Consider the following 144,179-nt stretch of genomic DNA (forward strand, 5'->3'; position numbering starts at 1 on the left):
ATCTCCATCATCCTCTAGATGCAGGAGTTAGACACTAAGAGCATGATCCTATGTCAGCTGGTCATCTTCGTATGCATCATCACTAGTGGCAGATGCCACCCAACAGGCATGATCCTTCGATTGTTGTTGAACAGGCTTCTGGTAGCACCTATCCTCTATATGACCGAGCTTGTTGCAGTAGTAAGTGCACTTGAATGGCTTGAATGTCTTTCTTGGTGCTGGTGGAGTTGATGGTCTAGGTCTCCATTTGTTGGTGGAGGCAAGAGCCTATGTAGTATCTGATGGAGAAGGATGGAGATTCTTTGTTGCGGTGATCCTTTTCAACAAGCAGAAGAGACACCATATCTTTGAATGTAGTCAATGCAATGTGAAGTACTTCAAGGGCATTCTCAAAGAGAGAAATCCCTTCCATACTTGTCATGGAGACACCCATTTTGTCCTCATCATCCAAGCAACACTTCAAGTTGGAGAGTTGTTGAACTAAAGATTGAATTTTTGCTATATGTGCACTCACAGTATCAAACTCTTCCATTTTCAGCTTATAAAATTAGATTTTTAGAAATACCTTGGAGTTGGTGATCTTGTTACCAAATATGTTCTCGAGGCATGCCCAAATCTCCTTTTCCTTGGACTTGAAGTTGATGTGATGAATCAATGAATCATCTAGGCAAAGCCCAATGATTGTGATGGCCCTCAAATTGTGTTGCATCCAAATCTTGCATGTTGGAGGCTCTTTTGATGCCTCAAGTGCTTCATCATCTTTGATGGCATCCCAAACATTCTCCTTCATGAGAAGGACTTGCACTTTTGTTTGCCATGTGGGGAATCCATCCCCCTTGAACTTTTCCACAAGAAGAGAGTTGGTGGAAATTGAACCCATAAAACTGGTAGAGCTACGAGAGAGAAAAGTGAATGTAGAAGAGGAAGAGCTGACAAAATGAGTAGATGGTGGGCAGAAGCGAGCTGAGGAAGAGATGGCAGGCACAATGGAGCTATAGGTGGCAGACAGAATAGCAGTGGGCAGAGAAATGAGTGGGCAGATCAAGAGCAAGTGTACGGATAGGTTGTACGGGTTGTTTGCAAGCCTGTTGTATGGCGCAATAGTCTGTACTATTGTACGACTGGCTATATAGCTAGTACGAGTAGAGAAATGGGCAGAATAGCAAGCTGTTTGTTGCTGCTTGCTGTGAGCTGGGCACTAGGCCAAGAGAGTGGTGCCTTGAGCAGAGCATGGAGCTACCACGAATCATTAGAGTTGATGAACCATTGGAGCTGAGCTGCCATGAGCCGTGAGTTGAGTTGCCTTTGTTGGCGAGGCTCGAGGTGGAGAGAGTAGAACTCAAGATGGAATTGGAGAAGGCATTCCTCCAAGGGGAATGAGGGAGAGAGGCTTCAATGTCCTCAACCTCTTGGAAGATAGCCTAGCTCTGATACCACATGAAGATGCAAGACATGGAATGGAAATGAGATAATGCTAGAAAGAAATGTACAACCAAGCAAAGTACTTACATGATCAAGAAAGGCTTGAGGCTTGATAGATTTGACATGAGAAAGTACAATGCCTTTATAGGATAGGCACACACACTCTAAGTGTCAAATGTATATGGGATGAGTCCCATAGTGGGGAGATCTCGAAGCAGCATGAGGATAAGGCTATTGAAGTGCACTACATCTACCACCATGGGGTTGGGTATTGAGCTGTAGGTATTGTTAAATGATTGAAGGTGAAAGCAAAATCCCTCTTCAGTCATCTCCTTGGGAAATCTGTACTTAGGGAAGTTGTATATAATGTTTAAATCCTTCTTTTGCAACTCCCTGAAGTGGGCCTAGGACAATCGTTGTTCCATGAGCATATAGAGGGGATGGATTCCCCAATCAAGGGGTGCGCTACGATAATAGCACCCGAATCGCTCCTTCTTCAAACATGAGATGTGCCAACGGGGTTGGAGACTTGTGTCCATGTGTATGTGAGGGGAATAGGCGCATCTAGAGCTAACTTGTATCCACCACATGTGCACTTCGGGTTGGCCCGCCTTCGGTTGTAGAAGGACTGAGTGATAAAAGTAGTGAGGGGATGAACTTCCATTATTTTGTACAAATGAAGGCAAGAGCCTTCGAGCTGGGCCTTACAGTGATGCATGAGAGTGATGTCTAGTAAGTCCTGGAAGCACAGGAGGTCAGGTCACCATTGTACATCTTCTAGCAATGATGAGGGGGGGGCACTAGAGGAACATCATCATCGACATGTGGCATGGGGTCCTCCTCTGCATGCCCTCCGATTGAAAGGTCGATCTGCCTGTCAACTAGATTGGTAAGCCGTAGCAAGGTATTGAGGGCTTTGTCTAGTAGGTCAACATGAGCATTGGGTGACATGGACTGTGAGATCTTGTTCTCTGTAGTGCTAGTGTTGGAGGCATTGGAGGAGTACTCGGGCTGGTGTGTGTGGGGAAGGGGAGGTGGGATGCTATTGACGGGTGGGTGAGGGGGGTGTGTAGGATTTGTGGGGTGTGTGGGATGGTGTTAGGAATATCCATAGGTGGGGTGGTAGCATTGACGAATCAGAGGTCAAATTGACCATTATCCTCGGTGACAACTTTGGGATATGGTACATGAATTGTTTCAAAATTGCTAACCAGAGATGCTTGTGAGTCCTAGAGCACTTGTAGCACCTTGTTGAACAAAATAATGATTTCAAGGTGGTGGTAGGTTGTGGAGTGATAGGCAGCTAAATAGCTTTGAGTTTGAACTGCCGAAGCACAGCCATAGGTCTGCATATAGTCAATGTCAGCTCATATGCTTTCGAGAGTACAGACCCATGGGCTCAGTTCTTCAAGCTTGGCTAGCTGCATCACATCATCATCCTATGGAAAATTAGTGGACTCAGTGATTATTCTTCACCACACCTAGAAGTTTAAGAGAATGGGACGGGCGAAAAGTGTCTAAAGATCTAAGCCATAGACTAGAGGTAAGCTAGTGGCCTGAAGATCTAGTAAAAAGTATGCCATAGCTAGAACGAGGCAATAATGATCGAGATTTCACTATCCAGGGTAGTTTGCTCGGTAATCTGTGCAACAATCATGAGTGTGTGGCTCTCATGTGCCCTATGAGCCTACAGTAGAGAGGAGGATAGTTGGGTGGCATGCTCTTACCTCCACTAAAAAATGGTGTGTAGTACTTGAGGGAGTTGGGCCATGGCATCCAGTAATTGGAGCTGCGTATTGTCTACCTTTTACAATTCTCAGCATACATCACATTGTAGCCTCCAGGCACTCGGTACTCAGGTGCAAAATGTAAGGCTTTTGTTAGCCCTACCCATGGAGAGGAAGAGTAGCCGGTGACAAAGGAAAATGGCTCTTGGGCATGTATGGGATTGGTGGCTATAGCCTTGGGGGCGGAGGAGGGGGGGGAACCAATTCTACTCCCTGGGGTGGAGGCCAATATTAATTGTATCCTCCCCTTGAAACATGTCCACATTAACGAGGGCCTGGATTGTCTCTTTGCCTTTGGGTTGATGATTGGAGGCCTCGAGACATCTCTATATCTTCAAGGATTCCCACATTTGGTGGTCTTCATATTGCTCCTTCGGTTGGCTTCCAAGTGGTTGTTGATCAAGGCAACTTGATGAGGTCATACTTGGCCTAAGCCTCTTGGGTCGAGTACCACTGGCTCTTCTTCAACCGAAAATTCTCCTATGGCTTCTTTTCCAACTAGCCCAAATCTGACTGGTGGTTGTCGTTCCAACATGTGGTACATAATGGGCATGTAGAGAATTTGGTTGCCCTAGACATCTCCATGTGTTTTTAAATCCTCCCTCATTTGTGTGTAGAAACAATCCGCCCAGTTGGCTCTATTAGCTCATGAGTATGTTTGGCACTATAAACTAGTGGTGGCCCGTATGTTTGACATGTGTCAATAGTTGGAGCACTCTTGCTTATTTGTCTAGTTCTAGCACTGTGAGCTCTGAGAAGTTGACGCCGCCCTTGGTTTTCTTTCTATCGTAATTGCAGATTTTACTGAGGGGCTCATCCAACTTCTTTTTGTGTGTATACTTTTCTAGGACCACTGATAGGCCAAAGGCTACATGCACTAGATCCACATTGAGGTGGGGGGTCCCTGTTGCATCTCAGAGTATGCAGGCATGCGAATTTGTATTGTATGTGCTCACAAACTCCTTGAGTAGCTTCATATCAAGGTGGTAGGGCAGTTGGTTTGCCACTAGCTTTAGACCTATAATTACTAATGACGCTTGTACCTCTGGAACTGGAGAGCTTACGACCCGTAAGGCATTGCAAGCCAAATTATGGTGGCCCACGCTCTTTGCAGATTAAATGCTATGATCCCTGCCAGCAAGTCTCCATACCCCATAGCCAAGATTACATGCCCCTAACTAGAGTCCTTATAGATCAACCCTTTCAAAAGTGGGGTGTTCACTTTGTGGGACCAATTAGTCCAGCTGCAAAAGGAACCCAAGCCCATTATATTATAGTGGCCACATATTATACAACTGCTAAATTCCTATACAAAAATTCATATCCTGCTTCAGCCTCCCACTGGAAGTCGTGAAGTGATCGAGGAACACATTTTGTTAACGACACTATCCGCATATTAATGAGTGAATTCCTTATTGTTCACCAAAAGTCCACACCTTACTACCCCCGAGCTAATGGACAAGTCGAAATCTCAAACAAGATCTTATGCTGCACAATGACATGCACAATTGAGGCCAACTGTAATGATTGGGAGCTAAACTCACCTCAAACTTTGAGCATACCACACGGCGTAAAAGGTTGCTACCATTGACCGATCTATCAATGTCTTGCAATCTCAACTCAAAAGGTCGAAGCTTATTGGGAGAGTGTCCGAGTGGTTAAAGGTGACAGACTGTAAATCTGTTGAAGGTTTGCACACCCTTTAGCCTAGTGTTTGGGGTAGAAGCAATTATGCCTATGGAATTTATTATTCCATGTTTTAGGGTTGCAGTTAGAGATTGAATATCAACCGAGGCGATTCCAGAAAGGCTAATCGAGCCTAAAAATCTTGACAAAAAGATATTGAGAGCAGCCTTTAGCATAAAACTAAAGATACTATGCCGAAAAAAGTGTTTTAACTGCAACTTTTGGAACAAGGACCTAAAAGGAGGTGACCTTGTGCTACTATATAGCTTAAGGAACACAAAGCATAAACTGAAATATCGAGGAATGGGTGTGTATCATGTTGTGGGAATCACACCCTAGGGGTCATGCAGAATTGCAACCCTTGGAAATATTGAAGTGGATGGTTACATCAATGGCAGTAAACTTAAATGCTACTATGGCCCATTAATGCTTGAAATGCTACATGCCATCCACCGAGAAAAAAGATTTAAAAAAGGAAGTCACTCGAATGAAGCGACAAGTGATAGAGGAAGCTAGGGTTCAACAAGCTAAAGGAAAAAATTTAGGGCTAATAACAATTTGCAAAGCGTCCTTAGAAGGGTTAAACCCCATGGATGATCTCACCATTGCTCCAGCTAGGGTACAAGCAGACTTCCAATTGTGTAGGTATTTGCTCTATAGAAGCGTTCATCAACCCTCGTGCAAGCCATAACATGATTTCATATGAGAGGTGCACCCAGCTCCCGACATTTTAAGGTATTCCTTGAACATACGCATCTTATGGTATGTGCAGTGAATGAAAAAATCTTGCCCACAATAGGTTGTATTGAACTACCTATATCCATTAATATCCATCGCGTGACTAGTAGATGCTATGTTATGCTAGCAGGTGCTATGGATGAACATGTTATCCTCGGGAAGATGGTGTTGGGCGGTTAACTGCCAAATCAATTGGCGGGAATGCACCATGACTTTAATCGATGACGATTGCACCTCAGTCATCTCAATCGGCAATGGGACCTCAAGTCTAGTACTTCCTCTGATCCAAAAGGCCAGCCATGAGACCATGAGTCCACCAGCCCCAATGGAAGCTTCATCATCCACTTCAGCTCTACCAGCCCAACGGCAACAACATCCGTGCCAAAGGTTGATCCCCTTGCAGCTCTAGTTACAAAGGGCAACAACTCAATAGCAACTGCACCAACCCCTCCAATGGCTCGTGCACCTAAGGGAAATAGCTCCTACTAGCATCCAAGGGATACATCTCTAGCATCAACCTCTCCGTCTATGCAAGGTTAGTATCATCATGCAACTTCACCTCTCCATTGACTCTTTTGCACCAACAAGAGTTCAGGTTGCTCAACCAAGGAGAGTTTGATCAAGTAGATGCAAAACAGCCAAGAGGAAACAGAAGTACCACCCCATATGGATACCCAATAGTTGCTATAGGCTCAAGGCGTCTACAAGGGCAATGACTTCATATGGGTGCCTAAAGCTCGGTCTATAACAACACTGCCCCCTTGTAAGTCTTCTATTGATACCAAGCAACCTGTAATGTCATTCACAACTTAAACCACAATAGTGCCACAAGAATCTACCTCTAAAAAGGAGGTAAACACACAACTAGCGTATGGTCGGAGCGATGCCGAATTTATTTTCAATCGCCTTTTTTGCATTAACAACAAAAGGTATCCTCCTACAACATTTATAGTTCTATACAATAATATGCTAGAAGCCCTCCGAAAAATGATTCAAATTGGCATAAGCTAGTTCGATGATTCGTATGTAGCCTACCCCACTAACGTCCATGAAGACGATATGGATATGGCTTGGACCTTGTTTAGCTCAACATCACAGGCACCACCGCCCTCACAACCTGACTTCTCACCTAGCACTAACCCCAATTCCACCATCACTTGCACGGGCCAACACGTTACAACCATCCACCTCACAACACACCACCACAAAAATGCAGGAGCAATTGCTCAATCACGGGGGTCCCCAAGACATGGGCACAACTACGTGGTAAAAAATTATCAAGCCCATACTCTTCTCGGGCATAGAAGGGCAAGAAGAGGACCAACCCCAAGATACAACTCCCAACCACAACACCTGATATGGCAATCACATCTTTTTGGAAGGTTGAGGATGTTAGTGATGTTAATAAGTGGAAAGGAAAGCTTCAAAGCTTTCACCTCATCTGCAAGGACATAATGGAGGTATACTATCACATAGTTAATACAAAGGAGCTTCAAAAAATGGTAGCGTGAGAATAAGAGATCCACAAGGGGTGGCTATGATAGGCCTATGGTATCCAAAATCAATGTATATATAGGCCTCCAACCCATTCTTAAAGCATGAGGCATTTTGGCATACTTACCGTTTCACGGGCCTTGAACGCAGAGTGCATTGATCCCACATATATGACTCTACAATGCCATTGGAGCTAGCCAAAATTTGAACAAATGAAGGCCGTTGATCCCAATATTGCCTATAACTTCCCAAAGTTTGATTTTCTAGAAGTTGGGTCATCCTATGCATTGGTAGCTCAAACAAAGGAGTTTAACATCATCTTCGCCTTGGTTTCAAATCTTGCAATCATCGCTACTACAATGCACTTTTTCAAGCTTCGGGACATTCCGACACTAGATCCACCAACAGAAGAGAACCATCAACGGGTCTAGGTGGAAATTATTTTTGACTTAAATGATGGGCCCTTATTCCCTCTCAAGTTATGAGATTGTACATACGTGTTTGCAATCTTCATGGTCATCATATTCAGACCTTTGAAGACATGTTCAAGACACATTTTTGGAAGCCGCTCCACCCGTTTTGTCGAATCTCCCATAGGACATTTGTTTTAGTACAAACTCATGAACAACACCCTGAAGTCTGACATTATGCACCGCACATAATCGAGGGATGGATTGTGAACATGAAGGGGCGCATGTTAATCGCAATAGTTAATAGTTCATGTGTTATAGAGAAGTAGGAGAGGGTGCGAGACTTAGAATATGTTATCTGCCTTGGAGCCGTATGGGCCCAAGTGTTTCTAATACGAGAGTAAGAGAGCTACAAGGGTTAGCCTTCCCTTCAAGTGGTGGAATGTATTGAAGGCCAAAAGATTGACTTTGGTCTTCATTGTGTACTTGCAACATTGGGAATGGAAGCTCTCCCTCTTTCTCTACATTCACTTGCACTTGAGTCTTCTTGTTTCCATTGTCGTGATTGCGATGTGATTGCCACTTTCCCCCCTTCCCTCTTCTCACCCCATTTCCCTCTCTCATTCTCCTTCTCTTCTTCCCTCCCTCTCTCTTCACTTTGGAATCACTTGAACACAATCCGATAGATGCTTGGGTGACACAAGTGTGAGGGTCATGCATATGAAGCTCCCACAAGCAATTGTTTGGGAGTGGAGACTTTGATGGAATTATTCCAAGATCCCCACGACAAGTGAGTCACCGGTCTACACATAAGGGTTCATTCATTTTGCCAAAGAAATGTTCCAAGAAAGTGAGGGGTGGTATATTGTTGCGCCTATGTCTACTACTGATGGCTTTGTGTTTAGAGTCCTCAACATCTATGCGCCAAATTTGTCAAGTGAGAGAGAGAGAGTGTGGGAAGCCCCTAAAGTCCAAGATGTTGAGGGGTCATTGGTCATTAGGGGTTGATTGGAATCTCACTGAGATAGGTGATAACCATTCCACTCAGGCAAGTCAATTTCAGGCTAGGAGTTGAAAAGCTTGCGAAGAACTATGTCTACATTGTGGACTGGTTGATTGCTTAGAGTTTGACCATTCAAGTCAGGGGGCGTTCTCCTAGAGTAATCATTGTAAGGGGGAGGATTTCAGGGCTGGTAGGTAAGATAGAATGTACTCTTTTGATGAACGCTATGTGTGCACCCCTGTCTGGGGAACATGTGACTCATTCTTGCTTATCAGATCACCTCTCACTTGTGTGGAACTTCAGCATCCCCCTCTGCTATAGGTGAATGCCTGGATATACCCTTTGAGTTTAATAAGAAGTATCTATCATTTGAAAAGTTTTGTAGGCTTATTAGAGTAACATGGTAGCAAGTCAAGTCTAAATTTGATGACCCTTGTTTAAGGTGGGATGCTTCGATACGAGCAATCATGCAAGAAGACAAGGTTTGGGAGAGGCGGGATAAAGCCAATCAAACTGGGTTGGATGATTTGGTGGCTATCAAGGTGTCACTAAGAGCTGCTACCCAACGATCCCTTTGTTGCCACCATTTTGATGGAGTTGGAAGAATGGATCCAAGTTAGAGAGAGAGAGAGAGAGAGAGAGAGAGAGAGAGAGAGAGGTGGAGTTGGCTAGAATCTATAATAGACAGTTGTGGTTTGAGTCATGAGATTGCCCTTTAAAGTTTTTTTCTAGGCTGTTAAGTGCAAGCATCAAAGGGAAATAATTGATCATTTTTTGGTCCCCCAAGAAAACATAAAAGCTAAATTTGGCACATTGCCAAGGTCTTTTGAGCTCATTTGAGTGGGTTGGTTGGTATGCATGCAGAATACAATGGTGAATGGCAAGATGCTCTAAGAGATGTGATGGACGGCCTGCAGGCTAGAGTCTTTAATTCTCAACATACAGCACTAGCAAACCCTTTTTGGGTTGATGAATAATGGGACGCTCTTAAGATCACGAAGAAAGATTGCTCTCCTTGTCCATATTCTCTTAGTTTCAAGGATTGCCTTTTGGGACGTTAAGGGTGGGGATGTAGAGATGATTAAAACTTTCGTTTTTTAAGGGGGTTTGCCCCAAGATGTTAATTCTAACTTGTGAAGCTTTTTTTGAAACGCTAGAGTAATCTACAAGTGGGAGATTGGAGACTCTCCATGTTGTTAAATACATTGTATAAATTTATGGCTAAGGCAATGGCCATGAAAATTGGGGAGGTATGCACCTAGGTGGTGGATAGGGAACAATGTTGCTTTATAAAAGTGTGGGATATTTTTAAAAATATCTTTAATGTCTCTGTAGCTCTTGATTTTGCTTGTGCTACTAGCTAGAAATGCATGCTATTTGGTCTTGATTTGGATAAGGCCTATGATCGGGTTATATCCTTATAGTGTTTGATTGGCTAGGGGTTAGTTTGTAAGAATGGTTTCATCCTTGTTTTGGGTAAGGCCTGCGATCGGGTGCGCTAGGACTATATCCTTATAGTGCTTGATTGGCTAGGGGTTGGTTTGTAAGAATGGTTTCATCCTTGTTTATGAATGTTTTTGCTATCTTGTGCCTAAATGGAGGTGTGGTGGGCCATTTGGACCTGCACCACTCAATTTGACAAGGCTTCCTTATAGCTCTGCTTTTATTTGCAAGCTACACAGTTCCATCAATGTGCATGTTGAAGGTAGCTTTGGTAGATGGTCGGCTAAAGGGAGTGGCTCTGTCGTCAAGCTGCTCCTAGTTATCTGTCGATGACTTGATGGGAATATTGAATTGATTTTGCCTAGCCTTGGGCTCAGTATGTAGCTGGCAGGCAAGTTTTTCCTTAAGAATTGGTTTGGTTTTACACCAGAATGGGCTACTTCTTTGGAGGTTCAATAAATTCAACGTTGTGAGGTGATCTAGTATTTGGGTGTACCCCTTGGATGGGGGCCAAAGTTTGGCAAAGATTCGATTGGTTCAAAGGGATCAAGGCTAAATTTTGTAGTTGTTTGGTATGGTTTGAATCTTGGCTGGAATGCTTGGGTGCAGATAATTAAGCAATTCTTTTTGCTTCTACCACATATGTGGTGACTATGTGGAACTTTTGAAGAAGTCATTGGCTTGAAATTGAGAAGCTCATGAGGGCCTTTCTTTGGACAGAAGAAGGGGAGGAAGGTAAGATGCATGATGTCCCTTGCGATTCTCTTAAAGTTCCTAAGTTGATAGGGGGTCTTAGGGTCCCTAACATTCAGTCAAAGAATACATCTCATATAGGGAAGTGGCTAACTTGGGTGTTTTCTAGCACCTTATCATGGGTTGAGATAGCCAATTGATTTATCGAGCAAGGGTAGGGATCAAGGGTGGGGTCCTGGTGGTCAGGCTTTTTTTAGACTTTCCACTGCAAATAGGAGATCTGTGGGATTAATCTCTGCTTGGAAACTGTGTATTGGCAAGCGTTATGTCCCCTTCTGCCTTTGGCTTGAGTCACTAGAGGAAAAGTCTATAATCATCCTCCAGCTAAACTTTGATAGGCTAGCTTCAAAACTCTATGGAAAAGGGGGACTTAAATTCAGGACATCCACTTTGTACTCTAAAGGCCTTACCACTAGCTAAATAAAGATGTTGTGAAAGAAGTAGAGTATGGGTATGATAAGAGGGAAGGGGTCCCTCCACTCATAAATAGAGGGACTTCCATAGTAATCTCTTTATCCCTCCCCTTGCCTTTCCACGCATCCCCTCCTCATTTCTCCACTAATTAATACTTTTTGAATTCTTTTCAATTCCGGGGACCTATTTGTTGCATAAGTATCCTTCTATGTAAAATCTCACCCTCGAGTCACATATTGCATATCATAAGAGAGCTACCACTCCCCCCCAAAAGAAAGGGACTTGGTTTATTTTGGCATGAAATAATTCCAGGGTCTTATTGAGCTGTAAGGCCTATCATAAATCAAACTAAAGTGTTACACACTCACTTTCAAGACGATGATCACTTTAAAGATGGTGAGAATTTTAAGAAAGAAAAGTTACCTATCATATTTTTACATTTTGAGTTATCCATGAAGAGAAGCTTGAGGTATAGCTTTTTAATACCACATCAAGTTAGATGCAAAGCAAACCACTTTGAAATGTCATAAAGGAACCAAACTCTTTTATCTGCTTTGGGCTAAATTCAGCAACCTTTTTTGCATTTCGAAACTTACACTACGATCCATGCCACACTCATGTGACTCTAAGGGTTAGTCATGGGGTATAGTTAGATTTACACTGTGGCTCCTAGGCTAAACAAAGAAACCTTTTTTTAAACTTACAGAGGCCAAACATAGCAACCTTTGTTACATTGTAGTGGAGTCCTCATGTGGCACTCATCAAACACTTGAAATTCTCATAAACCGAGGCCACTCTAATTCAAAACTGCTCTGCGAATGGCACAAACGCACCTGAAATTGGACGAGTTTTTTTTCTAAGCCCTTGATAAACCTGCAAAGCACCCTTTGTCTTCCAGGAAAATGCCTGCCATGCGCGCCTGCGCCCTCCTCCTGCGAGCTCGCCCATGGCTGCAGCCCGCCTTCTACCCGAGTTTGTCCTTTCCTCAATAACGTCGCTTCTTGTCCGGGGTATGGAGCATTAGAGGGATCTAGAGGTTTGTGGATGCACGATTGAATAAGGTTGGAGAAACTTAGAGATTCGTGAAAACGCTTTCCGAATCGCGGAAGCATTTTGGCCCACCACAAGAAAGACGGAATGCGAGTAGCGGCTTGTTTGGTAGCAAGTAGTTATCGTTTGTGTTTTTTAAAGGAAATGCGAGGCACTCATCTTTATTTACTACCGTCGTTCATTTGATACATCTCTAAATATTACAGAGAGAGCGTCTTCCTACATTCAGTTAGTTATGCGTGGCTGATCAGTACAGGTCTCTCCTACATGATGCATTTCCAGAGATACAGACTGCAGACTTCTTGGGAAATGCAGTTGTTACTCGATTCCTGCACAATGGTTACATGCTTGCATGCTTTGCTTAGTGGAATGCACTAGTTACTTGTCCAAATGACTGCTGACTTTGCCAGTGTGCAGTATGGAGAACTTTATTTGAAGACCTCAAGATAGTGTAGTTCTCAGAATGGAGCAAGAAAGGAGGTTATTGGGCCTCTTGTAAGCTTTCATTAGACCTGCGAATGTTAACCCTTTAAGGGTTCTCCATACTTGTAATGGAAGGGGCTCATCATAATGTGTGTATTGGAGGAGGAAGCTAGGCTTAGGTGGTAGTTTATTTGTACAATGGGGTTAACAACTCCCCCCCCCCAAAGAAAAGAACCTTCTATTATGAAACTTGAGAAGACATACAGATCAGCAAACTTGACCAATCCAAAGGGGCAGTTGGCTGCTGTTCTCAAGACCCCAGCTCACTAGTGGGGTTAATAACTTGGATATGCACTACCTAGATTTGGGCTTTGTGCTTCACATGTCCCGCGGTGGTCACAGTAGCCCTTGTCTGGAGCAGAGCCAGCATCAGGCGATCGAGACAGACAGCACCTACAGATAGTAGCCAGCGCTCCATTACTGGTTACGTCTCAGCACAGCCTAGCCTATACCCGAGTCTCCCATGACACCCTCATTGTGCTTTACCCTGGTCGGATGATGAGGATCATGTTGGTTTCCCCTCACATCACATCACTGATGATGATGATATGAATATGTACTTCCTAGGACTTAGCTTTCAGCACGGGTGATGATGCTCATTTAGTAGCTCTACCCTTTCTGCTCATTGTATTAGGTTTCCGTGAGTCTCATAGATCCATCGGTCTTTCATAGACTTTAATAAACTTTATTTCTCTCTCTCTCTCTCTCTCTCTCTCTCTCTCTCTCTCCATTACATGCCTCTCTCGCATTGGGCTTCTCTTTATGTAGTCCAGTCTTTATCACATTGAAACTGGCGCCCTTTCTTGGGCTCTTGGCTTTATGCTCTCGTAGAGTTACTATGCTGGTACAAGAGCTACTATGTCTGGCTGCAATTGATTTATATAGGTCCACACAAGTTTCCATTTCTGTGCATCACATAAACCTTGCACATTGAAAGTCAATCACTTTATTGGTGCCAACATATTTATAGCTATGTACAGGTTATGTCACACAAAAAAGGCAAAAATCAGGACTGCATGTCCATCTCAGGATCAGGGATCCGATCATGATGTGGAATCACAGCCTGATGTCTGGCCATTCAAAAGGCAGCTTCATCTTCTGGAAAAAGAGTGCGACTGGGAGTAACTGCAGCCCAAGTAGGACCCATTCCTGAAGTTTATGCAGGGGTATATCCATTGGAGGATGCACCAGTCCATATCCGAGGTGGAGGGGCTCTCCTAGCCGAGAGTATTTTCTCAGAGTTTGCCAACCGTCACTTGCATTCTCTTTTTTTGCAATAGGCTGAGTTGCAGAAGACATCGAGACAGCACCATTAGCAGTAGGAAGGACCTTGGCCTTTGCTTTATCCTATACTGCAATAGCTGGTTTATTACTTTTATTTTTAGGCCTTGGAGCATCCTTGTTCTATATTGGGGCAGGCATTGCATCCGGAGGCATTTTATGCAAGACCAAAGGGCATTGTGAGGCCATGTGGCGGCATTCGAAGCAAGCTCTAGCAAAGATACCCCATTATAAAAAGCACTCCCCATAGCAACATTATTAACCGTGATAGAGTATGACTCTGGTGTAGGGACATCTGTGTCCCATAAAATGCAAAACCTCTTAGAATTTCCATTTGGCTTGGGGGGACACACCACCTTCTCCAGAGAAGCTGCAATTCTCGGCAAGAGTTCTGTATTGGGGTAGGCATTGCATCCAGAGGCATTTTATGCAAGACCAAAGGGCATTGTGAGGCCATGTGCCGGCATTTGAAGCAAGCTCCAGCAAAGATACCCCATTTCAACTTATAAAAAGCACTCCCATAGCAACATTATTAACCGTGATAGAGTATGACTCTGGGGTAGGGACATCCGTGTCCCATAAAATGCAAAACCTGTTAGAATTTCCATTTGGCTTGGGGGGACACACCACCTTGTCCAGAGAAGCTGCAATTCTCGGCAAGAGTTTCACCAAGCATTGAGGAAAGTCGACAACCTCCACCCAACCCAAACAACGATGCCTAATCAAAGCCGAGTGATCTTGTGCAGGAGACCAGGGAAAAGCCTGCACCATTTGCTGCATATAATAAAGAGGGAAGTGCTCCAATAGCATCGGCTTATGGTGCTCATCAGTCATAATAACTTCAAAAAAACCTTTTGCTGCATGGTGGACCTTTTGGGCAAAGCAGCCCCCAATTGTATTGGTCAGCTAGTTCTCTACATCTGCTGCAACGAGCATACGACTTGGGAAGGAAATAATTATAGCATTCTTGGCATATTCTCGGACCGGATCCACCATGTCATCAACATCAACCATGATTCCCACAGTGGGGACAGGATCTGTTCTGTCTTTCCTAGTATCCTCAAAACCCTCGTGCATCGCATTGAAGACTAGCTTTGCCTCATGGGAGGCATGAAGGGGGTTATCCTGACCTACCACATGCTTTCGCTTCTTAGAGGTGGTCCTTATTGTAAGTCTTGTCTAATGGACGAGTATCAGCCATGTTGAGATAATAAAAAACTCAGATTCTGTTTTTTTCACACAGAAGAAGGTCAGAAAGCTAACTCACACTCAAGCTATAAACAACGAGGTGAATTTGGCTTATAAAGAGTAGGATTTAGAGAGCTGGGAAAACAGGAAATAAGGGAGCAGGGAAAGGCGTATAGATAGCAGGAAGTATAAACAGCAGTGGATGTAGATATGTGGCAAAATTTGCCCCTAGAGTATAGACTAAAGAGGCGCAGATAACCCTAACAGGTAGATTAGGGTATGAGCTGGAAACAGTGGAAGTAAAAGAAAGGGAAAAAGAGGGTGAAATGCACAGAACAGTCAGGGCTTAAAGGGCGAGCAGAAGCAGAAGAAAATGCGCCCATAAAATACACGCACACGACCCAACACACATCAAGGGCTCAAGAAAGTATCGCGACAAGAAAAGGCCTCCCGGGGCTAAATCCCAAATTTACCCCCAAGGCACTAATTCCTAGGGAGAAAGTTGCACACCCACATCCCATGGCCCTGCCTACTTAGTTTTCCAAGGTCTTGCCCACAACCAAGAGCCACTTGGCTAAGCACACAACCCAAGACAATTTTGTACCTAGGGTTGCAACACCATATGTCAGCCGTATATGTAATCGTACACCAGGCTTACCAACTTGCCTGGCATCCGCACAGCTAGCTTGCAAGTCGTACCCTAGTGTACCAGCTCGTACTCAGCTAATTCATTCGTACATGCACAACTGACCCGCCTGTAATGCCGTATGGTTACTCCGTACACAGCCATACCTAACTACCCGTACAGCAGCGAAATCCCCTAACTGCACCAACCAAGCAATTTGTAGAGCCCGTACGCCAATCCGTACACTCGTGGACGTGATTGGGCGTGTTGATTTCTTTTGTTTTCACTTCTTGTCACGACAATTTTCTCAGGTGCTTCCATGGAAATGTCATGTGGCATCCCCCCTCTTCATTTGCCCCCATTGCCCCCTCTAGTGGGGCAATTTTAAAGCCAAACCAATGATTTGCCCCATGTCCCCTCTAGTGGGGTATTTTTAAAGCCAAACCAGTGGCCAACTTGAACTTCTAAAGGTCCTTTGCCCCCTCTTGGGGCTAAATCCCAAATTTACCCCCAAGGCACTAATTCCTAGGGAGAACATTGCACACCCACATCCCATGGCCCTGCCTACTTAGTTTTCCAAGGTCTTGCCCACTTGCAAGTACAAAACTCACGCCCTCGTGACATATCCTCTCTTGAAACATGGCAAGCGGCCTCGATTGCATCTGGATGTTACAAGGATATGCAATAATTGAAGTACATGTGAATATACCAACATAGAAGCATGCATTACAAACTGACATAGCATATAATATTGTGCAGAGCCTAGGATAGCAATCCATACACATTGCACAAACTATCTCATAATGACTAGTACACTATGAGCTTACTAAAAGAAAGGGAAAAAGAGGGTGAAATGCACAGAACAGACATGGCTTAAAGGGCGAGCAAAAGTAGAAGAAAATGCGCCTATAAAACACACGCACACGACCCAACACACACATGCATAGTGGGCTGAACAAATTCGAAAAGGAATTGGTGACAAAAGAGATGCCGGGAGAGCTCGTAGATGAGGCCGAGGGCTCAAGAAAGTATCGCGACAAGAAAAGGCCTCCCGTGAAGGCAATTCGCCATGAATCGGTGCAATGGGGGGGGGGGGGGGGTGATCAAACCAGCTTTGACACAAAGGGTACCCAGATGAGGGAGGCATTCCCAGGGCTTGATGCAGCTCGAGTAGACAACCTATGAAGGGTTAGAGAACTCAGCTCACCATGGCTCCTGCTCTCCACGCTCCTCACCAATGACCATGCCCCCCCTTGCCCCCGCCCGTCCCCTCCCCCCAACACACACACACACATTACACACACACGCGCACACACACACACACACACACAAAACACGCGTGTGCACACATACATGTATATATATGTATACATGCATACATACATACATACATACTATATGTGTGGGAGGTGTGCGCATGCAAGGCACGTGTCCGGAGCTCAAACCAAGCTCATTCACGAGCTAACGCATAACCTTTTGGAGAGCATCTTCATATTGCCACACAAGTAGTTACTCGTGCAACCAAGAGCCACTTGGCTAAGCACACAACCCAAGACAATTTCATACCTAGGGTTGCAACACCGTACGTCAGCCGTACATGTAATCGTACACCAGGCTTACTAGCCTGCCTTGCATCCGCACAGCTAGCTTGCAAGTCGTACCCTAGTGTACCAGCTCTTACTCAGCTAATTCATTCGTACATGCACAACTGACCCGCCTGTAATGCCGTACGGTTACTCCGTACACAGCCATACCTAACTGCCCGTACAGCAGCGAAATCCCCTAACTGCACCAACCAAGCAATTTGTAGAGCCCGTACGCCAACCCGTACACCCGTGGACGTGATTGGGCCTGTTGATTTCTTTTGTTTCCACTTCCTATCACGACGATTTTTTCAGGTGCTTCCACAAGCAACCTTGCTAATTGCATCCAAGGCATGGAAATGTCATGTGGCATCCCCCCTCTTCATTTGCCCCCATTGCCCCCTCTAGTGGGGCAATTTTAAAGCCAAACCAATGATTTGCCCCATGTCCCCTCTTGTGGGGTATTTTTAAAGCCAAACGAGTGGCCAACTTGAACTTCTAAAGGTCCTTTGCCCCCTTTTGGGGCTAAATCCCAAATTTACCCCCAAGGCACTAATTCCTAGGGAGAACATTGCACACCCACATCCCATGGTCCTGCCTACTTAGTTTTCCAAGGTCTTGCCCGCTTGCAAGTATAAAACTCACGCCCTCGTGACATACCCTCTCTTGAAACATGGCAAGCGGCCTCGATTGCATCTGGATGTTGCCTCCTCATCCATTTTGTCTGAGGGGCTATCTAAATATGAGGCAACTTCCCACCTTTGGAACCAGCCATGAATATCTAGCCACCATCCTGAGGATAGTATCTTACTCTTATTTGTTTTTTGAAGTCTTCTACTTGCTTCCCATGCCTTTCTTGGTAGTCTGTGTATGTCCATGGCCTTGATCTTCTTGATGTATTTGAAAACTCTTTCCAATGCCCTTATTTCAATTGGTTTGGTGCTAGTCTCTAGAAGCATGATTGAGTAGGGTGTGGTAATTTTGATTCCCAAGTGCCTTCTGATGAATGATTTTTGCATCTTCTCAATATCATCCCATTTTGATGCTGAGATACTTCCTCCCCAAACTTCCACCCCATATAACACTGTCTGTACAACATATGCATCAAAAAGGATACTCCGAATATTCTTGGACCCCATAACCACCTGTAGCCGCTCAAGTCTCCTCCACGCTGTCCTTGGGAGATTGCATCCCTAGAAGGCTACTGCATACATGGCAGAGAAAGAAAGAAAGATGTATTAACGTCCGCGGGAGGCCTCGCGGGCCTATGGGACAAAGTGCACCAAAAACAAAAGACTCATACAAGCCTCAGTGGGCTGGAGCAAAGGTGGGCTAGGGCGCTTGCTGCGTACTAATCTCTTTTGGCGCTGCCCTATCACTCCTGACTTCTACTTCTTTTATAGCAGCGTCTCCAAGCCAGATTCACTATTGGTTCTTTTGGCAAGCTCTTTTGGATATTGGAATTTATCACTGAGGCTGGAGTTTCATCTTTTCTTCACATGAGTTCGATATTGGGGCCTTTGGATTCTATGGAAGGACAGAAATCATAGAGTCGTTGGAGATTCCACTTTTTCCAGGTTTTCCTATTTCCAGATGTCACTTAAGCAGTCTTTTTATGACTACCTCAGTGCTCACCAGATAGATTCCTCTATATACTTGTCTTATATTGAAATCTTTTGATATTTGTAATGGCATGTTCCCTCTTTGGGAATTGCTTCTTGTAATATAAACAAATATGGATTTCACAAAAAAAAAGTGTGTGTGTGTGTGAAGTACAATATAGCATGGGACATAGTTTGAGGAACTTTTTTCTAAAACTACATGGGAGAAGTACATATTCTCTTAACTTATTTCTTTTCTCTCTCACACTTGCAAGCTTCACTTTTGCAATGATGATGCACTAAAATATGATTGGGTAATTTACTTGCATCTAGGGCAGTCTGGTTGTTGCAGGGGATAGTTGTGTAGTCATGTTTCGAGAAGGAACATAGTTGTGGTGTATTAGGCAATTGAACAGATGAAAGGTATTGCTAGTACAGTCAACAAATGTTATCCTGGAGCAGGAGTGAGATGGTAAGTAATTTCTTTGATTCTTATAATAGATGGGACTTATGTGAGTCTTGGGAGGTCCCAAAAGTTATAGCTAACAGCATGCTTTTCTACATGAGTGCAGGCCTGGATTCACTTGAGCAACCAACCATACATTCTTACCAGCAAAATTTTGCGAAGATAGGAGTAGGAAGAATGCGGTTTTGTTCCTCTATGATTCGAGGAGACTATGAGAAAAGAAATTATGCAAAAGATGTGCATCAATACACTGATGTACTGTACAACCTTAACAATGTCAATAGGTAGTGCTTCTGGTGATGTATTATCTTTTTCTCAGGATGAATTTAATATCAAATTTGCCTACTAGAGTTATTTTTTGCGACTGCTTGCTTGACAACTTCTTGTATGAATTCTGCAGGCCATTTCTCTTACGTGATGTGTATGACGACATGCTTTTGGATGGAATTCAACCACTTTCAGACACCTTCTCGCCACTCCTAGTGGGGTGTATGAAGGGTGGTCGACTGCAAGATGCCTTTTTCTTTTATGAAGAGATGAAGTGTATGGGTTTTATACCTGATGTAAGTATGCTCTTGTAACACTAATGCTTTAGCAACCTTTGACTAGTGGGACTAACAATTTTTAGTGAACTGTTTGTCTTCTAATCTGCCATCTAATGTTGTGAATCTGCTCTCATAACCTCAATGTTCTGGGAATGGCTGGTAAGACTAGCAGTCTCTATGACTTGTTTAGCTTTTGATCTGCTACTTTCTCTTGTATTGAGTTACCGGCTCTGCTTCTTGCCACGGACTTCAGGCCATGCTATTCTTGACTTGGCCATCCAACCCACTGTATAGTGCTCTTCTGTTTCTAGACTCGCCAATGACATACATCATGATGCCGATAGTGCCAAAAAAAAAAGCTCATCATAAAATGAAGGTTCAACGAGTTGTCACTCCCAATGTACTTCTAAGCATAGAGTCCTTTGATTTAATTCTGCTTTGAGCTGAATTGGTGTTTGCGTTGGTGGAAGTCATACTGGTAGTATGGAGGGGGAGTTTGGTGGAGAGGGTGGAGGGATGGGCTAAGGTAAGGCTAGTTGAAAGCAGATGTGTGAGTGATTGGCTCCGTGCATGAGTGGGTGTATTGTTGAGTGTAGAGGTATGTGAGGAAAAAGCAGAAGATCCTATGCATGTGTTTGACAAGTGTTGCCCATATTGTATGATCGCAGCTTGCTCATGTGTGTTGCTCCACCTCTTATCGTTTATTGTATTTGGTTGTCTTCGGTCTCATAGACCCTTTGGTCTTTCAAAAATGTAATTAACTTTTTTTTTTTTCTTTCTCTGCTTGCATGGTATGGGCTCTGGCATTAAGATCTGCATCAAGGTCTCCCCCCTCATATAATGCCAAGAAGAACAGTGATATTTGGACTTTTCCTGTAGAAATCTTTGCATACTCAAATGTCTATGGGGAAAAATAGCATGTTGCAATATACACACCTTAGTGGAGGGCCTGTTGAGGTGGATCCACATGTATCTGGCCAGCTTATCTATGCTCAAAACTGAGACATAGGGCTGCAAGGTTGAGAGGACCAAGACGGCCACCCCTCCTGATCTTGGTACCCCTTTGTCTATATATGTCTCTGCCCTATGGATTGACAGCCATACGTATCATGTACCATGGTAAACTGCTTTTGGGGCTTTGATGGGTCTTGTGTAGACCATTAGATCCCTTGTTTGTGTCCTGCTCGAACCCCGGTCTTCTTTTGGCATCCATGAATGTGGTTGTCACATGCACCCCTGCACTTGGGTGCAAGGTGACACACTGGCTACATCGACAAGTGCATTATAGTTCCCAGATAGGAGATTTTGTTGTATGGTGTGACCCCTTTGTGAGCCCTTGTCCAGGGACAGTCAGGCACAAGCTACGTAGGTCAGTCTCTCAGCCTTAGGTCAAGTTAGTAATTCAGTTCTTGTTCACTAGTACCCACTTGAGAACAGTAGGTTAAGTGTTTCCATCTTATAGGTTAGGTCTTAGCCTAGGTTAGGAGCTCCTTTAGGGCCCCCAAAGGCTGGATAGGTAAGCAGGGAAGGCAGCCTGCAAAGGCTGCCCAAAAACTCCCCTGGCAAATGAGCCAGGGAGGGCTTTTATAGGCTGGTTGTAGGCCAACCAGTCTGTAAAACAGACTGACTCAGTCGGCTGTTTACAGACTGGGTTGGCTCAGTTCCAGCCCTATAAAAGGGCCCCTTGGCTGCCCTCTTTCCTCATTCAGGGTACGAACCCCGGTCTTCTTTTGGCATCCATGAATGTGGTAGTCAAGGGTTTTCCCCTTGTGGCATCCCTATCAACTCTCTGGGCATTCTCAATCTGTTTTTTATGGACTCCATATTTCTCATGTACGATAATCGTGTCTGTATCGGATGTGTACAATTTCCAAGCAAAAACCTACGAGCAGAAAAGTCCGAGCGATAATGTTTGACACCAACCATGCTTGTATATTTCTTAAAGGAATATACAATTCTTTCTTAATTTCTCATTTATGGAACCATATACTTACTTATTTTTCATTATAACCCTCATTTTAGAGAACATCATCTAGATATGAACAAATAGTGAACACTTTAGAAACTCCTATAAATACCTCCCTACCATACTCTCTTTTGAGGATTTTAGTAATTCAATCAATTTAAAAGAGTTTCCCTAATCTTTAGCAATCCTATATTTGAAGCGCTCATATAACAATGTATACCATATTCCTTGGATGAGTAGGAAAAAGATATTGGAAACCTCATACTTGAACCCATTTTTAATCGATCTCTAATACATTATCAAATATGGGAAGGCAAGGGAGGGATTTTCAAAATATTCCAAATTCTCCAAACCTACTTTTAAGAAAATGTGGTCTTTAGTGAACTCCTTCCTACCATAATATGAATTAGGGAGAAGTTGTAACTCTCATATACATCTTGAAATTTTCAATTTTTCTCTTTTATAACTATAAAGAGTATAATTTTAAGCCTACCATTGCATAGATAATGAAATTTTGAACAATTTTCCTTTTTACAGCTCCTCAATCTGAGCTAAGGAGCAAAAGTTATGACTGCTTTTGCGTAGGCTTTCCAAGGGTATTCCACCGGCGGAATAGGGTTGGGGCAAGCTCTTCAAACCATATTCCTCTGGCAAAATACACTTAGAGGGTCTATTAAAAAGGTATTATATATTTTTCTTAGGTCATCTTGAGGAACTATAAAGAGGATATTTGCTCAAAATTTCATGATCCAACCAATGGTGAAAGGAAAAGAATAGATTTTTGAAAGTTATAAAATAAGTCACCACTTGGACATTATATATGTATATTATATAAGGTATATTTATATCTATATCTATTTATCAATATTTCATATTTACTTACATATTCCTTGAAATAATTTGAAATTTTTGCTCCCCAAAAATGAACTTGAGCCTAAATATTTTGACCCCTCCCACCTTTTGTCCGCTCGTCGCTCGGGGGGTTTTTGCTTGGAAAATGGAAACCCCCATTTGTATCCAATGGGTTTGCATCTTTCCTTTTTGCATGATGTTAGGTCCTTGCTTTTTCTTCTGTTGTCTTCCTTAAAGGTCCCCTGTATAACTTTTTGATGCCCGTGCCCATTGACTACGCGCGGTAGATTCCACTTGTTTGGACTGATCCGCTATTTTGGGTGCAACAGTTTCTTTGATCTTTTTGGAGACTTGCCCATGATTAGACTGCAGCTCTTCCAAGCATACTTGGAGCACTGGCCACCGTTGAACTCTTTGTTTGAGATCTTGTATTTCTAGTTGGAAAGCCTTGGTGTGTTTTCTGTAACCTTTGATTTTGCTCGTTAAGGGTATCAGAGGCATCCGCTTGGCTGTCCATTTTATCCATACATGCTTTCAGATTTGTTTTAGTTTCACGCTTCCCTTATTTCCTAGGCCTTATCATGGCATCGTTTTAAAGGCATCTTTCATTTCTCCCTTCAGTTTATCATATGAAGCCTTCTATCTATGGTGTATCGGCCTTAGGTATGTTTACAAGGATTGAACATAAGCTGAAAACAAAAAGGGGGGAGCTGAATAGCCCGTTTTTCTTTTAGTTTCAAAAGAGAGTTTGTTTGAGTATGCTTGTGCTTTCTAAGTTAGAAATGTTTTTTTGCCTCTTTGTAGTAAACGATACATAAGTGTAAAGGACCATTTAGCTTTTTATCTTTTAAATAAGAGAGAGAGAAAGAGAGAGAGAGAGAGAGAGAGAGAGAGAGAGAGAGAGAAACAAAGAAAGTTTATTAAAGTCTTCGGAAGATCGATGGGTCTATGAGACTGTGAAAATCCTGATACAACAAGCTGTGGTAGGGGAGCTACTAAACGAGCGTCCATACCAATGCAAAAATGCAGAATGGCAGTACTAAGTCTAAGTATAGCATAGTCATGTCGATGGTCGACTATATATATATATATATATATATATGCTGAGATTGATATATAGTCGACCATATATATATGTATATGTATATATGTATACATATATCATCATCGACAGCAGCAAGATATCAGGATGGATGAGGTAGTGGAGGCATGAAGTCGACAACAGAGTGCTGTCGGCCACTCGGAGGTGCGGTCCTGGCACGTCTCCTGGTCGTAGCTCTGCGTCTGACCAGGGCTACTGTGACCCCCGTCGGTTGGGCTCCGACTCCAAACAAGGAGGGGATGTCCCCAAGTGTGATCTGTGTGTCGACTCTTTGTCTGAGCTGTCGGGTCACAAGCTCCGGGTCACGATCATGTCGAGGCCTCATCTCGTGGGGGTCCATGTGATCTAGCTGAAAGAACTCCGTGATAGAGCTCTGAGAGGGATCAGTTGAGGAAGAAGTCTACTCTTGTCTCCGTGCTTGGAGTATCCTCTCACGGTGTCTAAGTGCCTCATGAATGAAACCTGCCTAACACCGTTGGTTTGGGTAGGAGAGGAAACAGGCCAAAGTCCCATAACTATCCTTGAAGAGGTAGTGGAAACGCCCTCGGATCTCATAGTACACAGGACACCTGAAGATGAAATGCTACATATGCGCCTCTCCCTGGGTAGTCGCTCTGCTTTGCCTCTCTCGATGCGAAGTCTGTGTGAAGAGACCCGGAATTGCCCAAGAGAGATCATCAGCGAGTGGGGTAGGTGAATCTACGTTTATCTTGGTGGGTCAATGAAACCCTCCGCTGTGATGTGTAAAAGTAATCTTTGTAGAAGCTAAGCTTCACTGGGAGGAGTTCACTTGGTTCCAACTAGGTCCGAAATGTGTGTAGCTGTAGTAGATCCTCACGGATAACCTAGTTGACCTCGTGTGATAAGAGGGGAGAAAACGGAGCATCCATGCTGTACTGAAAGGGAGGTAGTCTATCCATGTGGAGCCCCAATCGCTCAAACCATCTCTCTGTACGTGCATACCAGCACCTCTGGTCTCCTCCTGCTGCAAGTGCCATAGAAAAGGATAGAGCTATCCATGGTAGCCTGCTACGCCACGAGGTATAATCCTCATATTCCCTAACTGGGTATAGATACGTGATGACCTGAAATGCAGCATCTAGCTGTAAAGGGGGTGACCCAAACTCAGCCTGAATGATCTGGTGAGGAACGGATGACTTACCACAAATCATCCGTGATAACATGAGAACCTGTAGATGCTCCACACGGGCCCACTCTATATCCGATAAGTCTGGCCCCCAACAAGGGCTGCCGTACATTCCTGTTGGGCGAATCAAGGAGTCAAAAAGCAACCCCTTGGTGTGTGGACCTTGAAAGTGCAAGCGGAAGCGAGACCACCATTAGGACACTCGGAGGTCCAGGCTGCTCTCTTGTGGAGGCTGTCATCCAGATTCTCCTATACGCAGACGATGTAGTACTACTATCCTCTTCTGCTACTGGTCTTCAGCGACACCTGGATGGACTTCAGGTCTTCTGTGATACACATGACTTGAAGGTCAACCTTGGGAAAACCAAGGTGATGATCTTCAACACGTCCAGACCCGCTATGCACCGAGAGCAGTTCCTCTTCGCCGGCGACCCTGTTGAGATAGTTGACTCTTACACATACTTGGGCATTGTCTTCTCAGGCCCGATCTTCACGATGCGCTCGGCCATGCAGGCCAGGATCAACCGGGGATACACCACTCTTGCCAGGCTGGAGCGACAGTGCTACCACTCCCACTTCCAGGACCCGCGGACCAAGTCTCTCCTTTTTGATTCTTTGGTCCGCCCAGCAGGCATGTACGGTAGCCCTTGGTGGGGAGTCGACCTTTCAGACACAGAGTGGGCTCGAGTCGAGCGCCTACAGATACTGATGTTTGCTCGGATGATCCGCAGCAAACCATCAGTACCACACCAGATCATTCTAGCAGAGTTCGGCGCCTCACCCCTACAGCTTGATGCGGCTTTTCAGGCTATCACCTATCTCCACAGAGTCAGGGATTTCAGCTCCTCCGCCGACGGTCGCCTCGGCCTACCTTGGCTAGCCCTATCCTCCTCTATGGCCTTATCTGTTGATGGGGACCAGCGATGCTGGTATAGTCGTCTTTCCAGTTGGTTCACCCGACTGAGCCTCGACTTAGACCGGTTGCCTCCTTTTCAGTACAGCCTCGACGCTCCACCATCTCCCTTCTCCCCCACTAACCAGGAGGTCAACCGGCTCATTCGAGCGGCGGATCTGCTCCAGCTCCACACCTGGTGGACATGGTTTCTTCACTCCAAGCTTCCTGTGAAGCTCGACTTCTACCACCGACACTGCCTCCAGATCTCACAAGAGGGCTTCATCACATCTCCGGGTTACACACAGCTTCATCTACCACATGCGCTCCGGATCTCCCTCGGTCAGTTTAGGGTCTCATCACACCGATTACGGATTGAGAGCGGACGCGCAGAGGGTATCCCACGAGAGGACCGCCTTTGCCCACTTTGCGACTTGCAGGAGATCGAGTCAGAGGAGCACTTTGCTTTCAGATGTCCTATCTAATATGCCATTCGAGGCCGGTACCACTGCCTCTTCCGCGACGGATTCGGCCCCCTCCCACACATGCTGCAGTTCCCAGATCAACGATGCCTAGCCGCTTTCTTACATGAGATGACTCGCCACCGAGATACCTCTCTCCGAGCATGGCGACACGAGCAACACACACAGTGCGAGGACACCCAGCGATCTATCACTGATTTCTTCCAGTCACAGGATGCCTCTCCTTAGTCTAGGCGACGACGCGGACGTGAGCGAGAGCCAGAGCCATGACAGCTGCGCCAGCAGACAGACTCACACATCCGGGTCCATGACATCTCGTCTCTGCTCTTTGCCCGCCCCACCGGGGTTACTGTTGCCCTCATCCACAGGGCCACCCGTCGCCCCCGACGACCGAGCTCGACTAGGCCGCGTGACGTCAGAGGCCAATCATCTATCGCAGGGTTTTTTCCGACCTCCCATTTGACGGCGCCTCTATGATTGGTCTCTGACGATCACCACCTGCACATATATACTGTATCTCCCCCCTCTGTCGCATTTTTGGTGCCCCCCCCCTTCTTTTTTGTATCATTTGGAGGTAGACATATATTTTTTGTATCAGGACTAGACACACCGTCCATAACCTCTTTTTTGTAGAAACGGTTGGCTGGCCCGTTTTGAGACCGCCACCGTTATGCTCATTGTATCAGTTATCTTTAGTCTCATAGACCTTCACGGTCTCATGAAGACTTTAATAAACTTTCTTTCTTTCTTTCTTTCTAGTCTGGCCAATGAAGCATACCCTCTCCTCAAGTGTGCGTGCATCGCGGGTCTCATAGTGAAGCTGGGTCCGGAGAAGATAACCCCAAGATAAGTGTATGATAAAACTATCTGAACAGATGACTTCGCAAATGTGAACTGCTCCTTATGCATGATGGCTCGAGATGTATTGAAGATCATGACCTTGGTTTTACCCAGGTTGACCTTCAAATCATGAGACTCACAAAAGGACTGTAGTGTGTCTAGGTGTCTCTGAAGCCCCTCTGTTGAGGAAGACAAGACAGCCACGTCATCTGCGTAGAGCAAAATCTGGATTAGTGTGCCCGCAAGAGAGCAACCTACACAACCCTATGTCTATATCACTGTCTCAAGCTCGTCAATGTAGAGGCCAAACAAGGTAGGCGACAAAGGACACCTTGTTTGACCCCGATGGTGCTCATGATCTCGTCTGTCCACTCGGATCTTGTCCGAACTTTGCCTGAAACTCTCTCGTAAAGTGCCATGACAACCCAAATGATCTCCTGGTCATAACCCAAGTCTTGTAGGCGTTGTATGAGGCGGGCTCTTGGAACCGTGTCAAAGGCCTTGTGGAAATCCACAAAGCAACAATAAACCCTTTGCCTCTGTGACCTTGCCTCCTCGATGATACATCTGAGCGTGAGAATGTAGTCCATGGTTCCATGATAACGCCGGAATTCGGCCTGTCTTGCCGCTCTAAGTCCTCGACACTCTACAAGTCTGCTAAACTCGGAGTCAAGTACTGATGCATAAATCTTGGACATGACATGTCCAATCATAATGGTACCGCAAGGGACCATGGGAAAGCATCGCCATGGATTTCATCTTTGATCTTCCTAGATCCAGATACGGGAATGATGGGATATGGACCATCATTGACAAGTTCAGCAAGTAGGCCTATTTCATTCCAGTAAGAAAAACTATAAAGGCAGATCACATTGCTTGATTGTGTTTGGCACAGATCTTCAAGCACCATGGGATGCCTAAGTCGATTGTTAGTGATGACTAGTTAATTTTGGAGAGTATTATTTGATAATATGGGGACGAAGCTGGACTTATCATCTTCTTTTCATCCTTAGTCAGTCGGACAAGGTGAGAATGCCAATTCCACGGTATTGGAGTGTTATGCATCTGACTAGAAAGTCGAATGGGAAAAGTATATTCCTCTTGTGGAATTTGCATACAATAACAATGTTCATAGCTCCACAGGAAAAGCCCCATTCGAAGTTATTTATGGAAAGGTGATTCTACCACCTATCCTCAGAACAAAGGACGAGATATTTGCAGCCGACCAGTATGTCCGAGACTTAGATACAGCTTTCTTTCAAGTATGGACAGCAATCGAAAGATCTCAACAAATGCAAAAGAAGGCAGCAGACAAGCAGCGGAGGGAGATAAATCTCCAAGAAGGAGACTAGGTCTTACTAAAGTTTGAAAAAGCACGACTCAGAAAGATGAAAGAAAATGAGAAAGTATACCCAAAGTTGTCTCCTAGATATTATGGACCATTCAGAGTTAGTGAGGCCATAAATGAAGTTGCTTTTCGACTGAGCTGCCCGAGACTTGGAAGATTCACGATGCTTTTCATTTAGAAGTATCAAGGACCAGAACCCACGGAACCAGTTCAAGAAGATCCACTTGAGGTGGGAGAGATGGAGGAGATCCTCCAACCAGAACAAATTGTATATCATACAGAGAAGAAAGGACCCAAAGGCAAGGTTATCCGATACCTTGTCAAGTTTAAGAATTATTTGGCACTTGATGCCAAGTGCGTAGATGAGGAATTCTTTTCAGAGTATCCTCAAGTTTTATAGTTGTATCAAGAAGCCCTTTTTTTTTTTTCAAAGAAAGGAACCTTCTATTAATGCTTGAAAGATTTCATACAAGACAACAGCCCCGAAGGTGCTGAGTATTAAAAAACTGGAAAAGGCTGAAAGAAAAACCGGCTTGTTCCAGAGAAGCCCAGCTCACTGCCTAGGGGCTCTCGAGAACTGGGGTTAACAGCCAAGTGGGGGGACTATACAGCCAGCGAATCCTTCGCAGAGTGAAAATGTAAAAAACACCTGCAAGCCAAGCCTTGCAGAAACGAGCACGCCTCTCAATAGTCGCCCTGGAGCCTGGAGTCCCACGCTCCCAGGTGGACCGTAGAGTGTAAATGATACCTTGCTAGATGGCAACCAAGGTAGCCGAGGGTCAAACCGGGTGCTCTCCCATCACGAGACTGCAACGAGCCACCCAAATGTTCCAAGCTGTGATGTTGGCTACCACCTCCCAAACACTGTCTTCCCTAGGGGAAGGAGGAGCTAGGGCGTCAGGGGGGGCTGCCTCGTGGAGTGCAATCCTTTGAATGCTTTGACCCTGTATCCGGTAGGTTGGGGAGATCTCATCAATCTGGAACGCGTGTCCTCCCTCTGTCAACCAAGCCACCATCCCCCAGGTGTAGTCTCTGTGAAGGCTCTGCATGCGTGTCATGATCCTGAAGGCTCTCATCTAGATCCTCGCTGCGCTACGATAGCTCCATAGGCAGTGTGGGATAGTAGTCTCCAGGACACCATCTGAGCAGCAATGGCACAGCCCCTCCACTCGCATCTGCTCCAACCATGGGCCGATGGGCAAGCCTCCGTGGGCTGCCAGCCAGAAGAAGTAAGAAATCTTCCTCGGTCGCACGCTGGACCACAACCGCATCCAAAACCTGGAGCGAACATCCCGGGGCACTCTCTGGGTCTCCCAGTGTCTCTCCCTCGAGGGGGTCCATCTCGATGAGTCCATCTGAAGTCTCCTGCCAATCCGTGTGGTGTAGGAAAAGAAAGGCACCTCATCTATCGTCTCAACAAGGCCGCCCTTGGAGGGCTAGAACCACTCCCCGGGGTCCCGTTGGACCTCCCTCAGGGGTCTATCCTCCCATAGCCAGAGGCGCCATCTAGAGGCGTCCTGCTTTGAGATATTGGAAGGATCGATGTGCCACTCCTTCCCCAAGTGTCCTACCACTCTGATCATCTGTCAGTGTATCCCATCAAGACTCCCATCCATCTCAGGGTCATTCCCAATGAGGGGTTGCAGTAGGCCTCCAGGTCCTACACGGAAGAAGCTGGGGTCCGTGCTGTCACGCTGCATCAAAATCCTCAAGGGAACACCAGTACGAGAAAACTGCCCCAGCCATTAGGTGTCTCTCGAAATGTGAAGTCCTTCCCACCAGGACTCAGGAATGGCTAAGTCGATCTCGCCCACATCCGCTGCCCTGCCCCTCTCAGATGCGCTAGGGCGTCAAGCCTCGTCTCTGCCTCCATAGGTAGTCTGCTCCAATGACCAAAAGACTCTGCTGGTCCACTGTCCCATTGTGCCCAACCAATGTGAGTCCACTGCCCAAGCATATGTCCCTCCTGATCTCTGAGCTCTGGGTGCCACATAAGGGGCTGACGCTCGAACTCCTCTCTACATCTGGGCGGAGCACAGATGAGACCCCCTGCTAGTCTCTGCCAAACCCTGTGAAGACTCCTCATCAGGGGGGAGCCCTTTCCCCTAAGGGGGGCCTTTGAGAAGATCCATCTATGTGAAGACTGCCACTGTCCTCGAGTGTGTGGGGTGTTCCTTAGAAGCCCTCTCTGTAAGAAGAGCTTCCAAGGCTCGGCACGTGGGGTGAGGCCACGAACCACCAGCTTGCTTAAAAGGGCCCTGCTCTACATCTCCGGATCAATGATACCCAAGTCTCCAAGTGCCTGCGGCTTGATCACCGTCTTCCAAGCTACTCGGGGGCCCTAGTGTTTCTGGTGCCGTTTGAATCGGCCTAGAGGAAGTTCCATACCAACCGTCGGAGCTGCCCAATGCATCCTCTGTGAAAGCACCAGCAGGAGGCAATATACCAGGCAGTGGCAAGAAGGACCTGGTTTGCCACTAAGGCGCAACCTGCGAGGGAGAGTTTGGCCGAGCTCCAATAGAGAAGCTTGCGCCGAACACTCTCAAGCACTGGGGCACAATCTGCTGCTTTGCTGTAATGTCAATACCCACCTGGCATTCGAGGTATCTCGCTGTCTGGCCCTGCGGTATCCATCTGAAACCAAAGTCACTCCCCCACTCACGGATCTCCTGTGTCTCCTCAAAGCTCGTGAGGAAGCCTATGGATTTCGTCTAGTTGATCCGTGCCCCCAAGGCCTCACAATAGATAGCCAAGGCGCCTCTGACTCTCTCTAGACTCACTGTGGTGTCCTCAACATACAAGGCTGTGTCATCTGCAAACTCCGAGTCAAGGAGCTCCTCCTCCTGCATGATTGGGAGCCTCAACCTTGTGAGACCCGCCACCTGTGATCTCAAAAAAGTAGCTCAGAGCCTCCGCTACAAACAGGAAGAGGAAGGGAGCTAATGGGCAGCCCTGGCGAACCGAGCGAGAGAGAGGGAAGGCCTCGCCTGTGTGTCCTCCGATAATCATCTGACTAGAGCTCCCTGTGCATAGCGTTGAAACTCCTCTGACCCATCTGTTTGAGAAACCCAATCTCGTCATAGTGCCCTCCAGGAAAGACCACTCCACCCTGTCGTAGGCAAGAGAAGGATGGCCAGTGATTGTGACTCCTCCCTGGACCAATCCACTGCCTCCCAGAACGTGAAGATGTTGTCGAAGATGCTGCGCTCCTGGACAAACCCAGTGTGTGTGTCATGGATGATGTCGGTAAGATGAGGCCGTAACCGCAAACTCAAGACCTTGGCGAGGATCTTGTATGCAGTATCAAGCGGTCCACCATGAGCTCCCTACCCCCGCCTCTACCCCCCGTCTCTACTTCCTTCTCCTCTACCTCCTCCTTCCCTCTCCCGTCAGCTGCCCCCTCCCCTCTCAGCCCGCTTCCTCTTCCTCGCTCCCCTGCTCACTCTATCCTGCTCCTTCCCTGCGCTTCAGCCTCATTCCTCCTCCTACTCCGCTCCCTACCCCTGCCTTTTTTCCTTCTTCCTATCTTCTCCCTCTTCCTTCTCCCGCGGCGTTTTTTGGGAGTGGAAGGAGCCCCAAAAATGTCAGAGTCGGCCTCCTCACCTCGATTGGCGATGGATATTCCGTCAGCCAATCCTACTCCACCTCCACCGGCTGCGAAAACTATTACTTTTTCTAAAGATGAGTTGCAGTAGCTCAAGAAGGACGTAGAGATTGAATGCTCTACCACGTTGCTAGCATGCATCTTCGGGTCTCACCCTTCCAGATCCCAAGCCAGAGATTGGATGCTTGCGGCTCTCCCCCCAGACCTCACTCCATGATTGTTAGATGTTCGTCTTCTGGGAGGAGTTTTTTTCCAGGTTGTTTTTGACACTCCAGAGGCTGCGAGCACTGTGCTCAAAGCTGAGTTTTTACACCTGGGACACATGAAGATCTTCTTTGACGCCTTTCATATTGGTTTCGACCCAGTGGAGGCAGATAAGGAAATCTTTTCACTCTTCATCAGATTTCCCGGGCTTCCCCAGGTTTACCATCGACTTCTTTCTGTTACTGGGGAGCATTTTGGTGCGGTTGCTGAGATTCCATCCCTCCTTGGGTTGCCATTGACTGCAGCAGAGGCAACCAAGGCTGATGGGGTACCTAGAGTTAGGGTCCTCTGTAAGGATCCTAAACTCACATTGGACCATGTTATGATCCAGCGCCCGGATGGTTCCTTTTTTCGCGAGAGAGTAGAGATTACAGGCAGGCAGGACCAGTGTAGGATATGCAGGACCATTGGACACTTTGCCAAGGATTGCCCTAGGAAGAAGAAAAGGCCCAAGAAGCCCTCTGGTACAGCTATTGCCCCACGGCCTCGACAGGGGGTGGTACAGGTCCAGCAGTTGCTCCTCGGTCTCAACAGGGTGGTTGTACAGGTCCTGCACCTGCTCCTTGACCTCCGCATGGCGGTCCTCCTCAGGATGGTGGTGGTACAGGTCCAGCACCTACCCCTAGGCCTCGACAGGGGGGTGGTACAGGTCCAGCACTTGCTCCTCGACCTCCACATGGCGGTCCTCCTTAGGATGGTGGTTTAGCTCCTTTTCGCTAGAGTGCTCCTCCACGCCAAAGTGGTTTAGCTCCTACTCGCCAGAGCGCTCCTTTGATACCGCCACCTTCTACCTCAGTTGCCTCACGATCTACTACTTCAAGGGCACCCGATGCATTCCAGTGGGTTTCAGTTCGTGTGCAGATCCCTCCTTCTGTTCACGAGGGTACACTAGTGGACTCTGCTTCACCTCGGGTTGTCCCTCCAGTCTTACCTCGCACAGTTCGAGACGCTGAAGCTTCGACCCTCTCTTCAGTTGCAGCTTCTCCCCTAGAACCAGCGGTGCTAGACACTCTCCTTGAGGCAGTAGAGGTCTCCGCGGTTGGGTAGACATAGGATTGAGAGCAGTCCTCACTTCCTTCCTTGGATAGGGGGAAGGGGATGCTTTACACTATTGATCCTCTTCCCTCATAAGGGATCCTTCGCACTTTGGTGTTTGGCTTGCTTCACAGGAACTCATTTTCAGCCCTGGTAGATGCTTCAGATTTCCCAGAGGAGGAGTTTGTGCCCTCTACTTTTGGTGAGCCAGTGATTGGGTTTCTTGTTGACAGGGCTTCTTCAAGCGGCAGGGTTCTTTCCCCTGTTGATTTTCCGCCACTTGGTTCCATTTCTAGCTCCTCAAGCAGGAGGTCTTCCCTTGTTGAGGGGTTTGTTTCCGCCACTAGGTTGGGTAAGGTGTTTCACTCTATATCCTCCTGTCGATGAGGATTATTAGTTGGAACATACAGGGCCTAGGTGGTGTCCCACATCGCCGCCGTAGACAGCTGATCCGAGATCAGCTTCTTCCACGTGTTACTGGGGGTTCCATTAATATCTTATTTATTCAGGAGCACAAACTAGATTCTAGATATTGTGCCAAGTCAGGCAAGTTGCTTTCTGGCCATACTTTTTGGTCGCTTGCCTTGGGCACCAGGGGGGGCACTTCTATTTCAGTTTCGCAGTCGGTTCTCCCCTTTGTTGTTGGACACTGAGTCATTATTTCCTCTAGAGCTCAGTGGATTATTCTGTTGATTGGAGGGCGTAAGATTGGTTTCCTTAACCTGTATGCCTCTAACATTAGAGGGGAACATGTCATTATGTGGAAGGATTTGCTCTCTTGGGCCCCCATTGCGGATTCATGGGTGATTGGAGGTGACTTTAACATGGTTGAGTTACCGTCAGACAAAAAAGGGGGTAGAGAAGCATGACTTCACTCCTTGGAGAGAGCCACTTGGGATGCCTTCCTTTTTCACTACTGTGGCAGAGATACTTGGTTGGACGATGCATTTCTTATTCAACCCTAGTCCCTCCTGTTGTCTTGGTCGAACAGGAGGCAACAGATGCCTATTCATGCACGCATTGACAGATTCTATGTAGATGATTGGGTACTAGACAGAGGTGGATCAATATGCATTGCTGATGGGGTTTCCACTTTAGACCACTTTCCTGTTGTGCTAGCTATCTCAGAGCCTCACTTGAGAGGCCGGTCTACCAGCATCAGGATTCCAGATGCCTTGTACACAGAGGAGGACCTTACAGAGGCAGCCCTGTAGATATGGGTTTCTCATGTCCAGGGTGGGCAGCCATTGCCATCACAGACCATGAAAATGAACTGCTCCTAGGTGCTACGCTCTGTTGCTGGCATCTTAGAAAAGGAGGCTCTGCCCTGCTTGTCTTTCCCAAACTCCAGGTTGTTGAAGTCACCTCCACAGGAGTATACATCCGGAAGACACTTTGACAGCCTCCTTCAAAAGGTCGGGCGGTGCTATCTGTACGCTGGGGCATACATGTTTAGGATCCCAATCTTGAACGATCCCGTCCGAACTCCCATCCAAACTGCCCGTTCTGGAATGAGCTCGCCCTGGTCGTAGACCTTTGGGACCAAAGTCTGTGAAACTGAGATGCAGACCCCTCCTCTCCGTCCTACCGCAGGGGACCACTCCTTTGGATCTCTCCCTGGAAGAAGGTGATGGCGTCGTTTGATGTCTGAAGATGAAAACATGTGTTCTTGAATCATAAGGATGTCCACTTCCCGTCCTACCACTGCCCTTTGCAACTCTTGCCGTAGTATTAGGTGTTGCGGTTGGCTATGAACACGGTCGTGGAGCCCGTCCTACCACTGCCCTCTGCAACTCTTGTCGGAGTATCAAGTGCTGCGGTTGGCTACGAACACGGTCGTGGAGCCCGTGTACGTTCCAACTCACTATGGTCCAGCTCATGAGGATGGGGGAGTCGAGAACAAGGCTCTCCTGTGAGTGGGTGCCTATCCCATAAAGACTGCTTTGTGTGATTTTGCCGGGGGTTTAGAGGGCGAGTAGTCAGTTTCCGTGCGTCGCTGTACTAGTGTGGATACCGGCTCAATACCGACTCTCTCTCCCCCCCGCTCAGCCTGCTCTCTCCCTCCCCTCGCTACTCCTCCTCTCCCTCCCCTTCGCCAGCCCCCTTCCCCTCGCCAGCCCCCTCCCCTTCTCCCTCCTCCTTCCCTTCCTCCTCTCCGCTCTCCCTCTCCCCACTTGCCAGCCCTTCTGCCCCCTCCCTCTCCCTCCTCGCCCTCCCTCTCCCCACCCGCTGCCCTCCCTCCCCCGCACCCTCCCCCTCCCACGCACCCTCTCCCCCACCTGCTGCCCCCCCGCCCCTTCCCTCTCCCCCTCCCTCCCTCTCCCGCTGCCCCCCGCCCCCTACTCCTCCCCCGCCCCTTCCCTCCCCTTGCCCTCCCCCGCCCTCCCTCTCCCCCTCTGCTGCCCCACCCGCCCCCTTCTCCTCCCCACCCCCCCCCCCCCTTTTCCCCCCCGCCCCCTCTTTCCCCTCCCTTGCCCCCTTCCTCCCCCGCCCTCCCTCGCCCCTTCCCCCACCCTTCCCCTTCCTCTAACCCCCCTGCCCCCTCCCTTCCTCTCCCCCGCCCACCTTCTCCCTCCCCGCCTTCAGCCCCCTTCCTCCCTCCTAGCTTGCCCCCTCCCTCCCTCCTAACCCCTCTTTTCCTCCGTTGCCTACCTTCTCCTTCCCTGTCAGCCCTCTCCCTTCTATCCTCTCTCTCTTACCCTCTCCTCTCTCCTCCTTTCTATGCCCGTTTCAGGGCGTCTTGGGCAGTATTTTCACGGACGGAGATTTAACAGTGTTGGAATCGGCCTTTTCACTTCGATTGGCGAATGGATCCCCATTCAGCCAATCTCCGTCCACTTCCACCGGCCGTGAGAACCGTCATTTTTCAGAAGACGAGTTACAGCAGCTCCAGAAAGATGTGGAATTAGAGGGCTCCACATCACTTTTCGCCCGCATCTATGGGTCACATCCTTCCAGATCACAGGCTAGAGACTGGATGCTGGCGGCGTTACCAGGAGATCTCGCCCCACACCTCAGGGATATTCGACTTCTGGGACGTGGATTCTTCCAAGTGATTTTCGACTCCCACGAGTCCATAGCCCTCGTTCTCAAAGCTAATCCCCTGGCTTTGGGTTCGAGGAGGATTTTACTTTTGCCCTACACCTTGGGCTTCGATCCGGTCGAGGACAGTCAGGTCACATCATTGTTCATTAGGTTTCGTGGTCTTCCTCAGGTTTACCATTGACTTCTTGCTACTATCGGAGCCACTTTCGGAGTGGTCATTGAGATTTTCCCCCCTTCCTGGCATGCCTTCTTCCTCGGCAGAGGCAATTAGAGCGGATGGGGTGCCTCGAGTTAGGGTCATTGTCTCTGACCCTAACATCTCAGATGACCACATCATGATTCAACGTCCAGATGGTTCTCTCTTTCGACAGAGAATCGAGATTCCAGGAAGACATGATCAGTGCAGGATTTGCAGGACCCTTGGGCACTTTGCTAGAGATTGCCCAAGGAAGAGAAAAAGACCCAAGAGGTCTTCTGGTGCGGCTCCTCCACGTACTATCCCGTATGCACCTCCCTTGCGGCCTGTACCACGCACTCCAGGACTACCAGGAGCAGCAAGGTGCCCTGCTTCGTGCACCCCAGGACCACCAGGGGCAGCAGGGCGCCCAAAGCCTGCAGCACTCCCAATACCACGTTGGAGAGCGGTCAGAGTGGCTCGTTCACCTCAGGAGGAGATCCTTGGTCCCGTTCAAACAGATGCCATCCAGACTCCAGAGGTGGATGCTGCTGCAGCCCCAGATACTATAGCTCCTCATCAGGAGGCGCCTTCAGATGCACCAGCCCCGATCATTCTCGTTTTTGATCACGAGGGGGCTACCGATACTTCTCCCCCTCAGACTATTCATGCCACAGCTGAGGGAGTGTGTGCACAGATGAGGACTACAGATCCTTCTTCAGCCTAGCCACAGGCCTCCTGAGCTCCTAGCTCCAGATCTGCTGATAAAGGCCTGGCAGTTCCCTCTCCTCCTCCCTCCACGAGTGCAGGTCTTCTTCGCACTCCTTGGCCAGACTTGCTTCTGATCCAGCATCCTCCTGTCGATGAGGATAGTCAGCTCGAACATGCAGGGCCTAGGCGGAGTTCCACACCATCGCCGTAGGCAGTTGATCCGGAATCAGCTTCATCCAGGTGTCACTGGAGGTACTATTGATATATTTTTAATCCAGGAACACAAATTGGATGCTAGTGATTGCTCTAAGTCTGGCAAACTGCTTTCTGGTCATAGCTTTTGGTTGCCGGTCTTGGGCACCAAGGGGGGCACTTCTATTTCAGTTTCGCAGTCGGTTCTCCCCTTGGTTGTTGGACGCGGAGTCATTTATCCCCTCTAGAGCTCAGTGGATTATTCTCTTGATTGGAGGGTGTAAGGTTGGTTTCCTTAACCTATATGCCTCCAACATTAGAGGGGAACGTGTCTTTATGTGGAAGGATTTGCTCTCTTGGGCCCCCATTGCGGATTCATGGGTGATTGGAGGTGACTTTAATATGGTAGAGTTACCTTCAGACAAAAAAGCGGGTAGAGAAGGAGGACTTCACTCTTTGGAGAGAGCAGCTTGGGATGCCTTCCTTTTTCACTATTGTGGCAGAGATACTTGGTTGGACTATGCATTTCTTATTCAGCCACAGTCCCTCATGTTCTCTTGGTCGAACAGGAGGCAGCAAATGCCTATTCATGCACGTATTGACAGATTCTATGTAGATGATTGGGCACTTGATAGAGGTGGATCGGTATGCATTGTTGCTAGGATTTCCACTTCAGACCACTTTCCTGTTGTGCTGGCTATCTCAGAGCCTCACTTGAGAGGTCGATCTGCTAGCATCAGGATTCCAGATGCCTTATACACAGAGGAGGACCTTACAGAGGCAGCTGCAGATATGGGTTTCTCATGTCCAGGGTGGGCAGCCATTGCCATCACAGGTAGCTGTTGCCCTTTCTGGTATTAGCGACTTCTACCTCTCAGTTGCTCGTACCAGGAGACGAGATATTCTCAGACGTGAGATTGATGTTCGCCAGCAGTTGGCAGCCTTGCAGAGGGAAGAGCAGAAACAGCCTTCAGATGCTTGGATTCAGGAGCGCCTTGTTGTAGCAAGGGCTCATGAGCAGGTATTGCTTGATCAGAGAGCAGAGTATGCCTTTCATGCACGAGAGTCCTTTTGGATTCAAATGGGTGGCAGAGTCAATAAACACTTTTTCTCTACTCTTGGCCCTAGACATAGTAGAGAGTGTATCCCAACTTATTGACTCACATGGGGTTTTATAGACAGATCCTAATGATGTCTTGCGCATAGCTTCAGATTTCTATGCCGCCCTTCTTACTGCTGATCCTGAGACACGGGATAGAGAGGATGCTAGACAGGTTATTTGGCAAAGCATCCCTTTGTTGGTGAAACTTGATATGCATGTTTTGCTTGATGCACCTTTCACCAACACAGAAATCTAGTGTCCCAGTGGAGGCCTATCACACTTCTGGGGACTTGTTACAAGATTCTGGCCAAGGCAATTAGCCTCCGATTGCAGCTCCTTCTTTCTGGGGTTTAGGGTTTAGGGTCTCCTCCCTTCCTAAACCCTAAACCCTAAACCCCTCCGATTGCATTTTTGATAACATTTTCTCTTTCTGTGAAGCTTCAGAGTGGGCCATGCAGAGCGGCCATAATCTAGCCATTCTACTTTTGGATTTTGAGAAAGCTTATGACGGAGTAGATTGGGGTTTTTTGGAGGGCACCCTTCTACGTTTTGGCTTTACTGATGCTTGGATCAGAGGTGTTTCCTCCTTGTACAGATCACCCCATAGCCAGGTACTTATCGGTGGGGTAAGGGGTGAGAGATTTCAGATTTCCAGATCAGTCCGTAAGGGATGCCCTCTTGCTTCTTTTCTTTTTTTGTTCGTGGCCGAAGCTATGAGTATCTATATTCGATCTCAAGCTGACATCTTTGGGCTAAGACTTCCCATTAGAAGGGAAGAGGAGTTACTTGACAATGAGTTGGCAGATGACACTGCAGTTTACCTGGATGCCACTTCACAGACGCTCTGTTCCTTCAGGACAGCATTGGATTTATTTTGCTTGGCGGCGGGGGCGCAGATAAATTGGTATAAATCCAATGGCTTTGGATCAGTGATGAGGACACTCCAGTTTGGGGGCTTGACATAGGATTTACTTGGGTTCAGAGGGGTGTGCCTATCAGATATTTACTATCGTGTTCTAGCATGCCCTTACCCTTGCACTCTCTACCCTTGTACTCCCTCCTCCTCCTCCTTCCTCCCTCCTCCTCCTCCTCCTCCTCCCTCATCCTTCTCCTCCATCTCCTCCTCCCCCCTCCTCCTCCTCCTCCTTTCTCCTCCTTCCTCCCTCCCCTTTCTCCTCCCTCCTCCTCCTCCTCCTCCTTCCTCATCCTTCTCCTCCATCTCCTCCTCCTCCTCTTGCTCCTCCTTCATCCTCCTTCCTCCCTCCTCCTCCTTCTCCTCCTCCCTTCTCCTCCTCCCTCCTCCTCCTCCTCCTCCTTCCTCCCTCCTCCTTCTCCCCCCTTCTCCTCCTCCTCCCTCCTCCTTTCTCCTCCTCCTTCCTCCTCCTCCTCCTCCTCCTCCGGAAGCTCCTTTTTTGGAGCTTAGCCAAGCTGTATCTTGCCTCTAGAGTTGTGGTGGTCAACCACGCCCTCTTGGCTATGGCCTGGTTTGTTTGTTCTTGCTGGTGCTATTCTAGGGACTACATCACTCAGCTCAGGAGACCGATCAGAAATTTTCTTTGGAGTGGGCTTGATGGCACAGTAGATACCTTAGCCAGGGTGGCTTGGGAGACCCTCATCCTCCCCACACAGGAAGGGGGTCTCAATATTATTAATCCAGATTTGCAGTGCAGAGCTTTACTTTGCAAGATGATGGTGTGGGGACTTATGACAGGGCAGGAACCGTGGAAGGCCTTTCTTATTAGCAACATTCAGAGATGCACACCTTCTTCAGGAGGAGACTGGATGAGCAGTATTAGGTGGATCTTTACCACAGCACACCTCAGATCACCTTCGTCCCCTCTCATGGTTGCCATTCTGAAAGCATGGGCCAGTTTTAGGAGCACTCTTCGGAGGATTCCTCCTTCGTCTCATGAAGAGATTAATAGGCAACCCATCATGTGGAATGACAGTATTTTAGATGATCATGGCAAACCACTTGGTGCCTCACTCTACATGCAGTGGTCTAGGTGGGAGAGGGGACCTGCATCATCTTTGGGATCTTGGAAAGCTTTCCGGAGGCTTCCAGAAGAGAGCGAGTCTCAGTTGAGAGGACATCTCAGAGGGAGTGCAGGGAGGATCTTGCAGATTGAGGCAGCCCTTTCAGAGGAGTGGATAGCCACTCACTTGCTTCACTTGGGCTGGTACTTTTACGAGAGGCGGTGTTTTGCTTCAGGTTTTGGCCTTTCGAGATGCACATGAGGATGCTTTGGTTTTTATTGTGCAGGATGGTGGCAGATTGCTCAGATCCACAGAGGACATCTTGCTTGAGTTTGCTTTTTAGCCTATCAGGGTTATAGGTCTTTTGGTGCAGGGATCAGATTTAGAGTGGTTCCTCGACCGAGACCCTCGACTTCTCTCCATCGGGTCTTGGAGGCTTTGGCTTTACGGGGGAGTTCCCATTAGGTATTTGCAGTGGGACCCTGGAGAGTGGGAGTGGATTGACGCAGGGCATCAAGAGAAGAGCATCCCCTTCTTTCGTTACACGGTCAGTAATGCCAGGAGATTTCAGCTCAGTGGTAGAGGTTGAAGACCTTCTAGAGTTCGTCATTGGGAGACATTTGATATCACTGCGGATCTGCAGAGGTGCTTTTGGAAGAGACTTTGGAAATCCCACAGGAATAGAAAGATCACTCTTTTCTTTTGGCTTTCTATCCATAGTGGGATTGCAGTGAACCTTTGGAGAACCAGGTTCGGAGCCGACTCTACTTGCCCTCGTTGCCTCTCTGCTTCGGAGAGTATTCAACATTGTTTATGGGACTGCAGATAGGCGAGGATGATTTGGATGAAGGTAGCTAGGATTTTCAGTCACTTTGCCCACTCCCCGTTCTTTATGACATGGGGCTCAGTGGCTTGGCTTTCTCTTACAGGGCCTTAGGTATTCTATGAGAGACTTGACTCCTCTCGGGCCATTTTGGTTCGACGTCATCAGATTGAGTCTTGTTCGTTGGATGTGGTACCACACCTTCCTTTTACAGATGTACATGTCTCGGTGGATACTTCTTGGGTGATTTTAGCGAGCATAGCATCCTGGCATATCTGGAGGGCCAGATGTACATAGGCTATGGAGGGTACTCAGGTTCATCCCTCGCACACTTTGGCTAGTATCTGGACAGATACCGTACATACTTTGATGGCCATATGGATGAGGATACAAGGAGACTCCCGTGCAGCCTCAGCTAGGAGGGCTTCTTTCTTCAGGAAATGGAAGGACTCTCCTTTCTTCTCTGAGACTCTTACAGGGTTGAGGTGGCACTTTCAGCCTCAGCCTTGGTTGTTTTCCACGTCTCTTTGAGGGGGTTTTATTTATCCTCATGATTTCATGATGTTGTATTTTCACTCAGAGCTTGCTCTAGCGAGTTTCTTTCTTTACTTAATAGAAGTCTCTTTTTTGAAAAAAAACAAACACAAATGCTCCCGTTGCAGGTAGGAAGAAGAAAAAGAGAAAAAACGTCAGAGGGGGAGGCGGCGACGAGGTGGCGTGAGGGGAGGTAAGGGTGGAAGAGGAAGGAAGGAGGCAAGGAGGGCAGAAGGCAGAGAGGGAGAGGGGGATGAGAAGGCGAGGAGCGAGAGAAGGAGAAGGCAAGAGACGAAGAGTTGGCGGAGGCGAGGTCGAGAAGGTGGGGAAGGCGGCGGGGGGGGGGGAGGAAGTAGGGGCGGCAAGAGGTGAGAGAAGGCAGCGAGGGGGAGGCAGGGAGGGGCGGCGGGGGAGGCGGAAGGAGGTGGCGAGGGTAGAGAGGGGGAGGTAGGAGGGGAGGTGGTAGAGGCAGGGGGGTAGCAAGAGGTGGAGAAGGTGGCGGGGGGAGAAGGTAGAGGCGGCAGAAGGAGGCGGGGAGGGGCAGTGGGGGAGGTGGAAGAAGGGGAGGAGGAGGGGATCGGGGAAGCGGAGCGGGGAGGCGGGAGGGGGCAGCGCGGGGAGACGAGGCGAGGGAGGTAGGCGCCTTTTTTTTGCCTTTGAGACGCCTCGAGGGCCAGCCCTTGAGCTGCTGATGTAGTTGGAGGCTGAGCAAAGGCTCTCAGCTCCCCCTTGTTGGAAAGGTCGCCTCCCCATCTAAAAGTCCCCAAATGAGGAGAGCATGGGGGAGGGCGACCTAGAGCAAGGGCATCTGCCCAAAGAAAAGAGAAAGAGGGGGCTGCCACATGGGCAACACCTCACAGCAAATACAAGGCAAGAAGGGTACCTGGTGTCTTGGTGGACTGCAAGAAGATCATCATCAAGTGTAGTGCTGATCTGGAGCAGGCTTGACTGCGTGGAAGGGCCGGGACTGTCCAGAACCATTGCTGCCTGCAGGACGGAGGCCTGTGTCATAGGGTATAGAGCTGATCCAAGGCTTGGACATGGCGAGGCAGGTGGCAGGATGAGCAGAGGATGGAGGCGCCAGCAAAAGGGTGGGTATTGGGCCTGCCTTGGACCCAGATTGGAGCAAGCAATGGGCCTGCAAAGAGGTGACTGTTTAGGGCTGCAGGTCGGCCACATTGAAGGGCTAAAAGGGGCCTGGAATGAAAGTAGAAGTAGAAGTAGAAATTATTATCGTCCACGGGGGGCCGAAAACGACACATGGGACCCGAACGGTGTACAAGAAAAGTCTCCTCTGGTGTGGAGGGGTCAAGAATTTTCAAGTTCTTGACGGTACAAAAAGAGGCGGGTAACAAAAGATCCTAATGCTGCCGGCGAGGCAGTGGAAAGGACTGATGTTAACTATGTGGAGTCTCCCAGTAACTTCCGGTAGTCCTCCCTAATGTGTGCATAACTGGGACACTGCAGAGCTATATGTGCCTCTGTCTCCACTGTTTGAGAGTCACAAAATCTGCATATTCTGGCATGTCGCAGAAGATTCAACCACGCTCCCTTCTCAATTGCAAGCATGTGAGATCTAGTCCGGAATCTAGCAATATTTCTGCGATAGAGCAAGGGGATGGAAGTGCTGATGTATGCCTGAGCAGGGGCCTCTTTTGTCATATATGTGGACCAACATGTGGGGTTGATGTGATCTTGGTAATACTCCAGCTTCACCCTCTTCTTTGTTGTTAGCCATTGAGTCTGTAGAGTGCTCAGTAGGGACATCTGAAACTCTTGGATATCAATTCTTGCGGGTGGCATAGTCAGGTATGAGTCTACATTCCATCTGCTGAACCACTTCCTTATATCTGTCCCCCATCCTGGAGGGGAGTATTGGGTCAGCGAGTAGGACCATGGGTCGGTTTCTGGGGCTGCAAGTCGGCCAACAATTGGTCCACATGGGGCATCCCTTGCCCTATAAAAGGGAGTCCTTTGGGCCTCATAACACACTCACCAGGGCAGCCTTCAGAGAGCAGGTCCAGGCAGGCTGTGTACTGCAGACAAAGAGCTTGAAGGACTGCACACCTAGGCTGAGTGTCAGCAAGGTGCAGGGGATTACACATGGAGAGTAAAGTCTACATACGCTCATTAGGGCACACGGACTCAGGGATCTAGGAGTGTCTTGGAGGTAGTAAGACAACATCTTTTAGTGAGGATGAAGGACCACGATTTGGGCCCTCTGTTGTATTGTGTCCATTGGACGGAAATATTTTAGTGGTCCTATATTTCTCTTTAGCATTGTCTATTTGCTGAACTGCACAGATATGCGAAGCACAATAAGTAAGGAAGTTTGTGATTCCACCCACATGACCACTACACGACCACTATGTGAGCTCCTGGGCTGTTCTATCAGTCTTCCGCTGTGCATATCCTCAGTTTGATTGATTTCTAACATGGTATCAGAGCCCAAGTAGGAGTCTCACAAGTGTGGAAGCTTGAAGGCAAGGACCTTGTTGAAGGACGACCTTGATTCAAGGCTCTAGGGAGTCGACCTCCACGACTGAAGGATTGTGCCCTTGCGAGGAGGGTGACTCAGGTTCAGTTAGGTGTGTAAAGAGTTCTTGTCTATAGATGGTGGTGTTAGTTTTCGAATTTGCCGTGTGATATAGTAGCAGAGATGTCAATTTCAGAAGCCTATTCAGCCACTGCTCTTCCTTCCTCCTCCAGTCGAGTTCCTTCTTTCACTATCCCTAACTTTAGCGAGTTGGGGAAGCTGGATGGGTCCAATTATCGTACTTGGAAGGTGAAGATCTGGAGTCATTTAGTGACTCGGAAATTGTGGAAGCTTACAACAACGGGAACGAAGGCAAAGTTAGAGGATGTGCTGGACAACAAGGGGAGGATACTTGCACCGGTAGATGCAGATGAACTCAAAGCGTGAGAGGATAAAGATGCCCAAGCCCTAGCCTTGATCATAGGGATAATGGCGGACTCGGTGATTCCTCATATCCGGATGACATACATGTTAGTAGAGGCGTGCACCATTTTGAAGGATTTGTATGAGACAAATAATACATCCCGGATCTTGACTCTTCAACATCAACTCTACAACATGGGTATGGATGAGGGAGTTTCGGTTCATGACCACTCGAAGAAAGTCAAGGTGGTGTGAGAGATCAACTCGCATCGGTTGGTCAGTAGGTAGACTCAAACTGGTTGGGTCTTGCTGGTACTTGGGATGCTACTACAGAGTTTCAAGAGCTTCTTTACGACTGTGACAGCATGAGAAAGGACCAAACGTGTGATGTTTGAGGAGTTGGGTCCCTTATTGCTACGGGAAGAGGCTCGGGAGAAGCTCCATAACAAAGACAACAATGACAAGGTGTTGCTGGCAAAGGACAAAGCCGAGCAAAGGATAGGGCAATCCTAGCAGTGGGAAGCCCAAGAAGGATGACTCCGGAAATGAAGAGAGCACTTCCAGTAAGAAAAGGAAGCAGAAGAAGAAGTGCTTCTATTGTGATCAGCCAGGCCATTTTGCAAAGGATTGCAAAAAGAAGGTGGATAAAAAAAACAAGGAGTTGTCCGACTGAGATTTAGATAGTGAGTCAAGAGCTTTGACTGATGTGGTAGTCGGAGAACTTTTCTTGGTGACATCCCCATGTGTTACTGAGGTCAGATATGCAGACCCAAAAGTCACAGTGAAGATGTATGATATTGAGATGTGGGCAGACAAGGAGTCAATGACTATGTTGTACTTAGTACTTAGGACTACCATTCTGCATTTTCTGCATTTTGCATTGGTGTGGATGCTCGTTTAGTAGCTCCACCACCATAGCTCGTTTGTACCAGGATTTTCATAGTCTCATAGACCCATTGGTTGAAGGTGAAGAACAAAAAGGAGTGCTAGGACTCTTCCAGATGCTTGGCTGTTAATACTAACCTGAGGATGATTTCCATGGGGTGCCCTAGGGTTTCAGGTTCAGACGGATGCTGTAATTCTGAATGGGGCATTACAGGACTATACAGGTCATTGGTACATATGCATCCATGCCTCCATGAGGTGCATGGTTTGTCTTAAGAGCAAGCACATAGGCAATGGCATGTTTCCCTGGTGGCGAATCCACAACATTTTAAGTCTGATTTTTCTCAATGGACTGCAATTCACTGTGCATGGCATGCATCCAATGCACATTATCCTTGGCTTCTTCAAAAGAGTCAGGTTCTTCTTTATCAAGAAGAGTACCTGCATAAGCTATCTCAACAGAAAGAGCCCCCCCTGCGTGCCTTATTGCACTACGAGTCCTGCCAGGCTAAGGCGCCTCAAACCTACTCTACCCGAGAGTCTGTAGCAACCAATTTGGAACTGTTTTGGCTGCATGTATCTCTTGAATCTCTTGCCTGACAACTTCATCCACACCCTGTGGAGGTACAAAATCAGCATGTGGCTGAATCGGGGCATGTGGAGTAGGAGGAGGTTGCTGTGAATTCTAATTTTCAGCTTGACCCTCAGCTCGTGAACCAAAAGCTATAGGAAACATCCCCTAAAAAACATCATCTGAAGAAGTTGGAATGGTGAATTCAGCATGTGTATGTTCTGAATTCTCTGAAAAAAAAAGATCTCTACTTGCGTTTGGCAGGATTATAGAGACTATAGCCTTTGCTTTGTGCATTATACCCAACAAAGATACACTTAAGTGCCTTATCTGACAACTTTTGTCGAAACTCCAAAGGCACGTGGGCATATGCAACACATCTGAAAACTCTGAAGTGATCCATTGAATTGAGGCTTTCTCCCACGCCAAGCCTCATAGGGAGTGATTGTCTTCAAAGCCTTTGTGGGAGCCCGATTCTTAACATAATTGGCACACATGAGGCCTTCGAGCCAAAATCTGTGAGGCAACTTCTTGCTAGTAAGCATGCATCTATCCATCTCCATGAGAGTGCAATTTTTTTGCTCAGCTTTGCTATTTTTCTGATGGGTAAGCCTCACTGTAAGCTGATGCGTGATGCCTTTTTCCTTAAAAAAATGCCTCAAATTCATGAGACATATACTCCCCCCCTTTGTCAATGCGAAGTGTGTGCACCTTTAGTCCTGTCTCATTTTCAACCATGGCCACAAAGTGTTTGAAATGCATAAACACATCTGATTTTTTCTTCAAGCCATAGACCCGAGTGTAATTTCAATAGTCATCTATAAATGTAACATAATACAGATAACCACCAAAAGCAAGTGCCCTCATGGGACCGCAGACATCACTGTGATTGAGCTGTAATTTGCGAGTAGCTTGTACTACACCATCCTCTTCAAAAGGAAATCTATGCATCTTACCAGGGATGCATCCCTCACATGCATGAGGAGGAGGTGACTCCAAAGGAGGCAATGCATCAACCATAGCATGCTTTTGGAGTGTCATCAAGTTGCCATAGCTCAAGTGCCGATATCTGGCATGGGATAACTCTGCATTTGGCATGGTAGCAGTGGGAGTGCTTACTTCAAGTGCAAGATCGGATCTTTTCTCATAAATATCAAGCTGTAAAAGACCCTGATACAAAGTGCCAGACAACATCAAAGCATAATCATTCTCTTTGTCTCTGATTGCACACTTAGCATCATAAAATATGACCTGAAATCCTCCTCGATTGACAGAGGATACTGAAAAGCACATATCTGGCATGGGATAACTCTGCATTTGGCATGGCAGCAGTGGGAGTGCTTACTTCAAGTGCAAGATCGGATCTTTTCTCATAAATATCAAGCTGTAAAAGACCCTGATACAAAGTGCCAGACAACATCAAAGCATAATCATTCTCTTTGTCTCTGATTGCACACTTAGCATCATAAAATATGACCTGAAATCCTCCTCGATTGACAGAGGATACTGAAAAGCACATATCTGGCATGGGATAACTCTGCATTTGGCATGGCAGCAGTGGGAGTGCTTACTTCAAGTGCAAGATCGGATCTTTTCTCATAAATATCAAGCTGTAAAAGACCCTGATACAAAGTGCCAGACAACATCAAAGCATAATCATTCTCTTTGTCTCTGATTGCACACTTAGCATCATAAAATATGACCTGAAATCCTCCTCGATTGACAGAGGATACTGAAAGTAAATTCTTCTTTATACTTGGCACATAAAGAACATCAGTAATTCTGAAATTTGTGCCATCCGTGGAGGTAAGTATGATGTCACCCATTCCACACACTGAATAAGAAATATTGTTTGCACATGTCACCTTCTTTTTAGCGGGTGGTGCATGCAGAGATGCAAAAAGACTCTTCCTTGAAGTGATGTGCTTGGAAGCACCACTATCAAAATACCACATTGACACTGAAAGAGCATGGATCCTTTGAAGGGTCATAGCTGCAAGTCAAGAAAGCATACGCGTCATCCTCAAGAGTGGCTGTAGTATCTGGACTAGCCACTGGAAAATCTAAAATGCAAGATAAAAAAGCATAGTGTTCTTCCACAAAGTGGCTGTAACAGCCCTTCCTTCATGTGCATTAGGAGTTGATGCATCTGAGATAGCCAAACCCGAATCCTTTTTCTTCTCCTTAGCTATTCGCTTCTTGCATTCACCAATGTAGTGACCCGGGTTCTTGTAGTAGTGACAAATGCCCTTCCTCTTTGGTTTCTCTGCATCACCTTTAGTCTCATGAGAGGGCTGTCTAGAATCATGTTTATGCTGATGTGTTGGCTGATTTCCATGTTGCTTTTGTTGCCCTTTCCCTTTGGGCCTGAACTTTGAAAGCATGGCATGTTCACCACCCCATGTGGCCATGTTCTTTCTTGTTTGCTCTTCTTGTAACAAGAGTCCTACCAACTCGTGAAAAGAAAGAGGATTGCTAAGCCCCCTCAATGACAAATTCAGCAAGGTATGGAAACCGAGATAGGACTCAGGAAGAAAGAAAGAAAGAAAGAAAGAAAGAAAGAAATTTTATTAGAGTCTTCGGAAGACCAATGGGTCTATGAGACTAAAAGAAAACCTGATACAAATCATAGTAAGGGTGGAGCTACTGAAACGAGCATCATCACCCGTGTTGAATCCTAAGTCTGATCATACATAATCAAATACATCTAGATGTAACAATGAAAAGAAAAGGATTGGAGCGGAGCAGAATCCTCCGTATGTCATGTCGCCTTGGCTGGTGCATAGCTGGTGATGGGACGCTGGTGCCCGTCAAGGGATGCCGTGCGTCTCCGTCTTCGTCTCCGTCTCCTGGACGAGGCTCGATGCAAGACTAGAGCCACCGTGACTCCCGTGGGATGTATCTCGGGTCTAAACAATGACGGGAGGTTCCCCAGAGTGATCTGTGTGTCCCCTCGATGTCTCGTGTGTCGTGCTGCGGTCATCGGGTCGGTGGTGGTAATCACCTGTGAATCTGGAATAATCTCACTATATTCAGCAACTATTCCCTCAAATCCTGAAGTTTTGTGAGGCGAGCATTCATGGAATCTCCCTCATCCATGTGTGTATGAGATAGCTCTCTCTTCAGGAATGAGACTTTGGCATCATTTCTTGCTGCAAACATGCTCTCTAAAATATCCCAAGCTGCCTTCGAGGTCTTGCATGACCGAATGTGAGGAATGATAAACCTCTTGGCAGAAAGGGAAATAATTGAAAGAGCTTGTACATCTCGTGAATCTGACCTTTTCTGTTCTGCTGTGGGAGCCATGAAAGTAGCAGCTGTTGTTCCTACCACTTGTCCTGCACCTTGACCTCTACTCGTGCCTCCACCTGTTGGAGTGACAGGTGTAGCCACAATTTCTAGCCTTGTCTCATCTCCATTGACATAATCCTAGAGATGTTTGCCAACTAGAATGTTGCGCACCATAAAGCTCCAGAAGGAGTGGTTGGTGCCATCCAACTCATCCTCTTGTGTGAGGACTCCAAAGACCTCATTGGGATTGTTTTGAGCCATATCTGCTAGACAACTCGAAAATGCAGCAAACTAGATAAGTCAAATTTCTTCTTGGGATGTAAGATGCACAACCAAAGTCTGCCAAACATTCTGCCCAAAATGACAATTGCTGTCATAGGCTATCGAAGGCTTAAAATGCACCAAAATGCTCTCCAAATGCCCAAAATCTGCAAAATCTATCTGCAAAATGTGGCAAATGTCTACAATGTGACCCAGACTAAGTCCAAAACTGCTTGCAAAGCTCCCAAATGATTTCTCCACTGCCAAATTGCATCCAAAAATGGAAAAGCCCCAATTCCTGCATGAAATTGCAACTCAAAGAGGGCAAATAGACTAAAAGCCCCAATTTTGCAATTTGGCTGCAAAAGCCCCAAATTTGCAAATTTATTTGCAAAGCCTACAAAGGAAGAAAATCTGCCCCAAATTCTCTTCCAAAAGATTTTGCCAAACAATGACTTAAAATGCATCAGCCCAAAATCATAAATCCTTCACCAACTTTGCCTAATGTGCCTGCAAAACACTTGTAAATTGGCCAAAAGCCCGAAATCCTGCAAAATGAGTGTCGTAGACCAAAAGTCCCAAATTGCAGGGTGAAATTGACCCAAAATTGGGGCAAATCCAAGAAAAGCCCTAAATTTATTGCAAATGCCCAAATTGAACACAATGTGCTCAAATTTGCCCACAAAATTTGTAATTTTTCACAGCCAAACACTGGCTTAATGCAAAGTGCATCTTCAAAGGTTACAAAAAACGGGAGCACCTAATTGAACAAGGTAGCTGTAGGCACTTATGATTTGTAGCATTAGGACAGTCCGTACAGTACAAACTGTATGACTGTATTGCATAGAACTGTACGAAACAATTGTACAGTCAGCTACGTAGAGATGTATGGTAGGGTGTGCAGGTATACGGGCATCGTAGATGTATGGAAAGGTGCGTAGAGTTGTGCACAAAATCTGTACTAGGTATGGAGCCACATGTACGGTCGACGGACTGAGGAGCGCATGACTTGTACGGATGGCGTTTGTGCGGACGATGCTTGTAGGGCAGGACTTGTACGGATGGAGAAGGTTGTACGGAAAGTTGGCGTAGGTGTATGGACAGAAAGCAGTAGGGTGTCCGTACTATTGTTGTACGAACGAGTTGGATGAGTTGGAGCTGCTTGTACGGTGCGCTGTTGATACCAATTCGAGGCTTGGACAAGGGATAGGCAAAAGCTGAGGCAAGTCCGGGAGGTAATGCTCTGATACCAAATGTAGAAAAGGAGGGAGCAAGAAGCAAGAGTGAGAGAGCAGAGCAAAACATAGAATGCAATAGAAGAGATAAAGTGAGTACAAGTGAGGAGATGGTTTTGTCCAAGTGACAAAACCATACTAACCCACTAATTGTGGTTGGGGGGAAAAATCTCCTATTGAGGGAAAAGTGCCCCTAACTCAATTATGGATTACATTGGCCATTGCCTAAAATATGCCAATAATTCTAACACTTATTTGGGCCAGCATCAGTTTGAGAGGCAGTTGCTCATTTGGCACCCAGAGATCATGGATGCAGAGGGACGCATGTTGTGCAGTGCACACACATTGGATGGGCATCGTGGGAGAGTGGCTGAGCGTAGTCCTTTAGGGCCTAAAGGCAGCTTCCGTGAGAAGCGGAGTCTAGGGTGTAGGCACTAGCTTCAATGAGAGGCATGCACTCAGATGGCAGAGATTGATACATTCAAACCTTTCCTACCTATGAGAAGCAACCAATATTAGCCTGAGATGTGAAACAGTTGTCCAAACCAATGATCCACCCCCAAGTGCCAATATGTTAAAAGTTGACATAATTGCACTCAGTGAGAATTGGAGAAGGACCCTCCACTATTGTATTGAACCTTGGGGTTGACCTATTGTATTTCATGGTCAATGAACAATTAACTACACTTACAATTTTTGGGCTCATGGTAGTTTATATATACATTGTAGCTATCCTCATGTGTCCTATATATCTCTCGTTTGAACCAAGAGAACCTCATCTATTCAAAGGCTCTAATCATGACTTTTCGTTTCAATGTTTGTAGGCCCAACCAAGTTTGTGTGCGCAAGATCAAGAGGAGCTGCTGTCCTTTCTGTTCATATGTTTGGAAAGTCAACTTGCCCACCATGTTAAGGCTTTTTAGCATGCAAAGGCTTTTAGGGTTGATGTGAGTCATCCTCCTATGCCAAAGGTTAGTAGTGAGCTGTTTATGTAGGACATGCGGCGGCATCACTTTGCCATTAAAGTACAACGCCATTCATATCTGCTGCGTGAACTGGAAAATCAATCCTTTATTGTGCATTTTAGCTTTGTGTAAAGAACACGATCCCATCAATATTTAAGCTTGAAAGTTTTTGGTGATCCTTGGCACATATTTGACATTTTTTTGATACTTCATACATTTTTTATGTCGTTTAGATATCATGGTGCCAAAGTCCCCCCCGACTCTATGGAGATAAGTGACCGCTTTAAAGGTTGCATCAAGTTTTGGATAGTAACCCCAAACTCTACTAATAGAATATGGTGTGGCACCGAGCCTTGCTCCGGATCATCTGAGCAAGAAGGAGAACTTGTAGTCTCTCTATATGGACCAATCTGTCTCCGATAGATCTTTCCTCTAAAAAGGACTATTGTACACCCCCGTTGGGTGTCAAAGAGAAGAGACTTGGTTATGTGGTCCCTTTTTTTTTCCGCAGAGAAAATTATCTTCTATTAATGCTTTAAAACACTATACAAACAACTTTCGAAAGGAGCTGAGGATGGCAAGTATAGAAAAACAGAACTAGTTGCCAGCTAGAGGAAAGCCAGCGTGTTTCCGGGTCTCCCAGCTCAATGCCTAGAGAGACTCCGAGACAAGAGCTAGCAACTAGGGTGGTGGTCTATACATCCTACGAACACCCCTCGCGGAAAGGGTGTGAAAGATTCTTGCAGGCCAGGACTTGCAGAAATATCCTTGCCTTTTGGCGGTCGCGGACTTGATCCTAGGGTACCACTCTTACAAGTGGCGCATAAGGTGAAAATGATGTCCTGCCAAATGGCAACTAGGGTAGCCACCCAAGGAGACCAGTTTGCCTCTCATCACCCGATTGCACCTGGCGACGATGTAGTCGACTCAAATGTTCCAAGCATTAATGTTGGACATTGTCTCCCAAACACCATCCTTTGGTGAAGGTGATGGGCGTGATCGGGAAGGCGGCCATGCATCGTAGACCTCATCCGGGAGTCCTGCTGTTCATGAATCCTGTACGTTGGCGAGACTTCGTGAGCCAGGCTACTATCCCCCAAGTGAAGTCCCTTTGCATCCGTTGTGTGTTGGCCACAATCCTGAGGGAGGCGAACTAGATCCTCTGTGCGACATGGCATCTCCAAAGGCAGTGGGGAATCGTCTCGCTTCATTAAAGAGCTTTGCTAAGATCAGGGCTAGGAGATTAATCCGATATGCAATGAATTCAGTGCATAGGCCCTCATGATCTTTTGCTCGGCCATTGTGAACGGCATACTTCACACCCCCCTTAGTGAAGAGTGTGCAAGATGTGGGGCGGGGTATGTGTGAGAGGTCAAGAGCTAGCTGATTAGGGATATCATAACGTGTGTGTGCATAATTATGCCATTTTTGAGTGTCAGTGAGTGGTGAAGGGGACCGCCCCTCTAGAAATCTCCGTCAAAAGTCCTTAGAGTTGTTACTAAACATAATATTCAATACTCACTCCTCGTTTCCGCAGACGAAATCCAACTTCTTCCTACGTACCAATCAACGGTACTCACATAGCATCTCTGGTTCATTTGGGAGGTGGTTTTTGGTTTCGAATCTAAGTTGACGGCATAAAGCCTTGCAATCATCATCGTACCAACTATTACAAGGGACGGTCCCAGGTGGTGGTGGACAAGTGGAGCGAGTAATGTGAGGGAAACTGTGAAGAGCAGCCTCCTATAGTGACTGGGTGACTAGATCCTCTAGTAAGGGTATAAAGTCAATATATGTGAGAAGTATGTAAAGGGGAGCTGAATATATAGGTGAAAGGCTACGGTCGAAATGTATGTCATGATAAGTAGTGTGAATGATCTGTGGAGTGGGAGGTGCTATGAGATGGGGTGTAGAGATACTACAAAAGAGGTATGGGTGATCAGCCCCGGGAGGACAGGGTGCGCTAGAGCCCCTTCCATGTGGGAAGCGAGTAAAACCACCTGAGAGGTTATCTCCCACTTCTGACCTCATCTCTAGACCAATTTGCGACCACGCAAGATCTCGTATTTCTTATGGTTGCTAGCGCATGGGATTCTATCCATCAGCCCTGGGCTTGAGCAGATGAAGGTAGATGGTAGACGTATCTTCTACGCTCAGGGTCGGGGGTTCCCACGCACGTGGACTGCTAACACTATTTTACCCATTCACAAGGCAGGGGATCACATGAGCCCAGAGAACTACAAGTCCATTATGATCGGACTTGTCATGTGCACGATTTATGCATTAGTGCTTGATTCTGAGGTCAGTCGATCCGCAGAGATGCAGGGACTTAGAGCAGATGGACAGGCTGGATTCCGACGTGATCGTGGGACCATAAATCACATCCTCACACTTAGATGTATCATTGAGGAGGTGAGGACACGGAAATAGGTTTGCTGCTTTGTGGATTTTTACAAAGCCTTTGATACGGTTCCGAGAGCTTGCCTCATCAGGTGTCCGTAAGACTTGGGTTATGACCAAGAGATCATTTGGTGGCACTCTTATCTTCCTCAGCAGAGGGTCTCCAGAGACACCTAGATGCACTACAGTCCTTTTGTGATTTTTATGATTTGAAGGTCAACCTTGGTAAAACCAAGGTCATGATCTTGAACACATCCCAAGCTACTATGCGCCGATCTATCTTTACTATGAGACTGGCGATGTAGGCTCGACTGAGCTAAGGATACACTTCATTGGCCAGATTAGAGAGGCAGTGCTTCTGCTCACATTTCCACGACCCGTGGACCTGGTCCTCCTAGTGGGGATGTATGGCAGTCCTAGTTGGGGGTTGGATCTGTCAGATTTAAAATGGGCTCGGGTGGAGCGCCTACATGTTCTTATGCTATCATGGATGATTCGCAGTCATAGTTCCCAGCTGAAACGGTAATGGAAGAAACGAAAACGAAAAAAACCGAGGAAACAGAGTTTCCGCTCCGAAACGGAAATGGAAGAAACGGTAATATGGTACAATGTATGTATAAAGAATTATTTTTTATACATAATACAATTATGAATAGCGTGCAAATTATACATAATACAATTACCTATACTTCAAGCATCATGCATGCTTCTATGATTCTAAATTCCTATGACGATTGATCTATCTAGTATCATCTATTATCCATGAATGATGCTTCAACAATCAACATGTGTCATGAACTAAGTTCTAAGTTCTAACTTCTAACAAGTTTGAAGTTACAACAATCTGAAGTTTGAGAGGGAGGATGGAGAGGTGAGAGGGAGGATGGAGAGGTGAGAAAGGATGGAGAGGTAGAAGGAGGATAGGGAGGTGAAAGAGGATGGAGAGGTAGAAGGAGTCGGAGGAGGATGAGAGGTAGAAGGAGGATGGAGAGCTAAGAGAGGAGAGATAGTTGAGGGATGGAGAGCTGAGAGCAGGCTGAGGATGGAGAGCAGCTGCCAGCCTGTAGGATGGAGAGAAGGCTGCAGCCTGTAGGATGGAGGGATGGAGAGGAGAGCAGGTTGCGGGTGCCAGGGCTCAAGAATCAAAGATGGAGAGGTTGGAGAGCAGTAGCACGAGGGGCGGCGGAAACGATGATAGGAGACAACGAATCGACGAAAAGTAGTTTAAATAAAAGAGGGCAAAAAACAGTTTAATAAAAAGAGAGCCATTAAAAAAAAACACTGATTACGAAACGGTGTTTCTGGAAGGAACGCCGTTTTCGTTTTTGCATTTCCGTTTCCAAGCTAGAAACAGCCGTTTTTGATAACTATGTTCGTAGTAAGTCTTCAGTTCCTCACCAGATCATTCAGGCAGAGTTTGGACAGGTTGATGCTGCATTTCAGGTTATCACCTAGCTATATCGGATTAGGGAATACGAAGATTGCACTTATGCACGCAGCAGATTACCGTGGCTAGCAGTGTCCTCCTCTATGGCACCATCAGCAGCAGGTGATCAGAGATGGGACTCCACATGGATAGACTCCCCCCCTTCCACTATTGCGTTGACGTGTCTTTTTTGCCTCTCCTGTCTCATGAGGTCAACCGGGTCATTCGTGAGAATCTTTTGCAGCTACACACTTTCAGGACCTGGTTGGGACTGAGCGAGCTTCCAGTGAAGCTCAACTTCTACAGGGATCATTGCTTACATATCACAGCAAACGGTTTTATAGACCCATTAGGATATACGCAGATCCACCTACCCCACTCATTGAGGATCTCTATAGGGCAGTTTGGGGTCTCTTCACATAGACTTTGCATTGAGAGTCATTGGGCTGAGAGTTTGCCCATGGAGAGGCATTTATGCACATTATGTGACACACGAGAGATTGAATCGGAGGAATATTTCATTTTCAGATGCCCAATATACTATGAGATTCAAGGGCGTTTCTTTTACCTCTTCAGAGGCAGTTATGGGATATTGTCCCGCTTTCCCTCCTTTCTAGACCAGAGATGTCTAGCTGCCACGAGGCAGTCAGACACTGGGAATGTCTACTTCGATCACGGGTTACAGTAGTCCTTTTCAAACTTAGAGCTACAACCAGGAGACGACACAGGACCACATCCATGGGCAATCGCCGGCACTCTATCTCTAACTTTATGCCCTCACTACCTCATCCCCGTTGACGCTCTGATGATGAGGATGTTAGTGTGATGAGGATGTTAGTGTTGTGTAGACGATCGTCATTTTGACATGACTCATCACTTATCATTTTGCATTCTGCATTGGAGTGGATGCTGATGTAGTAGCTCCACCCACATAACTCGTTTGTATCAGGATTTTCCACAATCTCATAGACCCATTGGTCTTTCAAAGACTTTGATAAACTTTCTTTCTTTCACTCGGGACATCTTGCTCAATCTAGTGCCGTTCCCTCGAGGGGGATCATGTTGCTGCCTCAAGCTGTAGCCGGCTCCCAATGCGAGTTGTGAAAGAAAAGAAAGGGACCTCCTCCACCCTGTCTGAGTGCCCTATTCGGGCTGGCCAGAACCACTTCCGTGAATCCCACTATATGTCACAGATTGCTCCCGTCGGGGTCCATAAAACTATGGCGCGGTCAATGTACCAAGTCTTGCCCAAGCGACCCACTATCCTAATTCTTGGCCACTCCACCCCCTCTAAGGCCGCCTCTGGCTCATCCATTGACTTTGTCTTTGCCTACAATAAGCCTCTTGGTCCAATCCTGTAGAATCTGCAGCAACATGATCCTAGAGACTCCCGAAAGAAGCGAGTCCTGAGAGGTATCCAAGTCCGTGAAAACTGCCCCAATTAGTAGTGTGGGGTATAGGGGTTGTGTAATCTCTTCCACTAGGAATCAGGCATAGCAGCATCAAATCTTTGCCATCCGGGTGCTTGCCCCCTAAAGATGAGAGGGCTAATTTTGGCCTCTGCCTCCATGGGGAGCTATCTCCAAGCTCCGAAGGATCTGCCTGGTCCAATGTCCCACTATGCCCATCCAATGTGAGTCCGCTGACTTAACATGCATCCCTCCGAATCTTGGACCTCTAGGTGCCATATGAGCGGCTGCCTCTCCATGGTTGTTAAGACACTGGTGTGTCTTATGAGAAGACACTTAAGACACTTAAGACACGTGTCTTACCTTAATACACCTTTAGACACTTCTGTTTTTTAATTTCTGTGGGTGGGTTGTAACAAGAAACATTCAGTTTGACTTAACCATGCTATCATGGATGGTGTTTGGATCCAGCAGTGGTAGGACCCCGCAGATTCGGATTAGGATGAATCTTGAGAGATTTGACTGCTGAGAGTCGAAAGTTTCCTTTCAATTATATGTATTGAGATGCAGATTTTATTCATGTCACTTATGTTTATTGGTCTATGATGATTTGCATCTAGGCTCTTCTTAGGTTGTTTATTTGAATTTTGAATATCAAGATTCAACTATTAGTTTAAACCTTTAAAGTTCTGAGTCGTGACTTGCAAGCCCTTGAGTCGTGACTCTTAACTTGCAAGCTCTTGAGTCACGAGTCTTAACTTTAACTTCAAAGTCTTGAGTGACGAGTCTTGATTCTTAACTACATTGTACAAGTGCATAGTTACTTCTTGCATTGTTAAAGTGTAGCTTATCGTACTTCTAGAATCTAGCAGCTAGCTATGCTAGCAAGTTGTACACTTGTGTACTTATACAAATATTAATCAAATATTTATTATTATAACCGCAACGACATGTCTTATGTGTCTTATCTTTAAGACACTTTAGACACTCGTGTCTGAAGCGTGTCTGACGTGTCGTGTCTTAACGAGTCTTACAACCATGTGCCTCTCAAACTCCTCCCTGTGGGACGGGCTGGTCCGAATGAGGCCCCTCGCTAATCTCTACCACACTTTGGAAAGGCTCCTCATCAATGGAGAGCCTTTCCCAGTCAAGGGAGCCTCGGAGGAGATCCACCTATAAGACTGTTTCCACTGACATCCTGTGTGGGGAGTGTTTCTGAGAAGCCCCCTTTGCAGGACGAGCTTCCATGGTTCCGTTCTTTCCCTGGCCTATTGGGTTGGGGGTGCCACTGGGTAGCCTAAGGCCCACGATAAGGTTGTATGATTGCATGTCTGGTAGCATCGAACTCCTGGACGTAACACTTGTCATCATTGGCTAGGTATAACCTCAGGGCCAGGCGGTAGCATGGTTATCTTCTCTTAACCTGCTATTGATTGATATTTTTATGCTATCTCATCAGAATGTCTGAGAATGGATTGCTTTTTGATAGCAGAGGCTTGAAAGGGTTCACTTGCAGCTAGTTTTTCTGTTGGAGTTTGTTGGGTTTAGCAGTTCCTCATTCAGGGGTAGTCCTTCTAGATCTTTTGTGCGACTTGTATTATATAGGAAAACACAACTTGACTTCCATGAATCTGCACTCTTGCAGAAAGATACCGCTGGTCGGTCAAAAAGATGTCATCTAGTTCTATATACTGCTCAATATATCTCAAGACGGCCTTTATAGAGTCTCGATGCCTCTTTCATTTTTTTTCTTTGGGCTATGCATGTCTCAGCTGGTTTATATCATTGACACTTTAAGCGAGGATTTTATCCATAACTTGATTTTGAATGACATGATGTTTGCAAATGCATTGTGTGTCATTGGATCAAAGGCCGCCAATATATTATCTGAAGATAGCTTTATTTTTAATCATATTATGTTTGCATTATTGGACCAAAGGCTGCTACTGTATATTGTCTCACGAGGAGCTTGTTGCTTTGAACAAGAAACCACATTTTGTTCGTCTATTACATCCATGAATTTTGAAAAATGCAGTTGGCTCTCGTTTTACTTCTTCACTTTGCAAAAGTGTGTGCACACGCATGAACTCATGCAGACCTGTGCATATGTGTTTATGTTTGTGGGCTTAAGATTTCAGCAATTCTTTTATTGTTGAACAATGTTTTAAGGTTTGTTTACGCTTCAGATTATAGTGTTTTCTAAAAATGACAGGACTTGGCATTCAACTGTCTTATTGCAACCTGTGGTAGATGCCGCCAACAACGTCGTGCATTTCAGGTTTTGATTTCTCTATCCAGTTTGTGTGTCAATTAATATTATTTCGTTTTGATAATTTTCTCGTTCTAGATCTGGTTTTTAAAATAAAATTACTGTATTTAAGTGCATTATTGGCGGGCCTTCTTCCTTTCTTTCAGCCCCTCCATGGCCCCTTTCGGAGTGCCCGCAGGCTGGTTTTGCACGCCTTGTGCTTTGATGTAGTAATCTCAACAAGTTTCAGGTTAACCGCTCCCCTCGCTAGTTTGCAGAAATTTTCCTCTCTTGGGACCTTGGGTCTTGTCCACCTGCCCCTCTCTATCTCTAGATCATGTGAGCTGGTTCTCATTTTGCAGATTAGATGCCGTTTAGACATTGATATGTCTTCGCCGAGGTATTTTTGCATTCCATAGCTGTCCATCGGATTAATTCCCTGTTTATAGAACTGCACTTTGCCCCCAGGTCCTGCCATCATTTCTGTAGCATTTTGTATATCACTAAATCCCTAACTTCACATGGATCTTTTTGTATATCAGTAGCCATTGTGCTCCATAATTCCATCCATTTCATTCCCTCTCTATGCCATCCACTGATTTGCGTACCTTCTAATGCCTTGTGTGGTATCGTATTGGCATGCATCTTTGCAACCTTGTCGAGAGGTATCATACCAGTCTCAGCCAGTAGGATGGGGCAGTGTCTTTACTATTGGCAAAGGGCACTCTGGACTCTAATGTGTGTCTGTGTAAAAAGCTATGTCTCAACCTTTGCTATGTAGGGGAGCCACCTGATGCCCGTCGGGGAGCTATGAAGAGCCCATCCTCTCGGACTACTGCCCAGGTCCCCTCCTTGCCATTAGAGTCGAGAGTGCCCTTTACTTCTGGCAAAGGGCACTCTGGACTCTAATGTGTCTCTGTGTAAAAAGCTATGTCTTGACCTTTGCTATGAAGGGGAGCCACCAGATGCCATATGGGGACCTATGAAGAGCCGGCTCTCTCAGACTACTGCTCGCTTCCGCTCCTTGTAGGCAATATCCCGTTGCTGTATGAAGGTCTTCCTCTCCTCTACTTGCAGAGGTGTAAGGCCCTCATCCGAGTAGATCCCTAGGTGGTCATGTAGGGCTGATCGTCTACGTAGTGTCGCATGGCGAGCTTGAGTGTCCCTTAGTATGATGAGAGGCTGAGCTTGGTTGGGGTCCCGCTACTATGTGCCAGGCCCCCTTAATCCTTTACTTCTGGACTAATGGAGTGAAGGTCACGAAGCTGGTCGCATCATCAATGGGAGTGGCAGGTGTGCGGGGGATGCCTTTACTTTGACACTGAGAGCCTTAATGGCTCTCTGCTGCTGCTTCAAAAAGCGTGGCTGAAATGCAGGCCTTCGCAGGCTCCTATTCGTGACATCCACCCATTTGGAAGTCTCTGCGATAGCCAACTGCATGGTGGCTATCTGTGCCTCTATTGCCTCTACTGTTGGACCAATGCTCGGGGCTATTGCTACTTCTGCCAACTCTTTACGAAGCTGTGATATCTTCTGTCCCAGGCTGTGGATGAGACAGTTGTGCTCCGCCTAAAGGTGTAGGGACATGGGGACAGCGGACTGCGAGTGGTGAGGGGGCATCTAGAGTGTGGAATGTAGTGAGTCCGCACGATGGCTGGCTGAGGGGTAGGGGTGATGGAAATGAGGCGTACTGATGGTGAGGCATAGAGTGGTGTGGTAGGCCGTTGGGCTAAGAGAGCATGTGATTGCAATCATTGGATGTCTACATCAGTGTTGAGGCTGACCCTGGTGGCACTTTCATCACCATATATGGTGTTATCATTACCATAGATGGTTTGGGGGGGAGGATGATGATGTGATGGGGTTGGGGTAAGATTGAAGCTGGAGCTGAAGATGAAGCTGAAGTTGATGCGGATGCTGATGCTGATGCTGAGGCTAAGTTTGTGTGTGGGGCTCAATCCGAGGCGGATGTGCTAGGTCCCTTTTGAACAATAGCGCTATCTGTTTGAGACCCACTGTGATTGCAGTGGTTATTGAAGGCCTTTGTCTCTCCTTTCAAAGTTAGTTTGGCCTGTCTTTGCTGCTCGTCTTCCTTCTTTTGTTTGTCATCTTTCTTATCACCTTTGTCCCCTTTTGCCATTTTTTTGTTTGCTGGGTATCTCTTTCTCCTTGTTTCCCCCTTTGTAGGTTGGCCTTTATGGAGGTGAGAAGGGCGTTTGTCCCCTCACACTTTTTATTTTTGAAAGGGGGCCACAAAGCCCTGACAAAAGCCCTCGTATAAGAGTGTCTTGATTGGAAGGGAACCACCTGTTTGGAGCAGAAAATATGCAGATAATACTACCCACTCTTGGCATGGAACATCATCTAGGGGCAGCAAAGACTTTTTGTGCAGGCTCAACGACCAAGAAAATGCTGGTAGGCAGTTGTGACAAGCGTTTGGATGTCTGGAGCTGTTTTGCACAGTCTCTTGGCAGCTTCCTGAGTTTGGGACAGGAGATACAGACCTGCAATCAGATTGGAGCTGACCATGGCAGGTTTTCTTGGGTTTCTTGGGCTTTAGTTAGACCTTCGGCTGGTGTGGAGGCTGAGGAAAGACTTGGAGTCACACTGTAGTAGCAGGGAGAAAGCCTGACTCACTCTCTACTCACTAATAACTGAACTGAGAGAATAATGCTCTCAAACACAAGTGGAATAGTAGAGTGAGTGTGAGAATCTGAGGAGGAATATAAAGGGCCTCTGAAGTGGGAAATAATAACCGAATATCTGTATGCCCAATAGGGCTGAATACAATTGAATTCCTCACTGTAGAGCATGGTTGGCACGCACGATCGCGTTTGATGTGTACCGTTTGATATTAGTGCGGTACTAAACAAACTAAAAAATCTTAGGCGTACGTCCGATGGTATGTTCGATACCCCCCAAAAAAGACAGATTTTAGAGTTTTGGAGTAGGTACTTGTACAAGCCTTAAAACTTGTACAAACATGTTATATAGGTGCTTGATGGAGATAAAGAGGGAGAGAGATGGAGATGCTTGATGCAGCTTGAGCCTTGTCAATTGTTGGAGATGGAGAAGGGAGAGTCGATGCTTAGTGTGAGATCATAGTGAGGAGAGAAGGGGTTTATATGGAGCCTTGCCTTTTGGGAGGCCCAAAATCAGTTTGGCAGAACCATCACCAATAACAAAACGAGCCATCCAAAAAAAAACGAACGAAACCAAACCCCCCCCCAAACATAACGTATGGATCGAACGGTACGGTACGGGACGTTCCGTACATCAAACGAGGACAACCATGCTGTAGAGTTGGAACTGATGGCTGCGGGAGGGAGTCTCGTGGCTGCAGGATAGGCTGTGCTGTCATGGCACCTGCTGTTGATGTGGCTGCCTTTGACGTGCAGTCCAGCATGCCACGGGCTGTGGATGCCCGTGAGACACACCTGGGCGGGATTGCTTAAGGGTGGAGCAAACCAAACAAGGACCCAATAACGTCCTGACAGCTTATAAATTTCACCGGCTCGTAACGCCCAAGAGTCCTTCTCCATCACAAGATAAGCAAACTGGCTGGCTACAAAAACTCGAGGTGAGCGCTTCTGATTTGCATATAGCTGAGCTCTATCCTCAGCCCTGTGAAAGTTTTCCTTCACAAATTGCAACGTATATTGTTGCAATTACAAAAAGTCAGCAGCTGCTCTAACATGATGTTCAGTAGACCAATAATACATGAAGCCTTCGACTGAACATAAACACAAATAGACTCGACTGAGTGGCAGATTGTTTTGAACTATGGTATGCAAACTCAGTTCATAGGAAGATACTCTTTCCAATCAGATTGCTTTTGGGACACATAAGGTCACAGCATATCCTCGAGAATCCGGATTATCGCTTAGTCTACCCATCTCATCCATTAGATAAACTCATACTGCGCTTATTGTCCAGTTTTTTGAAAACTTCACGCAAAAAATAACTTGTAAACTTGGAGTCGTGAATACTCACGATTGCAGCTAGTAACAGATTTAGACTAAATAGCTTTCTCACAAACAACTGTGATAGTTAAGCAACAAAATCTAGTCCTCATTGGAATGGCTTTGGCCATCTTGTTTAGTCTATCCCACCATCCAAATGGCATCATGCCCTCTTCTGGTTCATGCCAATCCAACAATAAATTTGATGGAGATACTTTCCCATTTCTTATCTAGGAACTCCAATGGATGCAACAAGCAATCTTGTCTCAAGTATTCTGCCTTATTGATGTGGCATTGCTAACCTTCTCGAACATAGTGTTTGCAGTGTTACAAGAAATGTTTTGTAGGTTTCATTTAGAACACTTCAAGAAATTTGCCTGGGGTTTCACCTAGAAAATGTAAAATACTATAGTGATTTTGGACTACCTTTTGATTAGCCTTCTCCTTTAGTGCTAGCCCTCATCATGGCTGAGTCTGCCCTTCACCTCCGGAGTGCCGATAGAAACTCAGTACGAAGACTTTGTATAAATGGATGCTCAAGTATGTGTGGGTGTGTGGATTTGTATGTGTGAGAGCATATTTTTATACTATGGTCTACACCCACTGTTGGGCGTTGATGACGTCAATGGGGATGTCATAGTAGCTAGTCCTTGCTATGTATGATGGAGTTTATGGTTTTCAACCTTGTGAGTGACTATCATGAGATTGAAACTGCACTATGTTGTGTTTTTAGAGGATGAGTTTGGGAATGTTCCTGGATTCATCTAGGTATATGCTTTTGCCGTATTAGCGGACATGCAAATTTCACCTTCTGAAGTTTTCGTCCAAGTTGCGGCCTGTTGGTATTGTGATAATTCTTTCTATCTTAAACGGTGCGTTGCCCTATCAGCTAGATTTAGATTTAGATGCTCGTTGGGGAGAGACTAAAATGAAAATGTTTAGACTTCACAAGCAGTTGTAGCTTGAATGAAGAGATTTTGGACTACCTTTTGATTAGCCTTCTCCTTTAGTGCTAGCCTTCATCATGGCTGAGTCTGCCCTTCACCTCCGGAGTGCCGATAGAAACTCAGTACGAAGACTTTGTATAAATGGATGCTCAAGTATGTGTGGGTGTGTGGATTTGTATGTGTGAGAGCATATTTTTATACTATGGTCTACGCCCACTGTTGGGCGCTGATGACGTTAGTGGGGATGTCATAGTAGCTAGTCCCTGCTATGCATGATGGAGTTTGTGGTTTTCAACCTTGTGAGTGACTATCATGAGATTGAAACTGCACTATGTTGTGTTTTTAGAGGATGAGTTTGGGAATGTTCGTGGATTTATCTAGGTATATATAAAATACTATACATCATATAATTATACAAAGACACTGCACAATTTGAAGCGAAGATTTTCCTGCTTAGCCTTTTCAGCCCATCCCGCCTCTCTCTCAGCCCACCCCGCTTGCCCTTCGCCCATCTCACCTGTGCATGGTAGCTACTGCCTCATCCCGTGTTGCTGCCATCTCACCTATTCCTGCCTTGCTGCTACCTCATCCCCCCTTGGTGCATTGTGTCTAGCCCTCCAGCCCCAGCACAAACATTGTGCAATCTACTCAAGTCAAGAACCCGACCACGGGGCTACTCCAAGGATGTTCCAGCCTCAACACCAAGGCAACTGCATAATTAATAATGTAGCTTACAAGCTAGACTTACATCTTGTCTTTCATCTTAGCTACCTCAAAGAGATGTTAGTCACAAGTGATAGCTTAATTTCTATAGATCCCTTAGTCTTTGTAGAGGAGCTTATTTGCTTTAAAAAGTTGTCTGTTAACATACCTCATGAGGTAGAAGCAGTTTTATATCATAGAGAGAGACCTCTTAGGAATTTGGTACTTCCTGAGCTCCTTATCAAATGGTGGGACAGGACGTGCAATTATAACTTTTGGGAGAATGTGGCATCTTTGCAGCGGTAAGGTTGTTTTGTGGTTGGAGAAATCTTCTATCCTTAAGGTCATAGCATACGTTGGTATTATGATGGAGTTAGATCCAAGCAGGGGACCCTTTAAAAGGGGTCTAGTGTGACGTTAAGTCCATATCCAATATTATAGTGCCCTTAAGTCAGGGGCACCCCTGGGTAGTTCTGTATAAGTCTTAGAGCTCATTTGAGGAGATCCCATAGGGTAGACTCCTTGGGAGACTTGGACCTGGTGCAAGTCTATGCCTAGTCCAGCTGAACACTAGGATTGGTGGAATCTTGTGGTACGGGACACAAAGGTTGTGTCTGGTGATGGGGCTTGGTGCTTGACTACCTTGAGGTTCATAGGGTGATTCTTTATATTGATTCTATGGCTGGCTGTGTGAGTCCGCCAGCCCCCTCAAATCAGGCTTTACTAATGCTTGGTTGTTCTTGGATATCATGTATATATGGGTGCATGTTTTAGATACCTTGCCAAAGGGTCCGAGCGATTGGTTGGTGAAGGATGTGTTGGGTTATCGAGCTGGACCGGCTTAGAAGTAGCATCAATCCTGGTGGGGGCTTTGGCTATGGGTGGGCCGCCCACTCCGGTAGCTGTGATGGGACGAAACGGAGTGGCTCATGGCCCCATTGGTAGATTCCAGTTGATTGTCTCCCGAAATTTTGAATGCTTTACTCTAGCCACCGATGGGAGGAGATTTTCCTACTTTATCCAACGTTACCTTTAGCAGTGTCTGCTAGCTAAGCATATATGGAGTACGTTCAAGATCATTGCTCGCTTTTGTTAGGTGTTCACATGGGGCATGGTTTCTTGGTCACAACGGGCAACCAGGCTTTGCAATTTGAGGCTATGAGGAGGGGGGGCATACATCATGAGAGGGGGTCTTGTGATGCATTAGGTCTTGCTGGTTTCCACACAACAACCCTCTTCTCTATGCAAAGATGATGCTTGAGAGACAATGGCTAGTATCATGGCCAAACACATCTAGCTTGTTTGCTGTAGCCTACTGATAGGTGGACAGCAGATCCGACTTGCGGTCCCCTTAGTGAATGTCTAGCTGGATGGTTTGTGAACAGGCGTTAGGAAAGACCTAGTAAGACCTTAGAGTGTCTCATGTGTTGTTGCAAAGCTTGGCTTGTAGGCATCTTGTGACTGAGGAATCCCTGGCTAGACAGTTTCCCACACTGGCTGTGCCTTCTTCAAGGTTACCCACCATCCTGATCGGGCCACACACCAACCAGGTCATTCGTGAGGATCTCTTGCAGCTACACACCTTTAGGACTTGGTTGGAGCTGAGGGAGCTTCTAGTGAAGTTGAGCTTCTACAGAGATTACTGTCTTCGTATTTTGGAGGAGGGATTCATCACACCACCGGGGTACACTGAGCTTCATATGCCTCACTCACTACGGATCTCCATCGGATAGTTTCGGGTATCATCACACCGCCTCCGCATAGAGAGTGGTAGAGCAGAGGGGATTCCTAGGGAGCATCGCTTATGCATATTGTGCAACTGTCAGGAGGTCGAGTCGAAGGAGCATTTTATTTTCAGGTGCCCAGTGTACTACGAGATCCGAGGTTGCTACCACTGCCTCTTCTGAGAGCTCCGGGCTCCTTTTCAGATTTCTGGCCTACCCAGATCAGAGATGCCTCGTGGCCTTCATTCACGAGGGGGTCCAACACAGAGAGTACTTACTTAGGTGACGGGGCTTGGCCACATCATTAGACAGCTTTCAGATCAGGATCACAGAGTTCTTCCCATCGAGTGACATTGATCGTCTAGTCTCTAGCTGCAGACGTGACAGAGACCCCGACCCAACGACCGCAGCACTAGGCACGAGACGTCGAGGGGACACACAGATCACTCTGGGGGACCTCTCGTCATTGTTTAGACCTGGGATACGTCCCATGGGAGTCATGGTGGCTTTGGTCTTGCGTCGAGCCTCGTCCAAGAGACCGAGATGTATAGCACCCCTTGACGGGCACCAGCGTCCCATCACCGGCTATGCACCAGCTAGGGCGACATGACATACGGAGGATTCCGCTCCGCTTTAGTCCTTTTCTTTTCATTGTTACATCCAGATGTATTTGATTTGATTATGTATGATCAGACTAGGATTTAGCATGGATGATGATGCTCGTTTTAGTAGCTCCACCCTTACTGTGATTTGTATCAGGTTTTCTTTTAGTCTCATAGACCCATTGGTATTCTGAAGACTCTAATAAAATTTCTTTCTTTTCTTTCTTTCAGACAGACCCCAAACACGTCTCTTTTCCTTTTGATAGTGCTCTTCTGAACAGCTGATCGTTATATGGCTTTTTAAAAGCATTTTCTAAGTGTGTTTTTTTTTTTGGGAAAAGATACATGTCTACCAGATACTATCAGAGCAAAACCCAAAAACTTCTTTTGTCAATGTTAATCTGGAGCCTGTAGGCCATCTCCTGGTGGTTCTAGTGATGCCCTATAGGCCATGGTATGTGCCTTGTAGGCATAAATATAGGCATTTGTAGTGTTAGTGCCTATTAGGCCACATAGGACACTTAGTCCTAAATAGACAAGCCATTATTCCAGATCATGCATTTGCTTCACAGTAGACAGGAAGAGGCAATGCTTCCAAGCCTATGGGTAAGCCAAAATCTACGCATAGCAGCTGCAATTCCTCCCATGCATCTAAAAATACAGCATATAAGTCAAAGAAGAAAAGATGTAACTATTGTCGCAAGCTTGGACATGACATCTTAGAATGCAGGAAGCGCATTGCTTCGGAGAAAAATAAAGCAGGATTGACAGTTAATGCCTCACATGCTATTGAATCCCATGAGCCAGCAGATGCTTCACATGCACATGCTCTTCAGGATGATTGGGCATGGGCTGTCCATTGCTCATTTGATCCCTCCAAAGCTGATGCACTCTTTATGGCTGATGATGCTCGGTGCTTCCAAGCATGTCACATCTTGCAGACAGTTGTTTCACTCTTTAGCTGATGCACCTCGAGGGGGGACCGTCACATGTGCTAATAATGCTTCATATGCTGTAAAAGGAATTGGAGATGTGCAGCTCACATCTATTTCAAGTCATCTTGTCACTTTGACAAATGTTCTCTTTGTGCGTGGAATTGAAGTCAACTTGATCTCAATTTTAGCAATTGCTACTTCAGGTTTCAGAGTGATTTTTGATGGCTATAGATGCCTAGTTTATGATCTTTGTGATGACAATGCCATAGTTTTCACTGGCACTTTGCAAAAGGGCCTTTATCACCTTGATCATCACTCAGCTGCACTTTCTATTGAAGCATTTGCTATTTCAGATTCACAGCTTGCTGAAACTCATCTTTGGCATGAGAGAATGGGTCATCTCAATTATAGAGCTCTTGCAAAGCTACATTCATAGTAGAGGGCAAATGATGTACCTCAAACTCTCACAGTTTCCAAACATGTGTGTGAGGGTTGTCTTTTGGGTAAGATGCATCAGTTTTCTTTTCAAAAGAATTGTCCAAAACTCTCACAAAGGAAATTGCAGCTAGTGCACAGTGATGTCTGTGGTCCAATGAGGACAAATGCCATTGGGGGGTACAAATATTTCATGACTGTCATTGATGACTTCACAAGATATTGCTGGATATATCCTTGAAAAGCCAAATCTGAAGTTTTCTTATGCTTTCAGAAGTGGCTGAATATGGTTGAGAATGAATCAGGATGCAAGCTTGTCACCCTCAACAGAGGCTGGGGGGGGGAGTATATGTCAAAGGAGTTTGACGCATTTTTGTCTTCACGGGGCATTGTTCACTCATGCACTACTACTTACACTCCTCAGTAGAATCCTGTTTCTGAAAGGAAAAACAGGTCCACAATGGAGATGGCCAGATGCATGCTTAAGGCCAAGTCTTTGCCCAATAAATTTTGGCTTGATGCAGTGATGTGTGCCAACTATGTGCTGAATAGATCACCTACACGGGCATTGAAGACTGTTACACCTTATGAAGCATGGAAAGGCAGGAAGCCTTCACTATCACACATGAGAGTTTTTGGGTCTCTTGTAGATGTTCATCTACCATCTCAGCTGAGACATAAATTTGATGACAAGGCAATCAAATGCATATTTATTGGTTACAGCCAGGTGAGTAGGTTATACGAACCAAATACTGGGAAGATTATTGTTAGTAGAGATGTAATCTTTGCTGAACATTCAGCTTCTCCTCTTGTCGATTGCAAAGCTAAGCCAGATGTTGACATGTTTGATACCTTTGAATCTTGGTTACCTCTGCCATCCAGAGGACTTTGACCAGCAACATGAGCCTCCTGCAGGCCCTCCACCAAGCAATAATCAGCCACTACCCCACGCTGATTTGCAGGTTTCTCTTCCAGCACAAAATGATCCCACTATTCATGATGCAGTCATTGAAGAAAGAGCTGTCAATAGACAGCAAAGGCAAGTTCCCAGATGGCTTCTTGATACATTGAGGGACAGCAAACAAGATCAGCCTTTTGCTGCCCAGACAAGATCAGGGAATAGACAGCATGGTCACTTTCTTGAGTTTGCACTCCTTGCTATAGCTTGCAATCAAGAACCTCTGTGCCATAAAGATGCTTTTGACGGCAAAGAGTGGATGGATGCAATGAGAGCTGAGTTACATTCCATTGCTAAAAATGACACATGGGAATTAGTAGAGCTCCCTTCCGGCAAGCATGCCATTGGAACCCAGTGGGTCTACAAATTAAAAAGGAAATTTGATGGTAGCATAGATCGATACAAAGCCCGTCTTGTTGCAAAAGGGTATGCCCAACAACAAGGCATTGACTTTGAGGAGACATTTGCTCCCACATCATTGCCATTAGATGTGTCATTGCCATTGTAGCCCATCATCATTGGCAAGTGCACCATCTTGACATCAAGACTGCTTTTCTTCATGGGGATCTGCGGGAAGAAGTAGTCTTTGAGGTTGTGAATTCTGAAAATAAGGTATGCCGGTTTAGAAAAGCCCTTTATGGTTTGAAGCAGGCACCCAAGGCATGGTATGCCAAAATTCATGCACGCTTACTATCCCTTGGTTTTCAAAATAGTCCCACAGAACCCACTCTTTATGTCCGTGGGAGTGGATCTGATTTTTTAGTGCTGATTTTATACGTGGATGATATGCTCATCATGGGCCCAGATACTCAGCAAAGGGCAGCTTTCAAGACTGATTTGCTGCAGATTTTTGAAATGTCAGACATGGGACAGCTCCATTATTATTTGGGCATTCAGTTTGCTCATGTTGAGGGGGTATCATGATGTCTCAGTGCAAGTATATTGGATAGCTCTTTGATCGTTTTCAGTTTGAGGATTGCAAGCCAATCTCTACTCAAGTGAACCCTGGCTTCAAATTCTTAGCTCATGATGGGAGCACACCATGTGATATCACTCTTTATCAGCAGGCTGTTGGATGCCTTATTTATTTATGTCACACCAAACCTGACTCACAGTATGCAGTATCTCAGCTCAGGAGATTCATGCACATGCCCAGTACACAGCATTGGCAGGCAGTGAAGAGAGTCTTCAGATATCTCAGACGCACTTAGGATTTAGCCCTCTTCTATGGTGATTAGGGTTCACTTACCATGCATGCTTACACGGATAGTGACTGGGCAGGATGTTCCGACACCAGAGTGTCACATATTGGCTATTGTTTTTTGCTTGGCAATTCATGTATCTCTTGGCTCAGCAAGAAGCAACCAACAGTTGCTACATCTAGCTGTGAGGCTGAGTACAGGGCAGCTTTCACTGCTACAGTAGAGTGTGTTTGGCTTTGACAGTTACTTACAGATCTTGGTATTGGCCAGACATCCTCCACTATTGTCTACACTGACAGCCAGGGTGCTTTGGCCATTGCACGTAACCCGGTTTCATGCGCGTACCAAGCATATTGAAGTTCACTATCATTATGTTCGGGAGCGGTTTTCAGCAAGAGACATAGAGTTGTCCTATCTTGCCACAGAGGACAACATAGCAGATATGTTTACAAAGGCACTTCCTCGTCCCAAGTTCGAAGTCTTTCGACAGGATTTACACTTGGTTCCCTTTGTTACATGATCTGACATCCCTTGTACATTCATAGGTGTCTATATCCTTTTGGATGAACATGTGCCACCATGACCAGAAAATACCAGGTATTCTGAGACGTTTCCAGAGTACTTCAGCCGATCCCATGGAGGGGGGTTTGTAGGCCATCTCTTGGTGGTTCTACTAATGCCCTATAGGCCATGGTATGTGCCTTGTAGGCATAAATATGGGCACTTGTAGTGTTAGTGCCTATTAGGCCACATAGGACACTTAGTCCTATGTGACACCTAGGACACTTAGTCCTAGGTCTAGATACAAGTACTTTGTACTCTCTATTTTCATGATCCTAGTTTTGACGTGACGGTAGACTCTATCGACTCTTTGTACCTTGCTCTCTCTCTCTCTTTCTATTCATCGATCCTACAGAGCCTTCTGGTATTATGGATGAATAGAAAGTATGAATATGTTGGAGTACTCTTGACCCTAGTGAATAGAACCTCTTGTGGGTCACTTTCTAAAACATGACCCTAGTGAATAGAACCAAGGTAATAGCACTAGGAATTACACTTGTTGCACATATAATCATAAGTACCCTTTGGACATTAATTAATGCTTCCAGATGGGACACACAGGCGCCACAAGTGAAGCATACAACCCAAGCATGCACACACTAGGACACATGGCAAAGTGGACGTGGGAATTTAATGGCTCTAGGGGGCCACTTTTTAAGACATGATCCTAGTGAATAGAACCTCTTGTGGGTCACTTTCTAAAACATGACCCTAGTGAATAGAACCAAGCTAATAGTACTAGGAATTACACTTGTTGCACATATAATCATAAGTACCCTTTGGACATTGATTAATGCGCCTAGCTTGGCAACCCTAGGCCAAATTCAGTGGCGGTTAGTTTAATTACTTCACCATCACGTCCCCGTGACATACCCCCCTCTTGAAACAACAAACTATCATGTTCGCTGTCCCAAAATTACAGAAAATATAGAAGAATATCACAATAGGCATAAACAGCCCATAATCTATAGTAGTACATCACATGAAGTACAATATAGAATGCACATACGGCGGGACTGCAGATCCATCCATATGATAGTCTATCAACTGTCTGGAGTGTGATGACGACTCATCATAGAAGTCTCATGGCAGAAACACTATCAGCATCAGTGCCTCGGGTGGAACCGTAGTGTCACCAAGCGACCTCTAGATATCCTGTGAGCCTATCTGCACTGTGGGAGCGGAGGTGCTACCCCCTCTGGAGCATCCGATGTTATGCTCTAGTCGAGATAGCATGACCTCGGATAGATCGGTGGGCATTTTCTCTTAGATGACCAACTTTTGTAATAATTAATGTGCGTAATTAAATGGTCAAGAGAAGTAACTGCCAAGGTCCTAGGTGAGGGCGTAATGGCATTGACTAGATAGTTCTAATAGGGCTAGGGCCTAGGTGCATCTAATGTGTAAATCGCCAAGGGGCAATTGTTTTAAAAGGGAACTCCAAGAGAGGGGTGAAAAAAGGATGCATCTAAGTAAGGGCCTAAAATGTGACATGTGGCCAAGAACTATCTAGGGAGATTGGGGTCTCAAGGATAAGGATGAGAAAAGATTAACGAAGATACGTACGTAATGAGACGAATCCTATCCTGAGAGTTCGGCTGGGTGGATAATCAAATTGCCATCGCCTGTGACTACTAGATAGTAGAGGATCGAACTTGAGATATGGGTTTAACATTTGGTATCAGAGCGCAGGAAGGGAGAGTCGACGCGCAGCATGATAGAGGTCGACGAGTAGGAGATGCAGCCGAGTGGTAGGACTGGCTATTTGGCAGTACGTGCGTTAAAAAAATGGCGACGTGATTGCACATGAACGGAGGAATTAACCAAGAAAGGGGTTTAACATTTGGTATCGTATGGTGGCTGTACCTAGAGGATCGCCCGTGAACGTGATGATTTAGACTGCACTAGCGTAGGAATGGATGACAATTCGGAAAGATGTCTGCAAGCGATGGCGGAAATGTAACGTCAAATAAGCATTGGCACGATCTCTGGCGGAGAAACAACAGGCCTACGAATTGACGGGGTTAGCTGGAGATTGGCGCAGAACGACGGAGCAGATCGTCAGCGCAAGTGATTAGTCCAGAGACTGGCAGATCGTCATCGACAGGAACGTGGAGGTCTTCGTTAGAACCGACAAGCAGACAGACGATCACACGAATTGATGGCGGACTTGGATCCAGGGAGTGTTTGTGTCTTTCGAAGAAATTTCTGAGTACCTGTTAGTTCGTTTTTTTTCCAGCAGGGACTGTCGTTTAGTTTTCTGTGTATAAGAAAAGGGGGAAATCCAAAAAAAAAAAAAAAAAAAAAAAAAAAAAAACCCCTCCATCCTCCATTGTGAACTTATGGAAGCAGAAGGACAGACTTCAAGAATAAATCCTAGCGAGTCTAGAGTACAGTCAACACAACCAATGTCACATCAGGCAGCACCTACGTTGGCTGGTAGGATTTCAATATTAGAGGATGCTTTACAGCAGATTATGAACCAGCAACTTCAGGCGAATGCTGGTCAAAATGAGATTAGGGAGATGGTGCAAGCCTTGTCGGCTAGACCGTCTAGGATTGATAAGGGCAAAGCTCTAGCTGAGCCAGAGCCCAGTGTACATTCCTTAGAGCGCGCAAGGGTCAAAGTGCCTAATATCGCTAATTATAGACCGGAGAAGTATGCTGGTTGGATGACCGAGCGCAGCTCTGATGTGATCGAGGTTTGGTTGCACAAGTGGGAAGAAGCCTTCGCCATTTGTGAGATTAAATCCGATCTAAAGAAAATCCGCGAGGCCACACACCTGTTTATTGAGGCAGCGGATAGATGGTGGATAAAGCAATAGAAGGATCAAGTTGCTCCAACCACCTGGGAAGGGTTCAAAGCTGAATTCAAGAAACACTTTCTCCCACCTGATGAAGAATCCCGAGCTTGGGATGCTTATAGAAATCTTCGTCAGAGGAGCTTGTCAGTGGCAGAGTACACTGACAAATTCAGGGAATGTGTTATGAAAATAACAGACCCTCTCCCTATGTCGGTTCAGTTAAAAGATTATATCTATGGACTGAACGACAAAATCAAAATGGAAGTTCGGGCTAAATATGTAACTACACTAGATGAATCTATAGCAGTAGCCCTGAACTATGAGGATGCCAGAGGCAGATCTGGTGGATTCGTGCAGGCAGGGACTCAGTATGAGTACCCGAGGAAAGGGGGATTTCCGAGGAAATGGGTTTCAAAGACAAGTGTCTCGCAGCCAAGTGGCCAAACCAAGCAGGTGAAGCCGGTTGAGGGACCAGTAAAGACAAGTACCACCGTTGGGGTGAAAAGAAAAATAACTCCAATGGCAGCCCGGGCTTGGTCAAAGTCCTCGTTGACCCCTGAACAAAAAGAGAAAGCTAGAAAAGAAGGATTGTGCTTCGGCTGCCTTCAGCGACATCAGTGGAAGGATTGTCCACTGAATAAAGATCGTCGCACGGCTAGTATGATAATATCTGAATGCGACGTGGAAATGCAGGAGAGTCCCAGTGCGGAGCATATGCAGATGCAACTGGCGGGACCTTCTCAGAGGTTAGTACCTTGTTTGTTATGTGTATCTGTTGCTAAGTTAGTGACGAGTGCACCTGATAACATCCTATCTAAGCCCGCAGCAATGGGGTATACAGCCTTCAATGATACGGAGCTAATCAAAATGAAAGGGCAAGTGGCCAGTCATGATGTCATTGTGTTGTTTGACTCAGCGTCAACTCACAATGTGATTAACTCCAAGCTCGTGAAGAGGCTGAAATTAAAGACAAGTCCATCTGACTATGCGTACACCGTCAGGATGGCAGATGGAAGTTCAACTGAAGTATGGGACCAAAGGGTTACCCAGTTGGAACTTCGGATTCAGGACTATGCTGAGAAGCTTGATTTTGAAATAACCAAGCTTGCTCATGCAGATATAGCCCTGGGAATGGCGTGGCATTCTAGGAAGAATCCAGCCATTGATTGGAAAAAGCACGTATATCAATTCAAGATGAATGATGTGCTTTATGTCTTGCGAGGTGAAAAAGATATACCTCAGGGACCGTTGGTTTCCGTGATGGAAATCAGGAAGGCTCAAGTAGAGTTTTTATACCTTTGCACAGCATCGGTAGAGTCAGTGGATGAGTCTTCGGCTAGCACTGATGTTATGCAAAGTGATGAGATGGCCAAGTTGGCTAACCTTATAACAGAGGAGTTCTCTGAATGCTTTAGGGATGAACTACCTTATGGGTTACCTCCAGAGCGGAAAGTTCAACATAAGATTGAACTGATCCCAGGGGCAGAACCTGTAAACAGACCTCCCTATAGAATGAGTTTTACTGAAGAAGCGGAGGTGCGTAGGCAACTGGAAGAATACCTCAAGTTGGGGCAGATTCAACCAAGTTTCTCACCTTTTGCTTCACCAGTGATATTAAAGAGGAAAAAGGATGATACGTTTCGCCTCTGTATAGATTACAGAGCATTGAATAATATCACTGTTAAGCACAGGTATCCGATGGCTCGGATTGATGATTTGCTAGATGCATTACATGGAGCCGTGATTTTCAGCAAGATAGATCTTAAGTGCGGCTATCATCAGATCCGGATTAGAGCCGAGGATGTGCATAAAACCGCTTTCAGGAGCAGGTTTGGTCATTATGAGTTTTTGGTAATGCCCTTCGGACTTACCAATGCTCCAGCGACCTTCGTCATGCTTATGAACGATTTACTACGTCCGTATATCGGAAAGTTCGTAGTACATTTTATTGACGATATCTTGATATTCAGTAAGAGTGTTACTGAGCATTGTGAACACTTAAGGATAGTGTTCAGTACTTTGAGGAAAGCCAGTCTTTATGTGAATAAAAAGAAAACTATACTGTGTATGGTTAGGCTTGAGTATTTAGGGTTCATAATTACTCCACAGGGGGTAGAAATGGATCCGAAGAAAGTGGCTGCGATACTAACTTGGCCAATCCCTCAGAGTCTGACCGCGTTGCGATCATTCTTGGGATTTGTCCAGTTTTATAGAAGGCATATCAAAGGATATTCCGGAATAGTATCGCCGTTGACTGATCTGACCTCAGATAAAGTACCTTTTGTTTGGGGACAGAATCAACAGGAAAGTTTTAACACCATAAAACAAGCTGTGGTCACAGGACCGGTGTTAAAAATAGTTGATCCCCAGAAACCGTTGTTCCTAGAAACCGATGCAAGTGGCATTGCGGTAGGAGCAGTTCTCCTTCAAGAGGGAAGGCCAGTAGCCTTCGAAAGCAAGAAGCTTTCTCCCTCTCAAAGGAATTGGCCAACTCATGAATTGGAGTTGTATGCTGTTATCCATGCTTTGAAAACATGGAGGCATTATCTGTATGGTTCAGAGTTTTATGTGGATGTAGATCATGATACTCTGAAACATTTCTGTAAACAGCCTGACTTGAGGGGCCGCCAAGCTAGGTGGGCAGAGCTCATGCAGGAGTTTAATCTAACGATTCGGTACCGAAGAGGAAAAGACAATAAGGTAGTTGATGCGTTGTCTCGCATTATGCACAACCTGAGTTTCACGGTATTAGAGAGTGCTCTAATGACCGAGATTAGAGAAACTCAAAAGGTGGACGAGTTTGTCCAGAGCTTATGGCCTAAGGCTCATGTGTTACAACCCGGGGAAAGTGAAAAGGATGACCTGGCATCCAGAAAAGGCCAAACTTATGCAAGATATACCATAAGGGATGGTATGCTAGTTAGAAATGGCAAGGTTGTAGTACCTGGTCAGAATGATCTCAGGCAGAGAGTCATTCGACAATGCCATGATAGCCCGTGTGCGGGACATCCAGGAGTCGAGAAGACATATGATCTCGTGAAGCGAGATTTCTTTTGGCCAAAGATGAAAAAGCATATTCATGAATATGTGACACGGTGTTTCTCGTGTCAAGTAAGTAAGGCCGAGCGGGTGAAGCCACCCGGACTTTTACAGCCCTTGGAAATACCACTAAGCAAGTGGGAGAGCATTTCCATGGATTTTATTGTAGGGCTACCTGTAACACAAGGAGGGTATAATTCTATCCTTGTGGTGGTTGATCGTCTAACCAAGATGGCTCACTTCATTCCGACTAGAGAGTCTATTAGTGCCCCGCAAGTAGCGGATTTGTTCATTAGACATATATTTCGTCTGCATGGATTGCCTAGATCCATAGTGTCAGATAGAGATGTCAGGTTTACCGGTCACTTTTGGACAGCGGTATTTGAGACACTAAGGACTGAGTTGGGAATGAGTAGTGGGGATCATCCTGAGACGGATGGTCAGACGGAGAGAGTCAACCAGACTTTAGAGGATATGCTGAGAGCATATGTGTCATTGAGGCAACATACATGGGACAAGTGGTTGCCATTGTTGGAGTTTGCCTACAATGATAGGAAACATTCATCTACTGGGTTCAGTCCGTTTGAACTGAACTATGGTTATAGGCCAGCCAATCCGACTATAGTTGGAGTACCTCAGAAAGTGCCTAGTGCCGCGAACTTTGTAGTTCAGATGCGGGAGATGCTAGCACTTGCGAGAGCTAATATCCGCCAGGCTATGGATAGAGCCAAGGTGTATGCGGATGAAAATCGGTCTATAAGAGTATTTGAAGAAGGAGAAAAAGTTTTTCTCAGAATTCCTTCGCACTCGAAGTCGTTGACTTCAGGAGAGTGTGCTAAGTTATCACCTCGATACTGTGGGCCGTGGTTAATTCTAAAGAGAATAGGCAGTGTAGCCTATAAATTAGAATTGCCACAGGGGTGTAAGGTGCACCCAGTTTTTCATGTTTCACGCTTAAAGAAATTTTTGCATACAGGTGACTCACTAATCGAAGGTGTGGTTTTGTTTCAGGAGATAGAGGATATTGCAAGGCGCAAACCAACAAGAATCCTGGACCGAGGAACAATGCAAATACGAAATCGGAAGATACCCACAGTGTTGGTTGCATGGCATGGTCAGCGTCTATCGGAAGCTACCTGGGAATCCGTGTACCAGTTGCGGAGAGCATTCCCAGATTTCATCATCGAGGACGCTGATGCTTGAAGAGGGAAGGAATGTTATGCTCTAGTCGAGATAGCATGACCTCGGATAGATCGGTGGGCATTTTCTCTTAGATGACCAACTTTTGTAATAATTAATGTGCGTAATTAAATGGTCAAGAGAAGTAACTGCCAAGGTCCTAGGTGAGGGCGTAATGGCATTGACTAGATAGTTCTAATAGGGCTAGGGCCTAGGTGCATCTAATGTGTAAATCGCCAAGGGGCAATTGTTTTAAAAGGGAACTCCAAGAGAGGGGTGAAAAAAGGATGCATCTAAGTAAGGGCCTAAAATGTGACATGTGGCCAAGAACTATCTAGGGAGATTGGGGTCTCAAGGATAAGGATGAGAAAAGATTAACGAAGATACGTACGTAATGAGACGAATCCTATCCTGAGAGTTCGGCTGGGTGGATAATCAAATTGCCATCGCCTGTGACTACTAGATAGTAGAGGATCGAACTTGAGATATGGGTTTAACAATCCGATAATGCTCTAGACCTGTGCTTTGATGAATCGGGATGAGCGGCTACCGCAGTAGACTCAAGATCAAATGCCTCAAGGGAGAGTTGCAAAACCTGTGGTGAATTTGCCAATTCATTCCTCTCCAACCAGATCGCATCGTTTGCAGGATTATTCTTGCACTTCACTCGATAGCGTCTGGAAACTCTACCGTTAATCTTCCGATCCTTCTGTGCCACAATCTGGTCAGGAATCAAGACTTCATCTTGTTCATCAACTTCAGGTTGCTCTTCAATTGGCATATCGTGTGGCAATTCTTCACGAAAAGGCTTCGACAGGCTAACATGGAAAGCATTGTAGATGGTCCACTTCTCAGGTAACTTCAGCTTGTAAGCTACCTCATTGATCTTCTCAAGAACTTGAAAGGGCCTGTAGTACCTCATATTCAGCTTGGTATACAGATTTACCTTCCCTCTCTTGCTCTAGAGATGCGCCTTAAGAAAATGCAGCAATACCTAGTCACCTTCCTTGAAGACCATGTTCCAGCGATGCTTATCTGCGGCTCTTTTCTGCTTGTCCTGGCTGCGTTGAAGGGCATACTTAACCTTTTCATACGCTGTCTGCAAGTCTTCCACATACTGATCAGCCACAAATATCTTCTCTTTTGTATGCAAAATAGGAGGAACCTTTTTCCCACCTTCCACTATTTCAAACGGTGCCTTAGTGGCAAATACTCCCATTTTGTTTTGTGCTCAAACACATAACAATGCATTGCTGTAGAGTTTGCCTCTTTTGATTGGCCATCAGTCTGTGGATGATATGAAGGTGAAAACAGCAGTGAGGTACCCATGTTATCAAACAAGCCTCTCCAAAACATACTGGTCATCCGTGGATCTCTATCGCTCACGATAGACTCAGGCATCCCATGGTACTTGAAAATAAACTTTAAGAATTCTTTTGCCATTTGCTCAGCTATAATCTTCTTCCTCACTGGAATAATTATAGTCCATATGCCATCATGACCAATAGGTGTGTGAGGGAGATTTTAAAAAAAAATCCATACCGATGCTCTGCCATGGTCTATCTGGTATGGGCAAAGGCTGAAGTAAACCGGGCTGCTTCTGCCTGTCATACTTCACCTTTTGACAAATGATACATGTCTTGACATAAGTCTCAACATCCTTCCTTAGAGAAGGCCAATAGAAATAGTGCTCCATTGCTTTGGTTGTAGCCTCAATATCCCTATGTCCTGCATACGGTGGGGCATGACTTTTAGTGATCACCTTATGCCTCAATGGCTGCGTCACACACAGCTTACCATGCATCATCATGAATCCCTCCTTGAGAGTATAGTGATCATGCCGATTGCCCTCCATAAGCTGATCATAAATATGTGCAAAAGCATCATCTGTAGCATACTTCTCCTTCATGGCATCTAGCTCATTGTGACAAGCTATAGTAATTGCAGATACTTGTGGTTTCTTGGACATAGCTTCTGTACGTGGCCTTTTGGAAAGTGCATCAGCCCCACTACATTCTTCTTTCCAGCCACATGAACAATCTGAAAATGAAAAATGGAAAGGAAGTTTGCCCATCTCATGTGCTTCTCTGACAACTTTCTCTGAGCGAGAAAGTACCGCAGCGATTGGTGATCAGTTTGCACATAAAAATCAGCACCTAATAAATAGTGCTTCCACACAGTAAGAGCATGATGTATTACAGCTACCAATTCTCATACACATTCATGTTGTGTTCAGCATCTTGAAGCAGCCAGCTCTCATATGCAACCACTCTGCCTTCTTGCATAAAAACTCCACCAACACTGTTGCCGCTTGCATCACATTGAAGAACAAAAGGCTTTTGCAAGTCTAGCAAAATGATAACAGGATCAGAGCATAATTTTTCCTTCAGCTCATTGAATGCTGCAATTTCTTTTTTCCCCCAACGGAAAGGCACCACCTTCTTCTGTAAAGCATGTAAAAGTGAAGCTATCTCAGCAAAATGGTGTATGAACCGCCTGTAATATGAACACAAGCCAAGAAAGCTACGTACTTCATGTAGGTTCTTCAATGGAGGCCAATTCTTGATTGCCTCTAGAGTCTATCTTGGCAGGGTCCATTCTTACTCCATCCCTTGAGATGATGTGTCCCAAGAAATGGATCTTTGGCATGAAGAACTCACTCTTTTTAGTGTTGACCAGCAGCTTGTGTCTCCTGAGCTCTGCAAATATAACTGCCAGGTGTTGCTTATGCTCCTCTTCATCCTTCGAGTGCACAATAATATCATCAAAGAATGTTCCCACAAACTTTCTGTGCTCTCTGAAAATCCGGTCCATCATCCGGTTGAAGGTAGCATGAGCATTAGCCAGATCAAATGGCATGACAAGAAACTCGTAAAGCCCAAAAGTAGTCCTCAAAGCAGTCTTGTGTACATCTTCGGGAGAGGAATAGAGAGACAGAGGAGTTGGAGCAGAACTGGAGCAGAGGAGGCAGAGAATGAGTTGGGGCAGGCTTAATAGCCAGTTCTGGAGTAGGAGGGGCCCAGCAAAGGATGGAGGTGGTGAGGAGCAGCTGCAGGTCCTGTCACTGAGAGTGAGGGGGTAGGGAGTCTTTTATAGGCTTGACTCAGGAGGTAGGCTAGCGGGTCGGCCAGCTGGTCTCGGTCAGTTCCTAGGTTGGTGGGCTGGCCAGCTGCGGCCAGTTCTGGTCGGCCATTTTTGGCCTTTTTGGCCACTTGTTTGGCCCTGCTGGCTGTCCTTTTGGCTCGCCTGTTTGGTGCCTTTTGTGCCTTTGGCTGGCCTTAATGCCCCTAAAATAGGGATTGTAGTTGCTTAACAACCACTCTTCAAGTTGATGCGATTGAAGATGGCCGATCCCTCCAATCGATCTAGAATATCATCAATGCGTGGGATGGGGAATCGATTCTTGATAGTGATCTTATTCAGAGCCTTGTAGTCAAAACACATTCTCCAAGATCCATTCTTCTTGTGCACCAGTAGGACGGGAGAACAATATGGAGAAAAACTTGGCTGAATCAGCCCCTTCTTTAGCAGTTCATTCACCTGGCTCATGGTCTCCTCGTGTTGTGCCGCACTAACTCTGTATGGTGGACGGTTCAGTGGAGAGCTGCCAGGAATAATGTCAATGGTATGATCTTCTGGCCTTTCAAGAGGTAACTCCTTTGGGAAATCATCTGAGAAACAATCTTGAAACCGAAATAAACACTCAGTTTGCTGTTTTCCCAGCTTGGAGAGATTAGATTCATCCTCTACTGGTTCCTTTCTTTTACGAATATCAAGTACGCTGAAAGATGTTTTTTCATTATGGAGGAAATCGCCGAAGCGGATACAACTGGGACTGATTCCCCTTTCATATTTACATCTATGACCTAGGTTTTACCCCTATAAGTCAAGGTAAGCTTCTTATCATGCGTATCAATGATAGCATGAACACGATGCATCCAAGGCATCCCCAGCAAAACATCACTCAGGTCTCGTAATCCACATAGCCGTGAATGTGAATCCGCAGCTTCCCTATTATAGGGGTGACAGGGTTACTGAGCTCTAGATTATTCATATTGGCCTCACAAAGCAGGCCAATCTGCTTTGGTCGAAGACTCGACTGAGCTGCAAGTTTAGGAGTTATAAGATTTGCTTTGGCTCTCGAGTTAAAGAAGTACAAGCAATGCTGATCCCGCATCTTGCCCCATGCTTTGCACATCTCTGTCTTCTTCTCATCATGCTCACCCCCAATGATATCAGGAATGTGGCCAGCAGTTGGCTTGGGTTTCTTGCCCCTGGGGTCCTCTCTTCTATCCCGATTAGGTTCAGCTCGAGGTGCTGCAGATTCTTTCCTCTTCTTCTGGGGACAGTCTGTTGCCCTGTGACCACTCTCTTTGCAGAGGAAACACTTTCCTTCAACAAACAATTTGTTTCTAGACTTGTCGGATACAGAGTGGGCCCGTGTGGAGCGGCTACAGGTTCTCATGCTATCACGGATGATTCGTGGTAAGTCATCCGTTCCTCACCAGATCACTCAGGCTGAGTTTGGGTCACCCCCTTTACAGCTAGATGCTGCATTTCAGGTCATCACATATCTGTACCGAGTTAGGGAATATGGGGATTCTACCTTGGGGCGTAGCAGGCTACCATGGATAGCTCTATCCTCTTCTATGGCACTTGCAGCAGGAGGAGATCAGAGGTGCTGGTATGCACGTACAGAGAGATGGTTTGAGCGACTGGGGCTCCACATGCATAGACTACCTCCCTTCTAGTACAGCATGGATGCTCCGTTCTCTCCCCTCTTATCACACGAGGTCAACCAGGTTATACGTGAGGATCTACTACAGCTACACACTTTTTGGACTTGGTTGGAACCGAGTGAACTCCCAGTGAAGCTTAGCTTCTACATAGATCACTTCTTACATATCACAGCGGAGGGTTTCATTGACCCACGTGGATACACACAGATTCACCTACCCCACTCGATGAGGATCTCTCTTGGGCAGTTCCGGGTCTCTTCACACAGACTTCGCATCGAGAGCGGCAGAGCAGAGCAGAGCGACTACCCAAGGAGCGACGCATATGCATACTATGTGACATACAGGAGGTTGAGACAGAGGAGCATTTCATCTTGAGGTGTCCTGTGTACTATGAGATCCGAGGACGTTTCCATTGCCTCTTTAGAGATAGTTATGGGATTTTAGCCCATTTCCTCTCCTACCCAGACCAGCGGTGTTTGGCAGGTTTCATTCATGAGGCACTTAGACACCACGAGAGGATACTCCGAGCACGGAGACAGGAGCAGACTTCTTCCTCGGTTGATCCCTCTCACAGCTCTATCACGGAGTTCTTTCAGCTAGATCACATGGACCCCAACGAGACGAGGCCTCGACATGACCGTGACCCGGAGCCCGTGACCCGACAGCTCAGACAGAGGGTCGACACACAGATCACACTTGGAGACATCCCCTCCTTGTTTAGAGTTGGAGCCCGACCGACAGGGGTCACAGTAGCCCTGGTTAGACGCAGAGCTATGACCAGGGGACGTGCCAGGGCTGCACCTCTAAGTGGCCGACAGCACTCTATTGCCGACTTCATGCCTCCACTGCCTCATCCATCCTGATATATTGTTGTTGCTAGGGATGATGATGATATTGATGATGATGCTGAGGTTGATATATAGTCGACCATCGACATGACTATGTTGTACTTAGGACTTAGTACTGCCATTCTGCATTTTTTGCATTTTTTGCATTGGTATGGACGCTCGTTTAGTAGCTCCACTACCACAGCTCGTTGGATCAGGATCTTACAGTCTCATAGACCCATCGGTCTTCTGAAGACTTTAATAAACTTTCTTTCTTTCTTTCTTTCTTTCTTTAGAAGTGAGAGAAGAAAGCTGCTGTTTTCTTCTCTGGCCTGCCACGAATTTTGATTTAAAAGGTACTTTTCCAGCCTGCTGTGGTTTCTTGTACTCCTCTTTAAAATTGTTTTTAAAGCATGAGACTCTGCCTTGCATGAGTGAGTAAGTTGTGTTTGTATTTCCTATCAACTGTGACATGCTGGAAATGTGTGTCCTTGGGGTCCTTCTAGAGCTTGTATAACACTCCCCACAGCAAGATTTGCTAGCACAGGTGGTACTGTTTGATTGTGAGACACCATGGGACTGCCTCCCTGCATTCCAGGCTGTATCCCCACATTAGCATACATAGGATTTAGGGCTGGCTGTGTGGTCATAGCTTGGAATATAGATCCTCCACCAAAGTGGGATGGTTGAATCACATGTTGTGGTTGGGCTTGCTGCCCTTGCTGCATGTTTTGAGCATTGCTGCCATTCTCATTCCCGTGTGGTCCTTGCCTCGGTGGCATAGGCAATAGAGCTGGATTATGTACAATCTCAGCAAAGCTTTGAGTGAGCTGAGTTAAAACTTGTAACACAGAAGCCATCTGAGTTTGCGTCACGGTCAAAGCATCTGGTTGTACGCTGCATACACAATGACATCTGTTGGCCCCAACACTTGGTGGCGCTTGCAGTATTTATTTATTCACTGGTTAGTTCAATTACAAGGAACTCTCTTCCTGAACTCACCCACATGTGCAACCCAGTACAATGCCAACCAACGGCTGTGCAAGTGACCAACACGTAGGCTATCCTCTTGGTTCCCTTCAGTAGTTAAGCAATATCACAAGTGGAATAACCCAACATCATACCAAGCAGTGCATCCACACAATTCAAGGCCATCACTGAGTCCAAGGCTTGCCACTGCTCCCCCAGGAAGAGAGTAACACAACCAGTGCCCCAATCGTCTTCCGGGCCAATGGTAGGGCAACCAACCTTCCAAAGCTCAGCAAGAGTAGCAGATGCACACACCATGAGAAGAAGAGAGGAGTACGGCAAGCACATGGAGCCTGTTTCAGCTCGAAACAGCCCCAGAAGATGGTCGACCAGTAGTTAATGGAGACTGGCAGGAGAATGCTGTCCCTGATTGCCTTCCAGCACTAGAAAGAGTCACAAGAAGAGAGGACCAGCAATCCGCAGCCAAGCAGCCATGAAGTCGTTTGACAAACTGAGGAATTCAACCCATGGCAATCTCAGATTTCAGTGTGCACAGCACCAGACAGGAGCCAAGAGGTAGGCGACCAGGAATATGGCCTCAAACAATGAAAAGGAAGCATTCTGTCGCAAAGAACATGGAGAAAAGCATCAGAAAAGGCCCAGATTGGAGACGCCTAGGCCCAAGGAGCATGCCAGCAGCACGAAACACCAACAGGAGAAGATCTGTCGCGGAGAAATAATCAAAAACGTCTTCAGCCAGCAAAGGGAGAGCTCCATAAATCCGCCACACTCCAAAAAGACTCTCTGGTAGGGATCAAGACCTAGAACAGCAGGATAGGATAGGGTAGGGCTCCAGGACCTTCCAGATGGGACACATAGGCGCCACAAGTGAAGCATACAGCCCAAGCATGCACACACTCAGATGTTGGCCCTAACAGTTGGCGCCCCTTGCGGTATTTATTTATTCATTGGTTAGTTCAATTACAAGGGACTCCCTTCCTGAACTCATCTGTAGGTGCAACCTAGTACAATGCCAACCACTGGCTGTGCAAGTGACAAACACGCAGTGCTATCCTCTTGGTTCCCTTCAGTAGTCAAGAAATATCACAAGCAGAATAATCCAACATCATACCAAGCAGTGCATCCACACAATTCAAGGCCATCACTGAGTCCAAGGCTTGCCACTGCTCCCCCAGGAAGAGAGTAGCACAACCAGTGCCCCAATCCTCTTCCGGGCCAATGGCAGGGCAACCAACCTTCCAAAGCTCGGCAAGAGTAGTAGATGCACACACCAGGAGAAGAAGAGAGGAGTATGGCAAGCACATGGAGCCTGTTTCAGCTTGAAACAGCCCCAGAAGATGGTCGACCAGCAGTTAATGGACTCTGGCAGGAGAAGGCTGTCCCTGATTGCCTTCCAGCACTAGAAAGAGTCACAAGAAGAGAGGACCAGCAATCTGCAGCCAAGCAGCCATGAAGTCGTTTGCCAAACATGGCAATCTCAGATTTTAGTGTGCATAGCACCAGACAGGAGCTAGGAGGTAGGCGACCAGGAATATGGCCTCAGACAATGAAAAGGAAGCATTCTGTCGAGAAAAGCATCAGAAAAGGCCCAAAATGGAGATGCCTAGGCCAAGGGAGCATGCCAACAGCAGGAAACACAAACAGGAGAAGATCTGTCGCGGAGAAATCATAAAAAACGTCTTCAGCCAGCAAAGGGAGAGCTCATAAATTTGCCACACTCCAAAAAGACTCTCTGGTAGGGATGAAGACCCAGAACAACAGGATAGGATAGGGTAGGGCTCCAGGACCTTCCAGGTGCTTCCAGATGGGACACACAGGCGCCACAAGTGAAGCATACAACCCATGCATGCACACACTTAGGACACATGGCAAAGTGGACGTGGGAATTTAATGGCTCTAGGGGTCATTTTTTAAGACATGACCCTAGTGAATAGAACCTCTTGTGGGTCACTTTCTAAAACATGACCCTAGTGAATAGAACCAAGCTAATAGCACTAGGAATTGCACTTGTTGCACATATAATCATAAGTACCCTTGGGACGTTAATTAATGCCCCTAGCCTAGCACCCCTAGGCCAAATTCAGTGGTGGTTAAGCGCCATGCAAAGGTCCTCTCTCTCCTCCCAAAAAATCCTGGGTGGGATGAGAGAGAGAGATTCAAGTGGGCCAATATATCCAAGGCCACTGGGGCCACATTATTGCTTATAGGATTAAATCCCACCAATGCCTCGTGTCTTGTAGCGCGACGCCCGTCAATAAACCATGCTCCCCTAGTTCAACCGAGGGGTGAATGCAACCACCTCCAACATTGGGATGGGGCTAGAGTAAATGACACAGGCCTCGTTTCCTTGAATTGTGGTTTTAAGTATCACGTTTTTGAATTTGAATAGTTGTACTAAGCATGGGTTTTGGTGTATGGATGCTGCTTAGCTTCCTGTCATGTGTGAGTGATCAGTGAGGTACGAGGTTCTCACTCTGTCAGGCGATTTCCTCTGAAATGGCCTGCTCTCAAGGCTTGTTTCCTATCCAGTAACTTTTAGAGATAGTGGTCGTTTGAGATGGGCTTTGCTATCCCTGGAAAAAGCAGCATGTGAATGCTAGCTCTGAATTTGAGGAAGAGACCAATGAAGCCAGACATCATTGACAGTTTCTGAAGAAAACCCTGTTCGATTGTCCCCCAAAAAAAGCCTCTCGCAAAAGGTGAGATCATGTAGCCAGCTTGCTGTGTATAAGCCAGATATGCAAGCTTTGGAGCAGTTTTACAAATGTACACATGATGGCAGTGAGAACAACCCAACGCCCCCCCCCCCCCCCCCTTCTTCTCCGTTCCCCCTTCCCCTTTTCTCATGCCATCATCTGGCTTTTACTTCCTCTAAAACCCAAAATCAGTAAAGTACGGTGAGCTGTAAATTTTACGAATGCTGTTCTGAACCTTTTCTTTTGAGGACACACATTTCAACTGCATTAAAAAAAGCTTATGAAAAACCCTTTAAATGAGGGGATTTTAAATTGTTTGTAGACAGGGAGCTGTGCATATCTAATGGATGCATGTGAGATGACATTCTTGTACTCTTGCTTTTGTCCCCCTATGGGAAAAAAAAAATCCCAAGCAAGGTTGTGGAGGAGATGATGCAGTTCAACATACGCCCAAATTTAAAGACTTTAACAGCACTTCTAGGTGCATGTGGTGCAGCCGGGTTGCCCAAAGAAGCGTAAGTACACTGTTCTGTAGTTCTTTTCAGGCAATTGTATCCTCAATCTTCTGGCATGTCTATCATTGCAGATGATTCTTTCCTTTAGTGAAAAATACAGTATTCTTGGTGATACTAAAGATGTGTCTTCCAGTTAACAAAATCCTTTTTACACAGGGCTGGGGTCGTGCAGAGAATAACTGAATCGGGATTTGCTCTGAACAAGTACTGCTATGCTGCGCTCATCACAGCAGAAAAGAATCATGTGGCCAGAAAGAATGATGTCTTTGAAAAGGTAATAGTATGTCAAACAGAGTGAAAACTGGCTCTGCTATTTTATAAAGGACATGATCAGTTATGAAAAGTTTTAATGATGGGGGAAAATGAGCATAAACAACAAGGTGTGCCATGGAATGCACAGATTATGGAGCATTTGAGGCAGTCAAGCAGCTGGTCGGCTCAGGATGCCTTTGGTGCGCGGGATGGAGCAGATATGATCGATGAGATTGATGAGTATCTCTATTGTTTGCCCACCATTGATTTTGTACGAGGAAGGAGAAACATAGTTGATCGCCGGTTAACTGTTTATCATGCTGCTCTCCTTGCATGTGCTGACCTTAAAAATACAGCGGTGAGTGGATTTGTGATGTACAAAGTTTGTCATCAGTCTTTGAAAATTGGAAGGCTAAGAAACATCAGCCATGGTTTCTGTTATCTTGTAATGGTTTGGTTCTGCGCTTTTTGCGGGGAATTTTGTGCAACCGCCATTGATAACAGGGATGCAAAGATAAGATTTGCTTGTAGATCCAATTGATTGAGGCTGTGTATGATGTCCTATATTGCTGCACTGACCTCATATTTTCAAAATATGTATCCTTATTTCGTTCAATGAGACTTGGAGAATGTAGTGCATGTTGTTGTAAGCTACTCATGTTGTGGGAATCCATTCTTTGGGGCATCAGTCTGCAGTTTGAATTAGGCAATCCAGTGGTGGTATCTTAAGGTTCAAGACGGAGATGTTTTGGGGATTAAATTTCCAAGGACTAATCTTTCGTGTAAGATTGCTTCTGTTGATACTGTCATCCAAAGCCCTGGCTTCCACATGTCAACAGCACTGAGTGATCAGTCCCTATCAAAAGGGTGGCTTCTGCAAGTATGAAGGACGCAACGACCGGGATCCAAATAGGATTATCCATCACACTGAACCTATCTTGGATGCAGGTAAATCTTGAAGACAAAGGCCCCTGGGGCTTGCTCCACATTTTTGACCAGCCCATATCTGGGCCCTAGCTCAAGACATAACATCTGTATGCTACTATAGGTGCACTCCTATCCTATGTGTGACGTGTATATGAGGTAGCGGCATGGAGTCCCCCACTCAAGACGATGAACCTACCTCTTTATGGTGCTAGGGTTGAAGTCTTCTTGCATAAGAAATTCACCATATATGAGAGCTCTTCTATGCCAGGAAATGTGGGCGCGATGGTGAACATACCCTCCTGCTCTACTGCAACCTCCTTGCCAAAGGATGATGTGTCCACAAGGAAACGTCAAATTACTATATGAAAGAGCCCGAGTGTCACTCTATCTGAACCTCAATTTACAGTATCCTGGGCGTCTCCTCAGTTTGTGTTCCCCGTCTCCACCTCATGCATGCCATAGAGTGTGCATGGTCTTAAATCTTTGTGGCACTATAAGGCTTCAAGCTCATGCCTGCTAAACTATACCATGTGAGAGGTGGTTTTGTAGGTAACGTGGTGTTTAAATCAAGCCATCTAGGCTTAGATGAACGAAATGTTCTCCGAAGGTGGCCTCTTGGTGGAATTAGAGTGCTGTGGGAATGAGAGAAAGAAAGAAAGGAAAGAAAGATACATTAACGTCCTCGGGAGACCTCACTGGTCTATGGGACAAAGCACACCCCCAAAAAGATGGCTTACAACATTTGGAAAAACCAAAGGGTCGAGGAGTGTACATGGCTTCTCAGCTCGAGGTTATTATAGCACACATCTAGATTCTAGTACTATGATAAAAATGGCCTTCATTACATCAGTTTAAGATTGAGGGTATTTGGGTTCGGATTTGAAGTCTTTAAAGAGTCCTTTCTTTTTTTTCTTTTTTCAAGAAAATTACTTTATTAAGTTTGAATGAAAATCGCGAGAGCAAGCTCAAATGCGGGAGTATATCATGCAATGCATGAGGAAAAAACAGCTCAAAATGAGCTAATAAAGAACTAAGGCGGAGCCTGAAAATGCCATCTCACCCCTGAAGGAAACTCCGAGAAGAAAGGAGATCCCCTCCAAACTCTGAAAAAAGTAACTCTCCTGGCAGTGGCTGCTCTGGAGGATCCTTGCATGCTCGCCCAAATGGCCATCAGAGTGTGTATAGTATCGGTCCAAATACTGGCCATAGTCTGGGAAGGGTGAACTTGGATACCCTCCATCGCCTCTGTACACCTGGCTTTCCAAATATGCCAAGGTGCAATGCTAGCCAAAATCTCCCAAAACGTGTCTACTAAGGCATGACCAGCTCTGAAAGGAGTGAGGGGAACATCCTGGAGGGAACAAGACTTCACTGAGTGCTTTCCCATCTCTATAAACAGCCCATTTACCTTCCTTGCGATAGAGAGAGTAAGAAAGAAAGAAAGGAAGTTTATTCAAGTCTTCGGAAGACCAATGGGTCTATGAGACTGTGAAAAACCTGATACAAACGAGCTGTGGTGTCCGCAACATTGTCTCTGTGGGGCCCTCCTCTACATAGAAGGCATTTGGAATCCTGATACTAATAGAGCTGCTCTTCACTTGAGGATCTAAAACCAACAAAACAACTGCAAAATGATATGAAGTGGACACACCAGGTGTATTGCATATTGTCCCACCTCTGTTCAGAGCCCAATCATCCACATAAAATCTGTCAATCCGTGCATGGATAGGCATCTACAATCTCCTGTTCGACAAAGAAAATAGGATTGTACCGAAAAAGAAAGGCATCCCAGGCTGCTCTCTCTAGGGAATGGATACCACGTTTCTTACCTCCTCTTTTGTCTGTGGGTATTTCAACCATGTTGAAATCACCCCCAATGATCCAAGACTTTGCAATACATTGAACAAGAAAGCAGCTCCTTCCAAAGAAGGACACGGTCCCCTCTTGAATTGGGGCATAGAGGTTTAAGAATCCAATCTTACGTGCACCAATCAAAAGAATGACCCACTGAGCTTTAGAGGGAACTATGATCCCATGTCCAATCACCAAGGGAAGCATTGAAGAAGAAATAGAAATGCAAGTACCTCCCCTGGTGCCTAAGACGGGTGACCAAAAAGTATGGCTTGAGAGAAGGGGGAGGCAAGAAGGTTGCGAGGCAGAGGGGCGAGAAGGGAGGCGGGATGGTGAGGGGAAGGGAGGCGGGGGGAAGGGACGGGGAAGGGGGGCGGGATGGCGGCGGGAGAGGGGAGTCGTAGGGCAGGGGAGGAGGCTCGTAGGGTGGGGGAGGGGGGGTGGAATGGGGAGGCAGGAAGGTTGCGGGGCAAGGGGGCGGGATGGTGAGGGGAAGGGAGGCGAGAAGGTAGGCCGGGGGGAAGGGGGTTTGGAGGAGGTAAGGGAGGGCGGGGGGGGAAGAGGGGGCTGATGGCAGGGAGGAGGGGCTGCAAGGAAGGGGAGGGAGAGGTGACGGGGCTGCGGAGAGGGAGGGGGAAGAGAGGGAGGGCAGGCTGCAAGGGAGAGGGAGAGGGCTGAAGGAGAGGGAGGGGCAGTCAAGAGCGGGGAGGAGCAGCCAAGAGCAGGGAGGAGCAGCCGTGACTTCGTTGATGTATGGATTTCATCCTAGCACTTACATGTCTTTTCTTCGTTCTCCTTTTTGTTTGCTTTCCTTTTTGGTAATAATCATATAGAATTAAGAGAGAGTTGAATATTGTATGCTTTTGCCAAAGACTAAGCATGATAAAAGGAAATATATCAATCACATATCTACTCTAAAGGAATGATTCTATATTCTCGCTCAGAAGGTTTTTATACTCATAAGTAGATGCAGACATGGTTATCTCTAATTGATTATTATTGCTTGGTACATATGTTATGATTTGATGAACTTGCTCAACGGAAGTGGAGAATTAAGGAGAAGAAAAATCATATGACGACATTTATGCTAAGCAAGAGGGGGATACATGATTGTTAACTAGGAATATAGCTCCATATTTTATAATCTATTTTTAATATTGCGTTTATGGATAGTGAACAAAGATTGGTATGCCATATAGTATCTTCTATGTATTTCTAGTAGCTAAGAAAATACATATTGGATCATTACTAGCTACCAAGGCATTAAGGCAATGATTAAAAAATTTGACGTGTATGATTAGAGAATGGTGTACATGTATTTTTTACTGGCCACAGATTAATATATGTCACTTATTGTTACTCACATAAAAGACTTAGACTTAAGTGTTACATTTGTTATTGTTTCTTAATATCATACTGGTATTGGACGGTATAGACATTAAGGCATATGACAAATATAGTGCTTGGACTTGTACCAAAGTAACACAAGTGATGAATGGGTGTAGTTGGTACAGGATAAGAATAAAAATATTCTCTTGTTAGTTCATTATTTCTTGGTTATTTAGAATTTAAGATACTTTTTGACCATGCCATCTTCTCCTTGCTCTCCTCAGTCCTTGCCCTCTCCTTCTATTTGTTCTATTATCTTAGGCAGCTTTTTATGGTGCTATCAACTATCATCACACTGTGGCCTATGTAGAGCAAATTCTTGTCTATTCTGTGTGCTTCTCCATTGATATGTAAGCGAGCCATCTCAATGTTTAATATGAGTTTTGTGATGAGTTTACCAAGGAGAATGTTGCATATTATTTTGTCTCATACATTGATACGTTATGATACTATGGTTGGTGATGTTGTCCATCATTAGATTTAAAAGTTAATCGAGTGGCTTTTCATAAACATGTGTTGTGCTATTTCATTAACCGTATTCACTATTTCATAGTATTCTGCTATGGCAGATTCATACGTGGTACTGTGTGTATGACTTTAAAGCAGATTATTTTTAAGGCATGATTTTGGGTTCAATTGTTTGAAGAAAGTATGCGATGTATAGTAGCCTGAATTTTTGCATTTGGATTGTGTTGTAGGCGTTGAGGAGTGTTTTGGAAATGTTGAAGCAAGATGGATTCCAACCAGATTTGTTTTGTGTTGCTCAAATTCTCAGGTATATTGGCTAGTTTAATACCCTGAATAAAGGGATACATTTTCAAATTTTTGAGTGGAGGTATCGCATTTGCAAAATTTTGAATGTTTGCTAATGCTTTCTTTTTTGAGTTAAAATGACTCCTATTAAGTATTAAAGAACCTCCAAGTGTTTGAAATCAAGATGCTAATATATCATGCGTAGCTTTGGAATTCCCTTGCTGCTTTCATTCTAGATTAGATGGCCCTCAAAGAATGCACAATGCTAGTGCGTATACTGGGTCAAATTCTGAGCTGGGCGTACCTATGTACCACTGATTGCCTCCATTATGGCCCTAAAAATGCACCAAGCACTGGTAGCAGCAATAATCTCTCAACTCGTGTTACCAGAAGCATGCGATGTCCTGCAGAAAGAAATAATGAAATACAGTTTATTAGACAGGGACACTGTCTAAGTGGCAAAACTGGAAAAGATGATGCTGAACAGTGACAGCAAAAGAAGCACGCTGACTCTTATAGAAGATATGAGGTCTCGTAAAAAATAACCAGACAAAGTGAGCCCTAGTAATAAACACAAACGAGAAGAGAAGACCTGCCCCACAAGTCCAGGACCAGTCTCCCTCTGATAAGTCTGGCCCCCAAAGTCGCTACTATACGTAATATAAGAGAATATATTTAGCCCTGGGATCTTGAAGGTGCGACTGGAAACATTGTTGCTCAAGTTTGGAGAGTGCAGCATACCCTCATTAGGTTTGGCCTGCAGAGCTGGTCTCATCATGACGATTGGGCTTGAGAGGAGGACTCCCAGGTAGGTATGGACGTGACAATCTCCACTGTTGCTTGCTCAATCAAAGGTGAATTTCTTTCAGTGTGGTGCTGCCATGGATGTTTTAAAGATCATAACGTTTGTTTTCCCAAAGTTGAGCTTCGAATCATGTGTCTCTCAGAAAGTTTGAAGTGCATCTAGATGCCATGGACGGCCCTCTGTGGAAGACAAGAGTAATACCACATCATTTGCATATAGAAGAATCACGATAATAGATTCAGCTAGTGGTGCTCCAGCCCCATGTAGTGTCTCAATGAATGACTCAAGCTCATTAATGTAAAGTCCGAACAAATTTGGTCATATAGGACATCCATGCTTGACTCCAATCGTATCCATAACCTCCTTGGTCTACGCATACACCATCCGAACTCTGCCTAGTAGACTGTCATGACTTTGCACACACATGTGCCGCGCACGTATGCGTGGGATATAGATTATCCGACCTTCTTGTCATATAATGATATCTTTTGAGAGCTTGTAATTGGCTGTCCCTTGTCATTGGACTTCTCTTTGTAATGTAAGGACAACTAGATTTCACCCCAAAAAAAAAAAGTGTGTGCGCGTGCGCATGCATACATACATACATATAAATATATGTATATGTCTCTCTCCTGGGGCTGAATCATGCGTGACCCTAATTTTACCCCAAAAAAAAATCAGGAAAGTATACATTGTACTCATTTAATTGACTAAGAGCTACAAAAATTTCAACTTCAAACTTCAAAGTTCAAACTTGTATTAATTTTAAAGTCAAGAAACTGATAAAATAACGTTTTCATAAACCCCGTTCCCCCCCCAAAAAAAAACCAAGTATGATTGGCATACCATACACATACAGGATAATTATTTCATATGCGTATGGTTCAGCCAACCATACGCGTACAAACCCAACTATGGATTAGGACAATGGTGAGGGAAATTGGTGCAAACTACTTCGTTAAATAGCTTTGCCAAGATTGGGGCCACAGTACTTAATGCATCTACAACGTAATTACTCCATGATCCCTCACGATCTTCGTTTTGGCTGTTGTATAGCTTTAGGGTTGTATGTTTGATGTCACCGGTGGTGAAAAACGAATAGGAAGGAAGGTCGCCGAGTTGTGCAAGGTTTGGAGGTGGTTGATGAGGAATGCCATAGAGTGCGTGTGCGTATGTCTTCAGATAGTGGAGTGATTGAGGCCCGAAGATTGGGACCATCGCTCGAGAAACTTTTACAACAAAACTTTGGAGTTACTTCTAAAGAGAATGTTTAGTTATTCCTTCTCATTTTGCTGGATGAAATCCCTCTTTGCCGATGGACTAGACAGTGTATTCTTGTGCACCTAGTGCTCTCATGCTAGTCACAACAGGAGTAAGTGTATTTTTGTTGGGTATAGTGCACAAAGCAAGGGCTATCGTCTCTACGATTCTGCTTCTCGCAAGATTTTTGTGAGTAGAGATGTTATTTTTTCAGAGAATTCAGCACATACACATGCTGAATTTACTATTCCAGCTTCTTCAGATGATGTTTTTGAGAAGATGCTTCCTATAGCTTTTGGTTCCCTCGCTGGGATCATGCTAAAAATTAGAATCTACAGAAACCTCCCCCTGCTCCCTATGCCCCGATTCAGCCACATGCTGATTTTGCACCTCCACAGGGTGTGGATGAAGTTGTCAGGAAAGAGATTCAAGAGATACATGCAGCCAAAACAGTTCCGAATTGGTTGCTACAGACTCTTAGGGAGAGTGGGCTTGAGGCGCCTTTACTTGGCAGGATTCGTAGTGTAGTAAGGCGCGCAGGGGGGGCTCTTTCTGTTGAGACAGGTTATGCAAGTACTCTTCTTGATGAAGAAAAACCTGACTCTTTTGCAGAAAAAAAGGATAATGTGCATTGGATGCATGCCATGCACAATGAATTGCAGTCCATTGAGAATAATCAGACTTGGGATGTAGTGGATTTGCCACTAGGGAAACATGCCATTAGTACCAAATGGGTTTTCAAAGTGCAAAGGAAGCCAGATGGGTCCATTGATAGGTACAAGGCATGGCTGGCTGCCAAAGGCTATGCACAGAAGAAGGGCATAGATTATGAGGATACTTTTGCTCCTACATCCTGGATGACCACCATAAGGTCAGATATTGCCATGGCTGTAAATTTTGTTTGGAATGTCCATCAGTTAGACATGGCTGCAAATTTTGTTTGGAATGTCCATTAGTTAGACATAAAAACAGATTTCTCAATGGGGACTTGCAGGAAGAGGTTTATGTCAAACACCTCGTGGATTTGAATGTTCTGGCAATGCACTTCAAGTTTGCAAGCTTAATAAAGCTTTATATGAGCTGAAACAGGCCCCATGAGCATGGTATGCCAAGATTAATGCCTTCCTGGCAACTAAGAAAGAAAGAAAGAAAGAAAGAAAGATATATTAACGTCCACGGGAGGCCTCACGGGCCTATGGGACAAAGTACACACAAAAAGCGAACTCATACAAGCCTCAGTGAGCAAAGGGTATGCTAGAATCCTTGCTGAGTATTAATCTATGCTAATAGAATCATAATCATAGAGAAAAAAGTCAACTACAACTGCAGAGTGGGCCATATCAATCAATCAATCTATCCAGGTGCTGGGACGAAACCGAAGCCTGGTATAGTGATGGCTCTCTGGTGGGCTGCGAAGATGTCTCGTATCTGCGTCTGTCGAGCTGTCTCTTGCTGTGGTGGTAGGCGCGATCTCCTCGCTCTCTGGACTCTCTGGGCTACGTCTAGGGTGACCCCTCATGTCTGTCAGTCTCTCGTGAGGAAAGCTGTGATAGGTCGGACCTCAATAGAGTGTATCCTGGGGGCTCTATGTTGCACAATAGTCCCACGGAAAAGCACCCCCTACATCAAGATGGATGGGGGGGATACTTTGGTCATCATTCTTTATGTAGATGACAGGATCAAATGAGTAAATAATTGCAGATTTCAAAGCTGAATTGAAAGTTGAATTTGACATGACAGATTTGGGCATGTTAAATTTCTATTTGGGGACCCAGTTCATACAAGACAAGTGTGGCATCGTTATGTCTCAATCCAAGTATGTGCAAAAGCTCTTGGATAGGTTCAACATGCATGATTGTAAGCCTATAGCCACTCCCATGGAGCCAGGGCTGAAGCTTACTATGTATGATGCAGGTGAATCAGTGGATGTCACACTTTACAGTCAGGCTGTTGGATGCCTCATCTATTTATGTAATACAAGGCTCGATATTCAGTATGCAGTATCTTAGGTAAGCATGTATATGCATAGTCCAAAGACTACACATTGGCAGGCTGTAAAACGCATCTTCCGTTATTTGCAAGGCACAAAGTCTTATGGCTTGATGTTTCCCAGGGGGGGTGACTTGTAGATGCATGCTTACAGTGACAATGTTGGGCTGGAGACTATGATACCAGGCAGTCCACTAGTGGTAATTGTTTCTTTTTGGGCAAAGCTCGCACTTGGCTGAGCAAGAAACAATCTACAGTGGCTACTTCATCATGTGAAGTTGAGTACAGGGCAGCTTTCATAGCAACAGTTGAATGTGTTTGGCTGTGTCGTTTTGTATACTGATCTTCATCTCCTATTGGAGGGTCCTTCACTGATGGTCAAAGTGCTATAGCAGTGGCAAAGAATCCTGTGTTTCATGCTCGCACGAAGCACATTGAGGTTCATTATCATTATGTCAGAGAGAAGTTGCATGCAGGGGAGATTAGTACGATCTTTGTGTCAACACATGACAATGTTGTAGACATCTTCACCAAAGCACTTCCACGTGAGAAGTTTGAGGCATTTCGCAGTGCCCTAAACTTATCTTCTTTTGGTGATTGATCACTACCTTGTACACCACATCGGCACTGCAGGGGGGTGTTAGAATTATTGGTATATTCTAGGCAGTGGCCAATGTAATGTAATAAGTAGGTTAGGGGCGCTTTTCCCTCATTGAGGTTTTTTTTCCTAACCACAGTCCAATTCCTAACTACGGTTAGTGGATAGGATAAGGGTAAGATTAGGATGAGGTAAGGTCAAAACATTAATGGGCATATTGAAATTAGCTACTACTGATGCATGGTTAGAAGATCCTACATTGACAGATAGTTGATCTCCTTCTGAATAGTGACTTGATTTGTGGGATGGCTTTGTCACCAAACTCTCTTACAAAGAAAGAAAGTGTTTTAACATCTACAAAAGACCGAAGAGTCTATGAGATCGAAAAAACCCAGACACAATGAAAGCTAAGGGATGGGCCCACTAAAAGTGGGCACCCATACACAAGGCTAGTGTCTAGGATGAGAATATAAATACATCGCTCTATCACTATTGCAATAGAGAGAAACAATATGTAAAGGACTACAAGGGGAGGTTCTTGGCCATCGGCCAACTGATCAACTATCCATTCGAGTGATTCGACTTGTGCAAATCTACATGTAGGTGACTTAGACGTTGCATGGAAGGCGAATATGCATGTTTGTCTCAAGGGTTTTGGAGCTCGATGATGCGGTTGCGTAGATATGCTTGTAGCTTCGTCGGTGTTGCAAGTCAACATGTCGCTCCTGGTTGCACCTTGCTTATTGCTTGGTACTTGTTGCAGGGGTGCAAACAACTTGAAGCACTTCTAAGCACTACCTAGGGCTTCCCAGTTTGCTTCTACTAACAGATTGAAAAGGACAAGTCTAGTCATTGCTACTGCCAAGTTTGTGCCAATCTGCTGTTAATCTGTAATCGAAGTCTGACAAACTTCTTATTGTGGAGCCCTTGTGGCTACTATTTGCAGCTGAGCTTATACTTAGTTGTGTCCACATGAGTTCTGAAAGGTGGGAAATAAAAACCTTTTGAGAATTATCTAGGTCAAATCACAAATTCATTTACCGGTGAGAACTGTTAGTACCCAGATGAGCTTGATGGGCTCTGTAACAAAGATGGTAGTTGAGCTCAAAGCTTGGTGCGCACAAATTATCGTCTAGAGTCCTTTAATTGTGTACATTGTCATTTTAATCTTTGCGCGACACATTATTCTATAAACTAAATTAGGCCTTAATTGATGGAATGCTTGCTTCTTAATATCTAAACTGAGAGAGTGCCATGTTCTTTATGTGTGAGGTCTCTTATGAGAAGAAGATTGGATAATATAGCAAGGTGACTTTTCTTGCATTGTTCCGAGACTAAATTGGTGTGCTGGAGTAGGTGCCATTTGGCGTGTGGAGAGTATAGTATTGCTTTAAGGGCTCTTAATGGCTATCTGAGCTCTGGGAGGCCTGCGCGACCTGAGTTGTTCTTTGTAAGTACCGTTTTCTGGAATATTTCACTATTTGTTAGCGTTGCCTCCTTAGAGGGAGTACTATAGTGGAGGATTGAAACTCTTTTGTAAAATTCCATGTGTAATTTAAAAATTTTAAATTAAGTTGCGTATTTTAAATTTCCATTTATGACTTTTAATAGCCTAAAACATAGTTTGCTTTTTCTTTGGCATCCAGAAGCACTTGCTTTACAACTATGCTTGGAGGCATTGTCCACACGCATGTGTGCACTCTTGTTTCATGATTGCACATGTACCAATGCTTAATTGTGGAAGTGGCCTAATACCAAGAAGAATTTATATTTTCCCTGACTGACCTACATGCAAAGCATCTTCTTCAGCGAGAGAGCAAAATATTTGAAACACTTCACATACATTGCAACTTTTTAGAGTAACAAAAATGTTTTTCGATTAGCATATCCCATATTCAAGGCGAGAGACCAATTTTTTTCGTTGAGGTCTAAGATTTTTGTTTTTTTCCGAATGAAAAAGACTTGTATCATGGCATGAACAAAAAGGTCCCAGAAGGGGTCAACAGAAAACCTTAGTACAAATTCGAAAGAAGCTCGGGACAAGGCTGAAAGTGCCACCTTAGTCCTGCTATAGACTTTGAGAAGAAGGGAGAGCCCCTTCATTCTTTGAGAAAGTATCCCGTCTTGGCAGAGGCCACCCGGGAAGAACCCTACATGGTCGTCCAACTGGCTAGCAAAGTATGTATGGTATCAGTCCAAATACTAGCCATGGAATGAGATGGATGGTAGACCTGAGATCCATCCAATGCCTCTGTGCATTTGTCTCTCCAAATATGCACACTAAACAATACTTGCGAGCATAGTTGCACGAAACGGCTGTTTCTTGCTAGGAAACTTGAAGAAACGCCGTTTCGTAATACCTTTTTTTTTGGGTGGGTGTGGGTTTGTTTGTTGGGTGGCTTTGCATAAAGAGAAGGGGGGGGGGAGTTGTTTTGTTGGGGGTGGTTGGCGCTCTTTCGATTAAATTATTTTTTGCCCTCTTTTGATTAAAACATTTTTCGCCGATTCGTTGCCTCATGTCGTCGCTTCCGCCACCTCTTGTGCTGCTGCTCTCCATCCTGCTGCTCTCCAACCTCTCCATCTTTGATTCCTGGGCCTTGGCACCTGCAGCCTGCTCTCCTCTCCATCCCTCCATTCAGCAGGTTGCTCTCCACCCTACAGGCTGGAGCCTGCTCTCTATCCTCTCCATCTTGTAGGCTGGCAGTTGCTCTCCACCCTCAGCCTGCTCTCCATCCCTCCACTACCTCTTGTCTCTTACCTCTCCATCCTCGTTCTACCTCTCATCCTCCTCCTCCGACTCCTTCTACCTCTCCATCCTCTTTCACCTCCCCATCCTCCTTCTACCTCTCCATCCTTTCTCACCTCTCCATCCTCCCTCTCACCTCTCCATCCTCCCTTTCAAACTTCGGATTGTGATAACTTCAAACTTGTTAGAACTTGGAACTTGGAACTTAGAACTTAGTTCATGAATGATGACACATGTTGATTGTTGAAGCATCATTCATGGATAATAGATGATACGAGATAGATCAGTCATCATAGGAATTTAGAATCATAGAAGCATGCATGATGCTTCAAGTATAGATAATTGTATTATGTATGATTTGCACTCTATTGATAATTATATTACGTATAAAAAATAAAATTTTATACATAAATTGTATCATATTTTCTTTTCTTCCATTTCCGCTTCGGCGGGAGCCGGAAACTCCGTTTCTTCTGTTTCTTCCGTTTCCGTTTCGGCTGGCAACTATGCTTGGGAGTACCTTCCAAAAGGTATCCATGTGGACATGCAGCCGTTTATACTCGTTCATAATTAAATTCAGGACTGCCACAGATAGATCCACTTTCATGAGTATGAGAGCCACACTGAAAGGGACCAGGACATACCTTGATGATGACCTTACGCTCAGCAAGAGCAGTCATGGCAGCCAAACAAGAAGAAAAATAGGCTGTATATAGAGATGGAAAAGTCATTTTCTGAGAAAGGAAAGAAAAAGGAGAGGAAATAGGTGGGGATGGCACATGACGGTGCCCAAGCCATGGGGTGAAGGGACAACATGGATTGAAGATAGCAGTATGGAATTGTAATGGCACCCTTTGGTCAGACCCATGGGCTTCTCAAAGACTTGTAACGGTAGAGATTTGATATTCTACACTGAGACACATGACAGTCCTGAAAGAGGACTACCCTCAAGATTTGCTGCCAACAACTTTCATGAATTACTGCTGCGGGGAGTTCCTTCTTTGCTTGATGCACATATGTTTCTCTGCTGAAAAAACCTTACCACTCTACCAGTTTACCATGGATATCTTTTGGCCGAGCATTCTTCTGCATCGGATGTGTCAGTAAAAGAAGATGAACTTTATTTGTACAGAGGGAACCTTCATAAGGTTCCCGATGTACCAAGGCGATGGCCATTGTCCAATCCTTCTATGTCGTTGCAACTGCTCCAGCAGAAGAAGAAATGACAAGAAGCTTTGATACGAGGCACATGTCATTTGCAGGTTCTCACTATGTTCTGGTGTTCATTGATGATTGTAGCCATATGGTTTGGGTATACTGCCTAGCCAAGAAGTCTTAAGCATTTCATAAATTCAAGGAGTGGAAGGCCAAGGTAGAAAAGGAGTCAGGGAAGGTTGTGAAGGCATTCTGTACTAAGAAAGGGGAGGAATTCATTCAGAACCATTCGACACTTCAGTAAGAAGAACGGAATCAAAAGACAGCTTCTTGCAGCCTTTACATCTCAGCAGAACAGAGTTGCAGAACGAAAAAACCATGTCATAGTGCAAAGGAGTTGACCATTATGAGGGGGGAGAACCTCTCAAAGGCCTATACGGTTGAGGAGGTTAATACAGCCATTACATCCTAAATAGATCGAAGACAAAGGCAGTTAAAGACAAGACCCTTATGAAGTATACTCTAGTAAGAAACCTGTCATTTCACATCTAAAGGTTTTTGGTTCTAACACCTATGTACATGTGCATGAGGATGAAATAAAGAAGCTAGATTCCACAAGCCATAAGTGTAGATTTGCCAGATATACTGAAGAGTCCAAAGCCTATCATCTCTTCAATCTGGACGAGAAACAGATCCTTTATCAACAGGGATGTGGTCTACTAGGAGGTAGAGTCCTAGCAACAAGAGGTGACACAAGAAGCTTCCAAACCAGTCCCCCACCAGTACTAGGTTGGCAATCAAAGAAAAGGATGAAGTGCAGGAACAAGCATCAAAACCTCTTAAGAAGCCACCTGCCTCTTGGGTTCATCATTCTTTCCCCCTCGCCATGCAGCCTAGAAGGTAAGGTTGACATTCATCTTATTCACGAGTGCCTTTGTATCCGCCATCGGGGTATTACCCATTGCCAAATCTCTTACCAGCACATTAACGGCTTTGCTGCTGCTGTCTTTTCTCCTCCTCTAACGCATCAGAAACGAATTTTTTGGGGCTGATGCAACTTTCTTGACCACTTCTTTCCATTCTAGGATTTTTTCTTTCCCCTTTGTTATTTGCTGCGTGAACTCTTGCATGTCTGCCCTGCAGATTAGCTTGAATAGCAGCCATCTTCTTTCTGAAGTTTTAGTTGCAGATTTGAGCTCTTCCAATGCTTTGTTTGTTTTATATTCTCTTCGTGCCTTGTGTGAGGGTAGCAACTTGTCTTTCCAAATCCTTCATGAGTGAGGCATGATAGCTTGATTTTTCCTCAATCACCCGAGCCATATCTACTTGCATTTGTTTTAGTTGACCTTTCCATTCTGCTTGCATTTCCTCTTTCCACTTGTCCAAATCCTTCTGCATATGATCCCTTAACTTGTGCATAATATCAGCTCCTTTGTTTCCGCAATCCTTTTCTGTAGTGAGTCAATTTCGGTGTCCTGCATTTTGATAATGTCCTTAGCTGCTGATATACAAGCCGTGGCATTTGTACCCCAATGACACTATATTTCTGTTGTTTCTCCCCACGTGTTTTCTTGTCCAGTGAGTTATCCATCTTCAAACTTGAAGACCAAGATTGTTTTTGTCGTATGTGAGAGAACTCTGCTGAAACTGAAACTGAAGTTGAATGCATTGTACTTACATCTTTGATATTCCTTAGAGAGCTCTGTCTTTTTGACTGTTTTTTGGCAATGTATCTTCTTTTTCCTTGTTTCTTGACTGATCTTCTTCTGGTCTTCCTTGCTGTTTGCTTGCAGGTGTGAGAGGTAGCTCTCCTGGGCAGCGTGAGCCTGATTAGTGGCGGGGGTGATTGCTGGCCCTCGGGGCAGTGCTGATAGCACCTGGATCAGAGGCGGAGGGCTAGAGAGCCCCACAGGGTCGGGCTGACAGGCTAACCAGCCCGCACAGGATGGCGGGGGATCAAAGAGCCCCCATAGGAGGCGGGTGGAGAAGAGCACCCCACACTATAGGAGTGGGGGTGCACTGTAGTGATGCTGCAAAAGAGGGCAAGTACAATATTAGGGTAACTCATACTTATACAAACCACAGTGGGCTGAGGCAAAGGGCTCATTAAGACCCTTTGCATAGTACTATACTAAACTAAACAAAGCTCAAAAATCAAAAGGTCAAAGCTAGAAACTAATAGCTAATACTAGATCTGAGAGTTAGAACACATAGCCAGGTGCCATGGTGTCTCTCTTCTGAACTGCGAAAGTATCTCGCATCTGTGTCAGCCGGGTTGTCTCTCGCTGTGTCGGGGCATGGAGTCTCTTGAGAGCCTCAGAGAGTTTTTTTTTTGGTTTGAGTTTTTGAGATTATTAGCTTAGCTTAGCACTCAGCAAGGGTATTAGCGAGCCTTTACTTCAGCTTATGGCGGCTTGTATGAGTTATTCTGCTGATTGTACTTTGTCTCATAGGCCCATGAGGGCTCTTGAAGAAGTTAATACAACCTCCTTTCGTTGTTTCTTTCTATATCCGATGGGCCATATCGAGAGTCATGCCTCTGGTCGGATGTCCTCCTCCGAGTAGAGCTATGATGGGTTGGACCTCTCTCGTATGTGCTCTAGTCCATCGTTGCATCGTGTCTCTTTGGCTGCATCCCTCCTCATCGTTGTCTCATTCCACACACCCATGCTGCCCTTATGTCATCTATCTCCTCCTCCTCTACTCCACCATGCTCGGGGGCAGAGTCGAATTTGTGACGTGTTGCTGAGCTTGGTCCATCAATGTCTCCTGTTGTACTGTCCCTTCCCGCTGGCTAATCTGAAGTATTAAGGCATTTCTATGTCATCGCATCTCCATTAGATAGAGGCAAACACAGACCTGGTTCTGGAAGCAAACCAGCTAGGAGAGAGCCCCCCCAAAACCGTGTCCCAGAAAGTCACGGAGTAGAATTTGTGACTTGTTGCTGAGCTTGGTCCATCCATGTCTCCCGTGGTACTGTCCTCAGATCTCATAGTAGAATGGGCAAGTACATAGGAAATACTCTATCTCTATCTCTCCCAAAGTGCATAGTCTGCAAATCCGCTGCTCTCAAGGTGTATCTGTGGCTCTCTTGCCTCAATCCTCAGCTGATGGGATGAGACCCGCATTTGTCCAAATGGCAATCCTGAGGCCGTGTGAAAGTTGCTTGTCCTCCAATACTGTCAAGAAGTGGCTGCGGTAGAACCAAGTGTGGGGAAGTCTTGGTCCTCCCCCCGTCCCAACTCCATGATGTATAGAGTTGGAATAGGTTCAACCATATAATATGGTTGATTTCATCGTACGGGACCAAAGGATCAAGGTCATCCAAGCTATATTGAAAAGGGGGAGACGATCCATTGGATGTCAAACCATTTGGAAATGCATGCGTACCAGGCCGTGCGAACCCCGCTCTTAACTAGCTGTATAGATGACTCCAGTGCCACCCTCGATAGTCTCCCTCTAGGTAAGGCCCAAACCTTGTGGAGATAAGTGTCCATCTGGAAGATTGCATCAATCTCGAGCAGTTTCATAGCAAACTTTGGCTGTATGATCTGGTGGGGGACTAACTTCGAATTGTCCTGGATCCCATAGTCACATGTAGCCTCTTAAAACGCTGCCACTCGGTTGTTGTCAGGTCACCCCTTAGAAGGGTGTTGTGTACATGGTTATCGGCCTCACCTATGTATCAAATAGCATGCTCCCTTCCTGGGGCGTCTTGGAAGTGTGCCTGAAAGCATTGTTGTTCTAGTCGAGCTAGAGCTCCTTGCCCTCGTGTAAAGTCGTGCCCTGGCAGCGTGGGTCACACTGAAGGCGGTCCTGCGAAGATTGCCCCTAGGTAAGTGTAAGATTATACGATCTCCATTGCCTCCCCTCTGTAAGTGAAGCTGTGTTGGTGAAGTATTGACGGCGAAGTGTAGAAGATCATAACCTTGGTTTTGCCAACGTACGACACGAAGAGAGCCCAGAGTACACATGATCGAGGTCCGGCCTATCTCATTCCTTCTCAGAGGTGACCGTCAGAGACGAGGCATCACGCTTGACATAGCCCACTGGATCTAGAGATCGAGGAGACCATGCTCTCCCCCACGTCGCGAGACGGCTCGAGAGACATAGATACGAGAGCTTCTCACATCCCATCAGAGTGCCACCAGGTTACCTGGATATATGGAACCTGAGCATGTACTAGGAGTGCTAGCCCTGAGCGCCTGACACACTTATGCTACTTTGCTACTCTAGTGTCTTATGCTACTTTGCTACTCTAGTGTCTTGCTTTGCTCACCAGATGAGCATGTTAGTATGTTAGCTTTTGCTTTCAGTATTTTAGTTTTTTCAGCTTTCAGTTCTCAGCAAGGGTCTTAGTGAACCCTTTGCTTCAGCCCTCAGTAGCTTGTATGAGGTACTTCTTGGGTTCACACTTTGTCTCATAGGGCCTTGAAACCTCTCGTAGACGTTAATATATCTTTCTTTCTTTCTTTCTTTCTCAATTTGAGATTTCAAATCTAAATCTAAAGACCCTGAGTCTTAAACTGATGTAATGAAGGCCATTTTGATATAGGACTACAACTTAGCTGAGTTGCGATGTGCACTCCTCGACCCTCTCTGGTTTATCCAGATGATGTAAGGATTTTGTTTTGTACTTTGTACTAGGTTTTTATTCAGTCTCATAGACCCATAGGTATTTAGCAGACTTTAGCAGATTTTTGGGGCATATGTGGTACAAACAGTGCTCTATGGGGTAGAGGTGTGGGGGGGGAGTATACCATCATCAAAATGGAATGATGTAGAAAAAATGCAGAAATCTTTCATTAGAAGACACCTTGGCATCAAGGCTACCACACCCTACTCTCTCCTACTCCTAGAGACAGGATGCATACCCATAGAGTTGCATGCCTTGAAGAGAGTACTCAGATACATCACAAAGGTCAAGCGCATGAATAATGAAAGGCTGCCAAAGAGGGCATGGGTAGAAAGTCAAAAGTCCCAAAAGACGAATAAGGGTAAGATTTTGGCATTTGGATGGGCACTAGATTTAAAAAAATGGTTTCAAAAATGGGAGGTAGAGAGGTACTTGGACTACTCTCCAGAGGAGGTAGATGAGGATGCCTTTCATCACGACCTGCTGAATGCACTACACCGGAAATGGCAAACAGCTGAAAACAGAGATAAGTTTGAGTACTACCGTACATTTATTAACCCCGAATATTGGGCTACTTATACAGGAAGAGAAACAGCCACGCAGAAGTACATTTGCACACCTATGGCAATACATAAGCGAAGAGCTTTGGCCTCACTTCGCACCCGATCACACCAGCTGCAGATTGAAATAGGAGGATGGAAAGATATGCCAAAAGAGAGCAGAATATGCCAATTATGTGACCAGGGAATGGCAGAAACTGAAGAACACATGGTAATGATATGCCCTTACTATACTCACATCCGGAAAGCATTTAGCTCCTTTCTCGAGGGACATAACAGACTGGCTGATATGCTACATAGCGGGTCACCCCCAGCTTTAGGAACGTTTGTCTATAAGCTTTTCAAGCACAGGAACTCACCTAAGACATAAAGGTAGTTTCTCTTAATACCCTCCCCTCCAAGGGAGGAGTCTTTGTGTACGAGGATTTTGTATTGCTCAGGTCCCATAGGCCAATTTTTTGGTCTTCAGAGGACGATAATATATTCTTCTTCTTCTTCTTCTTCTTCTTCTCTCTCTCTCTCTCTCTCTCTCTCTCTCTCTCTCTCTCTCCCTGCGCTACCCCTACGCTACCCCTTGTTCTCTCCTTGCGCTACCCCTCCGCTAACCCCTCTGTACCCCCTCGCTACCTCTGCTACCCCCCCCCGCTACCTCTGCTAACCCCCCCCCGCTACCCCCTCCGCTAACCCCCATGCTACCTCGCTACCCCCTGCTACCCTTCTCGCTAACCCCCCCCTTACCTCGCTACCCCCCCCTACCTTGCTATCCTCTCGCTAACCCCCCCGCTATCTCGCTACCCCCCCGCTACCTCGCTTACCCCCCCCCGCTACCCCTCTCGCTACTTCCTCCGCTACCTCTCTCTACCCCCCTCTCTACCCCCCGCTAACCCCGATACCCCCTTCGCTAACCCCTCGCTACCCCCCCTTCACCCCCCTTTATCCCCCCCCCCCCCCACGTTTTATTTTTATTATATTATTTTTAAAAAAAAAGGGGGGGGGGAAAAAAAGCAGCTTCGACCTTCTGCAGTCCCTTCTTTGCCCCCATAATGAAAGGAACAGGGAGATGAGGACAGGAGACTAGGAGGGAGACCCCTCGATCCAAATCTGTATATGCGTGGAGATGGGGAAGGGGAACGGTGACAAGGCGAAAACACAAAAGCAACTCAATCTGAAGGACTTCAACAAATGCAGCAACCGGAGCGGTTTGACAGTGGACAGCACCGCGGCCCAGAAGAAAGGGGCCCACCCAAAGCCCATGCCGCTTACCACATCCTCGACCTCTATGGTTACCACCACTATTTCACCACCATCATCCGCCTCATCATGTATGCCACCTCTCTCCTCCCCCTCTCTTGCATCATCATCACAGGTCTCCTCTCTAGTAGCCTCACGATTGGCCCCATCAGCCACGGCTCCACAGTGCTTTCCCCTTGTATCACCTCTACCTCTTAGTCAGCCACCCTTCGTCACCTCGTCCGACACTCCTACATATCACTCCCCCGCCCAGATCATATTGTCCCCATCCTCAGTACAACCTCAGCAGCCCACCTTCATTCCAACCCCTCTCGAGATCCAGTTCCCACATGGATCAGGACATCTTAGGCCCTTGCCAGATGCCTGGGACTCCCTATTGGCTGAGATACACAGCATCCGGGCCCGTCAGGTAGAGCTGACACATTACACTCAGGAGCGGGCCTGATACACCCAGGAGCAAGCCCGCATAGAGCAGCGCCTGGAGGGACCCCAGTCACAGAGATGGAGGCACAGCCACGATACAGTCGGCTATAGCAGAGACAACTAGATGGGTGGACGTGGCAAAACGGGAGCCTGCAAAGGCAACCATCTCAGCCGCCATACAGGAGCAGCAGCAGAGGGCTTCGAAGGCCCTCAACATCCGGATATGAGGGATCACACGAGACAGCACCAACACCACTACGACGCCCATGGAGGAGGCGATTACCTTTGTGACCCACCACCATGGGGATCCCCGACCATGGCATAGAGGGAGCATGGTGTGTTGGGAGAGATCCCAACCGAGAGCAGCCCCTAGTCATTCGCTTCAGAGATTCACATGCTTGACTAGCGACACTCCGACGCGGAGCCTCTCTACGAGGGCATCCCACCCTGTCCATGGACGAGGACTTGACACTACTACAGATTGAGGAGCGGTGAGTTCTTCTGCAGCAACGGGATGTTGCCCACAAGGAGGGAAAATGGGCCGTGGTCCGAGATGGTAGGTTGTTGACTGGCACCCGTCGGGCTCCCACCCGTATTCCCTAGGGGGACAGGGCCTATGAGACTCAGGTTTTCGAGACCCTAGACTGCACCATTTGGAACTGTAATGGCACCTTATGGTCAAACCCAGGGAACTTCTCGGACTCTTATACAGGACGAGACACAGTCTTTCACACGGAGACACACCAGAGCCTAGAGCGTCCACTACCGATAGTCAGTTGCTACACATGGGAGTCAGCCTTCAGGGATGAGACGAGGGATACAGGAGGAGTCCGAGGATCAGGCGGGGTTGGAGTATTGTACAAGTCTTCCTCGCTGGAGCCATCTCCATTGAGAGGAAGGACGCACACTCCCGATTCATGTGGATCCAGATCCGACGCATAGACACCCGTGACCTTTTCATAGCAATATGCTACTTCCTGCCAGACACATCCCACTTCGTCAGAGTGGCACGAAAGAGGGTGAGACATCGCCATATTCACCCTTACATCAGGATATCCTAGACCTTTCAGCTCGCGAGGAAGTTCTCCTTGTTGGGGACTTCAACGCCAGGACGAGTATGCGACATGCACCTTTCCTGGACTTCCGAGGTGACTCTATCATGCTGCCAGACATGGACCTAGATGGAGTAGGTATGACTAGGACCTCATCGGACCGACACGAGCTTGTTACACCATATGGACATGCGCTCCTTGATTTGGGTAGGATGCATGATCTCATCATCTACAACGGGCTCGACCTATGGCCCTCCTCAGGTGGTTTTACTTACTTCCCACACGGGGGGGGAACTAGTGTAGTAGATTACATCATGGGATCCCCTACCTTCACTTCATGTATCACCGACTTCACCGTAGCACCACTCCTTCCAGGAGCTGATCACACATACCTATTCTTCACTATTGCCACCCCATGCTTAGCCACACCACACACACCACATAGGAAGCACGACACCTACCACGACATACACTTTGATCACAGTCTCTCACCGGCCTACTCTGGACGCCTAAACAGACTCCTAACCTACATCGATCACATACCACTCATAGAGGACCGTGCTGCCTTGATTAGTCGCACACTCCACGAGGTTGCCCTCCAAATCTTTCCCCACACCACATGGTCCACTAGACCACCACCTCTTGGTTCTGTACCCTGCAACAATTGGTATGATGCGGAGTGCAAGGCTTATCGCGGAGAGCTCCGACTTGAAACCAGATGTCACCTCCCGAATACACCAAACACGGTACGCAAGTACCGACATCTTGTACGTCGGAAGAAGCAGGCTTTTCTTCGTCAAAATGAGGAGTTGCTGCACATCTTGTACAGCAACAACTCTAAGGATTTTTGGCGGAGATTCCTTGAGCGTAGGTCCCCATCACCCCTCACCAACACGAGAGTCTGGCACACGTACGCACATCATCTATATGATGGCCCACACCAGCCCACTCGAGACCTCATACACACACCTCGTCCCACCACTTACACGTTGTTCACCAGAGGGGGAGTCAAGGACGCGACATTGAAACTGCACAATGGCCGAGCTAAGGATCATGATAAATGTTTTCCTGCACAATTTGAAAACTATCCCAATGTGGTGCTCTGGAGGGCCTCCAACCTCTACTGTTGAGCTGAAATCTCCGGGCATTTCTAACTGTATATCAAAAGAAGGAAAATCTCTTCTCTTGGTGCCCCTTATCAATCCATTCCCACTTCCCTGGGTCCCACTGCAAGAACCTAATAGGGGAACCACCATACAGCCAGAGTCTCCAAGACCCCAGCGCAAGGAGAATAGGATCAGGGTCAAGATACCACTGTGAATTCCTGCCTCACTCCATGAATCCTGCAATCCTGACAGGCTGAAATGCAACCTCCAAAAGAATATTATCAAAAGATCTGACAAGTCTGCCTCCCGACTGAACATCAAAGACAAGGGTATCCTCATGTGCATCGTGCAATGCAATGACCTGTAACGGAATGCCCGTCCTTGAGAACGCTCCTCACCAAGTGGACTTTGTAAGTGGCATGTCATCTGTGTCAATCCACTCTAGCGGAATGGCTACCTATATCTGATGTATCTTGAGTGCACTCCCTCTGAGATGGCCAACTGCTAACAATCTCTGATCCTCTGGAAGTCTCATAAAGGCCTGCTAAGCTCCTACAATAGAGGCATGGCCCCTCTCCCATCTAGACCACTGCATATAATGTGACACTCCTAGTGGCTTGCCATGATGACGAGTCATTCCACATGATTGGCTGCCTTTGAATCTCTTCACGAGAAGTTGGTGGAACTCTGCGAAGTGTGTTTTTGAAGCAGCCCCAAGATTTTAAAATAGCAGACATGAGAGGGGAAGGTGGGGATATGGGGTGGGCTGAAGTAAAGATCCATCTGCTGCTGTCCAACCAATCTCCCCCATGATAAGGAAATGAATTCTTGCGAAGTACCTTTGGCACTGGAGTGCGAAGGAGCCCTGCGGAAGGAGTGGAACCAATAATCCCCTTACCTCTGCTAGGTGTAGGCAGACACATCTGCCTGATCTCAGCCACAAGTAAAGCACGGGCCTCTGCAGGAAGGTTCTCCCTAGATCAGCGCTCCTGCAACTGAGCAAGGTCAGGGGCAGTCTCATCTGCACATGGAACTAGGACAGGGATGTCTCCTGCTTGAAGAGACGTGCCCGCGGTTCCCGGACGTTGAAGCATAATGTGGTCATCCGAGATGTTAGGGTTAGAGAGAATGACCCTAACACGTGGTACCCCATCGGATCTGGCTGCCTTTGCTGCTAAAGTAGGCATCTCAGGGAGAGGGGTGATCTGAGTAACCACTCCAAAGGCGGCTTCAATGGAATGTAGCAGTGGATGGTACACAGACTTGGAAATCTGATGAAAAGTGACGTTGTCCGGTTGTCTTCCTCGTCAGGATCAAACCTTAAAGAAAAAGGGGTTTAAAAAAACCTCCTGGAGCGCAGTGCTAACGGGCTAGCCTGCAGCATTGTACGAGCTACTTGCGAGGAGTAAAAAATAACCTAGAAGAAACCTCGGCCAAGCAGACGAACATCTGTAAGGTGCCTTGCGAGGTCTCCAGATAGAGTGGCGAGCATCCAATCCCTGGCCTGTAACTTGGAAGGGTGGGACCCATGGATGCGAGCAAAGAGTGATGTCGAGCTCTCCTGCTCAATATCTTTTTTGAGATGTTGCAACTCGCCTTTTGAAAAAACAATTGTTTTCGCGGCCAGTGGGAGTGGACGAAGCTTGGCTGAAGGTAGAGCCATCGCCAATCGAGGTGGGTGAGACCGACTCGAACACAAACAAGGTTCCTTCTGCACTAAGCTGCCCGGCAAAGAAGGACGAGGAAGGTGAGTTGAGGAGGAAAGGAATGAAGGGGAGGAGGAGAGGGAGGATTAGGAGAAGAGGGGGATTGAGGAGGGGCAGGGAGCGGGAAGAAGGGGTAGAGGATGGGGGTAGAGAAGAGGGCTGAGGCGGGGGGGTAGGGAGCGCGGGAGAGGAGAGGGGGGTAGAGGAGAGGCTGAGGCGGGGGGTAGGGAATGCGGGAGAGGAGAGGGCTGAGGCGGGGGATAGGGAGTGGGGGAGAGGAGAGGGGGGTAGAGGAGAGGGCTGAGGCTGAGGGTAGGGAGCGGGGGAGAGGAGAAGGCTGAGGCAGGCGGTAGGGAGCGGGGAGTGAGGAGGGGGAGCGGGCTGAGAGGGGAGGGGGCGGGCTGAGAGGGAGAGGAGGGGGAGGGAGGGAGGGGGAGGGGCTGAGGGCGAGGGAGGGGGAGGGGGAGGGAGGGAGGGGCTGAGGGAGAGGGGGCAGCAAGGGTCGGGGAGGAGCAGCAGCTTCTAGCCCAAGCTAGTTTCGATGTTTGGATTCAAATCCAGCATTGCATATCACATCTAATACTTCATTTGCAAAGTTACAGAGCTTTCCTCACGAAAAATCACAAAATTCAACATACAATCAATCATTTCACATCATCCATTAAGTTATTCCAAATTAGGATGTCATGTGAAGCATTACAAAGTTGGCAAAGATTTGCAACATCCACATTCCTAAAAATGCATGACCTACTCACATAGAACATCTAATGCTCGGGAGGCCGGTGTCCCTAAAGACTTAACTATAGGTCTCAATCTTGTCACCTTCTTGGTTATATTGATCTTCCTATCACATGGGTCGGATGTTATTTTCAAGACATGGCTGGTCAGGAGGACCCAGTGGCCATGTTAAACTCATATTTAGTATGAGAAGGTTCCGTGTTGGTTACCATGGACCCGAGTAAGGGATTAATTCTTGTTGGTCACTTAAACGTGTGTCAGAACTTACCAGAAATCAAAGTATCCGCTTAACCGTATGGCCAATTTCTTTAGAATCCTTATATACAATCGATCATTGAATATCCATTTAATGTTCACAGCCATTGATACCCTTCATAATCTAGATAACATTATCTGAAAGGAAACTTAAAAAATAAAACGGGAATAAATTAAAAAATACATATAATTTATTCATGCTTGTTCATGCTTGTTACACTGTGGGCTAAAGCAAACGGCCCGCTACGGCCCTTGCTGAGTGCTATGCTACGAGAACTCAGAGCACAAAAACTAGTACGTAAAGCTAGGACTCAAAACTAGTATTAAGAATACACAGCCAGGTGCCATGGCGGCTCTCCTGTCAGCTGTGACAATGTCCCGTATCTGTGTTTGTTGTGTCATCTCTCACTGAGGCGGGGGGTGTGGTCTCCGTGATCTTTGTATCCGGTGGGCCATATCAAGTGAGGCACCTCGGCTTGGATGGTCCCCTTTGATTGGCTACCTCCATCATGCGTGTTCTAGTCAACCTTTGCATTGTGTGTGGTCTTTGTATCCTTGGTCCCACCGCTCCGCGTCGTCTCTACCCACTGATCCATGCTGTGCTGAGGGGTGGGGCCACTAAAAATGGGCACCCATGTCCAGGCTGGTATCTGAGACGAGAAAATAAATGCATTGCATTGTCATTGCACGAGAAAGAGAACCCAAACGTAAAGGACAAAGAGGGAAGGTCCCTAGCCAACCAACCAATTTATCAGCTGTCCATCTAAGTTGGTGCGACCTATGTATGTTGTCTGTGGAACCAACTCCGCCTGTTTGTTGAGGATAGACAAGATGAGCTTGTGTTACGTTGGCTTTGGATTCGTTGAGGGTTGGTGTCACCGAGGAAGAAAATCAGTCACGGATCGCTGTCGATGCTCACCATGATCAGTATATTCAGCTCGTTAGAGTATGATCATTGATCTACAAGCACTAGAGGTGTTCCCATGTGGACTATAAAATCTTTAGAAGGCAAGTTGGAGTGCTCACATGTGTATGAGACTTTATTGTTTCAGATTATATGTATTATTATATTCTATATGTAATAGATTAGAAATAGAATTTGATACCAAATTTTAGATCCCACCCTTTGGGTCACACTAATCACTACCCATTTAAGTGAAGCTAACCATGCTTGCACGTGGCCTAAAGGTTTACGTCAAACTCACTGGCCAACCTTGAGCCAAGAGGCTTAGGGTCTCACTAGAGAAAGAAAGCCTTACCGTCCCATATTGCGAAGATACACATCTCAGATACCTGTAACCACAATCCCTGGGGCTATAAAGTGTTGTTGAGGCTCAATGTTCATTAGCCTCAGCCCGTCCAGCTATATTTAGCCAAGCTAATCCCAAATTGACCACCTCTCCGACATCTAGTTGAGATCTAACCAGTCCAAGCTCCCCCCTTTACCCTGGTCAAGCTAGCCATGGTTGCTAGGGAATGTAATGGGGTCTCTTTTGTTTTGTTTTTGCTCAATAGAGAAGCTCCACAGCTCCCTGCCCCCCCTCCCCTTCGAGAGAATAATCCAAAGAAAGAACACAAATTTAATGTTTTATGCTCCAAAGAGAAAGAATCCATAGACAAATGTAGGGTACCGTGGCTTGCTTTTACCAAACGTCTTGTGTCTTACTTTGGAGAAGCACCTTGAGGATGATGCCTGGTATACAAGCACCCTGCCTGCTCCTCTATTTTGTGCTTTGCTTTGGCATCCATAGTGAATGTACCTCCTACTTGTCATTTGGGTAAAACCCTATATGCATCATGTTCCTAATTTCCAGCAATAATATCATATCTTCATTACATGTAACCAATCCAAGTCTTCCTTCCTTCATGAAGATAGGTAACTATGGCAAGAAGCGCAATGCATCCTGTGTCTCTTAGACCACAAATCCCTAGGTTGAATGAATGGCTCCTTCTTGTTCATTCTTGTTCACTAAATCCTGCGTTTGCTTTCAAGTACTTCCTTTACTCTCATCGTGCCATCCTGGTGCCTTCATGATGGTGGGGCATTTTTTTTCCTACCATTGAGTTATGCAGTGAAATCTCTTTGCGCTAGAGCAAGGCAATGTGCACAGTGCAAGTAGATGTATTGTTTTGAGAATGAGAAAGCTTCCCTATTCCCACCCTCATGGATCATAGGGAAAGGGATTCCAATGTGGCTGGGGCTGAAATGCTGGATAACGATTAGAAGATTCACTCTCATTACATTCTTTTGGAGGACTAAATTGTATGGTTTGCCCAACCCTCCAGTTGGATCTTTTTGAAACTTTCCTGTGTTTCTGCTCCAGCTAAGAGGCTGACACACCTCCTATAGCTTTCTAGGCATTTCTTCTTGAGGGATGACCACAATCTTCTCTATCCTAACCATTTTTAGTTTCCAGTCCTCTAGGTTTCTTATAGGCATTTGCACATAGGGAACATCAATAATGAGTAGAATTACAATTAGTGTTTTTACTAAAACAGTTCTGCATCTCCTTAGCAGTGGCTTTTGGAAACAACATTGTACGTACTCCAGTATAGTTTATCTGTTTGTGGAAGTGGATGTATTTCATGAAAGCTAGAAGTGTATGAGGACTTGGTTTGAATTTGGTTAGAAGAACTAGCAGAGTTGGTGGAAGGTTTTATGTGGGTATTGTATACACTTCTAGAAAGCAAGTAACTTACATTCTATGCACGTTTTTTAAGATTTTATATTCAACGCCCCTCTATTGTTCCTACTTTCAAGGTTTTCATACTCGAGGCTATCAGAGGCTACACTCGAGAAGGAATGGAGACAGGAAAATTAGTTCTGGTATGAAGCAACCACCTCACATGTAGAATTGGTTTGTGTTTTTTTAGGATTTATTCTTATTCACCTGTTTTCAAGGCTAAGAAAGATTTGCTTGTATCACAGCAAGATATGCTAGAGAGAAATTTGCCTCTATCAACCAAGATGGGTGGTGACCTTTTGGAGTTGGCATCACAGGAACCGGTAAGTCATCACAATCTATTGAAGTTTTCTTTTTCAAGGACTAGACAACGTTGTGCCATGTAATCTGTTTTCTTCTTTGTACAGAACTGCTAGTTGGTCATCCTGCTCAATATGTCCAAGTTTTCTGTTTCCTGCAGGCAGGAGACTTCTCAACAGCGAACCTATTATTTGATATACTGCAGAGACGCCGTATTCTTCCATCGCAGAGGGTTCTTGGTACATATTATAGGGGATTAAAGGTAAGAATAATACTTGGCTAGTTCGTTTGTTCAAAAAGAGTTGTTTGTAGTGTTGAGTATTCACAATTTTGACATCTGATATTTTGGATGTTTCCTGTCAGCGGCGACAAATTCCTGAAGGGGATCCTCGCCTGACCAGGGTAATTGAGATCTTGAATGGGAGGGATCGGGATCGAGGGATTCAACAGAGACAGTTACAGGCATAAATTGGTGGAGCAGACACTTGTAGATACTGGGGTCATAGTGTTAGCATTGTGCTGTGTGTTCTTTTACAGCTTGGTTCCTGCGTAGAGGTGGAAGCGATGGCAGGCTGATATGGGCCTGATAAATAATCAAAGGCCAAAAGAAAGGTGTGCTTATAAGTCAATCAGAACATATTGGAGAGCCTCTTTACAAAAATATGTTTATTTTCTTTTTACCCACTCATTGCACACAAGTTCTGCAGGTTGTTCACTGTTTTTTTCCCCGAAGAAAGATTTCTGTTTTGCCCACCCTCTGTAAGTGAATGGTTTGATTTCTCGAATATTTTTCCTTTCTTTACGGTAAGAAAAATATCTGAATGATAACAGTACAGAAAGGGTGTAGATGCTCTTTACATCTGGAAATCACATCTGTACAGTGGGTCATTGTTTGTGATCACTAAAACTCAAAACTGCCTTGAAGAGCTAGCTGAAGATGCCAGATCTGAATTTTCATCTGCAGATGATGTGCAGGCAAGATTACTTCAATGTAAGTCAGATAGATTTATGAACCCTTGTACTGCAAGAAAGTATGAATCCTTGTTGGAGACTTCTTCCAGTTGCAACCAGATGTTCGTAATTTTCATTCCTATTGGTGTGCTCGTCAAATCAGTCTCCTTGGTGCCTTCCCAGTCCTTGGTGGTAGTGATAGACAGATTGGATCCTATTGATATGTCTCGGAGTGATTATGCATTGGTCTCATATAGAGATGCTATATCCCTGGGGATGTACTTCACATTTTGCAAATTGACGTTCATGGACAGGGAAGTTCAAGCAGCTTTGCTAAACTGTGCATGCATACAGTTTGAAACAATGTTCCAACTTTGCAAGCAGTATTATTTTATAATGCATGAAATATTTATGCAATAAGCATAGTATAATTCTAGGACCATATCTCCTAACTACATATTTTATGGCTTGAAGTTTATATCTCTGATCTTTATATATGCATGGTGTATGTCGAATTATCTTTTGTGAACATCTGGAGTAATAAGAGCGTATAGTTAAGCAAAGAGAGTCTTTTTTAAATTAATTTACTTTGTTCACCATTTAAGATTCCCTGCTAGAGCTCGATTAAGCTTTAAAGTAACGAAAATCCATATCTAGTAAAGCAAGTTTTGCACATCATAACATCCATTTTTCACATGTAGATGAATTAAACAGTTAGTATTATATAATCAATCATAAAATTGATGAGTCACCTTGAAGAATATGCTTTACATTGTCAAGAATGTGGAATTTGAAGTTATTAGACCACTTACTATTACATGTTTTACTAAAATGGGGGAGGAGCAAGAGGCACCTAAGCAAAGTATTAACATGCTACACAACAGTATTATTATCATCATCCACAAATTCTTAATCAATCATAGGCACATTTTAATTTAAGTGCATCACTAACGTCAATTTCTAGCATTTCTTCCTACCATTGAGTTGAATTGAACAAACTCTAGTTTAAACCTGGAATGCTAAAATGACCTTCCTATCATTTGTCTATAATGACCTTTGATCTTGCGAAGTCAAGTTCAAGTGTCTCAATTTGTTGCCATCCAAGAGTTTCATTATGTTTTGTTCCAGCATGTAATCTATGGTTTTTGGAGAAGTTGATTCACATATTGTTGTCATTTGAAATGCTAGGTGTTTTTAATGTATAAACTATTGTCCTAACTGCCAACAATTTTGAATTGTTACAACCTTGTTAGGTCTATTCACATGCCATGGATGACGAAGTAATAAGCTTGTTATACCTCGCAATAATATGTGTCCAATGTTTGTTGGTGATTGATCATTAGGACGTATCATTTAGTTTAATCTAGATATCATTTGTCTTCATATTTTGTCTTGCTCCCTCTAATTAAAGAGGAAGAGTCGAGGGTTTCATAGGAGAGATGAATCAACTCCTTGAGAATGAGATGCCAATAAAGTGTGCATTCTGTAGAGATTGCTTAATGTACCTTTGTTTCACTTCTTTGTTTGTAAAGGCAACAAAGTCATTTGAGTTTGCTTGGGATATCACAATATTGTATTGAAAGATGTCTAATATTCCTTGGTTCTTACATAAATTGAGTTACTAAACTAGTTGTGTTTGCAAATCAGTTCATGTGCAAGCTTTTACGAATTGGGCATCCACTTTGAAAGTGTCAAAGTTTGTTCGTTTTGAGGTAGTTGGTTAGGGATTTACATGGGCTTGCTAGTTTCCTTATTGAGTCGTTTCTATGGTTCTAACTTCCATTGCATATTTATTATGTAACAAAAACACCTTCGAGCCTTTGCCACACCTTGGTGTTCAAACCGTGTTAGAGTTAGGAGCCATTGAGGCTCCAACCTTCGGGTTCTCATCCATCTCTCCATTGGAACTGATGGAGAGTCTTTATAGCTAGCTTGGGGTGGTCCATGTATTGAGTGTGAGCTTAGGATTGAGTTCCCAGATTGGATTGATGCACCATTGGGCAAGTACCTCGATAGGGCCTTGTGCTCCCATTTGCCATCAAAAACAGCATCGGCTACTTGAAGACTGAAGAGTTTGAGCCAGACTTTAGAAGCTGTATGTGACCCTCTAGATTATCACTTTAGAAGCCAAACTTTGCAAGTCCCATGAATCCAAGGAAGTAGTTCACAATTGTGACCATTGGGAGGGTTCGCCATGCATTACTTGAGAGAGATTAATTATATTTTAGAAACAACGTGACCTAGGCAATCCAGATTAGTAAAGGAGGACAAGGTAAGCATTAGAGGATATATGGTTGCTTGTAGATTTCACTAATGGGTGCTTGATCTCCAGGAGCTCCATGTACTATGGAACGCTATCTAGGTTGTGAAGGCATTTTGCAAGAGATTTTTGAGTCTGTTCTCCTACCTCCTAGTGGGAACTTCAAAACACTTCAGCTTGTGTTGATCTACTAGACTTTCTGTAGGCTTCGTAGTGGTTCCTTGCAAACACACCTTTCTCGTAATCACACCTTCCTGCTGCTCCAATGGACTGCCAAAGTAAGGCAATCTCAAGTTGAGGGTTGCATAAAGACCTTGGCTTGGACATTTTAAAGGCCTAGGAGTAGACCAGTTGGCAATTATAACATGGCTGGTACAGCAGTCAATCCAATCAAACTGAATGGATTGCCCCTACTTCTATTGGCTTGATTAAGGATCAGAATTGCAATAATGGCATTCTAGCAGCCTGCTGCACTTACCATACATATTGCAAGGACTTATGTCCCCACCACCACATCTAACTCCCATGTGTTGCCAACAATAAGATCATGGATCACTCGACCTTTCTCTAAGACTACTACATTGGCCACTGAGGATGAGGATTCTGGAAATAGACAAACAATACTTGATTTTGGTTTCTATGCTTACATCAGTAGAAATGGATATTATTGTACTTCATTTATTGGAAACTACCTTACCAAATTTATTAGATCTAGAAAGTTAAGATTTGAAGTATTCAGGCTTGAGAAAATTGGGGTGCTTCATGGTAGGGGTACGGCCTGCAACAAATCTCCATGAAAGGCGCGATGACTCAGCAGGATGTACGGGGTTGTACGACGCTGAAGAAGGGATTGGCAAAAGCGTAATATGGCAGGGGTTACTAGTAGCTTGGTTGGCCAGGTGTAGGGCTGGTAGGGCTGATTCCAGCCAGCCTACCATGCCCAGAAATGGCAGGGCATCAGACCTTGAAGTGAGGGCCAAAGCCCTAGTTTTGTGGGCTTGTGGCTTTGGTTAAGTGAGCCCTTTTAGGGCAGTTTTATAGCAGCCTGGTCAGCCTGTTTGGGTCGGCTAGATTCAGGCTGTTGGTCGGTTTTTCGGGGTAGGCCTTGTGCCCTATAAAAGGAGGTCCTCCATCAACATCCAACTATCGAACAAGTTCAGGAGCACACAGGAGCAGCCAGAAGCCACTCCTTTGGGCCTCACACAAGGGATGAAGGAGAGTGGAAGGTGTGCTGCAGACTAAGTTCCCTAGAGGCTGGTCGGCTGTCTTCTAGGGCAGCAAGGTGTTGTGATCATCATATTCTCTGGAGTAGCCCTCTGACATTAGACAGGAGCAGCAAGAAGGCAAGTCTTGGGCCTATCCACAGGAGGTGAAGGTAACCCCAAAGGAGTTGCTGACTAAGCTTGAGTGGCAGCCCACCTAGGTTGGTTTCCAGACAACAAGGTGGAGAGGCAGCCCACCTAGGTTGGTTTCCAAACAGCAAGGTGGAGAGGAACGTTCTGGACGAAAATTCTACAGAAGCTCGAGGTGGAGCACGCAGGCAGCTTGAGTCTAGAGATAGCCAGCAAATAACAAAAGTACCTGCTATCTAGGCTGTGAAGGCATTTTGCAAGAGATTTTTGAGTCTGTTCTCCTACGTCCTAGTGGAAACTTCAAAACACTTCAGTCTGTGTTGATCTACTAGACTTTCCGTAGCCTTCGTAGTGGTTCCCCGCAAACACACCTTCCTCGCAATCACACCTTCCTCCTGCTCCAATGGACTGCCAAATGTAAGGCAGTCTCAGGTTGAGGGCTGCATAAAGACCTTGGCTTGGACATTTCATAGGCCTAGGAGAAACAGACCAGTTGGGGATTATAACATGGCTGGTACAACAGTCAGTCCAATCAAACTGAATGGATTGCCCCTACTTCTATTGGCTTGATTAAGGATCAGAATTGCAATAATGGCATTCTAGGAGCCTGCTGCACTTACCATACATATTGCAAGGACTGATGTCCCCACCACCACATCTAACTCCCATGTGTTGCCATCAATAAGATCATGGATCACTTGACCTTTCTCTAAGACTACTACATCGGACACTGAGGATGAGGATTCTGGAAATAGACAAACAATACTCGATTTTGGTTCCTATGCTTACATCAGTAGAAATGGATACGATTGTACTTTCTTTATTGGAAACAGCCTTACCAAATTTATTAGATCTAGAAAGTTAAGATTTGAGGTTTTAGGCCTAAGAAAATTGGGGTGCTTCATGGCAAGCGTACGGCCTGCAACAAGATCCCCATGAAAGGCATGATGACTCAGCAGGATGTACGGGGCTGTATGAAGCTGAAGAAGGGGCTAGTAGAAGCGCAATATGGCAGGGGCAAAAGGGGGCTGGACCTTGCATATATAGGTTGGCATCAGGCCTTGAAGTGAGGGCCAAAGCCCTAGTTTTGTGGGCCAGTGGCCCTGGTTAAGTGAGCCCTTTTAGGACAGCTTTATAGCAGTGTGGTCACGCTGTTTGGGTCGGCCAGATTCAGGTTGTTGGTCGGCTTTTTGGGGCGGGCCTTGTGCCCTATAAAAGGAGGTCCTCCAGCCCTCATTAAACATCCAACTATCCAGCAAGTTTAGGAGCAGATAGGAGTAGCCAAAAGCCACTCCCTTGGGCCTCACACTAAGGGTGAAGGAGAGTGGAAGGTGTGCTGCAGACTAAGTTCCCTAGAGGCTGGTCGGCTGTCTTCTAGGGCAGCAAGGTGTTGTGATCATCATATTCTCTGGAGTAGCCCTCTGACAGTAGACAGGAGCAGCAAGAAGGCAAGTCTTGGGCCTATCCACAGGAGGTGAAGGTTACCCTGAAGGAGTTGCTAACTGAGCTTGAGTGGCAGCCCACCTAGGCTGGTTTCCAGACAGCAAGGTGGAGAGGATCGTTTTGGACGGAAATTCTACAGAAGCTTGAGGTGGAGCACGCGGGCGGCTTGAGTCTAGAGATAGCCAACAAATAACAGAAGTACCTGCTATCTAGGATGTGAAGGCATTTTGCAAGAGATTTTTGAGTATGTTCTCCTACCTCCTAGTGGGAACTTCAAAACACTTTAGCCTGTGTTGATCTACTAGACTTTCTGTAGCCTTCGTAGTGGTTCCCCGCAAACACACCTTCCCTGCAATCACACCTTCCTGCTGCTCCAATGGACTGCCAAATGTAAGGCAGTCTCAGGTTGAGGGCTGAATAAAGACCCTGGCTTGGACATTTTTAGACTACTACATTGGACACTGAGGATGAGGATTCTCAAAATAGACAAACAATACTCGATATTGAATTCTATGCTTACATCAGTATAAATGGATACTATTATACTTTATTTATTGGAAACTGCCTTACCAAATTTATTAGATCTAGAAAGTTAAGATTTGAAGTATTTAGGCCTCAGAAAATTGGGATGCTTCATGGCAGGCGTACGGCCTGCAACGGATCCCCATGAAAAGCGCAATGACTGAGCAGGATGTATAGGGCTATACGACGCTGAAGAAGGGTCTGGTAGAAGCGCAATATGGCAAGGGTTACTGGAAGCTTGGTCAACCAGGTGTGCTGGTAGGGCTGATTCCAGCCAGCCTACCATCCTAGAAATAGCAGGGCAAAGGGGGGCTGGACCTTGCATATATAGGACGGCATCAGGCCTTGAAGTGAGGGCCAAAGCCCTTGTTTTGTGGGCCTGTGGCCCTGGTTAAGTGAGGCCTTTTAGGGCAGTTTTATAGCAGCCTGGTTGGCCTATTTGGGTCGGCCAAATTCAGGCTATTGGTCGGTTTTTTGGGGCAGGCCTTGTGCCCTATAAAAGGAGGTCCTCCAGCCCTCATTCAACATCCAACTATCCAGCAAGTTCAGGAGCACAGAGGAGCAGCCAAAAGCCACTCCCTTGGGCCTCACACAGGCGGTAAAGGAGAGTGGAAGGTGTGTTGCAGACTAAGTTCCCTAGAGGCTGGTCGGCTGTCTTCTAAGGCAGCAAGGTGTTGTGATCATCATATTCTCTGGAGTAGTCCTCTGACAGTAGACAAGAGCAGCAAGAAGGCAAGTCTTGGGCCTCTATCCACAGGAGGTGAAGGTGACCCTGAAGGAGTTGCTGACTGAGCTCCAACCTGTGCATTGAGTGTTCTTGATCTCTTCAAGCTTATGTAGCTTCAAGTAGTCAGGCAGCTCTTGTGCGCCAAGTTGCTCCTAAAGGTACTTGCTCTTGAAAACCTTGTAGAGGCAGCTTGATGATTCAGAGTTTTTGATGCGCATTAGCTTGACGTTCCTGTAGCTCATCCTTTTTGCTTCAATGGCCGTGCTATTGATGGTCGCAATTTGAGCTGCTACGCATGGGCGATTGCCATCAACCTCAAAGTTTTTGGTAATACAAAATTGAACCATTAAATTTTCAAAAATACAAATTACTATGTACGAAATACAAAATCATACATTTCTAAAAACAAAGTACCATGTGCAAAATGCAAAGTGCTATGTTCTATATCCCAAACTCAAATTGCTACATACTATATGCAAAATACTATGTGCAAAATGCAAGATCATATGAACCCAAGGAAGGGCATGTTCCTTGGTCTTATAATTTTTGGAGAGGAAATGTGCCGACTCTCCCCCCACACGAATGTGTGGTTAAGTGTATTTGTTTATGTGTTGGATACAAAGTGCTATTTGCTAAATGCAAAAATGCTAGTTGATCAATGCCAAGTGCTAATTCTTAATGCAAAATGATATGTACGAGATTTAGAGTGCTATATCTCAAACTCAAATTGCTACCAAATATATACAAAGTGATAAATGAAAACTGCTATATCCCAAATTCAAATAGCTACAAATATATGCAAAAAAAAAAAAGCTAAACACAAAGTCCTATGTGCAAAAAGAAAGATCTATTTACCATGTTCTATATTCGAAATGCTATATGCTACATTTAAATTCCTATATGCTATATTCAAATTGGTATCAACATAAACTAGAAACGTTATAAATTTTGAGTGAAAATAATAAAGTGTTAACAACCTTGATATTTTGTTTGCAGATTATTCGAATTGGTGAAGATGGCTAGTGGCACTCCTTTGGCTGCCCATGTCAATCACATGTGGAGTCTCATGACTCAACTTGCTTAATATCTGAACAAGAGATAATTAGACGTATTCTTAAGTTTCAAATACCAAGTTCTATTCCTGGATCTCCTTCATGGCACTGTAGAAACTTAAAAGATCTAATGGCAATGGTTGACACATGGGGCCTTCCCAATATATTCCTTACACTTACTGCAGATGAGGTATCAACCACAAGATGGTGTGAAATTGATCAAATAGAAACCATTGCTAAACAATTCAATAAAAACTTCACATGGAGAGATTGTCCAGTTGAATGCGTAGTGCTCTTCCATGTTAGACTGCAACAATTCTCAGCAAGATATATTCTTTGTGATAAAGGACTACTAGGTAGAGTCAACCATCACATCATAAGATATGAGGTACAAAATAGAGGATCTATGCATGCACACATGATGCTATGGATAGATGAACAAGACATAGATATTGTATCAAACCAGATAGATGCACATATCCCTTACATGAATGATTTTAATAACTGGCTAGAGAATTCAATTCAAAGAAAGCTTAACTATATGGTAAAGAGAAAACAAATCCACACCTGTAGGCCAACATGCAATCTATTTGACTCAAGCACAAACCACAAATGCAAATACGGATTTCCATATCCAATACATTTAGATACTAAACCTACTATAGATCCTCTCACACAAAGATGGATCTACTTCCGTCCATCACTAGAACATTGTAATGTCGTTCCATACCATGCAGGAATATTACTCTTGTGGCAAGCACATATGAATATTCAGAAAATAACAAACACTGGCCTATCATATTACCTTCTAAAATATGCTATGAAAACCGAACCCATGGGACACATGAACTTGAATCCTGGTGATGCAAAACTTCTAGGACTAGATAATCTAGATCCAATTAAATTAAAAATGATACCTGCATACATTCTTTTAAAGCCAACATCTCCAACAGAGGAAGCATTGTCATGCTTACAAATATCTACCATTCAAAGAAGCGAATTTGTGCATTTCATTGACTCCTCTCCCCCATCTATGTGCCAAAAATGCCTTCGTGAACATTGTGTTTCTGTAATGCATCCTATAGATACATATTGCGGTCGTCCAAGTGTCATGGAGAACTTGACCTTCTATGAATTCTTGTAAAAATACAATGTCCAAAAGTTAAAGAAAAAAAACAAAGATAACATAACTATCGTAGATTCTTTCGGAAATTATGTGTATCCATTAACACAGATCGTACGTTTCATAGATTACCACCCTGCTCATCATTTTGAAGGATTTTTTTACAACCTTCCACTAAAGAACGCAAATTTTAGAAATGAGTGAGCTCATTTCTGAAAACAATCATACAAAATCTTACTTCTTAGAATGCCATATCCGAGACCTCGTAAAAATAGAAGAAGACATCGAATCTCTTATCGATCAATATTGCAAAGTGCACTTGCTAATAGATCAAAATCTACACCAACTAACAAACATGATACTCCAAAAAAGCCCATTACGTGTTATTCAGAACTCCTTCATGGCTTCAACCGACCTTCATGAAGATACCAGTATACATAACACAACACACACAAAATTACTTTAAATGATGAACGAGTTCGGATTTCGAAAATGCAACTCTTTCTTCTGAACAACAAGAAATTTACGAAAAGATAAATGGATCACCCACAGGACTTAATGTCATTTGTGGTACTCCTGGTTCAGGAAAGACATTTATGATCAAGTACATTACTTATAATTATGTAAAACAAGGAAAATCGATTGTTCTAGTAGCAACAATAGGAGTTGTTGCAATGAGACTAAGTAGATTAGCAACTACTGTCCATCATCAGTTTACTCTACCAAAGAGACACGATATGTTTTGTACCTCCTTACCAATGTCAGACGAACGATACATAGAATTGCAAAATGCAAAAATCATAATAATTGATGAGATCTCAATGATGCCAAACATTAAACACAGTAATCAGACAATTGTGCGAAACTTGCAAGCAAACAATCTTGCAGCCTTTTGAAAATAAAAAGATGCTCTTATTTGGAGATATGTCCCAGTTGCCTCCAGTATGCAAATGCAAGGTGCAAGAAAATGAATTCTGTAGAAAATGCTATATTGGAAACTCGGGTTTCTAGACAACTGCAACCTTTTCATTCCTTCACACATCAATACATCACCTAGAAGATCCAACATACATAGAATTCTTAAACATAATTAGAATAAGACAACCAATGGTAGAAGAGATTCAGTATTACCTAGGTAATTTAATCACAAGTGATAGTGAAGCAAACGATTTCATTGACAAGGACACAACTATACTGTGCACCCATCAAAAAGACACACGATACTATAATGAGCGCATACTACATAAGAAATTCAAAGAGCATCAAATTAAAAGCGTCACTGTGACATCCAATGCAGATCAAATCTTAGAATCAAGAGAATGGATAATGGATCCAAATTTCCACTCCATACAACAAATAGCAATAGGAGTGAAAGTGATGATCACAGAAAATATAGATCTCAGAATCGAAGCTACAAATGGCGCTATTGCAAGTGTCATATCACTAGAAATAGATAATAACACAAACAACATTTTAAAAATTCATGCCAAGATCTTATCAACAAATGAAAAAATCACACTAAGACGATCAAAACATAAACGGAAGGTATTAAACTTAATATGGTATCACAAAATAACTTTTCCAAGCACACTAGCATATGCAATTACGGGACACAAGTCAGAAGGATGCACACTCAAAGGAAAGGCTCTTGTAGTAATACAAAAATCATTTGCACCAGGACTAACATATGTCATGCTTTCACGAGTCACCACTTGAAACAACTTAAGAATCTTAAATAAAATCAATCCATCTGACTTCATTCCAATGCTTACATGAACTTTAAAGAAATAGTAATCAATAGAAATTCCTTTTATTAAATATTCATCAATATAAGAGAAAAGAAACTTTTGATATACAAACTAATATGCATGATCTATCAAAAAAATTATTTGAACAACTACCAATAATAAAATATGGCAACGTCAGACGAGGTATGTTTTCAATATTAAGCATTGTGGTATTTCTTCACATTAGTTTATATTCTAATTTATAATAGATTACTATTTCACAGATCTTTAATCAATTCAAAAGTAAAGCTAGATTGGCTCAACAAGATCAAGAGAAATCAACAAAAAGAACAAAGGGACAAAATTATTTATTGTATACAGCTCAAATACATCTTGCAAACATGGCTGGAAAGGAACCAAATGAATACATTTATGAATGGAGCAGATTGCAAGACCTTAGGAATTTCATGGATAACAATCAACATGAAGTACAACAATGGAAGGCAAAACATGGGGACAAAGAAATGAGAGCAAACGGTTAGTAACCCAATTTTATTTATAAAGAATGATTAAAATTTAAATTTTAAAAATATAATAAATAACATATACATAATATCAATTCAAACATAATGCAGGTCTAACTTAGTACATAATTCAAAAAATCACAAAAGAGGACGATATCATTACTCCAATGATGTTGAGAATAGAAGCACAAGCTATAATAGATAAGCACTCACAAGGAATTTCAGCTTATTGCCTTTTGAACTTCTACACTTTGGCTGCAATGTAAGCTTAGCCGAACTCCTAAAAATAGATCGTAAGACTAGAAATGTCATACTAGCGGGGTTCAACAACATGTTCCAAATAGATGATAAAAAAAAAGCAAAAGAGTTGCCATTTACCATAGAAGGTATAACTTCCATTATTGATTTAAATTTTGCAGAAGAAGCATATGGCGAACATTTTGAGTTTTTCTCGACTCCACCAAAGAACAATATATTTCAGTCCCCTACAGGTACATTCTTGACTCCATATCTTAAAATACATTCAAACTTCATCTTCTAACACACAAGAAAAACTCATTGTACTTCATTTTGCTATTTAAAATAGGAAATCACGAAGAAGACAAAGAAAAAGGCACAAAAGGCCCATATTACATATATTCTATTCTATGTATTGCTACAAAAAAAAGATATATTGGACAAACTAGAAATCTTGAAAAACGGATAGCACAACACCAAACCAATTATCCATTAAAATTGAAACATGATGTTAACAGGTACAAACCGTTCCACTCGAACTTCAAAACATAAATCCTAGCCACCACAAACTTTAAAAGCAAAGCGGATACACTCGAAGAGAAATACATAAGAGAACTCAACACAACCGACTTGAAATATGGCTACAATAACCTCAGTGGAAATCCAACCTCTACAAAAAATTTTTACTTTCTCAAAAATAGAGACATAATCTAGTATATTTAAGTACAAGCCCATTTTCAATACATGTAAAGGACTTCCTATTTCAAATTATAGTTAAATCATACTCTTAAAGGACTCTTAATTCATAACATATATTACTCAATTTTTTTCGTTTTCAAAGCATTACTACTTTTTTTCAATACACATAAAATAATTCATGTATGAACTGTTATTAAAAAATGCTTATAAAGATGTCATGTTTTTAGTGATATATAACTCCATTTATAACAATTCCAATAATAACCACTTTTAGGTATACTAGATAAATTTTCATGTATTGTTACTCTTATAATAATATTATAGTGTATTTCAAAAAATTCTACTATTATAGTGCTCTTCTTCATATCATAATTAATTCTTCTCAAATTGCAAGTTTACATAAATCTAAGTTCTAAATTCACACTAACAATCAAGTCAAGATGGAAAATATTATTTAACAATTTTTACAAGATAGCACTAAATTGAATGTAAAGTTTAATAATTTTTTATAAATTATTTTTTTTTACTAATCGTTAGCTCTCATTTCTTTGTCTCCATGTTCTACCTTCCATTGTTGTACTTCATGTTGATTGTTATCCATGAAATTCCTGAGGTCTTACAGTGTGCTCCATCCATAAATGTTTTCATTTGGTTCCTTTCCAACCATGTTTGCTAGACGCATTTGAGCTGTATACAAGAAATAATTTTGTCCCTTTGTTCTTTTTGTTGATTTTTCTTGATCTTGTTGAGCCTATCGGGCCTTACTTTTAAATTGATTAAATATCTAAAAAATAGTAATCTATTATAAATTTGAATATAAACTAATGTGAAGAAATACTACAATGCATAATATTGAAAATGTACCTCATCTGATGTTGCCATATTTTATTGTTGGCTGTTCTTCAAAAAAGTATTTGATAGATCCTGCATATTAGTTTGTATATCAAAAGTTTCTTTTGTCTTATATTGATGAATATTTAATAAAAGGATTTTCTATCGATTACTTATTTTTTTAAGTTTATGGAAGCATTGGAATAAAGTCAGATGGATTGATTTTATTTAAGATTCTTAAGTTGTTTCGAGTGGTGACACGTGAAAGCATGGCATATGTTAGGCCTGGTGCAAATGATTTTTGTATTACTACAAGAGCCTTTCCTTTGAGTGTGCATCCTTGTGACGTGTCCCGTAATTGCATATGCTAGTGTGATTGGAAAAGTTATTTTGTGATACTATATTGAGTTTAATACCTTTCATTTATGTTTTGATCGTCTTAGTGTGATTTTTTCATTTGTTGATAAGATCTTGGCATGAAATTTTAAAATGTTGTTTGTGTTATTATCTATTTCTAGTGATATGACACTTGCAATAGCGCCATTTGTAGCTCCGATTGTGAGATCTATATTTTCTGTGATCATCACTTTTGCTCCTATCTATTTGTTGTATGGAGTGGAAATCTGGATCCATTATCCATTCTTGTAATTCTAAGATTTGATCTGCATTGGATGTCATAGTGATGCTTTTAATTTGATGCTCATTGAATTTCTTATGTAGTATGAGCTCATTATAGTATTGTTTGTCTTTTTGATGGGTGCACAGTATAGTTGTGTCCTTGTCAATGAAATCGTTTGCTTCACTATCACTTATGATTAAATTACCTAGGTAATATTGAATCTCTTCTACCATTGGTTGTCTTATCCTGATTATGTTTAAGAATTCTATGCATGTTGGATCTTCTAGGTGGCGTATTGATGTGTGAAGGAATGAAAAGGTTGCAGTTGTCCAGAAACCCGAGTTTCCAATATAGCATTTTCTACAAAATTAATTTTCTTGCACTTGCATTTACATACTAGAGGCAACTGGGACATATCTCTGAATAAGAGCATCTTTTTATTTTCAAAAGATTGTAAGATTGTTTGCTTGCAAGTTTCACATAGTTGTTTGATTACTATGTTTAATGTTTGGCATGTCATCATTGAGATCTCATCAATTATTATGATTTCCGCATTTTGCAATTCTATGTATCGTTCATCTAACACTGGTAAGGAGGCACGAAACATATCGTGTCTCTTTGGTAGAGCAAACTGATGATGGACAGTAGTTGCTAATGGACTTAGTCTCATTGCAGCTGCTCCTGTTTGCTACTAGAACAATGGATTTTCCTTGTTTTACATAATTATAAGTAATGTACTTGATCATAAATGTCTTTCCTGAACCAAGAGTACCACAAATGACATGAAGTCCTGTGGGTGATCCATTAATCTTTTTTTAAATTTCTTGTTGTTCAGAAGAAAGAGTTGCATTTTCAAAGTCCTTGAACTTATTCATCATTTGAAGTAATTTTGTGCGTGCTGTGTTATGTATATTGGTATCTTCATGAAGGTCAGTTGAAGCCATGAAGGAGTTTTGAATAAAACGTAATGGGATTTTTTGGAGTATCATGTTTGTTAGTTGGTGGCGATTTTGATCAATTAGCAAGTGCACTTTGCAATATTGATCGATAAGAGATTCAATGTCTTCTTATGTTTTTACGAGGTCTTGGATATGGCATTCTAAGAAGTAAGATTTTGTATAATTGTTTTCAGAAATGAGCTCATTCTCATTCCTAAAATTTACGTTCTTTAGTAGAAGGTTGTAAAATGTCTCAAATGGACATTATATAAAATCCATTTACGATTTCGCATACAAATAGTATGTGATTTGAATCCTCATGCAAAATAATGAGCAGGGTGGTAATCTGTGAAACGTACAATCCGTGTTGATGAATATACATAATTTTCGAAAGAATCTACGATAGTTATGTTATCTTTGTTTTTTTTCTTTGACTTTTGGACATTGCATTTTTTCCAAAATTCATAGAAGGTAAAGCTCTCCATGACAGTTGGACGATCGCAATATGTATTTATAGGATGCATTACAAAAACACAATGTTCACGTAGGTATTTTTGGCGCATAGATGGGGGAGAGGAGTCAATGAAATGCACAGATTCGCTTCTTTGAATGGTAGATATTTGTAAGCATGACAATGCTGCCTCTGTTGGAGATGTTGGCTTTGAAAGAATGTATGCAGATATAATTTTTAATTTAATTGGATCTAGATTATCTAGTCCTAGAAGTTTCACATCACCATGTTCATCTAGCCATAGCATCATGTGTGCATGATTAGATCCTCGATTTTGTAACTCATATCTTATGATGTGATGGTTGACTCTACCTAGTAGTCCTTTATGACACAAAATATATCTTGCTAAGAATTGTTGCAGTCTAACATGGAAGAGCACTATGCATTTAACTGGACAATCTCTCCATGTGAAGTCTTTATTGAATTGTTTAGCAATGGTTTCTATTTGATCGATTTCACACCATCTCGTGGTTGATACCTCATCTGCAGTAAGTGTAAGGAATATATTGGGAAGGCCCCATGTGTCAACCATTGCCATTAGATCTTTCAGGTTTCTATGGTGCCATGAAGGAGATCCAGGAATAGAACTTGGTATCTGAAACTTAAGAATACATCTAATTATCTCTTGTTCAGAAATTCTTGGATCTTGTCGTCTTTGTTGGTCAATATCTCTTTGTAATACTATAGTTTGAGTAGAGTTTGCTATTATAATAGATTGATGTATTTGATACATCAATAACAAGTATGGTTTGTAAAGAGTGAACATGGAGAACAATGTTGATATTCTCATTTTTAAATATACATTGAAGAACATCTTGCCATCATGAGCACCATATGTGAAAGGATAGAGGAATGGGAATAATGCATACTCTAGTGGTAATTCATCACATTGTGACAGACCTTCCATAGATGTTATGAGCTGACGCTCAATAATTCTTGTTGAATCACGAAGTACAATTGTGCCGACTTCATGTGATGTAATTTTTTTGAATTGATGAGTTGTAGGTAGCATGTTGATTTGTTCTAGTAATGACAAGTAGTTGTCCTCAGGTGCAATTTTCATAAGATCGAATGGTGAGTCAGTAGAGTGTCTTTCAAGAATATCAAAAATAACTTCTGAAGAAAGAACACTTACTCCTAGTTTTGGATGCAGTCGTTCATACATTGTCAAGTATTTTTTAAATATGGGGTTTGTTCTAGAGTTAAACACTAGAACGTGATTTGTTGTTGATAGTAAGTTTGTTGAGTTACTATAGAATCTTTGTTGGTGATTCCAACATATTAGCGGATTATCCAACATCGATCTCCTTCGTAGTATACCTGTTGCTAAAGATGTAATACCTTTAGAAACGTTTAGGGATATATCGATTATAGAAAGCATTTGCATTTGAAATATGTCCACACCTAATACATTCTGAAAATAGTCTGGATCATAGGGAATCAAGTACAACTTTCCGAATGGACTATCTATGCATGCTTCACAAGCCATTTTTGATCTATGTCCTAGGCCATTTTCTACATGCAAACTTATGAACGTATTGGATAAGTCATATGGTGTTATACTTGATTCTAGTAGTGATATTACCGATTTTAACTTTGTAAAAGAACTTGTGTTAAATTCTATTCTACCAGAATATACACAATATTGCATCTTTGAAATATATTGAGAAGTGATTTGGTTCCATTCTTTTAGAAATTTATCAATGAATAGCCATGAAGAGAAACTTGGCTGTAATCGTCTTTTCTTGTTTTCTATGCTAATGTAGGAAGCAAGTTCTCTCCTTTCAATAAGTAACCTTTTCATATTTGTAAAGTAAATTATATGTTGAAGTAGAAACACCTACTTTATTTTCCCGTTGTGGATGAGAGTGTTAAAAAATGACTTGAAATTCACAAATTCAAATAATCTGCAAACAAAATATCAAGGTTGTTAAATTTATAATGTCTCTAGTTTATGTTGATACCAATTTGAATATAGCATATAGGAATTTGAATCTAGCATATAGCATTTCGAATATAAAACATAGTAAATAGCTCTTTCTTTTTGCACATAGGACTTTGTGTTTAGCACATAACTTTATGCATATATTTTGTAGCTATTTGAAAATGGGAATAGGAGTTTTCATTTATCACTTTGTATATATTTGGTGGCAATTTGAATTTGAGATATAGCACTCTGAATTTCGTACATAGCATTTTTCATTTAGAATTATCACTTAGCATTGATCAACTAGCATTTTTGCATTTAGCATATGGTACTTTGTATCCAACACATAAACAAATAAACTTAACCACACATTCGTGTGGGGGAGAGTCGGCACATTTCCTCTCCAAAAATTATAAGACCAAGGAACGTGCCCTTCCTTCGGTTCATATCATTTTGCATTTTGCACATAGTATTTTGCATATAGTATGTTGTAATTTGAGTTTGGGATATAGAACATATCACTTTTTATTTTGCACATGGTACTTTGTTTTTAGAACTATATGATTTTGTATTTTGTACATAGTATTTTGCATTTAGCACATAGCATTGAGCAACTAGCATTTTTGAATTTAGCACATAGCACTTTTTATTGAACACATAAATTAATAAACTTAACCACACATTTGTGTGGGGGGAGAGTCGGCACATTTCCTCTCCAAAAATTATAAGACCAAGGAACGTGCGCTTCCTTGGGTTCATATCATTTTGCATTTTGCACTTGGTATTTTGCATTTTGCACATGGTACTTTGCATTTAGGAATGTATGATTTTGTACTTTGCACATAGTATTTTGCATATAGCATGTAGCAATTTGAGCTTGGGATATAGAACTTTGCATTTAGTATATAGCAATTTTCATTTAGGTATTAGTGTTAAAATGGCTAACATGCCATATCAACATCTTGGGTGGTCGTTGTTCTAGGTATATGTGCATTGAGCTATATGGTGCGTTGACTTTGTATGGTTTCAAGCTTGTAGAATAGTAGCTAGGAATGAGGAGGAGCTTTCCTACACCTAGGTTAGATGGGCACCATAAGAGTGGGCTTATTGGAAAGCATTGCTACTCTGACCAACATTTGGTGCTTGTTGAGCAATGCTAAGTATTGGTGTTGAAACTATAGGATGGTCATCATCAATGATGAAACCTCAACTAGGCCCCTTTTTGTCAAGATGCATAATTTGAAATTTAAGAGTATTTTTATATCCTTGAATATCCAAATTAACTTTATTAACATTTGTGTGTGAGACTGTTAGAGGAATGGTCCTAATCCAACTATGAGCCCCCATATGAGGTGGAGAATGGCTTCATTATCCTGGGTAGGTAGGCTTACCTAGAGTGGAGAGCAGGCTGCTGCATCCAGAATTGTACTGAGCACCAACACTGTGGAGTAGCATATCAAGACTGTGTGACAGCATGGTAATAGGCCATAAGAGCACTTCTAGGGCCTATTTATAGGCATGGCAGTAGGACAGCAACAGGTACAAATTGGACGCGACAACCAGGTTGGTCTGAGTTCTTCTTCCTCTCTTTCCTGCTGTACTTCTCTAAGTGAGGTTTCAGCATGTGTGTGCACCTACTTTGTGTGAGAGATCAGTGAGAGTTTGAAAAACATTCTGCTGCATAGGGTTACTGTTTAGTAGACCCTTTAACTCTAACATGGTATCAAAACCAAAGGAGGTACCCTCTTGATGTGCTTGAACAAACTGATTGAAGGCATCCCTCTAGCAAGGAGACTCCATTTCAGTGAGCTGTTGTAAATTTAGTTTTTTGTTTCATTGTTGTACTCAGTTTAGAGATTGTCAAGTCTTTCACAAGCGCGTGCAAATGGCTTCACACATTCCTATTCCCAAGTTTGGAGAAAGTGGGAAATTGGATGGGCGCAACTATCCCATCTGGAAGGTAAAGATATGTAGTCACTTAGTGATCTGGGAGATCACCAAAGGATTGAGGTGAAGCCCAAGGGCACAACGTATTTGACAACAAAAGTTGTAACACCAGCAGATCTAGTACCAGTGCAAGATTGGACACAAAGAGATGTGGGGGCACTCTCCATGATAATTGGCACCACTACAGACGTGGTCAAACCCCACATCTAGCTTGCAGATATGAGCAGCAGAGGCTTGGATGAAGGATCTTTAAGAGGCAAACAATACATCACACATCCTTTTCCTCGAGAATCAACTATTCACTATGAGGATGTAGGATGGGGATCAGACACATGACCAGTTGGCTGCAATTGGTCACAAGGTGGACACAAGCTAGTTGGCCATGCTATTACTCGGCTCTCTTCCCAAAGGCTTCAAGGGGTTTGTCACAATTGTGAAGCAGGGCAATGGACTAGTTTGATGACGTTTGAGGAGCTTCGTCCTTGATGAAGCCCAAGAGAAGCTGCCCAATGGAAATGGTGGTGACAAGGCCTTCCTTGCAAATGGAAAGGCAGTAGGGGTAAGCCTATCTAGGTACCGAGATACACATAGATATACCTATTGCACTTTGTACATATAGATAGGGGATAGCTTTGGGGATCATCCCACAGGTTTTGTTTTGAGATGAGGGGAGAGTTGCGGCCACATGGCATCACTGTTAGTTGAGGATAGTGGCATCAGTCCTGTCAAGATGCATAACTTGAAATTTAAGTGTATTTTTATATCCTTGAATATCCAAATTAACTTTATTAATATTTGTGTGTGAGACTGTTAGAGGAATGATCAATACTCCAACTGTGAGCCCCCATATAAGGTGGAGAACGGCTTCGTGATCTTGGGTAGGTACGCTTTCCTGGAGTGGAGAGCAGGCTGGAGATGCATTCAAAACTACACTGAGCAGCAACACTGTGGAGCAACATATCAGGACTGTGTGACAGCATGGTAATAGGCCATAAGAGCACTTCCAGGTCCTATTTATAGGTCTAGTAGTAGGATAGCAATAGGCACAGATTGGACGCGGCAACCAGGTTGGTCTGAGTTCTTCTTCTCTCAGTTTAGAGATTGTCAAGTCTTTCACGGGCGCATGCAAATGGCTTCACACATTCCTATTCCCAAGTTTGGAGAAAGTGGGAAATTGGATGGGTGCAACTATCCCATCTGGAAGGTAAATATATGTAGTCGCTTGGTGATCTGAGGATCGAGGTGAAGCCCAAGGGCACGACGTATTTGACAACAAGAGTTGTAACACCAACAGATCTAGTACCAGTGCGAGATTGGACACAAAGAGATGTGGGGGCACTCTCCATGATAATTGGCACTACTACAAACATGGTTAAACCCCACATCTAGCTTGCAGATACGGGTGGCAGAGGCCTAGATGAAGGATCTTTAAGAGGCAAACAATACATCACACATCCTTTTCCTCGAGAATCAACTATTCACTATGAGGATGTAGGATTGGGATCAGACACATGACCAGCTGGCTGCAATTGGTCACAAGGTGGACACAAGCTAGTTGGCCATGCTAGTACTCAGCTCTCTTCCCAAAGGCTTCAAGGGGTTTGTCACAATTGTGAAGTAGGGCAATGGACTAGTTTGATGACGTTTGAGGAGCTTCATCCTTTACTACTCCAAGATGAAGCCCAAGAGAAGCTACCCAATGGAAATGGTGGTGACAAGGCCTTCCTTGCAAATGGAAAGGCAGCAGGGGTAAGCCTATCTAGGTATTGAGATACACATAGATATACCTATTGCACTTTGTACATATAGCTAGGGGATAGCTTTGGAGATCATCCCACAGGTTTTGTTTTGAGATGGGGGGAGGAGTTGAGGCCACATGGCATCACTGTTATTTGAGGATAGTGAGCATGTGCTATTGAGATGCCTCTGTCTAGAGGACGTGAGCCGATTAATTGACTATTAGAAGCTAGTTGTATTGCTCTCTTTATGTCAGAGGACACAAGGCACATGCTTACACTTCTTTGTAGGACTGTGAGTAGCAGCCATCGTAGGGCCTGAAATCTTGAGCTTGCCCTCTAGAGTGGTTAGACTTGCATGAGGAAGGGTTCAAGACCAGTAAGTACATGCCTGATTCATGGCACCATCCTTGAAGCATCACAATGTTAGCCCACCTCATGATGACCTTGAGTCTAGACCTTGAGTCCATCCTACACTTTGGAATAAGGATAGCAGCAATAGACCCCAGATATGTTTCAGATTCTGCTCATCCCCACTGACATGTCCCTGTAAATTCTTTGCAAGCAATAGTTTTTTGACCATAAAACTCCACCAGTAGTATCCAACTTGTCCTCATGTGCCAAAACCCAAAATGCATCTCCTCCTTAGTGACCATCATTATGCAAACGAAAGTTAAGAAATGCTTGCAATCTGCTCCAAATAGCTGACTCACACTTAGTCTAAAAATATGAATCCTCAAAAAGTTGCAACAGTAGCTTAAGCCCCAAAATGCTTGTAGACGAATATGCAAAACTTTGATTTCTTGCAGATGTCAACTTGCTTGTTTGCAAAATGTAGATTTCAAGCAAAACCGTAAATTTTACATACAAATATACCTGAAATTGATAAAGCCCCAAATTTTCACATTCTATCTGAACGAAAGAAAGAAAGGTTTTTATTAGTCTTCCGAAGACCAAAGGGTCTATGAGACTGAAAGAAATTGAGATAATGAAGCTATGAATTGCTACATGATCTCTTTATTGTAATAGCCAATTCTTCCCACATTCACTCCATTCTCAAGAGTGACCTCCACAATCATGGCAACCGAAGGAGTGGGATCAATTGGAAGAAGGGGGTGAGGGAGAGAAAAGCCAACTCCATTCTCAAGAGTGACCTCCACAATCATGGCAACCGAAGGAGTGGGATCGATTGGAAGAAGGGGGTGAGGGAGAGAAAAGCTAGTGAATTCATCACCAAAGGAGAGTTCAAGGCAAATGCTATAGTAGAAGCTCTCTAGAGTCACCCGTGGAGGAAAGAGAAGCAGTGCAAACTATCCATGTTTGAAGCCTATGGCCTCAAGCTGCTTGCTTGCAAACTTGCTACATTAGCTAAAATTGAACTTGCTACAAAACGATTGCATGCTTGTAGCAAGTTGTGACCTGTTTTGGCTCAGGGGAGCATTGCTCCAAAGGCTTAGACAACTTAGGAATAGGAATACTAGAACACAAAGTACATAGGAACATTGGAACAATGCGTGCCTGTAGGACGATGTGACCTGTTCTAGCACATCATCCTACATTGCAAACAAAAGTATTTCTTTACATCTAACAAAACAATTTTATGGCCCCCCTTACATGCCCAGATTGGGCATATACAACAATCATGGCATTCCGGGAGGTTCAATTCTTTCTAGCATTTTTGTGAACCCTGCCCTAGCATCATCTAGGCTTATACATTTCCATACATATTGAGAAGGGTTGTCCCACCAATAATAGATTCTGCCATTGCTAGAGTGGCATGGATCAATGGACCTCTACTAAAGCTAACATAGCAGCAACTGTATCTAATGCAGATGAAGGATATTTTGTATATCTTAGAACCCTTGACCAAGATAATTTGTATGGCTTCCTTGCCATGGATATTCTGAGCACGTGCAATAATCATAGAATATCCATACTATAATTGCTGCCAACTTCTACGCAATGGCCTTGATTTTGGGAAGGCTGCGGTTGATGAGTAGTGAAAATGTATCAATAAATTATGTACCAGAATCCCTTTTAGAAGGATCGCAGGGCCACTGGTGTGGTTTTGATTGACAATATATTTTGCAAGTTGGGGCACGTAATGGCCTCATTTATGCGACATTTTCAAGCGAAAATGAGGTCAACAATACAACCCACAAAAGAATGGCATTAGAAGCATTTTAGAGCTGCTTAGACTTGAATATTTCCACGATCGAAAATGGCTTCTGTTTTTGGATTGACACACATGAAAGATGTAAAATTTTTTCACTATTTGTGGATTGACACACATGAAAGATGTAAATTGTTTTGACTGTCTTTCTTGCAAACTGCTTAAAGGTTAAAGAAGACATCACCTGCGTAGCTTTCTCCTGCAATTTAAAAATCATGCATGACTGAGATAAACACTGAGCAGACTCATAATCTTCTAAGTTTTGTCTTGATCATCTCTTTGAAAAGGGACAAATTGTAGACTTTCAAGACGACTTCCCTGCTCAACATTGGACCCATCACCAGCTCTTCTGTGAGAGACGAACTCGTATAGCAACAAGATCTTTGTGGTAATCAAGAAAGCCTTGTTCATAAAAATCAAGCCTTTAGGATTGAAACTTGTGTATGATGGCATGAGGTCGCACCATCTATGATACTTCTTCTTCCTTGAGAAGTGATGCCACAAATCCCTCTTGATCGAATCTTTGATTGACCACACATAATCTCTATAGCTAGCAAAGCAATCCTACTTAGATGAAGACAAGCCGCGCGGATCCATGACTTGCAAGCAGATGGATAGATACCCTCCACAGCTTGTGAGTCTCCTCGGGGATAGAGGAAAAGTCTGCAGTCATAACCTTCTCCCTCAAAGTAACGACTCCACAGTGTGCGTGCTTTCAATTTGGCAAATTGCACAATCGTCGGCTTACAAATTGTTGAATGCTCTCCTCGCTTCTCTGCCATGACTAGCTCATTCCTGCCTTCACGGGGCTCATCCGCATACTCCTCGCCAATGCTCTTCTCAGCCCAAAAATTTGCTGGTGCCTGAGGCTAGGAATGCGTGCGATTCCTACAGAGGCAAGAACCACTGAATTGACCATGGAGCATAGAGGAAGTCAGTTTGGGAGGAAGAGAACTTCGAGATGCGATAGGCATTGCTAAGATATGCTGAGTTTGGGAGGCAAAAGAGGCATAGGCAGAAGAGGATTGAAGGGATGGAGAACGAGACTTGTCAATCATAGCCAGCCAAGAACAGCTATGCAACGGTTTGATTGAAACGCAGAAGACACGCAAGGAAATAGAGGCATTTTCTTGTCAATATTGATATTTAAAATGGAATTTTAAATCATGACACGTGGCTTAAGGAAAAGGAAGCATTTTGCTTCATCCCACGATGCTACCTGCCTAAAAAGTGATCCACTTCAATGGTAATTTGATGCTTCTACACTTTCATTTAAATCCCTTTTTTTTTCACACTTTCATTTAAATCCTTTTAGTGCATATTTTGATTGTAATATTGTAAAAAATGTAATATTCTTGACAAGAGTACCAATATTACGATCATAAAAGCATCAATATAGATCCAAAAATTGGACTTATGTTAGGCAATAATTATATAATTCACATGTCAATTGTTTGCATCAAATCATACTTCATATCATCAACCATGATTCTTTTGGTAATGATTAGGTCATGCATGTACATTTAACACACATGGAAACTTTTTTTGTTTGGAAAAGAGCAAATGTGGATTTTTGCTATTGATAAGAGCTTACATGGGTTAAGAGTGGAAAGAGGGTAAGAGGGCAACGAGGCCGGGGAAAGGAGAAAGGAAGGGAAGCAAAAAGGGAGGCAAAAAGGGATGGTTGAGTGGAGAGAGGCTAAGAGGGGAAAGAGGATGGGGGTAGGGGTAGGGAGAGGAGAGAGGCTAAGGGAAAGGTAGCAAGAAGAGGCAAGGGGGGACATAGCAGCGAGGAGAGGTGCAGAGGAGCAACAAGGGAGAAGTAGTAGGGGAGGCAACAACAGGGGAGGAGTAGGAGTAGGAGGGAGAGGTGAAGCGGACAGGCAGGGAGGGCATGTAACGAGGGGGAAGAGGGGGCAAGGAGGCGGAGGAGAGTAGAGGAGACAGAGGGAAGGAGGGAGGAAAGAAGCGGGAAGCAAAGCAAGAGGGGAGGCGAAGCAATAGGAAGCGAGAGGTGAGGGAGCACCAGGAAGTAGAGAGCAGCAGCAAGGGAGGACGAGCAAACACGGAGGGAGAAGGGAGAAGGGATGATGAAGAGGAGGGCTACAACTTAGCAATTGTCCAACGCTCTCTATTGCCCTCTCCCTTCCTCCTTTCCTAATCTTATATCTTAAGTGATGGATGGAGCTTAATTTTGTTTGAATCATCCTTCCACCTTCGATTGGCAAATGGCTACTCATTTCACCAATCCTTGTCCACTTCTGTTGGCTGTGAAAACATGCATATTCTTTAAAGACGGCTTCCTATAGCTTTAGAGAGGTGTGGAGTTTGAGAGCTCCACCACCATTGTCGCACACATCCAAGGGTCCCAGAGCTCCACACCCTCTTCGCACACCAAAGGGTACTATCCCTCTAGGACTCAGGCTAGGGAGTGGATGCTTGATGCCTTCCAAGCTTACCTTGCATTTTAGATGTTCGCTTATTGGGGCGAGGCTTCTTTCATGTGACTCTTGACTTTCATGGAGCCGTGAGTATGGTTTTCAAGGCTATCCCCTTGGTAGTTGAATCCAAGAAGCTCTTTCTCACCCTTCTCTGCAGGTTTCGACTTTGCGGAGGAGGACAAATGGGTCGCTTTAACTATTTATTAGGTTGCCATGATTGGATCTTCTTTTGGGTTGATCATAGAGACCCCCCTTCTCTTAGAGGAGGCTAGAGCATGTCGATAGAGGGTTTAATACTGCTTTGTGGATTTTTGCATGGCTTTCGACACAATGTCGAGAGCTCGCCTCATCAAATGCTTGCAGGGTCAAGGATACAACCAAGAAATCGTTTGGACAGTCTCATGGCAGTTTAAGAGAAGGTTTTAGGCATGGTTTAGATGGATAAAGGTTGGACAAAGGATGTTAAGAGCACTATGGGGTCAAACAGGGTGGTCTATTATCACTAATTTTGTTTGATATCTACATCGATGAGTGTGAGATCTTTAACAAGACAGTAGGAGTGGCAAGCTCTTCTCTTCTCGACTCCTTGATCTAGATTCTCCTCCATGTAGATGATATGGTCTTGCTCTCCTCAGTTGAGGGCCTCTAGGCACTCTTAGATGCACTCCATACTTTTTGCGAGACACATGATGTGAAGGTCAACCCTGGTAAAATAGAGGTTATGATATTCAATGTATCGAGGGTAGCCATGCTCAGAGAGCTTGGATGGATCATTGGTGGACGTTATCACACCCTACACATATATGGGAGTTCTTTTCTTTGCCCTGATTTCCATGTTGAGACCAACAATGTAGGCCTAATTGAGAAAGTAAGGCATCGCACTTGCTACAGTTGAGGGGTGTTCTTTCATTCTCATTTCCATGATACCTTCACTTTGACTCCTTGGTCTGCCCATGAACATGTATGGTACTCCCGACTTGATCCACCAAAGGTAGACTTACTAGGCTCATGTGAAGAGGCCCTAAGTTCTCTTATTGCCAAGGATCTGCACAATAAGCCATCAATTTCACACCATATCATTTTGGTTGAGTTTGGGGTTCCCCCACCGTAAGGTTTTAGGTAATCACATACCTTCACCAAGTTAGGGATTATGGTTCATCGACCTCAAGCCAACATAGATTACTATGGCTTGCCCTATCCACATCCATGACACTACAACTGAGGGGCGATTAGAGGTGTTGTAATGCCCATATCTACAGATGTTTGAGAGCCTAGCAATGGATAAAGACGGATTCTCATTTGAGTATAGCCTTTAGCCCCACTCTATTCCACTCACTTATCATGAGGCTAACTAGGTTATTTGGGAGGATCTCATACAGCTATACACATACAAGACGTGCTTAGCCCCTAGCAAGCTCAAGTTCTACGGAGATCATTGCTTCAGGTATTAGAGGAGGGCTTCATTGGCCCACTAGCATGCTACACACGGATCCACCTCCTACACTCCTTGATGATTTTGATTGGTTAACTCTA

General features: G+C 44.8%; 1 protein-coding gene across 2 annotated transcripts; it reads left to right on the forward strand.

Moving 5' to 3' along the window:
- The first annotated feature begins 11,872 nt into the window (after positions 1-11,872).
- Positions 11,873-117,997, forward strand: LOC147900602 (pentatricopeptide repeat-containing protein At4g35850, mitochondrial-like). 2 transcript variants are annotated; one of them, XM_087376976.1, is made up of 13 exons: positions 11,873-12,122; positions 19,534-19,711; positions 19,828-19,990; positions 59,618-59,683; positions 88,373-88,470; positions 88,627-88,744; positions 88,871-89,080; positions 93,588-93,664; positions 99,651-99,744; positions 116,684-116,749; positions 116,852-116,929; positions 117,067-117,168; positions 117,270-117,997. In XM_087376976.1, exons 1-13 carry the CDS (start codon positions 12,053-12,055, stop codon positions 117,372-117,374), a joined length of 1,425 nt encoding a protein of 474 aa, XP_087233102.1. In that variant the 5' UTR covers positions 11,873-12,052; the 3' UTR covers positions 117,375-117,997. The 2 variants fall into 2 exon arrangements, with proteins under 2 accessions (XP_087233102.1, XP_087233103.1); XM_087376977.1 differs by lacking the exon at positions 11,873-12,122 and adding an exon at positions 19,324-19,433.
- The last annotated feature ends 26,182 nt before the right edge of the window (positions 117,998-144,179 follow it).

The sequence above is a fragment of the Dipteris shenzhenensis genome, chromosome 7 (genome assembly GCF_047967505.1).
Source record: "Dipteris shenzhenensis isolate YYH24624 ecotype China chromosome 7, Dip_SZ_1.0, whole genome shotgun sequence".
NCBI lineage: Eukaryota > Viridiplantae > Streptophyta > Polypodiopsida > Gleicheniales > Dipteridaceae > Dipteris > Dipteris shenzhenensis.

What these genes read in the sequence shown, in the direction of transcription:
- LOC147900602 (XM_087376976.1), top strand. Translation starts at nt 12,053, where the DNA reads ATGCCTGCCATGCGCGCCTGCGCCCTCCTCCTGCGAGCTCGCCCATGG. An exon ending in CGCGACCTGAGTTGTTCTTT is followed by an intron (nt 99,745 to 116,683) that starts GTAAGTACCGTT and finishes CCTACTTTCAAG; the next exon opens with GTTTTCATACTCGAGGCTAT. An exon ending in CATATTATAGGGGATTAAAG is followed by an intron (nt 117,169 to 117,269) that starts GTAAGAATAATA and finishes GTTTCCTGTCAG; the next exon opens with CGGCGACAAATTCCTGAAGG.